Consider the following 143,752-nt stretch of genomic DNA (forward strand, 5'->3'; position numbering starts at 1 on the left):
CCCACTAGCAAAAATGAGGTCCTCTTTGTATGCTGCTCATCAGAAGTTGTTTAATCAGCATATGGCCTCTATAAAAGGATTGACTACAACAGATAAACAGGTCATCATTGTTGATGTATTTTCCAGGCACATGACCTTGATATTGCTTATAACGCGTTTGTAAACGGTTTTCCCATTCTGTAACATGTGTACTTGTGGTGAACAAACAGCAGCGCAGGGTCATACCATTGCGGGCCAATTTGTTGATCTTTTAATCTATTAAAGCTGGGGAAATCATGTTTAGGGAATGGGGGCTTGGGGTTGCAAAATCTAAATCCTGCTTTTATGATGTGCTGTCATCGTCATCGAAAAAAAAGAAAACTAAGCATTTTTACAAACCATGGTGGTACTTTGATGAATGTTTGTTTTCTGAAAGATGAGTTTCAGAAAATCTAAAGCCTCATTTCAAGTTAGATGATGCACAAACAGCTGAAAGCTTACCTTTCTCACATGTTGATCAAATATAGCCCACAATGACCATCTATTCCTATTGTTATATTTGTCTGTTCATGTGGGACCAATGCAGCACCCTCAAAATCTATATCCTCACAGTAATTGGTCCTGTCAAAGGTCTGCAAAGTTTTGCCTCAAAGATTCACATTGACTCAGTGACTCAAGTCGGGAGTCCAACCACTCTGACGGAATCATCCCTAAAATACTGCCTAGCACTCCTCAGTAAAATGTGTCACGCAATCGCTAGTTCATCTGAGGGCTTTTTGCTGCAGGCCATCCAAGCTTACAATCCCTGAAATATCATCATATTAATGGCTGCTGAGATTGTTAGCATGACAAAAAAATTCTTGCCAGGAGGATGGCGGTCAGACTAAATGCTGTAGTAGTTCATAGGAGTCTATGCATTTAAGTATTCAGGTTGTAATTCTACTAACGCCATCTTTTACATGTAAACCTTGCCTGTAGGGAATCTTAAATGTTCCACTTCAGATCCACAAAATACATGTATTTGCGTGTGTGTGTTCTTTGATTGCACACCGTTAATTGAAACATATGTCTGTGTAGTGTGCACGTGTCTTTGTGGGTGAATGCGTGCACACAGAGGCATATGTTCGTGCTTGTGGTCATCGCAGCTGATCTCTAGTGCCAGTTTCAGACGCCCTGACCCCGCCCCCCCCATCTCCTGCCATTGAGCCTTAGACACTGGCTCTCTCCATGGGCACATCCCTGCACTTGCCATGCCCTAACAGGAGCTACCCCCCCTCCACCTACCCCAGGCACAGTGACCTAGTTGAGCTCCTTAGAAAAGCAGGATGCTGCCGGAGAAGAAGGCAAAAGAGGTGGTGTTTTCAATCTTCATACCAGAAGATTGGTATACCGCTGCATACTGCTGTCGCAGACACATGAAATACGGCTCGACGCAGGTTGCACTCTCAGTCATGCTGTTTACTCAAGAGGTGATTTTAGTATAGGCAACAAACTTGAGATGAACCGTTTCCCTTTCATCCGTTTCAGTGTTCAATTTCACTGTCGACTTGCATCTTACACCTTTCAATACACTGCACGCATGCTGTATATGGACGCTGTGCGGACACCACGGAGGGTTGGTTGTGAGAACAGCCTACATAATTCATGCCAAATTCAGTCCATCTTAATTCCACCTAGCTTTCTCCAATGTGTTTGCGCAAGTGCATAATTGCTCAGCCAGTCATGCATATGTGTATGCTTTATTTCTGAAACAATTATAACATATTATATCTGATCCATCTCTTCCAGAATGAATCAACTAAATGCATACCGAAACCTGTTTTTTGTTTTACAATTTTAAACAGAGATCACAGACGTAAGAGATCACAAATTTCGACCGTGAGGTCACATATATCTGCAGTTTCAAAGGTAATGTGTGGGAGAATATGAGGGCACAGTGAGAATCCTGCCTCAGAAAATGATGGGGACTCTAATGCTATCAGGGGGAATTAAATAGTTAGCTAGCAGGGTCATTCAAATGAAAGTGGGTAAGCACCATTTCCGAACAAGTATCCTCTCATGTCTGAAAGAAAAATAATTTAGCAATGGTGATAAAGGCTTGGTAAAGAGTAAGGAGGAAAAGGAGCACTGTGCTGTCGACACCATGTCTCTCTCCCTTTTTTTTCACTTGCATCTCTCTTTCCCCCTCCTCTGCTGTCATTTGTCCAGCAGCCCACCCTTGCACTGAGGCTTAATGGTACATGCCATTAGCGAGCCCATCTCTGTAAGGGGAGGGGTGGTCTCTGCCTGGTCTAAGAGGCTACTTTAGTCCCACGTAAACACATTCACAGATGTCTCTCCGCGAGTCGACTCATCTCTCCCGTTACGACAGCAGCACAGCACAGCCCTGCACAGCCTGCCTCTGTGAGAACCACCAAGCCGTGCTGAGAGAGAGAGATAGACAGAGAGAGAGAGAGAGAGAGAGAGAGAGAGAGAGAGAGAGAGAGAGAGAGGAGGGGGTTTCGAGTAAGTGAGACCGAGAAAGAGAAGGAGAGAGAGAGAAGAGTAGGACCACGGAGGGAGCAAAATACAGCCCCATTGCCGTCTCTCTCTCTGACATCTCCTCTCGTGCTCGTGTGTTCCAGTGTGTGAACGCGTGGAGGAGAGAGGGGGAATAATAGAATTAAGCCTGGGTGATTCTTTCTTTCTTCCCTCCTCCCCCTCCTTCCTTATTTTCCTTCTTTTTTTTTGGTCCTCATCATCCAAGTCTTGAATACGGGTGTCAGCTGCCACAGCGGGATAAAATAAAGGGATGCTTTGAATGCTGCCTCTGTTTGCGAAAGGGACGAGGAGGACGAGAGAAGCACAACAAGCGAGGGACAAAAACCGGATTTCTCGAATGAATGGGAGTCCCCCGCAGCATGTGCTGGGAATAGCAGTCGGATACTGAAGTCTCTGATTCAGGTAAAAAAGGAAAACACAAAAAACAACCATGCAATCATCCTTTTTTTTTGTCCATGCTTGGTTACATCTCTGTCAATAGAGGATTGAGGTAACACTATAACCTTAGCACAGATCAAGATTTCTCAACCGCAGGGAGATATTGCTGTCTGTGTCCAGGGTCTCAGTGCGTAGCAGCATTGTGAAAGTCCAGGTTAGGCTTTGAGCCATGCTGTATGTGGTGAACAGGCGGTGTGAAGGGTTAAAAGGACCTGATGGTGGCCTGACCGGGTGAATAATAGACAATCCTCACTGTGTTGGTTTATGTTGCTTGCTGATATACTAGGCACATGGCAAGAAAAGATTGACTGGAGTCTCCTAACTAACTATTCAAATAAGCATGGTTCTAATTGAACATGACGTGAGATCAAACATGGTCATGTTTAGCTGGGTTATTACTGAGGAGACTGTGTCTGACTCTGACAAGCAAGACCCGACTTCTTGTTTGTAGGGAGCTGAGCTGGCAGAATCACACTTTTTACAGGTGGCTCCGGGGAGTCGTTCAGCACCTCTGAGAAAAAGAAATAACGGGTTGTCCGATGCAACGAAAAGGGCATCGGCTTTGGAAAAGGCAGACCCAGCCAAGCTTGCAGGTTTTCTCCTGCGGAGCAAGCTGTATAGCCTCATTTCCTGACAGGTAGCCTACAGCACCTTCCCACTTCAGTGGGGAAAAGATGCAGCTCTCATGTTGGCTACCTTGAAAAACCCTTGAGTATACAGACTAAATCAACTTGAACAGCACCTCTCCTGCTCCCAGTACAAAACCATTGTGCATTGTTTTGTCTGACAATCCAGACACAATGCTTCAAAGGCAGTATGCTTTTGTGGTAATGCTAATTAGGATGCAGCCTGGGCAGAGTTGATTGGATGAAGATCACATCAAACACAAGACCCTCCCTCCCCATCATGTTTCATATTATGCCTTTTGCTGGGCGCAAAAGCTAAAAGTATAAATCACTGAAGTAGTGGTGGGATTGTGCTGTAGGGTCCAGTTATTAACAGAGACTCACTGTGATGTTACTGGAAGAAAAATAGCTTGATGTGGCAGCAATTACCAAAGTCTGGGACACGGTCCCAAGTTCTCATGCATGTGTCAAGACGGAGAGAGAAACTTTGGAAGTTCTGACTCGTCTTGCACTGACACCCACCATGACATCAGAGACTCTGGACACATATCTTGCTTCAAAAACAAACAACTGACTAAGTAAGGAGAACAAGAAGGGTGTGAAATGTTGCGAAGGAACAGACATTGTGTCATGAATATATTTCCAACGGCAGATGCAGAAGCATACACTTTTCTGACAGGCTTCTCTCTTCATCACTGTACCAAGGGTTCACTGCTCACCGCACTGAATCCATTGTCTTGTAGCGTTAGGATACATGTGGTACATCATTTCAAACCCGGTGTCTGCTTTCCCAGCATGCCTGCTTGCATACCATGAAGGCCAACACCCAGCTGTTTCTCACATGGGTGGCAGCTCCTGCTCCTGTCCGTGCTCTGGGAGCCTGGACGTATTTAGCCTCTGCACAGTCAAACTTTGCCAGCAGAGCCCTTTTGATTCTACATGCTTTACAGTTGACTGAGGGACAAGCTGTACAGTGCTGTACATGCTGATCGGACAAAATGTTGCACATATGATCATGTCTTGGCAGAGGGGCAACCCATAACTGAGAGGTTAACATTGACAACACAATCCACAGCCGGTTGTACTTGGGCAGAGTAAAACTGCTGTACCTCACCAACAGTGTGCAAGGGAAGTGGGTTTTGGAGCAATGCAAGTAAAAAAAATAAGACCATTTGGATGTCAGTCTGTAAGTGTCGGTGGCAGGCAGCTCGGAGTGAAAAAATGTCCACTTTTATTTGGTTTGCAGTGAACCACGGGTCCACTGGGTAAGGTTAAAATGCTTTTGATGTTGCTCTCGTGTTGCTGTTTGAAGGCATTTGGAAGATGTTTGTTTTTTTGCTAGACCATCTGAGAATTCACTGGCTTCACTGACCCAGCTCAGGGCAAAGTGGGGTAAAACCATGTAACTGTAGCAGAAACATCATACCACACACTGAACACCCACCCCCACACACCTGTTACATCGCACGAGCCAAGAAAGGAGGTGCAACTATCCTTTAACACTAGATCTTCTCTGTAAATTGACTATAAGTGAATGGGTCCCACCTACAGAGAATCTGTCAACTGACTTTTCCCCCCACATTCCAGAACCAGAGAAACTAAGCGGATGGAGATTCATGAGGGCTCTCTTTGCCTGCCACATTTCCATACAATGAATATTAACCACCCCGATTGTTTCCGGAGTGTCCCCACAGTAGCCAGATCCCTTTTGTTGTTATATTATTCATTCACTCCGAGCTGCCTGCCACCGACATTTACAGACTGACATCCAAAAGGGCAGGGAGAAAAAAAGAGAGTTAGGTCTTTCTGGACACTAGCAGTCTTTTCTAAACACTATCTATAAAAATTAATAAAAAACAGCTGAAGAGCAATGACATTGTGCTTTGAATGCAAGATACATGCTGTTTGGCCCTGGAATGTGGCCTAGCTCCATGGCTAACACAGCCCACTGGGTGCTTGCTTGTGCTTGGCTGCCTAAATAGACAACCACCATGAACTTCTGCTAGTAATGTCCTGCAGACTGCAGACACAATAGCCCCCACCCTCCACTTTCTACTCCCTGACAGGGACGGACCAGCTCCTCTAACCCCCTTCTCCAGAACACCTTCACCTGTGATAGCAGCTGTGGTCTTCTACTGAGAGGGCTTTAAGCTAGGGTGCCAAAAATGGAGTGTAGGGAACTCCCATCAATCAAAATGCTGTTTCAGCAGTGATTGGTCACTCCTGCATGGCATCTTGTTTACCACATGACTACTCCGTTCATACCTGGCTCAAATTCTCCATTACGGCTTTTGGCAGCCATGTTATTTTTCTTTGTATAATCTCATTATGTTGATTTTGAGTTTGTACGTAGGATGTTCCCTCAGGGTTGTGAGGTTGTGTTAGGAGGCAATGGGGGGGGGGGAGGTGTATTAAAGACAGCTGGCAGTGTAGCACCCTCATGTTCACATCTATCACGTCTGTCGGCCTGTCTGTCGCAGATTAGAAGCAGCGACACTCCCAGGGTGGAGGCACACACAAGAGTGAACACACACACACACAAGCACTTACACCCACACACACACACACATGTCGCTGCAATGGCACTAACGCTGACAGGAGATGTTTAATATTGGAGCTCGGTAGCTATGGGGGAAGCAAAAAGGGTAGCTCCTGACCCTGCCCCCCCCCCCCATTCCACACTGCACCAATGTCAAGTTACATTCTGCTTCACACAGCAAAGAATCAGGATGACACTGGAAGAAACTGTGCTTTGGCTTCAGCTATGTTTTTCTTTTTTTTTGTACCCGTGTGCCTCTTCAGTTAAAAACAATTAACCCTTTCGTGGCTCAGTGAAACCGTTGTACAAGGGTACCACTGGTTTTTATCCTGCGGAAACATATCATACAATTGAGGTGGTGAAGGTGCACAGCTTGTGTCTCCTGTGAAGTAATGCTCGCCATGGGGGACGTAGTTGAATGAGGGCTTTGACGGAGCTGGACCAGACTCCACTGGCTAACAGCAGGCGCATGGGAAAGCTGGTCGACTGCAGTCAACGTCCATGGCTTTGACAAGGTCAGTCTGATCCCAGTGGCCTGCCATGCCTCCTCTGTCCCCTGCTGTGCACTCTTCCTTATCACACCCCCTTGCTGATCACAGATCCAGTTCAAAGTCCTTTTTCAAAGAATCTTTGCTCCAATTACTCACAGCTTAAGAATTAGCACTGGCAAATTCAGCAGACAAGACTTGGTGGTATCGCACTGACGTTACTCAAGTAATCAAAAAGCACAGGGTCTTGCTACAAATCCCCAGGCTTACCAAAACAGAAGACTGCATCCCCAACAGAGTAGGAAAAGATCAGTGACTGTAATGGATGGTATAAGACCACCAGCCGTTTGACCTTTCAAAGACAATACCGATTTCCATCATAGGAGGCATTAGGCTTGTACTTAGCGGTGCTCCAGTGCTCGTCACAGCCTGCTGTACACGCTCCAGTCTGCTCCTGGTGAAGAAAAGACCCTCATACTGTAAGAAATATAGATACGCTTTAATGACATACAAGTGCCACCTGGGGTCTGCTGTCATGTGACGAGTCAAGAAGGTGACGACCACGAGGCGAGGGTTATGTCGATAAACGCGGACGAGTGAGCGTCTTTAGATCCGAGACCAATCAGATTTACTAATCCCTCCACAAACATATTATTAAGACCATGACCGTTTTATCCGGCGGCACTGAATACAAACTCATTTTCCACCGCAACGCAATCATCCTCGTTACACAGTATGAAATGAGATTGGCACAGAGGGTCGTCTGACTTTGGAATTTGCCAGAGTTACTTGGGGTTAATGTAGACAGCGTATTTTGCTGCGCTGACTGGCACCGATAAACACAAATTACTGCAGGGAATTGCTGTATACTTGGATATTAATTATTGATAAATTAGTCTCGTCTTTTACATCTAGGAAAAGAGCTACATTTCAAGGCAAAACGAGTCAACAGCAGATAACAAAGTTCCTGTAACAAGAGAACATGAGAATGTATTTTACCTTGTCCCACAAGAAGAAGAAACTAGAAGCAAGCAAAGGATGATTTAGGAATGCACCAATTAGAGACAAAAAAGATTCTCAGGAAGATAGTCTTCAGTTCTGCAGTTCAGCCCTGTCAAACAGTTTCATACGCGTGGGTGAGGAGTGGGGGATGACAGGATAGATTGATGGAAGGGAGCAATATTTGTTGTTGTTGTAATGCACTCACAGCCTTTCAAGCAAGCCCCAATTACTTTCAACGCTGTGTGTCTTCGACACAGGCTGGCACGCACCAATGTTGGCTAAGAGCTTGGGCCCTCTTTATTTTTATATATATATTTTATTAAGGCAATCAAACTACTGTCACGCTCATCACAATCCAGACTGGCCCTGTCACTCAAACTTTGCTAAGCCCTCTCTTTAGCAGACATGCTAACACTGTAACACACATGACCTCTCTCAAATCCAAAAGCATCACCGTATCACCAACACTCTGGTCTGTGAGAAATCGAACTAATTTTCATTGATTTAATGTCAAAAGTCATAAAAAATGGTGTGACCTGATGGTGTCTGTTGTGCGTTCAATGCCTCATGACCCAGCCTTTAATTAACAGTAATAAAAATGTTAGTTTGTGCAGCGAACCTGAACCGCATGGCCCTCGAATTAAATGAGCAAGCTCCTCCATTTAAAAGATATGAGAGAATTACTATGAGCAAAAGCTAAATGTAGATACAGTTATGCAAGGAGGAAAGCTGCTCAGTTCATACTATTCAAATGAATCATTCGCTTTGCTAATAACCCTTCATGTGCAATTGTACTTTCGAGCAATGGCTTGCCAAAAATCCCGCTAATGGACTCCAACAAGGTATAGTGTAATGTGCATGCAGCCTATACAAAAGACACTTCAATGTAACATACTGTGGTATCAGCTTGGCCAAGAAAATGTAAACTTTCCACCACCCCTTGATATGCTTTCTTAGTAGTCTTACTTGTAATGTCTCTCACAAACACAACCTTAACTTTGCCAGTTCACATGATAGCTGATGATACATTATTGTCATGTTCTTTCATGTCCAAGACAAAATCAATACAGACCTTAATGTACCGTGTACAATGTCTCTCCTGTCCAAAAACAAGGTAGAGATTCATAGTGAAATGTACCTTACTTACTCTACCATCTTAATGCTAATCCCAGATTTATCTAGCACAAGTCTTCATAGGCTTGATGGGTACACTCTCATGTCCCAAAGCTCTGTACAGTCTCTGTGACTGCAGCGCTCGTTATTATAAGTGTCACATGAATGTCTTGGAATAATAGGGCCAGAAGGTTGCCGATGACTTGTGCATTCATTAAAAGGGGCTCTTGCCATGTTTCCATCCCATCAATTGGGGACCAGTGAGTTTTCTCAACACCCTGATTGGGTGTTGGCCTGATTGGAAGAAAAGGCTTATAGAGTGGGACTTTCACCCTACTGGGTGTTAGCATTATCCAATGTCTGGTGTCAGTCTGGCACGCAGATTCCTTTTATATACAGTATTTTAATTCACTGACAACAGAAAATAAAACAGGAAAGTAATTAACTGCTATTGGGTGCTAGCATTATACTAATTCTGGTGTCAGTTTGGCAAGCAGATACCTGTTACAAACCATATTGTATTCACTGACAACAGAGACTGTAACATGAACATGGTTATTTGTGTGATTCAGCTAGGTTGCTCAAAGTGAAGGATAGGGGGAGTAACGGAAGATAATTAAAGTAACATCTGTTTCTGTTGCGGTTTATTGGGTGTTACCTTCTCAATCACTTTAAATGGCAAATGATAAGCCAAAAAAAAAATATTGCTCTTGCCTATGAACACCAGTGTGTGATAATGGGATAACTATCTAACTATACTATGGGCATGAATCTCTCCGGCTTGAATATCCCAAGAAAGGGGCATTGTATGAAGTTGAAATGTGGCAGCTATATAGCTCAGGACCCAAGAATGTGCAGTGTCACATATGAAGGTGTTTAGATAGGCACTTCTCAAGAATATAAATGCAAGAATAAGAAGGATTTGCTGCTATGTTGAGTTGCACTATGCGATGGAGCCATAGATCTCACCAGAACTGGCACTGAATTAGCATTTGCTGCTAATGGGTGCTGCCATTGGGCATTACACTAGTCAATTTAAACCTAAATTCTGAAGAATATTGACGTCAGCACATGGAGGAATACTTCAGTGGTTTCCTGTGTTCTTAAAATGCAATAAACTTTACAAGACGTAGATGCAGACATTTCTATAACGTATTGTATGTACTCAGCAAACTCTTGCCCCTCAACACACATCCATCCACATTTAGCCGAAAAACAATGACCGTATCTGATGCTCTAATGTATAAATAGACATAACCACTCACCCATCCCTAAGGCATGGAAGAAAAAAGGCATGCCTCACGAAGGTGATTGGCTGGAACAGGATTCCTGGAACAGGACTGGCTGGAAAGTAACGGCACGCTCCAAAAATTGTAAATTGACATTCCACTGGCCCTGAACTGTCTATGTTGCTAAACAACTCTCAGAGGGCCATCTTAGTACACACAACTTGTTTATAGGGGACAACATGTTTCTGTTTTTGCTAAAAACATCCTGCCTATTGTACCTTTAACCTTCCCATACCCTCAGCAAACATGGGAAACATACGCAATTTACACCCAGAACAAGTCTCGGCACTGCATTGATTTCTCACTAGTGGTGTGACAAAATATACCTACCTCGAATAATGTCGCTTTTCTCTTTTGATTTGTCCATCTCTCATGCAGTAGCCTATGACTTTGCCACACAAGCTGACTGCAGATTTTCAGAATAGGGGGGTGGGCAGCTCCAGTATATTTCAGATTTAATGAATAAGGGGAGCGAACACATTAGACCCGCCATCAGTAGTGCAAATTATGTTTACACAAGAGCATGGAACAGCTGCTTATGTTCTCTCCTGAGAGGTGAAGTGAGGTGATTTCTTGACCCTTCGTTATGAAGTGGGGGTTATTAGACAAACATGACTTGATGTGTGCTCCCTGCCAGAGTAAACACTGCATCACTTACTATTATCCGATCCGGGTCACTTGAACGCTTGCCAGGGTGGGTGGCTAGCATTAGCATGCAGCTCAATGTGACTTCCACTGTAGATGCTAACTGGAGGCTAACACTGTCAGAAATGAGAATGGTGTTGAGCTTTGCACACTGGTTAGGGGAGCGCATCGAATGCCCTTGTGTGATTCATTCCCACACTACAAACTAATGAGATAAACAGAGCCCCAATCGATTCAGTTGGAGAAAAAGCATGCCATAGGGGCGAATGCACTGGTGTGTGCTAGATCTATTGACACTCTCATATTCAAAACCACTATCATAATTTACATTCTGCAGCACCTGCTACTGTGGCTAGCATCAAAGTTTGTTTGAATAACATGTTATGAGAACTGACATGGTAAAAGCACTTACTGTTTCGAAAACGGCAGCAAGCTATAAAAGCATTGCTGATTTGTCAGCACAGTGGATTGCTGCTTTGGACTTTCTGGGTGGGGGCCAGAGTTGAATGCTCACATCAGCTGGGGGGTGAAGAAAACTGGGGGCATTTCTATGCCTCATCTACAGTGGTGACTGACAAACTGAATTAGGGCCTCAATGGTTGTCCACCGGGCCAATTTAGGAGCAGCTTTCCTGTGGTTCACACAGGTTCATGAGAGTCAGTCTGATGAGCCAGTGCTGTACTTAACCAATTAAAGCCCTTATGCTTCAGCAGAATCATTTCAAGAGGGGAACGGTCAGAGGCCCTGTATGATGCCAAGCCTGCCCAAGCTGCAATGACTCCCAAATGGGGGCAAAAGAGTACAATAGCCAAACTTACTAAATCAGAAAAATGGTATGAACTCAGTTCAATAAGTGTGTAGCTTATTAATGTAATTATGTTTATTGCTATTTGCTGACATGTCAACAAATTAAATAGTGCCTTTTCCAATAGACTTTGGGTGTGCCATTTGTGGGTTCAATACAATGAGAAGTCAAGCACTTATAACTTTTCTGGTAATTAAGCCAGACAGTAGCAAATAACTTAAGGGCATGGTAGACATGAGAAGGACATTCTTTAAGATTGTGTTTAATTGATTGCCGCACGATGGTGTCACTCAGGCCTTTTCTTTTGCCCAGACAGACACAGAGGGTGAGTCATCCGTCATGAAGTACTGAGGGGAAAGGGGGACGGAGAGAGAGAGAGCGAGGGAGAGCAGGGCAGAGGACAGTGCCTGGCTGCAGAGGACAAGCGTTGATAGCTAGCAAGCAGAACAGAACATCAGAATAGATGTGCCGAATGTTCGTTGGCAGATCCAAAGGCCGAATGCCATTTCATCTTCCTTCCAATTGCTTAAAAGTTCAATTTATTCCCAGCATGTGTTTGATCCTAGGCTTATAGGTAAAAAGGGAATGGGGAAGGGCAAGGCATAATATATGTGTATATGAATTTGACACTTGAGGGCTTCACAGGGAGAGAAATGCTTCTTTTTGAAGCTCCCTTCCTGCATCATCATGATGACATGTTGCAGTGGCGGTTTAAGAATGTGTTATGTCTTTGTCATCTTACTTCCTGAGTCAAGAAGGCTCTCCCACTCATTTAAGCTACCAAGTAGAAACCCACTGAGAAGAAACCACCCTCGCCGGAAGGGCGTTTGTCACAACAATTGGCAATTAAAGTATTTTTGTGACACCTCACAACCAGGAGGCAATCAGCTGTGGAGTGATTTCTGCAAGGCATGAATATGAAATCTTCCAAAGCACCAGCAAAGTCCAGCAAGATTATACTGGGAGAGAAGAAATATATTTCAGCATGACTGAACTCAGCTGAAATACAATTGGTATTTCAGTGGTTTTAATAACCCAGTGTTGAGGAGTCAGATGGCTGAGCAGTTAGGGAGTCGGCTATTAATCAGAAGGTTGCTGGTTCGATTCCCAGCTGTGCCAAATGATGTTGTGTCCTTGGGCAAAGCACTTCACCCTACTTGCCTCGGGGAGAATGTCCCTGTACTTACTGTAAGTCGCTCTGGATAAGAGCGTCTGCTAAATGACTAAATGTAAATGTTTACAACTGCACCTGACAGTGTAATGGCCGTGCATTTAATTTCGCATTTTCTAATCACTAATTCAACCAACATTTAAAGAAACATGTTTGAGCTGGGTTTATGCACTGTGGCTTTATTGCTTTTCAGTATTCTGATGATACTATTTCTTATTGGTACAGTTCAGATCAGTAAGAGTACAGAATTAGCTGAATAAAGTAGCATACAGTTCACCCTCTCCAGGTGTCACATCTTTACATGTTCAAGAACACAACATTAACCAGCTAATATAGTTAACGTGACCCAAGACAAAGCCCTTGTTGATAAAACTGCTTCCAAAGATTGTAGAATATGGTTATATGCACTAATCAAATTTACCATTCAGTAGCATACAAAGGACAATTTAAACCAATGTACTGAATAGAAAAATGTGGTAGCCAATGACATGGCTAGTTGGCCATAGACCAACCACAGTGTTTCCAGCCTTGGTGCAATGATTCGTGTTAAATGCTATGGCTACTTATGTAGAATCCCAGGATTCATCACATGGAACAAATGCTACTAGCTAACATGCGGAATACAGATGGGAAGAAAAACAAGCTTTAGCTCCACAGAGAGTAAGAGAACAAGGGTCGGAAATCAATAAAGTTCCAGCCAGCCAATGTGAGCAAATGAAAAGCATGCATGCTACGATAATGGGTATGGATTTCTGAACGTACGCCTCATGTTTTATTCCCTAGCTTTGGAAATATTGAAAATATCGCACAGGAGGTGATTGATGAGAGGTCATGCCAATGAGTGCATTTTCTGCACACTATGATGGCTGTGCCTGGACATTTATTCAACACAGATAGAGTAATATAAAACTTCCTCTCATTTGGTTTCCATATGGTCATGATGGAGTACCATCACTGTCTTTGCTTACATTGACATAGGACGGTCATGTGGTCACGTGTGTTCATTGAAATCACGTCTTTGGAGTTGAAAATACTTGCATCCACACATTGTGAGTATAGAGCAAGTTTTGTCAGTGCTGAACACTTTTGTATTATTTTGCTTTGACGCAGTCACACATTGTGTATTGTTTTGTCAGTATGTTGTCAGAGTGAACCAAAACATGTTTTGGTCAGTCATAATGTAAATACTGCTGTAAGTAGGAGTATACTCCTTCACATATTATTTTTACAGTCCATATTATGAACTGTATAAAAACTGTAGGCTATTCATGCATGCTCAGAAATATTGTACATCAGGTCAGAGGGCTTGGCTTTTGCTACTGTGAGACTAGAAGCCAGCCTTGGGAAAGAAAGAGAATAATGTGAGAGGAGGTCGGTTGCTGTTTAAGCTGCAAAACTCAGTTTGAATGGCAAACAAGAGTGTGGAATGGAGAGAGGAGGAACAACATTGCAATATTTGCATAACTGAGAGACAGGCTTTTTTGTCCAACAAGGACATTTCACATCAAAGGCACCTTGTCTGCAGTGTATGTAAGTTTGTATGTGGGTATGCATGTGTGTTTGCATGTGGCTGGTTGAGTGTGTGTGTGTCTATGTGTGTGTAGTGTGTGCATGAGGCATGCTACTGCTCATGGGAATTAGAGTCAAAGTGCATGGCCTGTGAGTGCAGACAGGAGACCAACCATGACTTGGCTCAGGCTGGAGAGTGAGAGAGAGAAGCTGAATGAGAGAAATCTTGGCTTCTGAATTGCAGTCTGACTGGAGATCTCGTCATCCCGTTACCAGGGTGACAGTCCCAGGGTTGTTATGGTGAGTGGCACATGAATATAGGGTAGAGAAACAACATGACGCTGAGTTTGTGGCTGTCATGACTTGAGTTTGCCACAAAAATCGTATTCAATGTTCTTCTCACAGGGTTGCATGAATGGGCAAAATATGAAAGATGTAGCTCTCCTCCAAATCCAGCATTGTTTAGACCAGATGGGTCAATTTCAATCACCACGTAACTTTAATCCTTCAAAATCCTGGTGATGATATAGTGTTATTTACAGTTTAACTAGCAAGAGTTGTGCCACAATCAAGTAATACATGAAAAGTATATATTAATAGCCTGCCTTTTCTCCTTTTTCTTTTGGTGACAGAATTAAACCTGGTTCCCCCCAGTGACCATGTCAGATTTATCAATCTGCTCTCCTCAAGATCAGACAGCGCTTGATAAAATACGATCCATCTCCTCTATCAGAGTCTGAATTGGGAGTCAAATCTCAATCTCTCTTTTTTGGCTGCATTGACTGAAACCTAAAACTTTTTGAAGGGGAGCAAAATTACCAAAGAGGAAAGGTTGTTTTTTTCTTTCTATAGAACATTCACATTTCACGCAAATTCAAATTTCACACATGTCCAAAAAATGCATAACCTACCAAAATGGTTTCACTTTGAGAGGTACATCAAACACTTTAAATGTAAGTACTTTAAATGTATTTTCCTATTTGTATTCCTAGCTGTACTCACCAACCAACTGCACATTCCATGAAACTTTCACTATACACATTGTCTCTCCTCCAGTTGGGACTGGTTAAATAATTTGGGGATGTGCAGTCCTCCAGTTGATCAGTTTAAATCAAGATGAATAAATAACAGAAGTGTGGTAGTCAAAGGAGACAACAAAAGTCACCTTCTCTATCACACAAAACAAGTTGCGTCTGTTTCTCTCTCATCCCTCTCTTCTCTGCCATTTATAAAACATGCAGTTTGTTCCAGAGCGTGGGACTGAGCTTGCCTCAGCCTAATGTCCTCAAACTCTTTCCACCCCTCTGACTATTACCTCTCTCATGTTGTGGCAAACATCCTCTGCACTTACAGGGTAAGCAGATTTGAGTCCTGTAAAGGGACATACTGCTGTGTGTTCTAACTATTTTTATCCACCCAGCAATTTAGCGTGGCTGCACAGCATTTTAGCCTTTTTGTTTGGGTGCCCGATATCAGAGTAATGAGAAAGGTTAGGGATGCTGAGCTTTGAGAAAGCAGGCGTATATGCTAGTGGCTAAATCTAAGTAGGTTAAAGCCATTTAAATAAAGAGGAAATAGTACCTCTAAAGTGGGGCTTTCGTTAAGCTTCACACAAATCTGATAAGTGCTCTGCGCTCAAATAGTTTTTGTAAAGTTTAAACCCACCATGAAAATGTTTTCTTAAGCAATGATCATGTGATTAGTATGATTCTTCTCCTATCTCTTGCAAGCAGGCACGCGTGCAAACAACATGAATACAACTTCATGTATTCACATGAAGCATATCTGCAAGACTTACAAAATGGATGTTATAGACAGTATAATTTATGAAAGAGATCGGCAGTGAAAATGCCCCACAAAGTGCAATGAAATGTCTGTCTGTATGCCCAACTGAGGTTAGAGCGTGTTTAATCGCATCATTGATCAGTTGAGAGAGGTTTGGTTTTTCTTCCAGGTCTAATTGGCTCTTAATTCTGAATAAAGGCACATAAGGTTTAGCCTTTACAAAGCCTGTCAGCCTTACTCATTCATCAAGCGTGGCTTCAAGGGACACCGAGCCATGCTGATGTCACCGATGACTCATTGCTTTAATTTGGCCGGACTCAAGTTGATCACTCTTTCCCCCCTAACATCGGTCTTGTTTAGTCAAATCGGTGTACCTTCTTAACTTGTATGGTATGTGTGTCACTTTCCCCCACCATAATGTGGTCAATTAGTTGTTGATTACTGAACCAGAAACACATGATACATGACCACTCTCGACAATCAGCACATAAACTACAGTACTAAATAATCAAGACTGTAATTTATCCTGCCAAGAGAAGTTAAATCCAGATTGTGTCGGCACATTGCAAACACGCCACTCAGCCTCTGACATTACAAAGTAGTGGAATGCAGAGACAGCTACTTCAGGTAAAAAAAAGTATTTTTTTAAATGTTGATGACGGAAAACTGTCTCTCTGAAAGCACATTATTCAGGCAACCTCTCAAGGCTGAAAAAAAAAATCGGACTCTGATATATCTGTGTCAAGCTGACCTGTCAAGAGCAACCTGGGCTGCTACTCCAAGAGACTACCTACATATTCATCCAACCTCATCATGACTCACACTCATGATCTTTGCTTCTTAGCTTGGCGTGAATGTCTGTGCAGTCGGGGGAGGCACGGTTACTGGTTCGTGGTGGTATGTAATAGATTACCATGCAGGTGTTTTTCCACATGCTACTGCCTGGAGACCAGTGTGGCAGAAGCACAAGGAAGGTTACAGGTTCTGTTGTAATTGCTCTGGCCTTGTGTCCAGGTCCAGGAGTAGCAACACTGAACTGTCTGGTTGGATGGGAAAGAGGCCATCTCGAGCAGGGTTAATTGAAGTGGTGGAAGGCCAGGGTGGAGCAGGAGTAGGATAGAGAGGAACGGCTACAAGTCTAACCTGTAGCTGTGATGAGGATGGAATGCCTCGTCTCGGATGGAATGCCTCCAGCAGATCTCTGAGCGGATTCTTCAAGCTGAGCTACATAGAGGCTCTGGGATGGACAGGAACCCATTCCACTGTCTCATTTGGAAGATGTAATGAGATGCTATCTCAAGATTGGTACTGAAAATGACTATTGATCTGATCACAGTGCAGCTAATTGAAGATGTATGGAGTCCATGACAAATTTTCTCACAGTGTATAAACCTCCTGTGGTTTATACACCCCCCCCAAAAAAAAAAAAAAAAAAAAAAAAAAAAAACTAAGAGGCATTCTTTCTTTGATAACGCAAGTTTGTCAGCCTCAGAAGAAAGAAAAAACACAAGCTTAGAAACACATTAATGGTGTTTTTAGAACAAAATTTCAATGGGATTCCCATGCATTATGTCGATTAAGAAGGATTAATCCAAATCAAATTTACAGCTTGTGCATTAATTCCCAGAAGGTGTGGGACACAGTTTTATCTCAGACAGTGCCTAGGTGTCTCTCTAGATTTGACAGAGGGAGCACTGCCTAAATTAAAACCCCATGAGAGTGGGGCAGAGCTTTTGGATAGCCATACAGACAACTCTTTCAGACAGAATATTCAATTCTAAGGAACCACAACCGTGTCCGTGTGCATAGTGTCTTCAGATGCAGTCTTCTAGTGCTGTTGTGAGGCTTTTGTGCACTTTTGTTCCCCTGACCAATCTCAATTCCTCACAGTCAGACAACAAACATTTGGAGAGATTCCTTCTTTTTATTTCACGGGCAACACCAAAACACTTGGTCCCCGTTTGACTGTAATGCACACGGTTCATAAAATGTTCTATATTACCTCTAAACTTTTTTTCCAGGGCAATGAAAAGCATGATAAATGTCTCTATGTGCTTTTAACCAAGCAAATTGACACTTATAAGCTTGTGGGGAGAGTACGGCAGATGCCGCTGAGGTATTGAAGTGGAGACTCATGTCGACAAATTGCACTCCACATTTCTAACCGCGAGAAGGAAAGACAGCGGAGAGAACTGATTTAATTTGAAACCCAATATCAACTGAGTTTTCCATGGATTATTTAATTATATTGTTAGAAGTCTACTGAAATGTGAGGAGATAGTCCCGTGGGGGAAAAGACACATTATCGGTAACATTTTGATCACTAAACTTCTTTGAAATGTCATGAAAGAGACAAATAGAAAGAAATAAAGGACATATGTCCCCATGCTATGAATTCTCTCATGAGTGATACGCTCATGCCGAAAATCTGCAAAGTTAAATCTCAAAGGGTTTCTTTGGACAAACTCTGACGAACCCCAGACCCCTTATCTCCAGCTGACAGAATAATATGAAAATCATTAAGCCTTGGTAAACAGGCGCGAGTCCATTCTCAACGCTTATGTAACTATCTCAAGGAGCCAAAGCGGGAGGAAAAAATTGGAACCTGTGATGTGCCTTCTAGGGGCCTCTCTCTCTTATTATCTTTCTCTCTGCCATTCTCTTTCATTCCCTCTTTCTCCCTTTGTTTCCTCTACCTCTCATCCAAAGAAACAGAGCCCGGAGACTGGAGTGGATGGCACCGGCACCAGCACCAAGGGGTGTTTCGTAGCGTAACCAGGACTCTGCCTCAGTGCTCCCAACCCCGGAGCTCTTTCCACCACATTAGCAGTGAACAGAGAGAGAGAGAGAGTGCACGCAGGTTTTGTCTTGCCAGCCTGAATGAGAGGGAGTCATGAAAGCTCAGCGGCTATGCTTCCCTCTCCACTCCTCTCCCCAAGCTCCTTAAAACACTTTACAACTACATCTGTTGCCTACGGGGGAGGGCTGGATTTGCCCTCATGATATTTTTCATCTTCCTCGCTCGAGAAAGATAAGAAAAGTAAGCCTTTGAACGTAGAGGAGGGGGGCTTACATTTCCAATTGTATACAGTACATTCTCCCCCTTTTTGAGTCTCACATGAAAAGACAGATGGTGTAGAGTTTTTACTCTGCCTGTTTTTGCAATATGTCCTGTGCATCACAAATATCTTTGGTGCGACCATCAGTTATGTGTTGAGCATTGCTCTTTGTTGTGAAAGCAGGTGACTTACTGGTGACAGCTAATAATCACTTCTACCCAATCTTTCTGTGATGATTTAACTATAAACAGGTAAAAAGTCGTATTGGTTCACTCACTGAGGGATTGTGTTGTGAATGACTTGAAAACCCATATTACCTCTTGTCCAGAAGAACAGGGAAGTGCCATAAATCAGTAGTTCTGTAATAAAATTAGCAGCTCATCTTCTCACGAGGGGAAAGAGGCTGAACAAACATACGTACAGCATGTATGTTAAAATATTAATTTGACTCACGACCTACTGTGCAGAAACAGTATGGAATCTGGTGTAAACTGTTTAACTTTGCCAGAGCCAGAGCTCAAAAACTGGTCTGTTTTCTTTTTGAGCTCTCCACGTTTGTTTTATGGAGGCTGATTTGCAAATCTTGTTTGGTTGGATGTTTGCATATGTTATTGATTTTTTTTTCTCACTGAGAGCTTGGGGTGCTGAAGTGAAAAGAAATAATCACTGTGGATTTATTGCCTTCTCTGCAGTCTTAACTTTGTTTAGAGTGCGCTCTTGTGCCCTTTATAATTACATTTTGTGGTTTGTGCTCAAAGCGGTGCAAACAGACATGGGACAACTTTTGCTTTCAAGACTTAAGGTCTGTTTAGCAAATGCTTGAAAAGCCTTGGCTTCATCATCTGATCTAAACAAATTCCTTGAGCTGTATAATGAAATATTCGGACCTTTGCTTTATCCTTGTCTTTTTTAGGGGCGTATCAAATCTATCAGATCTATCACATCTAACAGGTCTAGTATCAAACTAACAAACAAATTCAAAAACAGAAGACCTGCTGTGTGATTTCTGTGTATCTCTGATACTATATCACATTTCAAGGTGGGCGTGTGTGTGGAGGGTGTGGTAGGGTGAAGCAAATGTGATGGTGTAAAGGCAGACACCTGCAGTCCTCGCCTCACTAAAGCCCACTGCCAAGGCCAGGGATGCCTCATAGTGAGCCTGTACAGGAAGACTGATAGGTGTAGTGTTCATAGGTTGCACAAAATGGCAGAATGCAGGTAGCGCACTGTGCGTTGTGGTCGCTGACAACGACTGCCTCATCCTCCCATCCCAGTGTGAGCAGGTCACAGGAAACGACAGGCGTTTTCTCAACTTTTGTCATTCAAATGGGAACATTGAGGGATCTAAATGCGCCTCTGTGTGGGTTCGGTAGAGGTCAGATGATCATTTTGTCTTTAATGTTCTTGTCTGTGTCATACCAAATAGGAATGGAGGGTGACAAACAGAGTGGAAAATGCTAGCCACACATCCCCTTAACTGCAGCACATCCCATCACTCATTCTATTGGGTCTCCGTTTTTTGCCTAGAGCCTTGTAGCGCATGGGTGAGTGTCCACAGGGAGCTCTGGTGAACATGCTGTCGCACTGTGACAGGTCAACCCTCAAATAGAGGTTACTCCTATCATACACAAATAGTGTGACTATACCTGCACTGGTATGTGTACATGTTCACACACTCACACACACACACACACACACACACACACACACAGACAGGCAAACAGTAATGCCAATACATTAGTGGTTGCTTGTATACTCACACAAGCATACAGAACATTGACATTTCAAGAATAAAAATTCAGAACGCAGGCTGTAAGTCATATGACTTCCTTACACATGCAGTAAACTGTATGTGGGGAAATCAACTTGATTGAGCTGTCCAGTACGTGCTCACACATGCAAACCCACACACATAATCATGCACACACTCACAGCCCACAGAACGCAAATGGACAAACCTGATGAACCCTGATGCAAGGATGACAGCAGTAAGCTTAATAGCATGTTGTCCTTCAACAGTGGCATCGAAACCGAACAGCCTGCAAATTCAGTTTCAGAAAATCGGATCATTCTGTTGACAGCTTTTCCTGCAACATGCGGCAATTAGTCACTGTTTCTAATGTGATCTGCTACCCAGGCACATTTTCCCTTCATTAGGGAGGTTCTCTCACAAAATGTTTGCAATTATAGGGTGGATCTCAAACGCAGAGTAGAACAGTATCTGCTTGCCTTGTTAGAAAAGAACTTTCTTCCTATGAACATCTAAACTCCCAAATATATATCTGAACTGTGCTGCATTGAGGAGAGAGAGGAACAAAGACACCAACTCTAACTCATTTCCCCAGGCCCTCAGGGTACTGGCACAAGGATGCTCGTTTGAAGCCTAAGAGAGAGCTTCTCTGCTGGGCTCGGTCGCTGTCAGACAAGGTGTCCACACTGGCTGGGCCCTGACAATACATCCATGTTAACCTGTGAAAGAGCCCTGAAGTTTGAATAGGATTGGTTACGATAAAGAAGGCTGCTGTTGTGAGGCTCTAAGAGATATTGAGATACAGAGAGATTGACACTGAACTTTTTGTAAAAAGTTCTTTCAATATCCGTCTACGTATACAGCCATCGGATACATATTTCATACTGCACTCTAATCCATCAAGCCCAATAATTTTTTCCCCTCTTTTCTGCGTAAATGAAACTGAATATTGCCAGTCAGCGCTTTTGTTATTAGTCCTTCCTTGCTGTCTCACTTTAATATTAATTGTGTTGGCACCACCCATCTTACCTGTACTGTTTCAGCACAACCATGCTGTGGGGGGGGGGGGGGGGGGGGGATGACGACAACGAAGACATGGAGGTTGAATCCCCTTGAGAACAGGAAGAGCTACTTCTCTTCAAAAGAGCTCTGAAAATACTATTCATAGAAAGCTCTCTGTCAGAATCGCAGATGGCAGACAAGAGGGAATGCCTTGTCATTTGTCTTGGGCTTGATTAGACTTGTCAGGGACGAGTGGTGCTGTCCACCAACACGCTCCTCCACACTCTCTTGTCCTGATCCGAGGTAAGCACACTACTGGGCCCATTTCACGGTGAAAATGGACCTCTATATTTTATGATTTTTTTTTAAATTAAAATACGTTTAATGCAGTATACAACACCATACAGCTACGACCCGATATTTCGCTGCGTCAGTCACCTCTACATAAAGGTCTTGTTCTTTGTCTAAAGCTGGTGTCAGAGTCGTAGCTGTAACGTGCTTACAGGCAGTGCTGCTTGTCCGAGAAACCGAGAAGCAACCGTTAGCCACGTCTTTATCCAAGCGTTGGCAGGTTGTACACGGCATGCTTAAGCACTGATCCAACAAGGACGCACCGTGTTCTTTTTAATGTCTTTCATCTCGCGGAGATTACTTAAGCCCCCTGTGTTATGGGTAGCGCAGCCCCTCGATTTCCCCAAGCCCCTATAATTATGCAGACCATGGCTGTGCGCTAGCTGTGCGGTTGCACTCTGTGACATATGGTATATTACCTTTTAGGGCATCCAGTTGGTTTACCTCAGGTAGTCATATGCATTAATTTCAGCTGACATTGAATTAAATTTTTAGATAGCTTACAGTAAAAGGGATTTTCTCATTGTTTGGTTGACTGAGTTCTGAGCCCCAGACGTGGATAATTTACAGCTGAGGAATGAAACATGTAATATGATCCATGATTAGAAATTACATTGATGTGGATGTGTGCTTCCTGCTATCATACACTAGACCTGTACAGTAATTCTACACCCACACAGAAATATGGACCCCATGTTTCCTCAAGGATCACAATGACTCTTGCTTAGAGTCTTGTTGCTCTTGTTGGTTAGTGGTAACTGATTTAAATAGTTGTACTCGCTGTGAAATATTTTTCACTGTTGCTTGCTTTTCTACAGGTACACTTACACGCGATTCATGTTGTTTAATTGTAACTTGTTTAACTACATGCTCTTATGGTTCTTCCCTTTGGCACTTATTTTGGTTGTTCACAATATGTGCTTCATGTTTTGGCTACCCGCAATGTTTTTGGGGCTATCTTGTTGTTATTATCAGTGACCTATGCACTTTGTAAAGCTCTCTCTTGGAAGTCGCATTGGATAAAAGCGTCTGCTAAATGAATAATGTAAATGTAAATATAACACAAGCTCAACAGCCAGATTTATGCAGGGGTGAAAATCTCATATATACTTTGGGGGAGGGGACAATTACATGACATTTTCTCAAGAGCAATTGTTGAGGGGGGACACCAAAAATAGTGCTGTAACACATTACCTATGTTGTAATGTATATTGGGGGGGACAAATCGTATTTTGCCAAGGATTGGGGGGCCCTGGGATTTCCGCTAATGGATTTAAGCCTATTCCAGCCAGTCATCGTTAGGGGACAATTTACTTTGTACTTAAGCATTCTGTCATAGTACTTATTATTTTGCCACCCCCATTGCATGAAAAAATATCTAGTGAAATAATGTAACCATTCGAATGGATTCGTTCGAATTCCGTGAGTGGCGAACTACCTTGTCAGACGGAGCGTGGCTACGGCTCATACAGACCCGTCACATAAATACTGTTAGCCACCTAACGGTATATGCACTTCTTGTAAAGTTGGGCCTTAAAGAATAATTGAATACAATAGAGCAATACAAACAATTAGGTAAAGTGATACATATTTCAAGGTGTGCTCTTACTCTCACCATTGCCATTTCCCTCTTGCTCTAATGGACCATTATGGGGGCCATAACAGCAACTCATAAAGATTCAAGGCAGGCAGGGGGGATTTTTGCCAAGCCCCCACCATGTCATCACCTCCAGAGCTTCTTAAAGTGTCCCGGTGACAGAGAAAGATTGCAGCCCTCCGCTCTTGCTATTCCGGTTGCATAGCGCCCTGGGCCAAACAGGAGAGGGAAGACAGCCAAGTAAACAGAACAGCAGTCACCTACTCACCAAGGGTGAAAATGAACCCTCTCTCCCATTTGGTCCTGGATTAATTGAGCCCTTGCCGGAGCAGAAAATGACCCAGTGAGGTTGAGTGACAGCTGTAGAAGATGAAAGGTCTGGACTGAAAGGTTGAGCTCTGAGCAGTCACCACACAAGCAATATGACACCCCCCCCCCTTCCCTTCTCTCAAGCCAGGGAGCCGGCAGCAAAGAGCTTTCAGTAATAGAGGTATTTTACTGCAACTTGGGATTGAGAGAGCAATTACTATAATGGCACTCAAAACATCCAACATCTTCGGTTTTCTAGGATCAAGCCTGACCTTGCATCGGTGAAGGAGTATGGGATATTCTACCCTAGGGGAAAAAAATGACAATAAAACATGTTTTTTGCTACATATATTCAAATATAGTTAATAGCGTGCTTTAGTCAAAATGTTCTTTTTGAAATACCTTCGTGGGTGCTCCGTGTTCTACTTAAAGTATCTCCAGTCATTATCTATTTATACCCTTGGGAGCATCTGCAATACTGTCTACATTACCCGGAACCTTTGGACTGTGTTATTCCTGTAACACTCGGTTCTGGTGGGTTGGGTTTCTTTACAGGGCTCAGCATTTCGTTTTACAGACAAGGAAGGGAAGTTACTAGTATGTGTGGTTGGTGAGCGAGAAAGCAAGAGAGACACATTTTCTGAGAGATAGAGTGTGTGAAAGAGAGAAAGTGTGTGTGTGCCTGCACGGGTGCTGCCTGGGTAGGCTATAATGCCACAACCTTCTCCTGTCCTCTGTCTCTGGCAGAACCTGAGCCCTCCTCATGGAGGAGGAGCATTGGGAGGAGAGGAGGAGGTGGTGGTGTATGGAGAGCCTTGGCCCTGCTCCTCGCTGACCTCCTGAAGGGAGCCTTACTGGTGTCCCTGCTCATACCCAGCACTGCCCACTACCATTGGGCCCACAGCCATGGTGCATTAGGGGCTTTCCGTTTAATCCACGATTTATGCTGTGATTTTGGCACGGTCAACGCCTCAATACTATAAATAGTACTTTTCCATATCAGCAGTGTTATCGCCCATCCACATAAACAGATAAAGAAGGGTCATATTTACCAAATAGCCAAGACATTAACTTATTTTAGGTAGGAATAGGAGTATCACTGCACACATATTGAACATTTTTATATCCGTTTTCAGTATACTGTTCTAACCTACGCCATGCACTGATTCAGTATTCGTTGAATATCCTGCCTCATTCTAAGCATGTTCAGGGTGATCTTGTTCTCTGAATGTGCCTGCACTCAATCATTTTAAATTATCTGTAGTGCATGAGGTGAGTGCCTCTCTGCCTGTAAGCAATCTCAAGCCATCACCAAAACCAAACAGGTTTTTATGGGGTGCAAATGTCCTTGGAGTTTAAGGGCATTGGCTTTTTGCATTTTTAACACTGTTGCCACAGCTGTGCATGAGAAATACCGTCATTAAACCCTGTTCGAAATCTGAGGTAGCATGATGGGGCCAGTTCCGACAAAGACGATCAGTTAAAGGTAAATAGTTGTTGTGGTTGTGCCTGCACCAAGCATCTACAATTTCAGACTCAGGCAGAGAGAGTTACCACATCACCATGGCAACCCTTGGTCTAGTAGGCAAAGCTCAATACAGATTTGTTTTGATTTTGGTATACCATAAAAGAAGAGCAGGAAGAGAGCCTTCCTCTTGAAAGGTGATGAGAAAAAGGCTGCAGACCAGCAACAGTCTTAACACTAAATGGTGAAGTGATTAAGAAATATTTGGATGATATCACCAAAGGAAAATAACCATACCCTTAAGGTTAAATATCAAACAATTAAAAGCATCTGCAATTAAATAAAATGTGTGAATGAATCAGCCTGGAACTCATCATGCCCATACATACTCTGAGAAAACCATTTAATCCTTGCGTCTCTGTGTCGTTTGATAAAAGCGTGTCATTAGCTTCAACCTGTTTCCGTCTAGATGACTGTAAATGGTTAATGAGGGTATAATTGGACGACTCTGTGCTCAGGCTGAGAGCGGGGAGACCCTCACCTCTGATGATCAGACGTGTGAAAGGACGTCCTGTCCTTCAGGGCGGGCCCGCGCCGCAAGCTGTCAGGGGCTGCGGAGGAGGACGCGCCTCTTTCCTCGCACCGTGCCTGGGATCGATGAAGCCCCCCCTCCCACCCCCGGAGGAGCCCCCAGCTTGCTGTACTTCCAATTACCGCTGATGGGCAGATCCCTCCATCCGCACGGCTGTCATTTCACCTTTCTTTTATGACGGGTGGAGGGGGATCTTCTCCCATCCGGCTTCGAAAGGTTTTTTCAGCGAGAGAACTTTCCAAAGACGGACGCTGAACTTATCCACCTTGTGCATTATTAATATCGACCACTTATGAAAGAATAAAGCAGCATTTACTCAGCACGGGAGCGTCTGAATTAATAATAGGGCTGAACTCAAAAGGTGCAATGAATTCTCTTTCATTACAAACCCACCAATTTTAGCTTAAATGACAGATGTCTTCGGGACGAAAAAAAGGGCCAACTATCCCTATCATTATCTCAGGCATCGCTTTCCTCCGCATCAAATATTCAACAGAACAACAGGCTTTGTTTTACTGAATTTTCCAGTCACCGCGTAAGACCTGATCGAAGGCAATCTGGTGACAATTTTGGAATTGGGTAAAGGAGGATGACACTGTACAATTTACAAGGCCAGCATTACTATTCCACACAGAACGTAGACAAGTAACGTGAGCTTGACAGGCCTGGTATTATTTGTGTGCACTCTGTGAAGACAAGGAGTTAGAGAAAATCCCCTGGGGACCTTCCAAAGACCATGCCCATCAAAGGCCAAAAAGTAGTTTCCATGGTGATTGTGTGAGCGAGTGGCTGTTTAAAGCAGCCCCCTGTGCAGGATCACACAGTGTGCCGCTCCCAGAGTTCTGTGCGGTGTTCCGTCATGCTCAGGGCCAGAGAGCGAGGCTGTGCCGCCTCTTTGGTCACCGTCCTTAGACAGCTTCTCATCAGCCTGATCACAAAGTCACTGGATTAGACTGGAGTGCCACCCCCCCCCCCCACCCCCCATGCCAGGCAACTCTGCTTTGCATGCCTCCATTTCACCCCCCAAATTGAAGCCTTAAACAGAAGAAACAGAAACAGAAGTCTTAAAAATAGTTCAGAATAACTGATTTTGTCAAAAGAAAATAATTGGTGTATTGCTTTCCCAGAGCCATACAATGATATTTTAAAGTGTATGGAGGTGTACTGTCAGCTGTGACACTGTCGTTTTCGACGTTTCTCTTCTCACAACACTGACTCGTCACCACAGGTCATTTTCTGTCGTAAGACTACTCACATCCTGAGTGTTTGGAATTACACTCATAAACAGCAAGATCAAAGGGGTCAGATGAGGTGTGCACTTATGTTGGAGGATTTACGGGCTTCGTCGTCAACAGGAGGAGCTGGGTTTTACCTGGGACAGATGGAGGTGGGGGGGGGCTGATGGGGCGTTGATTCATTCCAGTACTGGTGGGCTGGCGTGGTGTCGATCGATACCAATCCACTAAACCACCTGCCCCAGAACCTCCAGTTTCATGGTTCCTGTTGGGTCTCCCATCCGTCACTGTCAGCCAGGAGTGACTGGGGGAGAGGTTTGAGTGGTCAACCACGGACAGTCTACCTAATGTCTGCACTGTTTGATGCAACTGCTACAGTAGGTCCTAGAAGTTAGCTAGACATTTGATAGCCCCTCCTAGTTTACAGCTGTATTGACATAAATCAAATTAGCCTGTTGCCAGCAGTGCACATACAATGGTTTCATTATTTGAGAGTTGCATGTGTAACTGAATGGACAAATAATTAATTCAACCACCATGGTAGGCCTCAAGCTAGAAAAAAAAACTATTATCAACCAGGGTATTGAAATAATTAGTACCCATTTTTCCTCGTATGATTACCCTATTGGATTTAGATTAGGCTCATAACAACCCCATGACATTGCACAGCCTCTATTTCTCGCCTTGTCAATATGATGCTAATGTGTTCAACCCACCTCATTTTTCAAGCATGGCATTGGCCAGCCTTCTTTTGCAACAGCGACTGCCTCCAGGCAAATACAGCTGATACTGTGACTCATGCCAAAGACAGAGGAAAACTCATCAATAATGAAAGAGCGAAGACGCACAAGGAAAAAAAAGTGTCATATCGGCAAATACAGCTGGCGTGTTTGTCTTATCATCTGACTGACATCACTTTTCTTTTGGGTTGAGAGGGCCTCGTCTTTTTAGCCTTGTCCACTTTCTTTGCTCAGTCATTGTTACTCGGAAAGAAAATTAACAAAACAATTTTTCGAAACAAAGTTTGGCATTACCCTTGTGTGATTTATTCATTTATTAATGTTTTCTTAAAGAAAGTTAGTTGTTGCTTCTTATTCCATTTCAAATGCGACCAAAATGCTTGAACTACATGGGTTCAGCATTTTAGCCACACCTATGCATGGCGTCTAAAAAACCGTGCATTTCCTGCTCGTTAAATTGTGTCATTCTTTACATCATTGGTGTTGGTGTGCCTTTGAGAAAAAAACATCCGCCCAGCTGCAGCTATGTCACACTACCCACGAAGACACTGCCAGCCCACCCTTTCCATCAATGCCACCCATTGTTATGGTATGACACAGGCCATCCTAACTCATGACTCTCTTCCCTCTTGTATCTTTAGGATCCCATCCAGAGGAACTGACCACTCCACTGCATACGGCCTGGGTGTCTCCGAATGCTTTTCTCTGCCAAAGTTCTGGTCGGCTCAGTGACCAACCGCGGCCCACGTTACTACACTCCAACTATTTCCTCTTAAAGAATGTTTGAGGACTAAGAAGCCTGGGATTCAGACAGATCCTGACCACATCTGCAAAACAAGGGGAGAGATTCTCGCTTGTTGTAGACAGGCAAAGCCCTACTGGTGAGTATCCTTTAGTGAATCTTGGTGTGCATCAGCATTTCTGCAGCAGACTGTGATTTGTTGTTCTTAAATTGACATCTGGTTGTGTAGGAATATGTTGAATGGAGTTCTGATGTCCATCCTACAGAACCAACATCTTTCTGTCAGTTTTCATGAATTTATGAAATATGGTAGGATTTTATTGGACAGGGTAAGTATGTGAGAGGATGTAACGTACTGTGGATTTTATTCGGTGACCCAGGTTCAAGATGTGTGATTCTCAGCCAAAAGGAAGTTACTAACTAAACGTGCTTTGACTTCAGCTTAAACTCAACTTTATTTTTAACTGCACATACATTAATATTCTCCAGTGGACATAGAAACACAATAAGAACATGTTACCTAAACAGGTAAAGAAAGTTCTGTGTTATCATAAGTTTGGCCACTATTATTACTGTACGCGTCAACATAGCAAAATATTACTGTGAGTTCTCAAATCAGCAAAGCTATCATTTAGTTACAAGTATCATCAACACATTTTCCTGTTGAGTGGTGACAGAACGAAGCATTGTGTAGGTAGAACAAAGCTATTTCACCCAAGACTGAGTGCTCTGAGAGTGCAATTGTAGAAAGTGTACTGTATAAGTTGAGAGCCAATCGTCTGACAATATAGTGGCAGAGTGAGCCTTCACATCCTTTCCATAAACTGCATGATGGGTAGCCAAACATAAGACCGATCCTGACAAGCTCATCTACCCGCAGATGAACAGACCCATTGCCGCCATTATTTATTTAGCATCGACAAAGCTAAATTTAAAATGTGATGACACAGTCATGTCTATGGTATATCAGGGGATGTGATGTGGGGGTGGATTGCGGTTCAAGCAGGGCTACCTCTACCCCCACTTTCCCTCTCAATGCGGCGCTCCATTTTCGCAGGATGGGAGGGGAGGATTAGGGGGAGGACAGGGGGCGAAATTATCTGACAGATCCACTTATTTCAACCATCTGTGATCCCCCTCTGGTCCTGGTATTATTAGCGGCAGATACCTGAGAGTCGAAGACACAGACTGGGGAAGGGGAGGAGACCAAGGTCTGGAGGGGAAAGGAGGAAAGTGTCCTCCGATAAGCGGATCCTGTGGACTCGCGAGAAGCAGGAGGAATCATCGTCAGATGATGGGAGCAGGGAGGGATGGAGAGAGCAGAGAGCAGGCCGGCCGGCCGGCAGTGAGAGAACGCCTGTGGGTGCTGTCGTCTCCTGGGTATCAAGGGAAATATTGGGCTTCTCTACTCGAGTGCCTTGGGCCAGAGTTATCCATTCCTCAGCCTCCGCTTTTTTTAGCCTGATGCAAACAAACAGTGGTGAAATAAGGCTGGTCGCACACAGGTTTATACAACTTACATATAACATTTTTACCACTGTGCCCTGGGATAACACCACTGTTGTAGCATGGGAGCTTTTTAAATAGGAATATGGGGAGAATGAACGTTCTGTATTGTTCCTGCTGGCACAGTATGTTAACCTGCAGTAAAAAACCTTCATGTAGTGTTACGGAAAGCACATCCTGCAATGTTTTCCTTGGTTAACGTCCTGTATTACAACACACTTCAGAGTAAATGTATTGTAAGAATAGAAATGTAACATTGTCGGTTCTCTCCATTAAATGTCAGGGATGTTTGAACATATGTTACGTGGTATCATATAATACATTCCTAATACCTTAAAAGACAGTAAGTTCAATTAGGCGTACTAATCAGCATAGAGAAACACAGCCTCTCATCATGACTGTATAGGCTGTCACAACTGCTGCCAGGTCCAGATCAACTCTTTCAATCGGGCCAATCCAGGCCAATGACACTTTGAAAGACTCTTGGCACACAGATGGTGATGAGTCTTTTGTCTCTCTCTCTATCTCGCTCTCTCTCTCTCTCTCCCTCACTCCTCCCTCTGAAAGGCCTGTCACACACGCTGTGTCTCCGAGCACCAGGAGACCGGGGTTGAGCTGAATTAAACTGAGAGGATGTCCTTTCCAGCTTCACGGAGGGCCACAGAGACACATCCGCCCCCATTGAGCGCTGGAGAGACAGACCGAAAGAGATAGATCATAAAAGAGACAAAGAGAGAGGAGAGAGAAGGTGAAGGGAGAATGACAGAGAGCGTACTACATCCTCGTTGCCAGCAACCCCTCTACAACTCTTATTAATTAACACCACACATACTAAAGCTGCCAGACAGATTCAGAGCATGTTTTTGCTGGCTCTTGTGTCTTTGATCGAAATATATGGGGTCAAACCAACAGAGAGGCCAATCGTTGGTTGGGAAAGAGAACAAACACTTGTGTCATTGCTTTTGTCAAATCGCATCTGTCATACTGAAACCTGCTTACGCCTTGAATTAGGTTACGCTATATGGTGCTCTGTTGCTATAAGCCTAAACTGCATTGCCCATATTTTGCTTCTGAAAAAACAAAAACATTGTTGTCCTTGACCTAGATGGTAAACATGCGAGAGACAGATGTTTTTGTAGAACAAGAAATCGGAACATCCATTATTGAGTGAGAACTCACCTATTGTTTCCCGCACCTTGAAGCCCACAAGTGATGGAGCTCCATCACAAACAGCATCTAGGTTTCAGCTCAGTGATCCACAGTGAGCCCACGACCATCTCCTCACATCCATCTCCTCACCTGTGATTCCTTTTTAAAAGTTTGAACACATTCTTTGGCTACCTCTGTCCTCCAGTGCAAAAACAAGACCAGGAATTGGAATGGCCTGCTGCAATGTTTAATTGTGTCATACAGCATGGTTTAATTTATAGGGCTTGAGTACAGTTTAGAATAAACACATGGATTTTTTGACTGAGAGAGACAAATTCTTAGGCTGTATGATAGCGTAGGAAAACTCAGTTCCATTGTATACTGTGAGATTAGTACTCAGTTTTGCCATGATGCAATTGTTGCCAACTGCATAGTTATCATCTGAAACGCTTGAGAAAAAAAACGAAAAATCCTATTTCTGAACCCCACTAAGCACTTCTAGTCTACACAGTAATGCCATTGGGATTTATATACATTGTGACAACTAAATACACAGGACACATATGCAGCACATGCTAAATGCATGTTATAGTATTTGCATGGGTGACTTTCACTCAATTCTCAACAGAAAGGTATCACTACATTTAGTGTTAGCATGATCTCTAAACATCCAGACAATGTCTAATTCCAAGCATTCTTTGTAGAATCCCAGCAAATCCACTTGGACCACATGATGAACAAAGTTCTGTCTTGTCTGGAGATATTTTTAAGCGCAGCTCCAGCTTGTCCCTCTACAGTCAGTATACCATCCCACCCGTAAGTCCTGGTTGATAAGATGAGCCGATGACACCTGAGCCGAGACACGGCCCTCCTCGGTCCACTTGGACCCGGACTGCCCTCATCAGAGCACCCTGGGCCAACCAGCGGTAAGGGGGTTGGGTGAAAGAGACCGGCACATCTGAAACAGAAAAATAAAAGATATTCCCAGATTTTCTCAATCTCCGTGGGGACACCCGGAGATGGATGCCCAACGTCTTCAGCAGCCTCGTGCCCGCGGCAATACAGCAGTAACACTATTCGCTGAAGCAATTTCGCTGTTCTGTTTTCTGGCTAAACGTATGGCCACCACCGTGAACGCTTTCTTGGATTGGAAAACAAGTGTTCGCTTCTCAGGCCCCGAGTGATTGTGAGGCGTCTGGGTTGTGCATACCGAGCAAGGACGGGATATAACTAAAGAATGTTGCATTCGCTGCATCAGTTTAAAAGGGAAGACTTTTTCAAAGAGAAAGACAAAGTGTACTGTTCTGGAATTTAGTGTTCTCAACTTTTTGTCCCAGGGGAAGTGGCTGTTAGTTGCTTGGCTTGTTTCTAGAAGTCTCTAGAAAGTGAGCTTGGCTTGTCCTCAGCAACAAACCCCCTTTTTGCCTCTCTGCCCTGAAGGCAGTCACTAATTCTTCCTGTCCCTCTAATGGTCTTACAAACTCAGTATGCAGTCATGTAAGCCATGAACCCAGCCACACTGCCTCCAGAGTGTACAGCAAAACAGTACTCAAGGCATAGCCGTGGCCGGACAAGTGGGTCTCAACGTAGTCCACACAAACAACGCTGCCATAGAAATGTGACAGTGAAACATGTTTATCGAAGTGGCTACACAACGAGATGTTTGGCCTTGTATGTGCATTTTATATTGGCAAATGAACTGAACTTTTCAATAACCTTTTTTTGTATTTAGAATTTAAAGGGGATTTAAGGGAATGCAATGAAAGCAACTATTGTTTCACAATAGTTTGTTGTACTATGTGGGGATTTACAATCCAGTCCCTAAATCCTTAACCCTAACCTTAATCTGAACCACAAACCTAAACTGAACCCTAAACTTTCTAAACCTATAACCATCCCTAACACCAACACAAATTCGAACCCTAACCCTAAACCCCCTAGAAACAGCACTTGAACATGAGGATCAAGAACTCCCAAGTTATTTGCCTCAGTTTACTATTTTGGAGGAGACTTCTGGTTCTTACAGCATATAAAATAGCCAGGACACACACAAGTACACACACGCACACACTACCACAAATAATAAGAGCTCATGAGCAAAAGGGGAAAAGCAGCTGCATCTTTACAGAGTTGTTTCCTTTCTTAACTTTGTGAGCAGTGCAGCAGAGAATTGTCAAGCTCGAGAAAAGTATTTCCCTACATCTGCCTCGTGCCATCAATCTGTATCTGTATCTGCTGTGCGAATTAGAGCAGGAATTTCTATCAATTGTGAGGCACTACAAACTCCTCTTCTTTGCTAGGTACACTGTACACATGATGGCAGAAGAAATAAAGGAAGCAATTGCTTTGCCTGTGCCGTCTTCTAAATTATTTCGCCATGAAATGAGAGCTAGATTGAATGTTTTCACCGCCTTAGCACACTTAGAACAGTGAACATTGTCAGTGAGCACACAACGCCCTTGAACGTACTCCACTATTACATTATGGTAATTGGATGAATGCTAAGCTGTCTGCTGCAGTGTTACAGTTTGCATTCAATCAAATGACACAGCTAGAAACCATTACAGTCGCTGTTAACTCAAAGGTGAAGGGGTGATTGGGGTCACTTGTCCTGAGGTCCATCAAGCTTATGAGGCAGACTTTACACTAATCGGTCATGCAAGCTTGCCAATATGACTTGTCACTGTCCAGGAACAGATTACAATTAGGATTTACAGAGCATTTCAAGTGAATAATGCCCCAGACTAAGGTTAGAATTACTAATCACTGCACCCAGACAGACATGTAAACATATGCATTTTGTACAATAAGCATCTGGCAAAAAGGATGGGTGCGCTGCATGATGATGAGGCATCATCTTAAGCTTCACAAGACAGTTTTTTCTCAAGGGCACACATCCGAAACAAGTCAGAATGCAAATCACTCCAATAATGTGACTTTCATAGCAGAGGAGAAAAATATCCATTGATTTGAGCAATCAGGGGGTCTTAGGAGAGGCAGGGAGGAATCAGAGGTCTGCTATCGTACGGCTGAATGCAGCCCTGATGACACCTGATCAAGCCTGTAGTTGCTGTGGTCACAGCCATACCCCCCCCCCTACACTTCGCTAACGTGAAACGTTCCATCCTCCTTCCACAGGAATTCAAGGCTGGATGGCATAATTGGGGCCATTTCCATATGTAATATGGCATCCCCTGGGGGGCTCATTAGAGGTACTGTTACCCCTTCCCCCCCTCCCCCCCCAAACGCTTTTTATCCTTTGTGGGTGAAGAATGGTTTAGTCTGTCTGCTGCCAAACACCCTGGTTTTCTCTCTGCCCCCAGTCAGCTACTTAATTTATTAGAGAGACTAAGAAGAAGTAATAATTGTGTTGCCCCTCATGCTGTTGATCTCAAATGATTCTGACCTGTGTTGTCTTAGTTACATATGCTGGCATACTGTAGCCTCATCATTATTTAGTCATTTAGCAGACGCTCTTATACAGAGCGACTTACAGTAAGTACAGGGACATTCCCCCCGAAGCAAGTAGGGTGAAGTGCCTTTCCCAAGGACACAACATCATTTGGCACGCCTGGGAATCGAACAGGCAACCATCACATCACTAGCCCGACTCCCTCACCGCTCAGCCGTCTGACTCCCCTAATGTTGTTAACAATGTCTTAAACATGTCGCAAAAAATGTCAGGATCTTATATCTGAGAATAGTTCTTGAGCTTGTTTACCAAAGCGCCCTGTCAAAGTCACTGAGGTGCTCTCAGCAAAGTCATCGTCCAACAAAGTCAGAGACAAACTGCAATGTAGCATCAGCAGGTGCAGACTTGCTGTGTCAACAGTGCTTGCTGCGTGTCATTTTTCTGTACCCCGGAGCACTTTTGACTATGACTCTCTGTATCGGAGCGCACTTGCGATGTACCAGGACAGCAGAGGTAAAAGGGATGACAAAATATGCCGGGCAGTCGATAAGTTTAGGGGGCAAAGAGAGCAGTGAGCAGATATAGGCTTATAAATGCCAAAGGCTCAGAAAAGAGATCGAATTTAGGCTGAGTCATGTTGAGTTGAAGCCTTTGAACAGCAAAACAAATAGGTCTTCTTCATTAGCAGTTTTAATAAGCATGACACTTACTTGGCGTTTTACCAAAGTTTTAAATGTCAATGCTTCTTGAATGTTAAAAAGCTGCAGCAGGCATAAAACTCCTGTGTGTGGATGAATGTTTTAAGATGTTCAAATCAGATATGTATTGGCAATCTATTTATTACAATTAGGGGAACTACTTACTCAGCACAATATGGAAATGCTATACCATTTTCTACGGTTAATAGTCAAAATACGATGTTGTGTTGTACGAAGTTGTGCTTACAGTATTAGGAACTGGGGATACAGGGACATTTCTCTGACCTTTAGATAAGAAGACACTAAAATGGTTAGTGAAATGGTATTCAAGGAAGTGAAGGACATGGTCTAGACAACAGAGTACCCCTATTGTTGGGTTGCTGAAAGACAGAGGTCTTTTCATGGTCTCTGAGACACGTGTCCAAACTTAAATGACGTCAATATTTTATTCAAGGCACATAACCACACCCATCTGGGTTGAAGACAATGTGATATAATGCTACTTATACGTTTTAAAGATTACAGTATAAAAACATTACCTTCTTTTGACTGTATACTTTTTATGACGAGAAAACATTTTGTGTTATCAGGTGTAATGCAATAAAAATCACCAAAGGACTTTAATAAGAAAATTGTTACATATAGGAATAAACTGGTATGCCCACTAATTACCAAAGCCATTAAATGAAATTTCACCACAAATTAGTTCACTCTTGAGGGTTGACTTTTTGCTGGCAGGTTCAAAGCTAATGACAGCAAGGAGGGAAATAACACATGCTGACAGTCAGATTAATTATGTAATTAAGAAATATGCAGTGAGGTACAGTAACAGTACAGTTTGTGTAATTTGGTCAACCCTTAACACTACTAACATTTTACATGTCAGTCCTGGACATAGGAACATCAGGCTTTTTCTCTTGTTGTTAAACTATCCGCATTTGTGTAATTATTCCGATCCCATACAACAGCCAGAAAGCTCAGATGATTAAAAAATAATACAACCCTTCCTCAGCACATATTCTAACTGTTTCTCAAAAAACTATGAGTAACTGCTATTAGAAATCTTGCCTTGAGCTACGCCAACCCCCATATTTGGTCTGTTCCCGGACCACTCTTTCCCTCTTATCATTCCTAAACCAATTATTTCCCCTACCCAAACAAAAACACTTGCGCCATCTCAGCCTTGCATGAATCCCCCCTGGTTTAATTAGTGACGATCAAATTCATAATTATATATTTTTCTCTCTACGCAGGCATATAATTGGGAGGACTTTGACTTCTATGAATCTTATCTTTTATATGAAGAATGTATCATCTCCCCCTCATTAGGGAAGAATAGAGCTAATGTAGGGCTAGCTAGAGAAGGACATGGTGGATGAACTAGACTGGATGGGGAGTGTTAGTTAGTGCCTAAACTCCTACTCAGGAGGCCAGACTTAATTGGCTAAGAATCTAGGAGGCCTGTAGTCTCTAACCCTTGACCCTCACTTAAATTGAATTGGTCTTTTGTTAAAGCACTTTACATTGAATGCTGTGAAAGCCTTAGGCAGCATACTCAGCTCTTAAACCCACCCTGTTGAGGGCTGGTGCTAGACAGCTTTCACAAAGCTAGTTTTGTTACCCAAAACATGAATTCACACAGTGAACTATAATTGTCCCAAATAATATTGAAGTCCATGAAATATTCCCTGAATAATATTCTTTATAAGACATGATATGTTGAGTGAAAGGTCAAACTTGGACATTTTCAAATGCAATTAAAAAATGTGCACCATAGACTGGGCAATGCTGACTGGCAATGAAACATTGATATGAGATTCATCTTACGTTCTTTCAATGTTAGGTGGCAAAACATTTCTAAACAAGCTGTGTCCAGTGTCTCCGGTGGGAAACAAGTATCAGCATTCTGTAGCCTTCAGCTTCACACTGGGAAATTAGATCTCAAAAATACAATACTCCTATTCCGGAAAGATGGGAGTCAGCATTAAATAACAGTACTGAAGCCATATTGTTTTTTTTCTTTATAGGTAAGTCAATAGGTGTGGGTGTACAAATCGAACATACACAATGGCATGTTCTGAGAAGACCACGCTGGATTTGATGATGGCTTTGTTCCGTCTTGACATCAACGACAAGAGACAAAGATGTCACTTGGGGTCAGGTCTATTCAGTGAACTGTGAATGACTATACCCTCTGATCTTCACAGCTCGACATTTCCTTCTCTCAATTGTTCATTAGTGCCACTGAGGGGGCACACTGGGGCGTGAAGTGGCATGACCTCCCCACAACCTTAAACAAAGAGGTCCCAGTGCCAGTCTCTCCACCAGCACAGGGGACCTCCCTGAGCTTGGCGACCCAGCAGTAAGTGCTCCTTCCTGGGCTTGGAGGTTAGGGGACGTGCCCGGGGTGGCTCTTCTGCAGTACATAAATTAGAGGGAAAGTGGTAGACAGCCTGGCCTGTGTGGTTATCAGCACAGAATAACCTGCTGTGACTGGCGCCTCTAAATCTTTCATCGAGTGTGACTTGTCCCTACTCTTGCCTGGACCCTCACTATCAATCAAGGGCGGCACCAGGGCACAAATGGCTTGCGTTAACTTTTACAGAAATAAAACACTCTCATCTAAATCAATGGGGAGAAAGTGCACCACCGACCGTTCTTTGGGAACTGATTAAGTTATTAAGCAGAGTTAAAGTGGACCTTGTGCTAGCCTTGTGCTTAGCAAAGGGGAAAGTATAAATCTAAATAGGCTGTCTGCCAGTAAAATTGAGGCCATGTTTAGCGCTGTGCCCAATAAGCACACTTGTAAAAGATGTATTGTTTTTCATTGCATGTTATTGGGAAGTCATGTACATTACAAATTGCATATGGCAGGTGAATTAGTGTTCCTGGTAAGCAAGCTTGAAGGTTGTCTCAGTTTGATTACACAATTTCTGTAGAGCTGTATGTTGAATGTACATGTACATATTGGTGGTTATAGTCAAGGAAATTCTGTATTTTACAAGGCACAGTGCAACAATAGCATCTCCACTACAATATTACGTGGTACAGTGTAATAAAAACAGAAGTGTAACATCATAAACAATATCGTTGGTGCAGTCTACCTATGAGACAGTGCTACAACAGGAATGTAGATAACAACTGTCCAGAAATGGCAGGCGATGTGAGGGAGGTAGAGCCAGGTTAAACAGCCCTTTCACACTCCGACAGTATCTTTGAATGAATAATAGCCTTTTGCTTCATGGTTAGGTGTCTTACATTTGACACCAGAGGTGAGCCCACAAATTGATTGACGTATTTCCCCCGGAAATCTTTTACACTCCTCAAATGTCTACCTGGACAGTGATGATAGTTATGATGGCTGTGTTAGAGCATGTTGATGCCCTTGGATTATAGTTGTTCTTTTTATTTGAGGTGTTTCTATTGTGTCTACTGTACTGAAAACTGTGTGTTCTGTTCCTGTCTAAGTCAGGTTCTCAGCTTGTGGGGGAAGTAGACTATTGATTTTGCAGTATTACGTGATACTCTCAAGCACACACACACTTGCACACACAAACAGTCCAGGTCACATGTAGATGTGCTTGGGAGACACATCCTGTACATTATAGTGTCTGTACTTGTATTGGAAAACATATTGTTTACAATGACTGCTTAATTCTCACATTCCTAATAGGGCATGGCACATCACATTCTCTGCTTGCTCTGACTGCTCCTTGTAAGTTCAACACAAGGCCAATGTAGAGAGCAATGAAAAGCAAAGCAGTTGGGGGAAAAAAGGCCACGCTCTCAGCCGTTTCAAAAGCAATTAAGGGCATTTGAATCAATACCTTGAAAATTCGGATTTCACATTTAATGACACCTCGGGGCAGAGCTGTTTTTCGGGCTGTGACAGGAACATCGATAATAATGACCTATCGCCGGCCCCTCTTTCCCAGAGTTTCCCAGGCGTCACTGAAAAGGGTTCCATCCCCCCGCCAAGCTGGTACGAGACCAATAAATTCCTGAAAAGAAGTGACTGATTGGACAGACCCTGACATTATATTTCCTCTGTGGATCTTCTTCTCTCTGACTAGGGAGAGGATCAACAAGATGCCACAGTGAAGCGGGTAGGAAAAGATGGGGTTATTATTGGCCTCCTAGAAATATGAGGAGATGGGAGCCAAGGGAGCTGAAAAGTCAGAGACAAGCTCCATTACAGCCTTGGAAACGTGCCCCGTCCTTGTGCCTTTGAAGACACTGGCTCGTCACTCGGATTCAGGCAGAGGAAGTGTGAGCAATGAACAAGGCTACTGATTGGCTAGCGAGCGGAACTTACTCCATAATGATTTCAGCGTGTCCTTGCAAAATCGGAACTGTGAGTTATTTGCGGAAATTGGACATATTCACATTTGCAATTAAGCTGAAAAGACAAAGTGAATCGGTCCATTCAGTCCCCAAACTGGTTCATGGTAAACTGCCCAGAATGGGTGTTTTTCAACCGGATGATTTTTGAGCATTGAATCAATGACTTTGGAAAAAATATCAGAAATATCCTGTCCTTACTTCTATTTCTTATTTTTATCCACAAGTAAGTACTCTCTACTGTACTCTCAACCACAGTGGTGCTCGCTTAACCTCCTCCTGCTTGCACCCCTCCCTGTTGTTGCAAACAGTGGAGGCCCCCTAAAAGGTCACAGCGTACACTGTTAGTTCACCATCAGTGAGACCTCCGTTGACAACACATTGTTGATGCGATGCTATTTAAACAGCAGCAGGTGCTGCCTTCACGGCTGGTTAGCTGCTGTTGATGTGAACCTGACAAGCCTCCTCTGTCATTGATTGTGGCCGTCTCCTGGTCAAACGGCACTTTGTATTCTTTATGCCTCACACATGGGCTAGGCAGACCAGATCCCTTTGTTTGTAGTGGGGGAGGATGTGAGACACCACCTCATGTGAGCCATCAGGTGGAGGTCAAGGATTTTAGCCTTTGCTGGTCTCCAGTCGATGAGATGTGAGATCAGGAAGGTTAATTAGCTTTCTGGATTTTTTAATGTGGATAATCAAGAAATGTGCTTTTGAAATACATTAGGCCGTTTCACTGACTGTAATTATCATCCATTGTTGTCCTTGTATTGTTGTTGGGAAGAGGGAGCTCTGGGAGGATTCAATTTTCACTGGTTGTGTTTGTCACACGAACAGACTCATTTGTCACATTGCAATGCACGTTGGAACTGGCAAGAAATCTTCAAATCACACATGCGTTGTTAGCATTGTAGCATATGGACCTGTTCACCTGTTTTCTCAACCATGTGGTCATTGTTTTCTTTTTCTGAATTTAGCTTGTGTTAATATCCAACGGCAGCCAGTTGCCCTACGCAAGACCAGTTTATGAACGTCAGATAGGGTTGTCCTTTGCATTTCTTTAGTTGAGAGTAGGCTTAGAGAGTATCTCTCTATCTGCCTTCGTTTGATTGATCTGAATGCTCAGATGCATACGTAAATTTGTCAGCAACAAAAGGATGTGTCAGTTCATTTGAGAGAAGATATGTTTTTGAAATATTTTGCACATCAAACAAAAACAGTACCCTCCCTTCGGAATTATGGGGTCAGATGCAATTTGCGTTTCTGCTGTGCCTCATAACATCAAGACCGGCCCCTGCTGATATCTGCAAGCAAAAAAATTAAATAAAACATCTTTACAGCTCATTTGATCTTACATCAAAAAGCGTCTGCAGACATCCCAACCCAGATTGGAGTTTATGTGGTAGACATCAGCCTTCATTCCCATATCTCTGGATGAGGCACCGTGCTAATTGTTTCATTTGGATGGTCTCTAGCACCAGACACTTGGCAAGCCATGTGGTTGTAGCTGTGCTCTTCCCTGTTTCTGAAGCAGAAATGAAAACAACATGTCACTGGCACAGACAGAAATACAAAACAGAGCCAACGAGGCAAAGCATCCCATGTGTAATTTACATATTAGCATTCAGTCAGTGAGCACAAATGCAGCAAGGTTCTTCCAGCTGCAGAATACTGAGAATGAGGGATTCTGCTTCTAACCCAGACTGTGGTTTGGCCTAATTAAAATTCCTTGTTGTGTGAGATGTCCTCCTTCTTTCTCTTTTCCTGAGGTCAGACGTTTATGATTAATTAAGAAAAGAACGAGCATGTGAATGCGTATGGAGCTAGAAAGTGGTTGTAAACTATGTAGGTTCCTATTGACTCTTGACTAACTACTTATTGAGCTGACACTTGACCTTAGCTCGCTGAGATAAAACTGTCTCGATTGAGCTCAGCTCTTTGAGGGTTTGACCTATATATGTCACACACACACATACAGTCAGACAGCTCCATAGAGTGATGATTTAGTATTTAATACTGTCACACGGTGACTAAGCCTCATGTCACTCGCCGGCAGGTCCTGGGGTGGTGTTTCCTGTCTGCCACAGGAAGAAGAAGCATGTTTGGCTAAGATGTCGTTGAGGACTCCACCACACTGCCTCTCCTACACTGTGTGCCCCCCCCGGATGTGTGTCCCCGATGGTGCCATGATCCTGTTATAACCGTGGGTGAGGATTCATCGCCTCTTTCAAACAAGTTGTTTATCGCAATACAAGCAAGCGTTGTTCAGTGTCCTTGGGGTCCCAGTGATAGCCTCAAGCTGGATCCTGTAAAACAAGCTTGCTGTTACTGAACGACAGCAGATAAAAATGCATTCTTTATTGTTTGTTTGTTTTCTATGTACCTTAAACCAAATCCAGATCATCTCCACGTTGGACAAAAGACATGCATTCATCCCTTTAATCACTGGAAGACCCATGCGGTTAAATTCTTTAACAAATGGGTATGAAATGATGGGTGCTAAATGTGACTGAACTCAGCATAATTCTCTAACTGCACTTGCCACTGAAGCATACAACTGCTTAAAACTCTTCTTGACCCAATTCTTTATCAGTAGTGGAAGGCTTTTACTGTCTATGTCTTATGGAGGATTCAGATGCATTCACAGTAGGAAAATTAAGTCCTGGCCTGAAAGCACGGTACCCAAATGGACGGTTTACACAGCGAATTGACACGCACAGAATGGAAACGAGATATTAACAGAAATGTTGAATTGAATTCTCACTATTATTAAACTCCTTAAATAATCCCTTTAAATTCCTCCTCTAATGCTTTCTTTCTGTAGGTAATGACGAGGCATAAGACTAATCCTGGAGATGCCGAAGAGAAGAGACATTCTTGCCGTCGTGTTGATAGTGTTACCGTGGACTCTGCTCATCACCGTTTGGCACCAAAGCGCGATCGCGCCGCTGCTCGCCATCCGAAAGGGTAAACCAATACTCATCTTGATCGTTTTATGTCCTCCATAACATGCTTTAAGCGTAATGAGATATTGAAGTCGGAACACTTGTTCATCGTAAATCATTCGCTCCTAGAAGCACTTGAACATAATCACTGATTCATTTTAGTAATCTTTACACATCATGTAATGATTTCATAAACTAGTAATTATTATCTTTCTGAAAGATCCATTGCTAAAATGACTAGAACCTAGTTATCAGTCAGAAAGGTTTCATTAGAATCAGTTCACAGTTAGGGCTGTTTAGATTGTTCAGATTAGCTATTGAGCTATAGTGGTTTCTCAAATCCAATGGAGATTAGATGAATTTCTGAAGTCCTTTAGTCAACATCTAAATGAACTTCTTCTCCTATATGGTTACCAGGCTTGTTTAATTGAATGGCCCGTATATGTGTGCAGTGTGTGTGTGTGTGTGTGTGTGTTTGTGTGTGTGTTTGTGAACGTGAGTGAGGTATTTATCCACATACTGTACACAAGCTTTAGTCATTATCTTCAGACTCAATGTTACTCCCAAGAGACCACAGTCTGAAATGTCAGGCATGCTGCACACTGAAAAAAAACAAATTAGGGGGACAGTAAATCAATACAGCTTCTTCTTCATCCTTACCTCCCAACATCAGGGTGAAGGGTGACAGACTAAGAAAGCAAGTTCACACAAACCCTTTCCAGGACCGATTTTTGTTTTGTCTTAAAAGAAGCAAGCGGTTTTGGCTCTTTAGAGACTCTCTGGCAGCCATCTCTGAACATCTGGCCATTGTAAGACTGGGTTAATCTGTGTGGTACAGAAATATCCCCTTTATGTGTGAGGAGCAAATGGCTCTCGAGCTGAGCAGCCATAAAGATCGCTAGTAGCTGCGGCACAATGACTGAGGGAATTTACAATCTTAACGATCGGCTAACTATATTCTATCTGTCATGAAAGACCACGGGCATCACCTTATCATATCTATACTGGAACAAACTCCCTCTCTCGCCCAACTGGTTGTTTTGCGGCTGGCTCAGTAGGTAAACAGCAGGGTCAGCCCCTCAGGGGGGGGGGGGGGGGGGTCTCCGAGCCTGTCTTGTAGATGTGACTGTCCTCTCACGCTGCCTGCTTTTGCTTTTTGCAGCCTGTCACCACCTAGTAAAAGAGATCTTTATCATACCAGAGAGGCTTGCAGTCCATCGACACCGACTCGCAGGTACACGGGTCTCTTGGTTCCGCGTCACTTGAAAGGATCCACTGGGCAGCCCCAGGGCGTGCTAATGCCTTACATGTGTTCCTCTATCCCACCCTGCAGATGACAGAGCCGAGGGGAGGAAGGAGGGCGGACAGGCCTCCGACTCCAAGGAGTACTGCTCCTCGGACAAGGACATCGTGGAGGTGGTGAGGACCGAGTACGTGTACACGCGGCCCCCGCCCTGGTCCGACGTGCTGCCCACCATCCACATCATCACCCCCACTTACAGCCGGGCCGTCCAGAAGGCGGAGCTCACCCGGCTGGCCAACACCTTCCTCCACGTCCCCAACCTGCACTGGATCCTGGTGGAGGACTCCCAGAGGAGGACGCCCCTGGTCACCCGGCTCCTCCGGGACACGGGGCTCAACTACACCCACCTCAACGTGGAGACCCCCAGAAACTATAAGCTGAGGGGGGACACCAGAGATCCGCGGATCCCCCGGGGAACCATGCAGAGGAACCTGGCGTTGCGCTGGCTCCGGGAGACCTTCAACGCCAACAGCAGCCAAGCTGGCATCGTGTACTTTGCAGATGACGACAACACCTACAGCCTGGAGCTGTTCGAGGAGGTCAGTGAAAGTTCAAGGGTCACAGTGGCCTCATGTGGCCGAACATTAGCGGTGAAAGCTAATTTTTAATCACACAACTTAAATCTATTTTCATCACATTGGGTAACATCTGGCTGTGACTAATTGAGTTGACCTACCAGTGTGTAGTGCCCACCTGGCAGTGCCAAAGCCACATCACCTCACACAACGCACTATGGCGAGACTATAGAGGGGGAGGGGGGGAGCAATGCAGATGATCCAATGTGCCTGTCAAGGCTTTTGACATCCAAACGAATCAGCCCCTCAAGATGGCTACTTCAAGGGCTTCTTCAGCGCATCTGCAGAATTCAAGCTTTTTCGTTCTCCAACCTTTTTGTGTCCTCAACCAGGCTATCCTCTGCTGCCACTAGTTAGCACAAAAGAAAGCGAATCCAAAACAATTTGGCTTATCAATATGACTGTTAAAATAAACAATCGTTGATTAAGTATATTTCCCTTTGATGATCCAACTTAAATATGTTTATTGCCTTGAACTATAAAGGTCAGCGTAGAGATCAACGCAAGCTTTTTATAAGTTTAGATGCCTGGACTTGTAATTAATGCCTAAATGTTGATGCCTTTCACCAGTAGATATTTGTGGGACACAGAATTCTGTAAATGGACACAGTAGAAGGCAAGGGCTTTAGATTATCAACAGCCTCAGGTCTTGTCAGTGTGAGAGAGGTTGTGGTAAATGGTTTTCACTCTGTATTGACGAGCCAGTCATTACCTTTCCCTGGGAATCAGGCGAAGTGCACTTTGCCAGGAGCCCTCCATCACCTCCCCCAGCGGGGTCTGTTTATGGCCCAGAGTAACAACCCTGTGGGGCTGACCTGTCTCTTGGTTGACGGATAGATAGACCCCCCCAGAGTCAGTCTGGCTTTGGTACTTCAAATACTTTCCGGCTGACCGTGCAGTATCAGCCATGCTCATCGACCTACTTCCAGGTAGATGTCACAACTATGGAGACAAGGCTACGCTAGCATACCGTACATCCTGTTGCATACTGCTTCAGGTAGCTTTGTAATCCGATTCAATGGTGCATTAACTTTGATATACTGTACAAGCTTTGCACTTTGCTCACCTTGAAACGCCTATCTGCCTATGGCCTATCTGCCATTCACTGTCACATCGTCAGTAGCAATTGCTTTACGAAGGTTAAACACACAAAGCCTAGATGAAATATAACATTACCGGCCGCCTTTTAATGATTATGCGTGAAATCGCGACGAGGTGATGGGCCTGTTCAGGGCAAAGATGTGAGAATTTCCACCACAGTAATGTCTCTTTGGAGGCAACTCAGACTTAACCAAACCATGGGGAAACGCAGTGTGTCGTAGAAACATGGTCAGGGTCTGCTGTAAATTGTGGACATTTGAATTGCTCATAAAATATGCATCTCCCACAGTTGAACTACATCCCTGTAAAGGGGTTGCATTAATTATTAAGCTTTCATCACAAATTTTCATGTGCATTTTCAAAACCGCATTTGCAGCATCTACCTATTTTTAACCTGTCTTCTTAATTCTCTTTTTGCACTAGGGACTCAACGAGGCAAACTCACTCGAGTTACACATTTAAAGAAAACATTTCCTTTATTCATAGAGAGATTGCATTAGCTTAGTTGACTACATAAATCACTGATGTTAATGTGATGGCGATTCATGTTGATACTGCTTCCCGTCTCTGTAAATTATATTAAACTCATCTTTATGATCTGAAACATGTCTGGTAAAAAGCCAAACACTGTATCGCATTTGTTAAAGAAGGGAGGACCAAGCTCTGCGATACATTCTGTTAGGAACCAACTGAAAAATAGATCTCGGGCAGACACCATCAGACTAATACTGTAATTGGTGAGTTCAGGATAACGGCATTCTTTAAAATATGAAGGAAAATTATTCATTGAGGATGGCCTGGTATCTCTTAATCTGACAATCTCGCCATTCCTCCCACATTACCACGACAGCTCACAACATCTCTAGGGTGAATCTAATTTCAAAATCATCATTCCTAGGGGACAAGGAAATGCATTCAGGCTTACTAGAAGATGCTATTGCACAGTACAAGACTTATTAAAATGTTCATTTTGATGTCAAATGTGAAAAGGGAGTCAGTTGGCTGAGCGGTGAGGGAGTCGGGCTAGTAATCCGAAGGTTGCCAGTTCGATTCCCGGTCATGCCAACTGACGTTGTGTCCTTGGGCAAGGCACTTCACCCTACTTGCCTCGGGGGAATGTCCTTGTACTTATTGTAAGTCGCTCTGGATAAGAGTGTCTGCTAAATGTAAACGTAAATGTAAAACCTATCCTAATAGGTTAGGATTTGAAAATTTCGGAGTCAAGTTTGTGGGCCAGACTTTGGCACAGCTGTGTGTACCGAGTATGGGTCCAAGTCATGGTAGTAATATCCTATTTCTGACTTTTATCTAGACACATAAATTGATTTATGAATGTGGACGTAAGCCTTCTCCTACTAGAGTTTGGGGTTTGCTAGCTGCCTTTGTTGTGCTCTGACTTCAGAAACAGAAGCTTCTTTCTCAGCGACTCCTCTCACTCCCTTTCTGGTAAATGGAGTAGGAAATAGTTTATAGACACACGGACAACGGGTAATTCAGCCCAAACACTTCCAATACGAAGGAAATTGGTTGGCGGTCTCTTTTTCATTTTCATCTGCTTAACTGCAAACCAAGGGAGGAAGTGGTTTATCTTAGATCCCTCTCGCTGTCAGCCCTCGAAATGTTCGTTTTAACATTTCAGTATGAGAGAAAAGACACTTGGGCGGTCTGATTCATTCACGAGAAAAAAAATAGTCAGTTGTGGACATCATTTTAAGCAGAGGAGAGGTAGCATAGAGAGTCAGGAAGCAGTTGAGGGGATAAAGGAAAAATATCACCATTGGGAAAGGGTGATTTCAAAGATGCGAGGAGCTCACATTTTCTCTCACACACACACACACACACACACACACACACACACACACACACACACACACACACACACACACACACACACACACACATACATACATAACTACATGCACGCACTCACATTCACACACACACTTCCTTTCCTCCCAGTGCTCGTTAAGTGGGACTACCCTGCCAGATCTTATCGGGGTGGCTGGCGGAGTCACGGCCTCCAAGGCACAAACGCATTTCCAAAACCGAGGCTTCCCACAAACCCCCGGCCCCCACTCCATGCTGTTCACACACTCGTCCTCTCTGATCCCTTCAGCTGATGGCAGTTCATCAGATTCTGCCACCACACAGGGACACAGACACACCAGGCTAATCCCACATCCTTCATTATCTAACACACACACACACACCCAGACACCACCAATCTCCCGGCACGCACGTTTCATTTCCCAAAAAACACTTCCACAGCAGATACTGCGGTGCCATTATTCCTGCAGCACCGCATGTGTCTAAATGATCCGGCCAGTTCTCTTCCTCCTCCTCCTCCCCATCCTCATTAGAAAAGTTTCCTTTTATGATCCGGGCGTCTCCAACCTCTACCAGTAGCGCATAAACAGAGAAGTCGACAATGAGCAGGCTGCTACAGGAGCTTTTGATGCTGGAAGATTAAAGGACAAAATGGGGGAGTTCTCGGAGCAAAAGAAAGGGCTTTACCTCTCAAGCTTCTCCTCAACAGCCCGGCTCCTCAGACTCTCAGTGTAATGGCCCCAGCTCCTCCAGGCCCTCTTGGGCTCTGTCCACATTTACACTACTTAAGGCAGAGAGCAAGTGTGTTGAAGGTGCCTGTCACACACATATCATTTCTTTCCCCACACATACTGGACTGTAGCTCACCGGTGACTATTTTGTTTTGGTGTTATAGGTGTAAAAAAAAGCGTCTTCAAATCCAAACCAAAAATAAATTGTACGATACATGATGCCAAGTGTCTCTATTTGTGAACTAATTATCAGAAAGATTTGAGAGATGTAGTGTGGGAGGTTTTTGAAACCTAAACCTCTGGGTAAAATGAGAGGTTCAAGATGTAATGAGCAGGCGTGTTTGCTAGGTTTGATGTCAAACCCGTGTCCGACTCTTGTGATCTGTAGATGAGGTCCACCAGAAAGGTCTCCGTGTGGCCCGTGGCATTCGTGGGCGGGCTACGCTACGAGTCGCCCAAGGTCAACGCAGCAGGAAAGGTGTATGGCTGGAAGACGGTGTTCGACCCCCATCGACCATTTGCCATCGACATGGCGGGCTTCGCCATCAACCTGCGCCTCATCCTCTTCAAACCCCAGGCCTACTTTAAACTGCGGGGGGTCAAGGGGGGCTACCAGGAGAGCAGCCTACTCCGAGAGCTGGTCACTCTCAATGACCTGGAGCCTAAAGCAGCTAATTGCACTAAGGTAAGGACATGCAAAAGGAGATGTGGATTGCTTTCCAGAGTTCATTTAATGTTTTTTTATATAATCCCCCTATTCCATCTCTGGCATAAAAAAAATGAAGAAAAAATACTCACCTTATAGGCATTGACTATGCGCCATCCCTCTTGTGGAAGCCGAGTAATCAATATTCTGACAGTTCAAACTTCCTACTCTCCTGAACTGGCGCTGGAAATGTTTTGCTGCATCTATTAGGTAACTGGCCCTGTCCACGTCTCATCACACACAACCCACACAGACACACTGTACAGTAAAACACTTCAAGGTGTGTTGTACTTTTTCCACGGCCCACTCCACCTCCGGCATGTTTCCTTCCGCCTGTGGTCTGAGCGGCTCAGGTTCTCCCTGGGCAAAGGAAAGTCAGCGAGGTCAGGCTTAGCTCCCCACCACCACTCTCTGCGCCATATTTTAACAATCTGAAACGCAAGTATCAAAACGCAAAGCGCCAGTAACTTTGTGGGCGGGACTCTGGCGCTGTTGCTATTATACCGGCGGGATAAATGACTTCTAAAATGGGTTGGTCTGAAGTAGCTACATTACTAATGGGTGTGGTTTGGGCGTAACGTGCAAAAAAACAATTGCTATTATAACGGCGGATTTGCCAGGCGCACGCCAGGAGCGGTTCACAGCCGAGGAGACCGACGTTCTAGTCAGGGCCGTAAAAGATAGAGAAGTGACATTGTATAGGAAAGGCAGAGCAGTTTTCTCATTGCACTAAGTTGCCCACTCATGCTGCTTATTAAAATTATTATAATTATTTTTAAATATATTGTATTTTTTAAATTGTTATATTTTTAAACTGTTTAGTTCTTTGAATTTGTTTAACCATTGTATTTTTTTACTTAATTTCAGACACGTATATGTTTATTGTTTGCACCTTTCCTGCCACAGTAAATTCTGTGTTTGTGTAACATAGGCTACATGGCAAATAAACCAAATTCTGATTCTGATTGGGATTGGAGAAGAAACCCACCCAAATTAGCTTCGGTTAAACAGGCGTGGGAGGAAATGGCCACAATTGTTACAAATCAAGTTCACATACATAGAGATTTCTCATGAAAATCTTTTTAATCATTGACATGAAAGAAATTTAACACAGCCATACAATAAATCTATGTCCCCGGGAGCGCAAGGTCATTCCCTAATTTGCCGACGTGCGTCTCTGGAGGGAAAAGTCTGCTTTTCGTCGAGTGCAAACTAGGAATGATACTTGCGTTGTTGACAAAGTCAATTGCACTGGGTGCAAGATAGGGCCCTCTCTCTTTTTCTCTCTCTTTCTCTTTCTCTGTCTTACACACCCACACACACACAGGCTCTCTCTCTCTTACACACACACACGCAGGCTCTCTCTCTCTTTCTCTTACACACACACACAAGCTCTCTCTCTCTCGCTCACAGACAGACAGGCTCTCACATGCTTATACACATATTCCACCACCTTTAGTTAAAACACACAGACACACAAACTCGTACTCTCACAAAGACACACCCTTCCACACATTGTGTCTATGAGCGAGTACTCTCATAGACACACTTTGGCACACATGGGATTTAGACATTAGGGGGATATTGAGCTGATTATCATTTTTGGTCCAGCACAGCATTTCTAGGAGGAACACATACAACTAGAGAGGGTACAATTTCTGGGGAAATTGTAGGGTGTGCTTGCTTGCGTCGGTTGCACAGGGGTCCGTTTTTGAATGACATTTTTACAACTGATATTTCTGTATATTTTATATAAAAATGCATACTTATTATTTATAAAGATGACATAGATTTAAAAGCATTTTTTTTTTGCTGCTCATTTACAACTGAAAATACGAGTGAAGTGTAGAATGAAATAGATGTCTTCTCATTTCCCCTGCAAGAGGCAGCCTCATCGTTGAAACAAAACGAATAAATTGGGCAGACCGGTGTAAAAATTGACCTAATCTCTATGACTTAAACGTCATTTTAAGTTTTTCCCTTCTCATGATATTTTCAGGCATTTAGCCTACTCATTGCATTCATTCATTAATAAAGAACCCCTTTTGAAGATTATTCTACGACGTTACCCGGCAGTAGAAGATGGAATCGCGATTCAAACAGTACCATCTGCTAACTGAAAATATGCCCCCCAAAACGTAAATAAGCTTGACATTTATTTAGTGGAAAATCGCTCATTCATAAAAAGCTCAGTGGTAGCGATCATTGTCAGTAACAACGCAAAATGCGATATAGCCCTGTGTGGAGAAGCTGCCCCGGTAAATTGTACTACTACGGTACAGTACTAGACTACTACTGTGTTCGTCTTGGTAGCGATTGCGTAGGTTGAATTGGATTTAACGTTCCGTTGTACGGTTTAAGCTGAAATTAATTATTTTCATGAACAGATTGACAACGTTTAGGCTGTGGCAATGAAGTTCAGGTTAGTAGTTAGATAGACTTTTGATTTAAGTAAGGGGAGTACCGAACATGTTCTGTCGCCGTTTGACTTCCTAAACAGCTGTTTAGTGTAGATGTTTTTGTACAGTAGTGTGTCTCGCGTAAGCTACAGCGTTGCAGTGAGCTACACTGGTTTGAAACCACAGGTAATGGTAATTTCACCAACAAATCGTTTTCTAATGTCAGAATAAATCCTACAACGAAAATGTATATGTGAGGAATGTTTATTTTAACGATTGAAAACAGATAACGCTACATCATAGACCACTGTAGTATGTGTTGCCCGGGCAACACAGGCTAATGTCATGATGCTAATACTTCAGTGAAATAGTAGACTACTGTTTCCGAAAGTAGATGTACTTCCTTAATAATATCAGCTTATATTGTACATTACACATCACAATTGTGTGTCATATCACAAAGTAAAATGAGTAAATAGTTATCACCCTGGCCTCTTTTCTTGTGGCGTTTCTGCAGCTGCCTTGCAGTAAAGCTATAGTTAGCCTAGCTATCCCCCAAGTTAACAGATGCTAAACGAATGTTCTGGCAAAGGTAGTCACGCGTGTTTTCGTGACGTTAGTGACGCAGTGACGTTAGTAACGTCAGTGACTGTGGCTAGCAAATTAGCCACCGTTAGCTTCACTTTTCGCCACAAAAACTTAACTTAAGCTTAAACCATGCAACGGAACGTAAATTCCAATAGAAGCAACTCAATCGCTACCAAGACGAAGCTTTTGACACCTACGTTGTCTATGTAGGCCAAATATTGACTGAGTTTTAGGGGGGCAAAAAGAAATAAAAATAATAATATATATGTGAGAGAACAAAGGTTGTGCTCTCGCCAAAGGCTTGAGCACACCCAAATATGGGATTGGGCAAGGGGGTTGGGGGGACAGCCAACTGAGGGCTGGGGTAGTACAGAGTTCAGTGGTGTAAACAGGGAAGTAGGATGAAATGGGAAAGTAAGAAGGGGATGTGATCTTCCTCTTTTTTTATAGATGTCTTCAGACAAAAGTGTGGCTATTAACCCTTCCTACACCTGGGTGAAGTGGGAGTGAGCTTGTGGCGCATCTAAAACACACTCCATGCATTATTCATGGCTGTGGCAGTGGAGATGAAAGGTGCTGATGCCCCAATAAGCAGTAGTTGATGAAAATGGGCTTCACACACTTTTTATAGGGAATATACAGGGAGTATGCCACTATGTTAAGCATGTGTCTGGTTTTCATGGCTAAATCAAACCAAACACTTGATCATAACCCGTGATGTCCCCAAAATAACGAGGCTTTCCTACTTTCCCAAATAACGAGCCTAAAACAGCTCTTTTATTGTTCATTTAGATTCTTATTGATTGGGTAGTCCATACCAAGTCCATTTGTGTTGCATTGGTGAGGTCCTTGACACCTCCCAGCAGGTTTAACTAACTGGAATAAAAACAATTGAGAGTCAGCAAAGCCTTCAATTGCAGTCTAGCAAAAATGTCCAAGCGGACACACTCATATTGCTCTTTGGTACAATGTACTTTCTGTTCTATTCTCGTTTATATACGTAAGTAGATATTGTGAAGTAGAGTGTATGCTGCCCACACAGAAGGGAAGAGTGGAGGAGGGAAGAAGTCTGCATTATACCAACTGTGCTAGTGTGTGCGTGTGTGAGGTCTGTCTTTTCACATGTATTATTTTCTTTTTCTGCAGATACTCGTTTGGCACACCAGGACAGAAAAACCTGTCCTTGTTAATGAGGGGAAAAAAGGATTCACAGACCCTAACGTGGAGATTTGACAGTGTCTCCTCAGAAAAGGGTAAGTAAGAAGAAAAATAACAATGATCTAGAAAGTATTTTGTTCCAGTCAGGTGTCTCTGGCTTACTATCATGCTCTTGTTTGGAAAATAACTCGTATCTTGTTGTTTTGAGGATCTTTTATTATTTACATTTAGTCATTTAGCAGACGCTCTTATCCAGAGCGACTTACAGTAAGTACAGGGACATTCCCCCGAGGCAAGCAGGGTGAAGTGCCTTGCCCAAGGACACAACGTCAGTTGGCATGACCGGGAATCGAACTGGCAACCTTCGGATTACTAGTCCGACTCCCTCACCGCTCAGCCACCTGACTCCACTTATTTAATCATATAATTAAATATTTATCAATACATTGTATGAGCGTAGAATTTTGTTCAATAAGCCTTCACGTATTCAATGCAAAAGGTCCATAACAGTTGAGTTAGTTTGTTAGGTTGAGAACGCTAATCAAGACTAATATATACTTAATACAATGTGTGCAGTTTGGTCAGCATGGCTCTGTTCTCTTTTCCAGGTGGTTGGCTGTGGACTCTGAGAGAGGAAGACAGACACTCTTCCTCAGAGCAAAACAGTATTAATGTCTTAATCATGAAAAGAAAAAGCTAAATACTTTTACTATTGGAATTAAAGCAGTTATAATGTATCATATTAAAGCACAGATTATCTCAAGATGGCAATACTCATCAGGTTTAAGTGTTGCAGACACCAACACAAAACAGATATGGAAGGAGGGAGAGACGGCAGAAGGGACACTATATCAGTGGTGTGCAGGCATGAGAGACAGCACAATGTTCAAAGGAATGGTGAATGCCAATGGAACTCGTTACACTGTAACCGCTTGAAAAGACGGAAGAGAATGGTTGTTGTTCAATGTGGATCTGCATTCTGCACATAGATGAGGTCAGGAATCCTTGCCTCGAAAGGGTCAGAAGACTTCAGCCAGAACACTGGCCCCCCCGAACACCCCCTTGCCCCCCCGACCTCCAACTTGAACCGAACATCTTAACACGACCGTCCAGTTCTTTAGTGCGAACAAAATAGGAGAATCGGAACAATGGATTTTACCTTGATTTTAACGCTGGTTCAAAAGGGAAGGAATGTTCTTTTTTGTATAGCAATTTTAGTTTTTTGAGTTAATTTTATTCCATTGTTTTGGGTGTTTACATGCATTTTCTTTCTAGTTCAAAACTACTGACTACTTGCCTCCATTTTCACTGTTGGGCTTCTGTCATATATATTAGTGTCACCCTCACTCATGGACTAAAGTTGCCCATTCAGTTGAAATAACTGAAATAACAACAATGGATCCCTTGTGTGCTGAAGTATGCTGACCTTCCAAATCTCAAAAGCTTAACTAAGCACTTAAAAACAGAACATTATTGACTGTGCCATCCCAAAATTGAAGACACATGTAAATATTTATTTAACAAAGAGGTTTATTTGAGAAATCCTCCTTGGTGCAAATTCATGAATGATGCAACTACTGTATTTATATTAATATAAAGAATACAAGGAATACACACACAATTGTTTACTTTGGCATTGCCAACACATCGCTAAATTATTCGATCCCATTGCACAGTTTCACTCATGTTAAACCACATGGAGAGTATGACAGCACATCCTGCCTGAATTATCAGGTTTTTGCCCCTTGTGTGTATGTATGTGTTCCCTATGCCCCTTGACAAACAGCTTGAGAGGGGACAGCATTGCTTACATTATGGTACTACGGTGCAGTACGGTGAAATTCAAGTATGACGTCAGTTGATGAAGCAGTGATCACAAAATAGTAAGGAAAAAGAGAAGCAAAGGCAGTCACCCAAGTTTAAGGGCCATGTTATGTGGTGCTCCCTCTGTGCGCACATCCAAGTGTACTCTATAGATAGATTGTCAGCTAAAGGCATTAATTATCCACCTTCACTATTACCGCATGTGTGTCTGAGCTGGTCTACAGTATCCTCTGCCTTGTCTTGACAGAGTGCTTTATCTACACTAGGCTTAATGAGATATAGGCACACACTTATGGGGCTTGCAAATCTGCACATAATAATACTGGTAAATCAATAGACCTGCAGGATCTGTGCCAAATGTGAACAACAAAGTTATCCTCAGTTGAACCCATAGTTTCCTGTGTGAAACAACCTATATCCAATAATGTTTCTCCCAGTTAGGACAAATCGGTCACATTTGTACAGGTTGAAGTTAGTTTTGCCTTACAATAAATATTGTGACCGTTCTTGGCAATAGCTGGCAAACTGTACTGACAGAAGCACAAGAGGCCAGTCAAATGAATGTGCGACAAACACAGCTATAACAATTATAAACCTACAAATCCTTGTAAACCACAATCAAAGATGACAAACTGTAAATACTGATAAATAATGACTGGATGTGAAAAAGGGATTTTACAAATGCTCACGGTTTTACAAATATCAGAATAAATAATGTATAGTTACGTAGGTTGTTGGAATAAAATAATATTTTACCGCCCTCATTGCATAGCCCCTTAGTCTATCTACTGATAAATATCTAAGACCTTTCGAGCAAGAGCATATGTCAACCAACACAAAACACTCACAAAAGGAAACATTGTTTTCTAGTCTGTAAAAGCCACCTGTAATTTGCACCTATGTTTCTGCCCTCCAAAAATAATAATTTAGGGTTTACCCAATTGTACTTCTACAGTCATTACTGTCAATTTAAGACAGTGCTTCTTTGAGTAACTCGAACAGTGTTATTTTCTCTATGTTTGATTTTATTTTATTCACTACTGGTTGTTGACATTAACTGCATGAGACTGAGTTGCACAGATGAGACCCTTGCGCCAAGAATCAATGTACTTAAATCGGTTCTATTCTTCAAAATGTCAAGCGAGCTCTGTTTATTTATTAAAAGTCAATATTAATATATTTATTTATGCATTCATTTCCAGTTTGAATATCCTCTTGTCCTATTTAATTATTATTAAAAATGTCTTTTTTTTTGTCTGCCCCTTTGGCTCTGTTCAGTTCTGATTCATCTTCTAGACCTGGCAGTGATACTGCTCAAGAGGTCACATTTATGATCGACCACATTATCTCATTTGGTGACAGCCAGCTTGCATGCTATTCCGATACTGTTTGCTGTATTGCTTTGACCTTCATTGTCTTCATTTTCCCTGACCTTTGCTCTTCACCGTAATGAGTGTGGAAAGCTTGAACACTGAAACAGCATAGCTCCAGTAGTTCAGAATCTTGAGTGTATTTTAGGATCTGGTGGGATAGTGTTCCAGTGTGCTCCGCTCCTCAGTTGTTTTTGCCAACACATACAGACGGAGAACAGAGCAATTACGTTCTACCACACAGAAAACAGCTTAGGAAATCGTTGGTAGTAATACAGCACATCCAGTATATAATTGGTCATAGATTGCTTACCTAGGGCAAATTAAATTACCGGTACCTTAACTCCAATCCCGATTTAGATCCAGTGTCATCTTCCTTCTGTCTTTCTGTGAATCACTGTTCTGCATGTAACTGAAGGTTGTTCATCTCCCACTCATTCTCTCCATTTCACAGAGAAACTGTCTGACGTCCAGTAATAAAAGACTGAGAACTATCTGACAAGTGTCCTTTTTTCTGTAAAAAAAATTGTGATTGACTTTGGAAGGAGAAATAGGCCAATATTTCAGATTGTTTCCAGTTAAAGACAAAGTCAAAGGCAGGAAGATATATTAATAAAACAAATGTAGAAAAGTATTTGGTAAATGAATACATTTTATATACAGACAACATATTAGATAACAATTACTTTAAACAGTGAACAGACATAACCAGGGCCGGGGTGGGGAATCGGGAGAATCGGGAGAGTTCCCGGTGGGCCGCTTCACTTTTGGGCCGGTGGGCCGCTTCACTTTTGGGCCGGTCGAGGAATTTTGTTGTTGTTGACATTTGTCATGTTAGTCTATCTTCTCTTAAAGTAGGCTACACACGTTCCGTATTCTGACACCTCAGCCTCTGCATGGGTTGTACCATGTGAGGGAGTTCTCCCCTCCCAAATATTGTTGGTTGGGTCCATAGCCCGACTTTTCCAAAAAGTTTTCTCATATCGACTACCGATAGCTGGGACGGGCGGCCCTACCGTAACGATACGCGTCAGGGAGGATGGATGGGAGCAGGGCCGTAGTGATGGCATCACTAGACAAGGTTTTACCAATTGAAAAACATCCGTTTATTTTACATAAAGCTCAAAAAACGATTTTGCGCTCAAATAATGACCAAAAAATTTCGCTCGCGCACTGTGCGCGCTCGGATTAAGTGTAGAAGTCCCTATCTTGCATCACATCAAACCCATACGTCTTAAATTGGGGCTCCGAATGTCTACAACGTCTGGCTCCGTGCCTGATTAACACTCGGATCGTTAAGCAGTCTCAAAAATGGTATCAATATAAAAAATAATACGATCTCTTTCTGTAATCATGATACCCCCCAGAAAGGGCCGGTCTTGGGCCTGAAACTCCCGGGCTGAAAAGTGCCCCCACTCTGGCTCTGGACATAACCATCCACTCATTATTTAAAGGCAAGCCAATGGAAATTAATTGATGAAGTGGCTGATTCATGGGCTTCAAGCCCAAAAACCTTTAGATCATAAGATCTTCATTCAAGTCTTTAAAACACAATAAAATGTAGTCGTTTTCTTTTTTATTGACGAAAATACTGCACAATGAGTGTTGATTTCAACAGTCCTTTGTGATAACATGGCTGTATTGTGGGTGAGTAATAGTCATTACTAGTGCACACAAAGAGCTATTGTTGCTGAAGATGTGTACAATGTCATAGAAACGAGATAAACTATCATACATCAAACACCATTCATACATTCCATAGAATGTAATAAAGGGTCGCTTAAGTCAGAAATCCTCACTGGTCTCGCTCGTTTTCCACACTGGTGTTTCCAAAATAGTAACTAAATGTCATGTGCAGTGATGTGCATCGATTCTGAAGCAGAATGACGCCCCCCCCCCCCCCCCCCCCCCCCCCCCCCCCCCCAGGCCCTCTCCCGCCCTCACCGAACATCAACAGTCATTCCAAGGTCAGGCCTGCTGGCAAAATGGATTTTACCATCGGCCTCCTGCTCCTCAAACACCAGGAGCTGAAGAAACAAACCCACATTAGGCTTCAAGTAGAACAGAAGAGGGGTTAGCGGCTGGGGATGCCCCACCCAGGACTGTTCCGGAAAGCACTGCCAAGTTCAATATTGTCAATATATTGCTATATAAAAACTGTTGACCTGTGTTATTTCTAACACGGGCATTGGAATTGGAAATTCTTGTAGAGGACGTGAGGAGATTTCTAGTTAATCCCGAGAGCGGTTAGAGATGTGGGATGTTGTCAGTACCTGATTGGCTCCCTGCTTTAGCCAGGGGATAGGGAGGTAGATGGTTTGCTGGGGCCCTATGGACCAGTGGCGTCCAAGATTCTGCCAGTTGATAAAGATCACTTCTTTACCCTAGCCCTGTGGAGGCACACTGAAATGAGTAACAACTATTCTTCCTGAATTCCTCCCTTCAGAGTTTCTCTCAAAACCTTAATTAATGTTTTGTATCTGATTACTAACATGCTAAAAACAAAGGACAAACTATGATCAGGAAGCACTCTCATAACCCGATAAGCTCATTGGCTTCACTCACAGGAAGTCTTATGAAGGTGTCTCTGGGAGGGCCATCTACATCCAGACTGGCCTGGAAGAACCCTGGAAAGGAGGCCCTCTGGGAAACTGAGTTCCACTGGCCTGCAATCAGTCTGAAACAATAAATAAATATTTATATATTTACCAATAATTTAAATTGTTTCATGACAAGTTAGGACATTTATATTTCATTAGCAAGCTTTACAAACAAAAATACAAACTCTGCCAAGATTGAGATGAGGATTTAGATGGTGGGAGGTCACATTACAGATAATTCTTTGATTTCCACTAGCTCCCGGTGTAACTGTCCATTGTGAAAAAGGCGGAGGAAGATAACCTTGATGAAACAGGCAGGTGTACCGAAGGAGACAAAAGATCACCAAACAGAGGGGTGAATTAAAAGTAAATGGTGGGTACAGACCGGTTCATAAACTCTAGAACCATATCCAGACTATAAATGGTCACGTCTCAAAGCGCCACATCATTCAATGCAATATCTCCAACAAGTCCTGGAAAATAAGACAGTTCTGTCCTCGGCTCTTAGGGGGAGGGAGTTAATTAACTGAAATATCAAACTCCACAACAAGAAGGGGAAACAATTGAATTTGTACCTTTGCACTGTTTGTCTAAGCGTTTCCCATAATTCAGTTTTCCACCAGTAAACTCAACGTTCTCTCTCCCTTCAATGGGAAAATGCATAAAACATGAGCAAATTGTTATTGGACAAGCAAGAGCTTTTTATTCTAAGCACCAAGAGAAGAAACATTTGCCTTTCACCTGGGCTGCATAAAGTAATTGATCAAGCACAATCTCTGTCTGCACCTTTTGGATAAGCTGCATGAACTGTATTTCCAATTGCTAGTGGCGAGTCCAAAGTTGTCTGGTTGTGATTCTTCTTTGTTTGGACAACATTTGTCTGGAAAGTTGCTGTTTGCTTAATCCTGGCACCTCAGCAACCACATTTATCAGCATCACCAGGAGCTTTCACATCTAACATGGTGCTGAATATTAACAAGAGCAGGTTCTCGGGAACAGACCTCAGTAACACTCCTAGAGCCTGTCCACAAGCACACTAACACACTACCTTCCCATCAGGCATTGCAAACACCTTGGTCTTGTAGTCTAGGATGCCAACAAGATGTCTGTGTCCACGAACACCTGGAACACAGATTAGGCTATTATGAAAACTCCAAGTCCTCCACTGTCAGTAGGCATTACCATCAAGACCAAATCATATTTAATGCTGCGTAGACAGAGGTGTCTTTGTCCTCACCAGAGCTCTGTCCCTGACGTTGTTCAAGAGTCCAGAAAGCCTCCATTGGTGATGGTGGTCTCATACAGAGTGCAGTCGTATGACTGACTGTTCCCGTTATGGACTGGGAGGTTCTCCCTGTTGACCGGTAAATGGACTGCATTTATATAGCGCTTTTCTACCTTAGTGGCACTCAAAGCGCTTTACAATGTTTGCCTCTCATTCACCCATTCATACTCACACTCACCGACTGCATCGAGCTACCATGCAAGGTGCCGGCTTTCCCATCGGGAGCAACTTGGGGTTCAGAGTCTTGCTCAAGGATACTTCGGCACATGACCTAGGAGGAGTCGGGGATCAAACCGCCAACCTTGCGATTAACAGACAACCCTCTCTACCCCCTGAGCCACAGCCCCCCCTCTCAGACCTGCATGATTGGAGAAAACAAGGAAGCAATCTAATCCAGCAGTCTAGCGCAGAATGTACAGCTATATTTCTAAACCAAGTGCAGACAGCATTTTCAATAAGAGTCATTACGAAATAGAGTCTTCCGACAAGAGGGCCTATCTGGATGGTGGGAAAGTAATTGTTGTCTCAAAGGGGAGAAAATTACTGCAGCGGGGAGTGAATAATTAATGATGTAAGCAACTGCCAGACGTGCTACATCTGTCCAGAACATAAACTGCCCTGTTATAAAGCAGCCGTGTCTGGCCTAAAGATACAGTACAGTACAAGACATCCCAGTTGGTTTAGCACACACAACATGGGCAGCAGCTGACCTTAGTAAACTGTAGGCTCTCCCACAGGGACAGGTGCTCGAGGATGACAGAAGGCTGGTAGACACTCCTGTCCTGAAGGAGTGTGGGGGGGGGACCTCTGGAAGCTGATCACCTGACACACACACACAGCTGTAAGTGTGTGTGTGTGTGTGTGTCTTTGTATGTGTGTACAATTCCATCCGTGCATGTGTATGTACCTGACAGTAAATGAAACTCACTGTGGTACCAGTTGAAAAGGTTCCTCACAGTCAAATCAAATCAAATTTATTTGTATAGCCCTTTTTACACGCAAGCATGTCACAGAGGGCTTCACATACGCCCATAGAACTGCCCCTCAACCAACCTAAACCCTCAAGGAAGACAAGGAAAAACTCCCAGACAAACTCCCAACAGGAGAAAAAATGGAAGAAACCTTGGGAGAAGCAATTCAGAGAGGGATCCCCTCCTCCAGAGACGGTTGGTGTCATTAAACAGTGTCTAACATTTCTGTGTCTGTGGATGCATGCATGTCCAACTGACTGACGGAATTTCACATAGCATTGTAATAAAAAAATAAAAATAAACAATCTTCATGCTAGATTTACCAATCCCCAGGTGTTGCACATATTAGCCCCATTCTCCAAACAGACTCATTTCCCCATATACTGTACTACCATTATAGCTGGCCGTCGCTGCTCTTGAGAAATGCTATCCAAACCCATTAGCTGTGATAAAACACTCTGAATGTGTGAATGTTGAGTCTAGCTCAAGCACTCCCCCACCACCCGTTTGCGAAACATATACGCGTAGTGTTGATGGCCTGTACGCCTCACTCTAAAAGGCTTTTCTAAGCAGTATTGACTTTTAAACAGCAAACAGGGCTCAGTTAGGATCTTCTTCTGTCAAATCGTGTTCTAAATGTTTGTGTTTGACTATGTTTCCATGTTCTATATTATTGCCTCCAGAAGGCTCATCCTGGAGTGCTGACAGCTTTGCTGCAGCACTCTTTGTACTTTCTTCAAGAACCAGACTATTTCATGAGTCAAGGAGTCTTCAAACAAGTCATAGACTTTAAAAGGACACAGTTTTCTTTATTCAGGCAAAATAACGGAAGATAATTCTTATCATCTGTCATCACAGGCTGGCGTGAGTCACAGAACGACTGCGAGCTCCGAGCAAAACAATAGGACATATCACATCTGATCTAATTACAGAATTAGGTCATGTGTTTATGGTTGGTGAACAGGACATAAGCCTATCAGATGGTTTAGTAGCTGCTTTCATCCAGGCCAGGGCTTATTGTTCCCACAACACAGTAATGGTTTGCTCCGTGTTTGCTCTCTGAAATATGGCTTATCAGGAGACTGGATTCATATGGTCTATATGTTTAGCTGATTCCAGAGACTTGTAGATATATCGGAGGATTAGATGGTTTAAGCAGCATGGTATTGTCTGTACTTGTGTTATCCGATAGGCTGAAGGAAATGTATGTTTTTGCACCGTTGCAATTGATCCTGTATCTCTATTTAAACACATCTACAAGCCTGCGGTTAAGCATAGGTGTTATTTCTAGACCAAGCCACAGTTTGGAGGAGCCCCCCCTAGGGCCGTAATCTCTCTCTCTTTCTCCCTCCCATACACACTGTAGCCAACCCGACAAGCCTTAAGTCAATCTCATCCATCATTAGACAGAGCACATTGCCCAACGGGCCCTAACTACATCACACAAGTTTGGTGAGAGATCTACTAAAGCTGAGGCCCTCTCGGCGACACTCACTGTGGTAGCTGCCGAATAAATTCTTCCGAAGATGGTACTTGGTGGTGTAATCCCCAGCCTCGGATAATGGAGCGGCGTAATCTGCAAGATAATGCGCTATCAGAACAGCAGGCATGTGAGAATGCTAGGCGCGATGCCTCCTCGCGCGTCTGACGGTTTGGCCCTGCCTTTATCGAACATCTCGATGCAGCAGGAGTTCCACATTTCCGAGGCTATCTCGACAGGTGCTGTTCAGGGAATTTGAAAGGTAGGTGGGAACGCAAGTAGTGATGCAAGTTCACGCAAACATTATGTAAGTGCAGAGGGTCAAAATGCAGTCTCTTTGATCTGCTTCTTGAGCCGAATCTACTTGAAGTAGGGAGGTCGTTAGAATGTTAAACCCCAAAGATGACATAAACTCCCGTCTTGTCGCCTTTCATTTGCGTTTCCAAAACTTATTATCAGGGTAATGAATTTGTTAATGAAGAGAGCGTTCAACAGCAGCTAGAAGGTTGCTGTACTGGTAAGGAGTGACAGCACCACCTATTGGCTGACAGAGGCACAATGCAACTACGCATCTCCAAATCAAACATCCACAGATCAAAAAACACAACAGCGTAGAGAGATTGATATAACGATAACAGTTCAGTCACAACTAACCGTAGCTAGTTACGATGACCTTATTGAGTCAGCTGGGTGTGGCAAGAGCCCCATTCATGAAGCCAAAGTTTGTCCCTCCGTGGAACATGTAGAGGTTGATTGATTTCGGGTTTCGGGTTTTCTGTAGCAACAGCCACCATCTCTGTCAAGAAGAGGGACACAATGACTTCCACAGTTGATGCTGTGGTTTCAGAAACCACATGTTAAGGTCAGACCCAGGGCTGGAACACAGAAAATGGCTGCTCCTACCTTTACCTGTACACAGTGCCATACTGTCCCAAGAGGGACAAAGACCCAAAGGACATAAGCATATATATTTTGTGTTTAAATTCCATTTGGCACTAGCCTTAACAAGAAGCAAAGCTTGATTCAATTATGCAATTGACCCAAATCCACTGTCGACTGCAATATGGAATGACCTTTGACGCACCTTATTACAAGTGGCAGCAATTTATCATCAAGTGACACCTTTTGCATTTCAATTCCCTCTGTCACCCCACACTGATTAGCTACACACAATGGGTGCACAGTAAAGTGACTGAGGGTAATTAGATATTCAAAATGGACTGTCTTTAGTGATTCAAATCAAGGGCACAGGGATAATGACTAACAGTGGAAGGGAGTGACTGGGCTCGACTTGATTAACTTCCTGCTGGTGGTGCACAAGGTGGGCGGTGTAGAAGGTTTTTTTATAAACAATTCTTGAATTGTTCACTGCATGATCTAAAGACAAACGACCCAGGAAGTGTGCTTCAATGCACGTATGTTTTGCATGGAAGAAGGTTGTGCATAGCAGGGTCCAAAGGCGTTTAGAAAAACATGTGGTGCATGGGTTAGTCACTGACTGTTGCACACAGTGAACTCTCTTCCCTGCAGTGGCGGGTGAGTCAAACTTATCTAACACAAATTCATACCTGCAGTACTTTCTCATGTGATAAACCTTTTTGCTATGCTTTGCATGTGTGAAAAGAATCAAGTCAATGTGCAGATATTTGGTCCTTTTTTTATCAAGAAAACTATCAGGGTTCTGGAAGGTTACCAACGCTTTCAAATTGTATAATTTTCTAAACAAGAAATGCATTGTGTCTTACTACAAAATAATGCTAATATAATGATATGAGGGATATTAGAGATAGTGGCTTAATTGTGTTTATATACTGCTGCTGGCTCACAAACCAGTGTTCATAAACATTTTCATACCTGACCAAACTACAGCACAAAGGACACGTGACCATCTGCTATTGCTAAGTTCCAAGCAGTTCATAGGATACATGCCGTACATACATGAACCCTGCTGAAAGAGGAAATCCGATTTTTCTTTCAAATGTCTTTCCTAATACCTAGACTCCTCTCTCCTCATCTTCCCCTCAGGGGACGAATCTGAAGATCAAAACCTGTACCTCCAATTATTTTGATGTAGACAAGGAGCTAGGACACTGGAAAGGAGTTTGCAGATGCACCTGCTTTCTCACCCTCGGCTGGAAAGACATGGTGAAGGTCACCCCTGAGGTCAAACAATCCAGGCCAATACTCCATCACCAATTTGGGTTTATGTGGCTGTAGGCCAAGTAGAAATGTTGAAGTCAGAGGAGAAAACATAAAACCACATCATATTAAAATATAACTTTCATGGACTGTTGTTAGCAACAACAAAAAACAATGTTATTCTAGGGCAGTTCAAGACAGTGAGACAAGCAGTGACTCAATGGCATCTTCCTGATTTCCCACATGTACTGTATGAGGTCTCTCGACGAGAGTGACAGAGCCCTAGTCACATGTCAACATGACACATCCACTTACTTGTATTGCATCTAGATACTTGATGCTGTCGGGATTGAGGTTCTGGAAGTTGACGGTTTCTAATGCTTTGGAGACACAGCGAAACAAAATTGTCAGCATACTGTAGCAGATTTTGCCTTGTCACTGGGCCTAAAGTAAATGTGCATACAATGGCAACAACCCTGTATGGCAGTAAAGATTCAACAACCCTGCACTCTTTTCATTTTAAATCAGCTATGATGCTGTAAATTGATCCTGTTTTCTCAACACACAAACTAAATCTAAAGGGAGTCAAGTGGCTGAGTGGTGAGGGAATCGGGCTAGTAATCCGAAGGTTGCCAGTTCGATTCCCGGTCATTCCAACTGACGTTGTGTCCTTGGGCAAGGCACTTCACCCTACTTGCCTCGGGGGAATGTCCCTGTACTTACTGTAAGTCGCTCTGGATAAGAGCGTCTGCTAAATGACTAAATGTAAATCTGGATCCTTATAAACAAACGGGCTAATCCGCCTCCATTGTACTCAGACTTCAAGTGGAGAGGGAATTAGAGAATGAGAAGGCCCGCTGGGTTCTCTCAGCCTGACACCAACTCGTCCTTGGCACAGACATGGGTTCTGGTACCAAGCTAACTGCTGCTGCACTGCAGGCTTACTCACCAGGCCGGTGTCTCTGTTTATGTGTGTGTGTAAATCATTTGGCCAGTGAGTACAATACCTTCATTCACTCCACCCCGTTGAAGCCCATCCTGGTTGTCTGAGGTCAAGAGGAGCTCTGTGATTCCCCTGGACAATAGCCCCTGGACACAACAAGATAATTGTGGTCGGAATGACATCACATGCAGTAACACTTGTTTCAAAGAACATTTTGTGGTGAAATGAAGTTGAAGAGATTCATTTAGGGTGAAAGAGAGATAGAGAGGGAGTCGGTGACAGAGTTAGTGAATGAATAAGTGAGTCCAATTTCTTTTACAAACGGCATGCATTCATTGTCTTTTGCGTAAGAGCCATATTCATTTTCCACTTGAACTGCTATAATTGGTCCACCATTGGAGTACTGCAATTGAAAAAGCAAATCAAAGAATGTTCGTTTCAGAGCATCAGCATTTCTCAATCCCACTTAACAATATTAATCTTTATTTCATCTTCGTATATGAGTTTAGATAAAACACAGTCTGTGATTTCTCTGTGATCAGTTGAAATCTGTATGAAACAGAATAAAGGTATCATCTCATCTTGACACATGGTGTACTGTACTTGATGTGGCACAAGTCTAGGAACCAGCTGATCAAATAAGCAGCTGACAGGATCGGTGAACTGTGGATAAGTTCATCTTAACTTCATGTTCTCAACACGCAAAGAAATATTCCAACAACATAATGACACTGATCGTAAACTGTCCACCTTCTGTGCTGCAATGTAGGCCAAAAAATCTTGAGGGGAAAAAACCTTTAAAGACCATTATCAGAATCATATAATGGTATATTATTATTATGATCATCACCATTATCAAATTCTCATGACTTCCTGATTTCTCTGATTGCAAAATGATGGTTTTCCACCTCCCTTTGTAGCTTTCCACTGTGCTGGGTGTTGATAATATGAAGATAACTATAAAAAAAACCAACATGACGCATCAGTGTTCGTTTATCAGAAATTGAAAATAGCAGAGATTTAAGTGATTACGGGAAAATTAAGATGCAGACAGCATCCCTGTATGCCACTAAGCTTAATGTCTTTGCTATAATTATGAGAGTGTAGAGTTTATAGTATCACTGATTGTCTAAAGGGTTTGTGTTATGGTCGATACAATGTTGAGTTGCTTCATGATTTGAGTTTCTGTGAGGGCTGCACCTAAAAGGAGTTATCACTAACCTGGGTAACTCTCCTAAATCCAGGATGACCCACACCCCCAGTTCTGCTGCCAGGTTGATGTATGCCCTGAAAACACACAGAGATTCAGGCCGTGTCCAGGAGGGAACACGACCAAACAGCTTCATATCACTGTCTGAAAGTGTCACCCCTTCTTACTCTAAATCCAGCTGGTCCTGGAAGTTGAAGACTCCTCTCTCGGGTTCATGCAGGTTCCATGGTACATATGTGGTGAGTGTGTTGACCCCACAGGCCCTCATCTTCAGCAGCCGGTCCCCCCAGTAGGCCCTGGGCACACGGAAGTAGTGGATGGAGCCTCCCAGGATGTGGAAGGGCTCTCCCTCCAGAGTGAACTTGGAGGAGTTGGCCCTCAGACCCTCTGTGCGGCTCATTCTCTTCACTGCTGCTGGATGTGTGGGAAAACGTGCCTAAATTTTGATATAACTGAGAAGATTACCATGAAATCAATAGTCACACATTGCTTTACGAAGAACATACATTTAAAGCACATGTTTCAAAAAACTAAATTTATTTAAAAATTCAGCTGGCTTTAACCACTGAAAGACTGGTTGGCTACTAGAGGATCAGAAGTGCACAGTTCTATCTGTTGCCTACTTACTATAGGCAGTATTTGGATATGGTATTTCCATGAAATTCACTGTAATCATAAAGTACTAGGTTGCAAAAAGCAACATCTACGTGTCTAGGCTACATAAGATTAATGTCCAGTTCAAGGGGGTATGTGAAAGTAAATGTAAATATATAATCACAGTTAGAATTGGTATAACACCATGTTCAACATTCCATACACGCTCCTCAACCCTTTAAGTCCTCTTTAAGTGTGCGTAGGACGTTACGTGAGAATTCATTATTCTTGACTTCGTTAATTAGGCAATCACTTGAGGAACTGACTTGCAACTCGTCATGCGCAAACTCTTCACGCACGTCGCAACAACAACGTTGAAAACTGCTCACGACTAATTCCACACTTATCCAGGATTATTGGCTATAATATATATTATCCCGAGAAAAATAAAACCGAGGATGGCATATAGCGTCGTTTAAAGGACAGACGGAATACCATTAGTTTTTACTGTTTTCAACCAGCTGTTGTAAAGTCACCTTGGTATTGAAGTAGGGTGTCCTACCCAATTTAGTGTAGCCTAGCTAAAACACAGTAGCCGACACAACAGCTACATCAAGACACAAAGGCGGTTACATGCACTTAGTAACGCAACATTGTCGTACAAGATTAGATTGTGCTGGACATTTTTTTTCCTGCTGCGTGCTTTCCCCCCCCAAATGTAAATAGTTAATTAAATAATAACCACTAGGGGGCAACAAACTGTCAGTCCAATTAATCACATTTTTAAGACACATTGTGAGTTAAACGAGATATAAAGGTACAATTAGGCCCATACTGATTTGCCGTTATCTAAAATAACAATCTCTACATTTTTTTTTATGTATACTGACTTTGTCTAGTGTCAACCGACCATGTCTCTGTCCAGTTTCCCCCCTCTTTCTGTCATGCATTGGACTGCCTCAACTACTGTCTCATCACAAAACAAACAGCACTTTATTTGTTTTCTGATACAACAATGGTTCCCCTTGTTTCTGCTATTCTAGACTTTACTACATACAGCTCTCCCTACGTTTAAGTTGTCAGTGCCAGCACAGCTTCAACCTAAACAGTAGTTTGTCTGTTGGCAGGTTTGAAAACCTTTTTCTCTATAAAACTTTTCAGATGGATTATTCCTTTTAGCAAGATCATCCGTGGTAAGTTACCCCCAAGTTTTATGTTCATATAGTTTATATTCTTGTCTCAGCAGTTTGGTCAATATTGTATGAGCTTATGTCACACTGAAAGGATACATTCTGAGTCAGTTCACTCCTGCAGCTTTGTTGTCTGTGAGGATACTTCAGATGATATGATACTGTACATATCATTCTTATCCTTAACACAGCCATGATACATTTCATACAGCATCATAAATATCATCAGTAAAACTCATGTAATATACATCCATTTTAGTTGTTAATAGTATAGTTGTATACATTTATTTTCGTAACTTTGTTTATATGTTATATGTTATAACGGGCTAGTAATCTGAAGGTTGCCAGTTCGATTCCCGGCCGTGCCAAATGACGTTGTGTCCTTGGGCAAGGCACTTCACCCTACTTGCTTCGGGGGGAATGTCCCTGTATTTACTGTAAGTCGCTCTGGATAAGAGCGTCTGCTAAATGACTAAATGTAACTTAGTTTCTCCCCCAGACATCCAGCAGCAGTGAAGAGAATGAGCCGCACAGAGGGTCTGAGGGCCAACTCCTCCAAGTTCACTCTGGAGGGAGAGCCCTTCCACATCCTGGGAGGCTCCATCCACTACTTCCGTGTGCCCAGGGCCTACTGGGGGGACCGGCTGCTGAAGATGAGGGCCTGTGGGGTTAACACACTCACCACATATGTACCATGGAACCTGCATGAACCCGAGAGAGGAGTCTTCAACTTCCAGGACCAGCTGGATTTAGAGTAAGAAGGGGTGACACTTTCAGACAGTGATATGAAGCTGTTTGGTCGTGTTCCCTCCTGGACACGGCCTGAATCTCTGTGTGTTTTCAGGGCATACATCAACCTGGCAGCAGAACTGGGGCTGTGGGTCATCCTGCGTCCAGGACCCTACATCTGTGCAGAGTGGGATTTAGGAGGATTGCCCAGGTGAGAGGTTTCCATGGCTTACTTTAGTTCAAATTTAACTCTAAACTCAATTACATATATCATGTTATGTTGCACTAAGACTATTTGTGTCTTCAGCTGGTTATTACGGGACAGAGACATGAAGTTGAGGACCACATACTCTGGTTTTACAGAAGCAGTGAGCTCCTACTTTGACAAACTCATCCCTATTGTCAAACCTCTGCTGGTGAGTGTACCAGTTTAATGCATACAAATGGCAATAGCCAATCAGAATATGAGAGCAAAGCTGAGTCGTTCACAAGATCCTTCCTTGATAGCGGTTAATGTCTGTTGTTTGTCTTTTGTTAGTATGAAGAAGGAGGCCCCATCATTGCTGTTCAAGTGGAGAATGAGTATGGCTCATATGCAAGGGACGTAGACTACATGTCGTTCGTAAAAGAGGTGGGAAAACTCCTGAGTCACTCTTTATTTTGAAGATACCGCATACCGTACAGATAGTATTCACAGGCTATCTATAACAGCTACCTCCAAAACACTGTTACCCACTCTGTAGTTTGAGATGTTGTCCTTTGTTTGTTGACACTGCCAATGTAGTGGGCTGTTTTTCTCTCTCCCCAATGCAGTGTTTTTTGCTGTCCAAAGTACCTGCAGAAAATGATAAAACCAAACTGTTCTCCTCCTTGCCAGGCTTTGCTGTCCAGGGGGATCAATGAGCTTCTGCTGACTTCAGACAATCGAGAGGGATTGAAATGTGGAGGGGTAGAAGGAGGTATTGAATTTTCAATTTGATCAATTTTAGTTGCATGGATCCATTTGCCATTTAGTTTGACCTCTGTTAAATGTTGTTACCGTGTTGGTTGTTCATTTTACTCTCTTTCTTCGAAGCTCTCAAAACAATCAACCTCCAAAAGATATCCTATGGGGTTATTCAATACTTGGCCAGTATGCAGGTGAGTAATTGTATAAAAACGTATCCTTTTTTATTCTGACATATCTTGTTGACGTGTAAAATACAACTTGTGTAGTATATTTTCATAGTATTAATTGTTTTACTTCTAATCCTTTTTGAAGCCTGATAAACCTCTGATGGTGATGGAGTACTGGTCGGGCTGGTTTGATGTCTGGGGTGAACCTCACCATATTTTTCACGCTGAAGGTATGTATGGCTTGTGTCCATTTTGTTCCAACCATTTAACTCTTAGGCCCAGTTTCCCAGACATGGATTAAGCCTATAGTCCTAAAGTAAGAGAAAAAGTCAATGAAGATCTAAACCGAAAAAGATTTTGACTAGTCTTAATCCATGTCTGGGAAACTGGCCCTAAATGTATAAATCCAATGTAACTTTCAGCATCAATATGATCAAAGGACATCTGGTTAAAGTTGTCACCATCATGTCTCTATTCTGTTTTTGTGTCTGTGTTTGGCAGACTTGCTGGATGTGGTGGAAGAGATACTGAAAAGAGGTGTATCACTTAACCTGTACATGTTTCACGGTGGAACCAGCTTTGGGTTCATGAATGGAGCTGTAGATTTTGGCACCTACAAACCCCAGGTTGGCAGCTATGGTAGGTTTTATACTACATCCTCTGTCCCAGTTCAGCATGGAAAAGAAATGGTCTTTCTGAAATCGAAATCCAACCTTTGAATTTAAATTCAGATTACGATGCTCCGTTGTCCGAGTCTGGGGATTACACCAGAAAATACTACTTACTTAGGAAGCTCTTCACCCAGTACTACAGTGAGTGTCATTTACTGTCAGTTACATACACATGCATGGATGGAATTGTACACACATACAAAGACACACACACACACACTTACAGTTGTGTGTGTGTGTGTGTGTGTCAGGTGATCAGCTTCCAGAGGCCCCCCCCCCCCAGGACAGGAGTGTCTACCAGCCTGCTGTCATCCTCCAGCACCTGTCCCTGTGGGAGAGCCTACAGTTCACTAAGGTCAGCTGCTGCCCATGTTGTGTGTGCTAAACCAAATTTGGCTTCTGGAACCATCTTCATTTGGTATCGAAACTGAACTGTATTTCTGCATAACGTTTAGCCGTACAGATCCGTGAAGCCAGTCAACATGGAGAACCTCCCAGTCCATAACGGGAACGGTCAGTCATACGGCTACACTCTGTATGAGACCACCATCACCAATGGAGGCTTTCTGAACTCTTGGAACAACGTCAGGGACAGAGCTCTGGTGAGGACAAAGACACCTCTGTCTACGCAGCATTAAATATGATTTGGTCATGATGGTAATGCCCACTGACAGTGGAGGACTTGGACTATTCGTAATAGCCTAATCTGTGTTCCAGGTGTTTGTGGACAGACATCTTGTTGGCATCCTAGACTACAAGACTGAGTCGTTTGCACTGCCTGATGGGAAGGTAGTGAGTTAGTGTGCTTGTGGACAGGCTCTAGGAGTGCTTCTGGCTCCAACTTCCAGTTTTATCATCAATGTATTTTATATTTAAGGGGGCAAGAACATTGGCTCTACTAGTGGAAAACTGTGGGAGAGTGAATTATGGAAAAGCCCTAGATGAACAGCGCAAAGGTACTTTTGTTCTTTGGAATAAAGCTTTGTGTTTTATTTGTTTCTCTTTTTCGGATTTACAGTTTGGCCTTGCTTCATGTTGTCACTTCATCTCTGCTGTGTCTAAGAACACATTCTTCCATTCTTCCTCCACATTCTTTTTGTTTTTCAGGTCTAGTGGGAGAAATTTTTTTGAACAACACTCCTCTTATGGGCTTCACAATGTACTGTTTGGACATGAAGCCTGGTTTCATAAACAAGTTGGTCTTTATTTACTTTGATCTAATAAAAGCAGATTTTAGCCGCAAGTTCATCTTTTATTACAGTTGCTCTCCAATGTTTCAGACTGACTACAGGCCAGTGGAACTCAGTTTCCCAGAGGGCCTCCTTTCCAGGGTTCTTCCAGGCCAGTCTGGATGTAGATGGCCCTCCCAGAGACACCTTCATAAGACTTCCTGTGAGTGAAGCCAATGAGCGTATCTTTTTATGAGCATGCTTCCTGATCATACTGTATTCTTAGTTATTAGCATCTAATATGAATTAGATACACAGAATTAGTTATGGTTTTAAGAGAAACTCTGAATTCAGGAGGAATAGTTGTCACTCATTTCAGTGGGCCTCCACAGGGCTGGGGTAAAGGAGTGGTCTTTATCAACGGGCAGAATCTTGGACGGCACTGGTCCATAGGGCCCCACCAGTATTTGTATCTACCTGGACCTTGGCTCCAAAGTGGACATAACCAGGTACAGAATCCATTCAAAATAACTCATTTGATCAAATCTTGCAAGTAATGTCCTTAAAAAGCTGAGACGTCCACAAGAGCAGCTTTGTATTGATTGATTTCAGTAAATTCCTCATCCATTTTTGTTTAGATTGTCATCTTTGAAGAAAGCAGAGCTGGTGAGAAGATACTATTTGCTGAAAATGCCACTCATGGTAAAACTGTTGATGTTTACAAACACCTGTTTTGTTCACTGCTTTAAAATCGTTACTCTTGGAGCTTCATCATTGATGTGGGATACAGTACGAAGTTTTTATAACAGTCGTTCCAAAATAAATAAAGTCAAAGCCTACCTCCAAGCCAATCACAATGAAGTATTCAACACATTCATCACGCAAAGAAATAAGAAAAGGTACAATAAAGAAGTTTTATGTTATTTCTAAATAAGGTATGTTTATATTCTTGACATTCATACATAGGCTTATATTTAGGTTAGTTTTGTGTTACTTTTGTGTTTCTCATGAGCAAGAGTGGAAAAACAGTTTGAACAAAAGTTATGGTCATTATTTAATTAAGGGGATTTCAATTTTCAAAGATTTTTTGTCTGACACAATGTTTTACACATAGACTAGACTACTGACATACTGGTAATAAAACAACAAACTGTAAGATTGAAGTGTGGTCTGGTTCCTTTTTTATTGCTGAGATTTCGAGAAGAAATCTTGAATGTAGACAAAGGCCGGGTTTCCCAGATTCGTTAAGAAGAGCTTCTTAACGAATCTGGGAAACCCGGCCAAAGACAGTAGATGCTGGATAACTCTTGGTTGGCTCTTCATAAACTCTGACACAGAAGTGAATTCCTAAATCTAGTCTATAGATTATATAAGTTATTTTGATAGTTCTGCTTGTTGTTTTTTCTGGTTTTCCTCTACTGTTTCTTATCCTTCAGATTGTTTCGGATGAGACACTAAACGGATGGTTCAACTCGAACAAGAGATAGCTACTATTCACTTTATTTCAGATAGACCTGTCACCCATTGCGGTTCCAACTGATTGTCAGTGAAGATCTGAACACACAGTAGTCTACGGAGAGATAAGAAGCACTGTCAACTGTTCAATGCCAGACTTTGTTTGACTTTGGTGGTATATAATATAATTTCTCTCTTTAGATTTTGAGAACCGATACAAACTCAGGCCTCCGGTGATAAAGATGACAATGCATCTGCCCAGGCAGATATATATGTATAACCATGTTGACTGTCAGTTTACATATCTCTAAATATCTTCTAGAAATTACACTGTTTATATTTTTTTCTTTTAAATGCTTATTTTTTCTGTATTCTATTATTCTTGGGTTTACACCTCAGGCCTCAATAATTCACCATACCAGGGACACTTGAGAGGCTATAGGCTATAGCTTCAAATGGACCATTCGTAGCAAAACCTACTGTAGCAAAACCCATATATTCAGTCTAAAGGAAAAACTAATACGAATGTTCTAGCACTATCTCTTTTTTGTGTTATGCAGTTGATGATTGTATTGTGGATGAATAATTTTGCCAACTTCACTGGCAGTTCGAAAACTGCTACTGGCTACTGTAAGATTCATGTGCTGCAAATATAATTAGTCCCTTATGATGTAAGCCTACTTAAGAATAAAACATTTGAAAAAAGGTTTGCCCTCCAAATTTTTCTTGCAAACACACCCCCAGTTGCATACGGGATTTCTATTGGATAGTTCGCCTGTACATCACTGAGGTAAATTTTCCTTATTCACAAAGACCCGGTAGTAGCAGAGTACGTCGTATTAGCCATAGGGTTCATGTTGTTACGACATCTACGGAACTTCAGTGACAGCAGCAGGAAGACCGTGTATCGGTCATTTCAAGTTTTAAGAGTCTGTTCAGTCTGCTTTTCTGCAGATTGTGAATGGCCTGTTTTTGTAGTTAAAGCCGTGCATTTCTAGATTTCTAGGATTCATGGACGTAATGCTTATAGATTGAGCCGTAGGGCTGTCTGTTCGATCAGTGAAAACGCCTGCAGCGAGAAGCCTTGACTCTAGACAACCCTATTGTAGCCTAAATAACTTTATTGTAAAAGCTAGTCAATTTACGTCTTTATTGCAACTGTGAAATGGATCTATTGAGCGACGTTGGCACCATTGTAGGGTGTTTTATAGGTTTTGCCATTGGAGGTCTGATATTAGCTACATACAAACTTGGCTTGCTGTACCAGTTGTTACACAAGGTGAGTCATTTCATATCAACACATTGCTTTGGAGTTTTCGGTTTTAGTACGCAAACTGTATCTAACCAGAATCCATGTAGGCTATTGTCCCCGCCTGGCTTCACCTAACAGGGTGAAAGGTAACCAGGTGCAGCAGGAGCAGTTTCATGTAACACGAGAGGAGGTAAACTTTGAACTGTCTTGTGCCTATCTAACACAAAGGCCAAGACAACACTGCAGGTCAAGTACTAAAATGTCAGTGTGTATGCAAAGATCAATGCCAAAAGTGTTGCAAAATCTGCTGGAGATGCTAAGATGCTAGATAACCTCAATGAGCCTTGCCCTTTCCTCTAATTGTTTAGTGTTATAACCTTCAACAAAGAAACATTATATTATATTTAAGTCAAAAAGTGAATTTAGATTCACATCAGACAGTTGAGTCATTCAGTCAAATTCTAATATTATCCTCGGCATACTCGCTAAAAATATTGAAGGAAATTGACCTAAACTCTGTTGCAAATCCACCTTTTCTTTCCCTCAGACTGAGACAAAGAGCCCACGTCATGGAGGAGAGAGTGTGGCCGAGGTTCTGCGTGCCCACGGCGTCAAATTTGTCTTCACCCTAGTTGGGGGACACATCTCTCCCATCCTGGTGGCCTGTGAGAAACTGGGCATCCGCATCGTGGACACCCGGCACGAAGCCACCACCGTCTTTGCCGCTGACGCTGTGGCCAGGCTCTCTGGTAAAGATGGTGGCTCTCTATACGCTCTTAGTTCAAGGCGCTCTCCCGGTCGCTTCCTTAAGCTCCTACTGTAGTGTTGATTGTGTTTCCCAGGCACTGTAGGTGTCGCTGTTGTGACTGCAGGTCCAGGTCTCACGAACACAGTAACAGCAGTGAAGAATGCCCAGATGGCCGAGTCTCCCCTGCTGCTAATGGGTGGAGCTGCTGGTACTCTGCTCCAGGTTCGTTTAATTCCTCCTACGTACAGAATACTCTAGGATGGCCCTAGCATACTATATAACTATATCGTACGGAGAAGTAAGTCATTACTAAATACTGCTCCAGGGGGTTGTTTTGTTGGAGAGCATTCTCATATCCAACACTTCCTGCTTCTAATATCGAGGGGTTGTTGTTGTGCAGGGCAGAGGAGCGCTGCAGGACATCGACCAGATGTCTCTCTTCAAGCCGCTGTGCAAGTTCTGCGCCTCCGTCAGAACTGTGAGGGAGATCATCCCCACCGTGCGAAAGGCCCTGGCTATTGCTCAGTCAGGAACCCCTGGTCCTGTCTTCATAGAGTTTCCCATTGACACTCTCTACCCCTTCCACCTGGTCTCCAAGGAATTTGGAGTCAAAAATCCCCCCAAAGGGCTGATGGGAAAAGTAGTCACATGGTGAGTTTGGAGAGGTGATTGGTTGGTTATGCAGAAGAAAGTTTGGTCTCCACTAGACCTGTGTGACTGTCAGTTTATGTAGAGTTAACAAACACCTCGACATAAAAATGACCAGGACAGACATGCAATGGTACTAGCAAAGTGTCTCTAAGGCATGAAGGTCAGAGGACAGAATTGATAGTAGAAAGGGAAAAACAAAGATAACATTTGTTTGTTATCCAATCAGGCAGACACTACATCATGTGACATCAGAACACAATATAGGTTACAGTAGGAACACATATTGTATATATGAATGAATAGATAGAACATATGAACAGATAAGGCTGATCTACTGATTGTGATTAAGACCATACGTATGGAATAGGGAGTCAGGTGGCTGAGTGGTTAGGGAATCAGGCTAGTAATCTGAAGGTTGCCAGTTCGATTCCCGGCCGTGCAAAATGACTGTGTCCTTGGGCAAGGCACTTCACTTGCCTTGGGGTAATGTCCCTGTACTTACTGTAAGTCGCTCTGGATAAGAGCGTCTGCTAAAATGACTAAATGTAAACGTATAGTTGAATTTTGCCCAACATATTGTACACAGACAGACATGAATATGTTATCAACATTGCAGCTTGTCTTACTGCATACTATGTACTGTAATACATTACTGATGATAGCAACATACTGTTTGATTTTCTTTGAAAGGTATCTTCAAAACCATTTAATGAACCTGTTTGCTGGGGCCTGGGAAAAGAGAGATGTGTCCCCACTTCCTGTTCACATCCCACAGGCCACAGACGACCAGGTAAACCGGATCCTTCTCTTAGATCTGCGTCTCACAGGGCTTTGAGGCCGTTCCATACGTTAGGGTTAGACAGTAAGATGGTACTTCCATGTGTCGCTACGCAGAATTATTCGATTCACTTTCAATCATTCGGCCTAGGCTGCAGCAGCAGGAGAGGATAGGGGATTGTGTATTCTGTGTGTTTCTCATTGCACACCCTCTTTTATAACCTGACCAGGTCCAGAAGTGTGTTGAGCTTGTGAGCAGAGCTAAGAAACCTGTTATTCTGCTGGGGAGTCAAGCAACACTGCCTCCAACACCTGCCAATGATATAAGGTATTTACTACAGGAAAAAAATACAATGGGCTCCGTAACACCTTATCCACTCAGCACACAGTCTCTTTGAGTGGGTGGTTTACTCTGTTCCAGGAAGGCTCTGGAGTCCTTGGGTATCCCGTGCTTCCTGGGTGGCATGTCCCGGGGCATGCTGGGAAGGGACAGTCCCATCCACATCAGACAGAACAGACGGGATGCCCTGAAGGATGCAGATCTCGTGCTGCTGGCAGGTAAAACAGACTACCTCACTTACATGCACTTCCAAAGTCTATTCCATTGAATTCACTAGAACCCCTGGGCTGGGTTATGATAGTGGCGAAGTAAAAGTTAGGAATTACATGTTTGTGTATAATGCACACAGTGGAGAACTGATTTATAGGCCCTTGGTGTGAGTAGGTTTCAAAGAGAGTTGTGTGTTGCAGGTACTGTATGCGACTTCAGATTGAGCTATGGCAGAGTTCTTAACAGGCGCAGCAAGATCATCGCCGTCAACAGAGACAAGACCCAACTACTCAAGAACTCCGACATGTTCTGGAAACCCACTGTGGCCATTCAGGGTTAGTTCATTCAATGTCTGTAGATGCTGTTGCTAATAACTGTCTGTTTGGCCCATTGGCGGTCATTGACAAGCCATTGTTGTTGATTCTGTTTTGTTCAGGTGATGCAGGTTCCTTCCTTCTTCGCCTTTCCAAAGGCCTTAAGGGCCATAAATGTCCAGAGGAATGGCCCCAGAGTCTCAAGGCAGGAGACATCAGCAAAGAAAAGGCCAACAGGTCAGCTAAGTCGACTGATGGACATGTGACATTTAACCAGTTGGCAAAAGAATGCATTGGTTTATCTTAAATAATTCAAATTGTTGAGCTTCTGCATAGTATACAGTAGACTACAGTACATGTTTGGACACTGTGTTGCCCTGCCTCCCAGGGCCAAGGCTGATGAGAAAACGGACCGACACCTGAACCCTCTGAACGTGCTCCACCGCGTGGACGAGATGATGGCGGAGGATGCCATCATCGTAGCGGATGGAGGGGACTTTGTGGGGAGCGCTGCGTACATCATGAGACCGACAGGCCCGCTCCGCTGGCTAGACCCAGGTCAGAACCATACTGGATCGTATGGATTAATGTGTGTCTTTACATCATGTATTTTTACATCATGTATTTGTAATGGTTTGTAATTGTAATGGAGTCAATAATAATAAAAAGGTAATACATTAAAAGTAGTAAAATACATTATTTGAAATATAACAAAGATTCTAATAAATGATTACTAATGATTACTACATTTCTTCTCATCCCAACAGGGGCGTTTGGGACTCTGGGAGTTGGTGGCGGGTTTGCACTCGGCGCAAAGCTCTGCCGACCTGAGTCAGAGGTAGGAGTGAAAGGCAGCCATGTTTGTAGTTTGTATTTACTAAATGGAATGCTTACACAGTGAAGGGAACGATGCTGGGCTTCTTATCCAGGTGTGGATCGTCTATGGTGATGGGTCTCTTGGGTACAGTGTGGCAGAATTTGATACCTTCACCAGACACAAGGTACGTTGCTTGTCTACATAGGCCGGTTCTGACATGAGATACCGCATTCTGACATTAATGCTGAGTTGGGAATGGCTTGCAGAAGCCATTTACTTTTCCTCTCTAACTGTTCCTAGACTCCAGTGATTGCCCTGGTTGGTAACGATGCGTGCTGGAGCCAGATCTCCAGGGAACAGGTGCCCATCCTGGGCAGCAACGTAGCCTGTGGCCTGGCCTTCACAGGTCTGTCTGCTCGAGCCACACCCAACTCATCCCCCTGTAGTCGGAACCTCACTCAATGACCACAATGCACTCTTTAGAAATCCTGTTCTGTTCCATGTGCTGCAAATCAATTGAAGTCAACGTGAAGCCAAAGTGTGATAGAAAACACAGGTGGGCTGCCTTGCCGTAAACAAGACCACTTGCACCGTGACTTTAACGTATCACTTTTGCCTTTCCATATGTTTCAGATTATCACATAGTTGCTGATGGTTATGGAGGTAAGGGCTACCTGGTGAGGCGTGAAGATGAGGACAAGCTGGATGAGCTCATCAAGGCAGCTCAGAAGGAGACCCGAGAGGGAAGAGCAACACTGCTGAACGTTCTCATAGGCAAGACCAACTTCCGAGACGGCTCCATATCTGTGTAGAGTGGAGCAGATCTCAACCGTTTCAATCTTATTCCTTCCGATTTCAAAACCTAAAGCTCGTCATGCGTGCTGTGGAAATGGGTATGTGCTGCCTGTCTTAAGGGAAAAGGGTCAAGTCAGGTACTCCTTTGTTTATCAGCCTTTCCTGGTGTTTTCTAATGTTTTAGACATAGAAATCAATAAACTTATTGTGTTTTTTTGCTTGAATGAACCAAACCTGACATGCCTTTTCTGCTGATGTGACGTTGGCTAGTTATATTTACAACTGAGATTACTACTATCTATTGGGATATTTATTCAGTTTAGACAAATGCCATATTTTATTGGTGTCTCAGGACCGAGCCGTAGTCCATAGCAGGGGTTGGCTTGATAAATAAAGAGGTAGATATCACACACAACATGTTATATATTCAGTAGTAGCCTGGTTTGTCAATAGAAAGTCATCATGCCTATTGTTTTTATGTTACACCAAGCACCCCCACAGGTGCTTTAAAAAAAGTGATTTGTTCAATTTGTCAGGGTTACAATAAGTTAATGGACCATGGGTGTGAGTGACCAAATTAAATTGATTGTTTTTAGGGAACTTAACTCTGTTTAAAATTGCTCTAGACATTAAATACTTAAATCATCTGATGATTTTAAGGCCTACTAAGCTACAACATATAATTGATCTATAACACTTTATGCTGGTTGCGGGTGTGTATAGTACAAAGGAAGTTTGCTGCATGAGTGTGTAAAAGAGACTTTGCACCTGAGTAATTCATTTTGAGATTTAATTCCAGTTGGATGATGTGGTTAAATCAATGTTTAGGGTGGCAACTATGCAGTCTCTGTAAGTAATGATTACAGTCATAATTTGTATTGTGGGACACAAACGGAGCATGTTTGCCTTTTGTATGAGATTCTAGGAAGACCTTTATTGATACTACAAAAGGAAACCAAAACCAAAGGTCCTATCAGGACATAGCTCCCAATGTGTTGCAGTAGAATAAAGAATGGCAATCAGGATTTGTGTTGTATTTTCTAAGCAAATATAATTACTTTTTGCCACACCTCACTTCCACACTAATGGGCACTGCTTATGGATAATGGACATTTAAGTGTTTGCTGAAATTGATTAGAGTTATCTGTGATGAGTTAATGTTTCCTCCAACTATATTTTGCTCTCTAATTGCACTACTTCTCCAGGACTCACTTTTACAACTGAATATAAAGAAGGTTATGATTGAAGCTTTGACTAAAGTCTACGAAAGGCTTAGGCTTTAGCTTCAACTTGGTAAGAATGACTTGTTCAGGGGGGAATCCTTTCTTTATAAGGCTACTTGCAATTGTCTCTCCACTAAGCACATTATGTTTTCAGCAAACTAAGCAGAAAAAGAAAAAAATATTCTTAGCTCAGCAGTGCCTTGTGGACCTTTGTCCTAATCTTCTGCAGCTGCCATTCTTTTGTCTACCAGCAGATGGAACCATTTTACCAAATTGGTTTGAAGCAACACCTTCCTAAAACAGACAAAATAAGGATTGAATCACAGTTTTAATGATAGAAGATGTAACTGTCATTATCGTTAGCTGATGTACATTTATAATTTTCATGACATAGCTGCATTGATAACAGACAATTTGTGACCATAGACACACACACACTCCCACACCATGTTGAGGCTTATACAAACAACACATGTATAGTGAGCCACATAATATTCTCACAACTTGTTTATTTTCCTTATCTCCGATTACAACATGCTCACCAATGACACATCACAATACAAACACTTCTTATAGCGGTTGTACAGTGGCAAGAATTACAGTTGTGTGCGTATGTGTCACCTTAGGAGACAAACAATGAAATATGTAGTTGCATCAACTGGATGAAAGTGAATTTCGTATTCAATAGTATGGTCCCAGTCTCAATACACAGACTAATGACTTATGAGCAACACATAACGTAGTCTTCGGGTCTCTTCTGAAGGATTCTAGTGTATAAACTTTGTAGGATGCCACTGTCTCCAAGAGGCTGGTAGTAAAAAGCATTTGCCAAATACAAGAGAAGCACACAATTGCAGGGAGAAGTTTATGGTGGGCAACAAATGTCTTATCAGTAGTGTGAGTAAATAGTATGGCACCCTTCTCTAATTGATCAGGAACACAGGCACAATACAACACCATATGGCCACACAAGTTTTCACTGAGAGGAGAACGTTTTCTTACACAGACACGATCATTTCGTATGTCAGGGAAGGCATTCAGCATTCATTCAATAAATTAGTTAAATTATTTCATTGAAACAACCTTGACTTTTGAGTGATTAAATATAAGATGTAGTGTAATTTATATTTAAACGTATGTATCTGATTAGACAGTCTCAATTGCTGTGGACTGTGACACCTGTTGACATCCAGTCCTTTTGAAAAGTGTGGCAGCCTACTGCATCAGGTAGAATACTGTGTTATGTTCTGCTCGTGGACAGACCGTATTTAAGCCACAGAACACGTTCCTAAATAATTTAACTAGGTCTCAGGCCACCTTGAAACGAAGATTTTATAACACAGGTTTTCACGTAAAATGCATAGCAGCAAGTCATAAAATATTCTGAAGATAATAAATAAAGTCTATCGACGAATTGTATGCGTTTCAAAACATCCAACCCGAACAGCGGATCAGCGAACGACCGAGTTGACTCAGTGGCGTACTGTACTTGGGGCAGCAGCTGCGCACACTGTCACCAGTACTGAGTGGGTAATATCCAGAACTCCAGCTGCATGAGAGCCGACAGGTTGTGTACACAGGGGAAGTCAACTGAGAAAATCTGTTAGCTGAAAAGATTTGCTAAGGAAAACATCTAGCTAACCTCTTAATGCACTCGACATGTCAAGTGAACCAATTGCAACGATCTGCTTTTAAAGCGAAGGTATTCTAAATCTAAATTATTCGTCTTGATCTATCTTCCTTGGATTTCAAAGGCGCTAGTTTAGTTAGCTCGCTAGTTTAGCTAACTTTAAGGAACTACAATCGGGCTAACTCGTCAGTTTGACTAATAATCTGATCTGTACCTGCTGAGGTGTAACAGGCAGGCGGTTTCCACTGACCGAAATAAATAAAAGTGGGATTTACCAGGGTAAGTGTCCATTTAACGCTAAGTGTCCAGTGTCTTCATGACTTAAATTGTGTTGTTCAAATGATAAATGGTAGCTAAAAGCAAGCTAACTAGCTACTTACTCCTAGAGTTCTAGTCATGTTGGCAAAGTTTGCCAAAACGGGAATTGATTTACTGCGTTTTCATTTTATCTGCCCGGGCGGGCCCAAAGGTACGGAGGCAGCGATTAATTTATTCATGTCTGCCAACAAGCGAAGGTGATGATGAAGTCTGCTTCGGCCCGGCCACATGGCGATGTGTTGCCCGGTAGAGTCAAATCAAATGACCCCTTGCTTGTTGGTCTTGCGCGCTATTAGAAGCTCTCCTTCCTATAGTGCTTGCTAAATTGGCCAGGTATCCAGTTTGATATCTCAATTTGTTGTATGATCATGTGGCTTGTATGGACACAACAGTTTTTGAGAGTTGTGAGTTGGACAGTGCGAGTGTTTTCATTTCCTTGTAGTTTATTTACATGTGTAAATGTTACACCTTTAGGTGCAGTTTCATCCTATTATAATGACATCAAAGACCCAAATATGTAAAAATTGAGCTGTACAGCCTTTTAGTATGCAGTCGCCTGCCAACCATTGATAGTGGTATGGCCACGTTGTCTTGCTAAGGCTCGTCAAGCTGATAACAGGTGAAAAACGGATAATGTTCGATTTACAGGAGCCGAATGGCCTCTGTAGTGGCGGTGAAAACTGAGAAGCGAGCCGCTGAACCTCAAGATGTTGACTCGAACACCAAAAAACCTCGGTAGGTACAAGAATGATGATCACTTAACACGTGTAATATTCGGTACCATTGACATAGCTAGTCTTAGTCAGATGGACTAATAGAGAATGTATTGAACTAGTCACTGTACTGATCTAGTGTCCTGTACCTTATTTCGAGGTAAGCGTGAGATCAGAACCCAGCTGAGTAAGCTTTCCATACTTTGTTTAACCTTCATGTTGTCTAAGGATTTGGGCACCATCAATGGAACCATCACTCAATCTCTGCCTGCCCCAAAGGAAATTGCTGCCCAGCCTGAAGACCAAGCGTGCCCCCGAGCTGGTCTTAGTGATTGGTACGGGGGTGAGCTCAGCTGTGGCCCCCCAGGTTCCTGCTCTGCGTTCCTGGAAGGGTCTCATCCAGGCCTTGCTGGATGCAGCCAATGACTTTGACCTTTTGGAGGAGGAGGAGAGCCGGCGCTTTCAGAAGAGCTTGCAGGAGGACAAGAACCTGGTCCACGTGGCCCATGACCTCATCCAGAAGCTTTCTCCGGTAAGACTCCCAACGTCCCACAAACACACCCAGTGATAGGAAGAAAAACAATGAAGGCTTCCACTCTGTTCTATCCTGGTTCCTGCACACAGTCAGTCACACATGCTCATGTCTGCACTAACAGCATCTGGCTAGACAAGATGAATAAAGGCTCTTGGATTAAATCCAGCTTTCACGTATAATGTTACACGTTTTCAAGGTACAGGTTAGATCTGACACTTGAATAAACGCCCATTATCGAAGCATATGGTAGGAAGCATATGCTGTAACATGGGTAATAGATTGTTTTCTCTGTTCAGCATCTCTGCTGTGCCCATTGCCCTGATTTAGAATAGAGCAAGGTGCAAGCCTGTGGCACTTCTAACATTGTCACGTTTTAGACCTTTTCCTTAATTCAGTAGGGGAAGAAATCCCCCTTTTAAAAAAAATCCCATTGATATGTCTTAATAAGTCAACGAACCAACGAACCATGGCTAAGGGATGGAGAGATTCAAGGGTAAACACATTTGTGGATCTCCGTATTGTTCCATTCCCCTCATACCAGGTTGGGTTAGACCGTACCAAGCCGATGAAGCCTTAATACCACTTGCGCCTTGTGTTAGTTATGTCTCATCGCATCGTTAACATTGCAAAAACATGCTTTGTTTCAGCAGCCGGCCTGTTGTCACAACTGGGACAAAATGTGCTTAGTGGCTTTATCCCCCCCCCCTCCCTCCCCCCCACATTGCCTGTTGTTGCCGGGTTTGTGGGTTCCTGAAAAGGTTTGAATGGTTTTGCTGTCTTGGATGAAAACAAACCAACTCATATCCTTTTTATTTCTATTTTCTTTAGACCCATGCATGGATAAAAAAAAAAAAGGCTTATCCGACTGAGTATCTCACAAGACAAGACATGATGATTATCAGGTTGTGTTAGACATCAGTGCACCCTATGGGCAAATACTCCTCCAGCTCTGAAGTAAAGGGCCTGCGGTAATCCTCTCCTAGCCCCATTGTGTTCCAGTGCAGCTCCACAACCCCAAACAGCATCATTTGGTTTTCCTCCTGATTGCTATGACTCTGGAAAACATTTGCAATGAGAAAATCTCACAAGAAGTGCCAAGTATCAAATTCAGTGTTACCGGTTTAACCCAGTTGTATATAATTGTGCTACATGTACATGTACACTATTAGCAAAGCAAAATCACTCTGGATTAGGACTGTCTGTTGGCACGAAACGTAGCATAACGAGACTAATCTGAAGGTAGACTTAAGAGAATGTTTGACACAAATTCCCTTATGATGTTGTTAAAGGGCCTAACAGCTTTTGAATTAACTATCTGATTTATATTATTGGGTGTGCTTTGCCTTCGGCAAGGGCACAACCTTTGTTCTCTCACATATATATTATTGGGTGTGCTCAAGCCTTCGGCGAGAGCACAACCTTTGTTCTCTCACATATATATTATTATTATTATTATTTTTATTTTTATTTATTTTTGCCCCCCTAAAACTCAGTCAATATTTGGCCTACATAGACAACGTAGGTGTCAAAAGTTTCGTCTTGGTAGCGATTGAGTTGCTTCTATTGGAATTTACGTTCCGTTGCATGGTTTGGGCGTAGGTTAAGTTTTTGTGGCGAAAAGTGAAGCTAACGGTGGCTAATTTGCTAGCCACAGTCACTGACGTTACTTACGTCACTAACGTCACGAAAACACGCGTGACTACCTTTGCCAGAACATTCGTTTCGCATCTGTTAACTTGGGGGATAGCTAGGCTAACTATAGCTTTACTGCAAGGCAGCTGCAGAAACGCCACAAGCAAAGAGGCCAGGGTGATAAATATTTACTCATTTTACTTTGTGATATGACACACAATTGTGATGTGTAATGTACAATATAAGCTGATATTATTAAGGAAGTACATCTACTTTCGGAAACAGTAGTCTACTATTTCACTGAAGTATTAGCATCATGACATTAGCCTGTGTTGCCCGGGCAACACATACTACAGTGGTCTATGATGTATCTGTTTTCAATCGTTAAAATAAACATTCCTCACATATACATTTTCGTTGTAGGATTTATTATGACATTAGATTACAAGTAAACGACTTGTGGGTGAAATTATCATTACCTGTGGTTTCAATCCAGTGTATCACTGCAACGCTGTAGCCTACGCGAGACACTACAAAAACATCTACACAGCTGTAGGAAGTCAAACGGCGACAGAACATGTTCGGCACTCCCCTTATATCGCATTTTGCGTTGTTACTGACAATGATCGCTACCAGTGAGCTTTTTATGAATGAGCGATTTTCCACTAAATAAATGTCAAGCTTATTTACGTTTTGGGGGGCATATTTTCAGTTAGCAGATGGTACTGTTTGAATCGCGATTCTATCTTCTGCCGGTAACGTCGTAGAATAATCTTCAAAGGGGGTTCTTTATTAATGAATGAATGCAATATGAGTAGGCTAAATTCCTGAAAATATCACGAGAAGGGAAAACTTAAAAGGACGTTTAAGTCATAGAGATTAGGTCCATTTTTACACCGGTCTGCCAAATGTATTCGTTTTGATTCAGCCTGTCAGCTGCCTCTTGAGAGGCATGAGAAATGAGAAGACATCATATTTCATTCTACACTTCACTCGTATTTTGAGTTGTAAATGAGCAGCAAAAAAAAGATGCTTTTAAATCTATGTAATCTTTATAAATAATAAGTAGGCCCGATGCATTTTTATATAAAATATACAGACCCCTGTGCAACCGACGCAAGCAAGCACACCCTACAATTTCCCCAGAAATTGTATCCTCTCTAGTTATTATTATTTTTATTATTCTTTTTGCCCCCCTAAAACTCAGTCAATATTTGGCCTACATAGACAACCTAGGTGTCAAAAGTTTCGTCTTGGTAGCGATTGAGTTGCTTCTATTGGGATTTACGTTCCGTTGCATGGTTTAAGTGGAAATTAAGTTTTTGTGGCGAAAAGTGAAGCTAACGGTGGCTAACTTGCTAGCCACAGTCAATGACGCTACTTACGTCACTAACGTCACGAAAACTTGCGTGACTACCTCTAGCAGAACATTAGTTTAGCAGCTCGTTAACTTCTGGGAAATAGCTAAGCTAACTGCTTTACTGCAAGGCAGCTGCAGAAACGCCACAAGCAAAGAGGCCAGGGTGATAACTATTTACTCATTTTACTTTGTGATGTGAAACACAATTGTGAAATGTAATGTACAATATTAGCTGATATTATTAAGGAAGTAGGCCCACATCTACTTTCGGAAATGGTAGTCTACTATTTCACTGAAGCATTAGCATGACATTAGCCTCTGTTGCCCGAGCAACACATACTACAGTGGTCTATGATGCATCTGTTTTCAATTGTTAAAATAAACATTCCTCACAAATACATTTTCGTTGTAGGATTTATTATGACATTACATTACAAGTAAATGATTTGTTGGTGAAATTATCATTACCTGTGGTTTCAAACCAGTGTTGCTCACTGCAACGCTGTAGCTTACGCGAGACACTACAAAAACATCTACACAGCTGTTTAGGAAATCAAACGGCGACAGAACATGTTCGGCACTCCCCTTACTTAAATCAAAAGTCTCTGACCACTAACCTGAACTTCATTGCCACAGCCTAAACTTTGTCAATCTGTTCATGAAAATAATTAATTTCAGCCTAAACCGTACAACGGAACGTTAAATCGAATTCAACCAACGCAATCGCTACCAAGACCAACACAGCAGTAGTCTAGTACTGTAGCGTTGTAGAATTTACCGGGGCAGCTTCTCCACACAGGGCTATATCGCATTTTGCGTTGTTACTGACAATGATCGCTACCAGTGAGCTTTTTATGAATGAGAGATTTTCCACTAAATAAATGTCAAGCTGATTTACGTTTTTCAGTTAGCAGATGGTAATGTTTGAATCGCGATTCCATCTTCTACTGCCGGGTAACGTCGTAGAATAATCTTCAAAGAGGGTTCTTTATTAATGAATGAATGCAATATGAGTAGGCTAAATGCCTGAAAATATCACGAGAAGGGAAAACTTAAAAGGACGTTTAAATCATAGAGATTAGGTCAATTTTTACACCGGTCTGCCAAATTTATTCGTTGATTCAGCTATGAGGCTGCCTCTTGCAGGGGAAATGAGAAGACGTCATATTTCATTCTACACTTAACTCGTATTTTGAGTTGTAAATGAGCAGCAAAAAAAAGATGCTTTTACATCTATGTAATCTTTATAAATAATAAGTAGGCCCTATGCATTTTTATATAAAATATACAGAATTATTAGTTGTAAAAATGTCATTAAAAACGGACCCCTGTGCAACCGACGCAAGCAAGCACCCCCTACAACTTCCCCAGAAATTGTACCCTCTCTAGTTATTATTATTCTTTTTGCCCCCCTAAAACTCAGTCAATATTTGGCCTACATAGACAAAGTAGGTGTCAAAAGTTTCGTCTTGGTAGCGATTGAGTTGCTTCTATTGGAATTTACGTTCCGTTGCATGGTTTAGGCTGAAGTTAAGTTTTTGTGGCGAAAAGTGAAGCTAACGGTGGCTAATTTGCTAGTCACAGTCACTGACGTTACTAACGTCACTACGTCACTAACGTCACGAAAACACGCGTGACTACCTTTGGCAGAACATTCGTTTCGCATCTGTTAACTTGGGGGATAGCTAGGCTAACTATAGCTTTACTGCAAGGCAGCTGCAGAAACGCCACAAGAAAAGAGGCCAGGGTGATAACTATTTACTCATTTTACTTTGTGATATGACACACAATTGTGATGTGTAGTGTACAATATAAGCTGATATTATTAAGGAAGTACATCTACTTTCGGAAACAGTAGTCTACTATTTCACTGAAGTATTAGCATCATGACATTAGCCTGTGTTGCCCGGGCAACACATACTACAGTGGTCTATGATGTAGCGTTATCTGTTTTTAATCGTTAAAATAAACATTCCTCACATATACATTTTCGTTGTAGGATTTATTCTGACATTAGTAAACGATTTGTTGGTGAAATTACCATTACCTGTCGTTTCAAACCAGTGTAGCTCACTGCAACGCTGTAGCTTACGCGAGACACACTACAAAAACATCTACACTACACAGCTGTTTAGGAAGTCAAACAGCGACAGAACATGTTCGGCACTCTCCTTACTTAAATCAAAAGTCTATCTAACTACTAACCTGAACTTCATTGCCACAGCCTAAACGTTGTCAATCTGTTCATGAAAATAATTAATTTCAGCCTAAACCGTACAACGGAACGTTAAATCCAATTCAACCAACGCAATCGCTACCAAGACGAACACAGCAGTAGTCTAGTACTGTACCGTAGTAGTACAATTTACCGGGGCAGCTTCTCCACACAGGGCTATATCGCATTTTGCGTTGTTACTGACAATGGTCGCTACCAGTGAGCTTTTTATGAATGAGCGATTTTCCACTAAATAAATGTCAAGCTTATTTACGTTTTGGGGGGCATATTTTCAGTTAGCAGATGGTACTGTTTGAATCGCGATTCAATCTTCTACTGCCGGTAACGTCGTAGAATAATCTTCAAAGGGGGTTCTTTATTCATGAATGAATGCAATATGAGTAGGCTAAATGCTTGAAAATATCACGAGAAGGGAAAAACTTAAAAGGACGTTTAAGTCATAGAGATTAGGTCAATTTTTACACCGGTCTGCCAAATTTATTCGTTTTGATTCAACGATGAGGCTGCCTCTTGCAGGGGAAATGAGAAGACATCTATTTCATTCTACACTTCACTCGTATTTTCAGTTGTAAATGAGCAGCAAAAAAAATATGCTTTTAAATCTATGTAATCTTTATAAATAATAAGTATGCATTTTTATATAACATACACAGAAATATCAGTTGTAAAAATGTCATTCAAAAACGGACCCCTGTGCAACCGACGCAAGCAAGCACACCCTACAATTTCCCCAGAAATTGTACGCTCTCTAGTTTATATCTGTTTTATATTTGTTAATAACACTATTTGTATGGGTCCATGATCCCTATTTGAGGTGAATGCCTACACCACAGCATCAGGCAGCAAGGATATGCTTCACTCTGGGCGTTAACACGACGGTACCAGACAAATGGACAACTGCAGTGACTGGACAACATAGGGAGGGTTGGGAGATGATGAGTTTCTTCCTGTGGAAAGTGGATTGTGCCGCTCGGCCCACCAGATCTAATCCACAGAGATCTGCAGGCCACTCTACTGTGGTGCTAAGATCACCTTCGGGCAGCGCTGTCTGCTATTCATAGTGGCTGCTCTTCCTGTCTCTCCCTCTCCCCCCCCCCTTAACCTTCCTCCCCCCTCTTGGTCTATCTCTCTCCCTTCTCTGTTTTGCCCCAGCCACTGCCTGGTGAAATGTGTTTGTGTGTGTGTGTGTGTGCAGTGCGTAGTCAGGCTCAGCTCAGTGTAATGAGATTTATCCATTACAGACACAGCCTTAAATCTCATGGCCGCTATGACGGCCATGGCCCGCTTATCGGAAGAAGGGTTTTCCATGACCGTTAGGCTCACTGTGCACCGCCACTGTCAAGCTGCTTTTTCATCAGCAAAGCTGATGTCATGACAAATAATGTCATGACCACCTCTCTGTCTCACTATCACATAACTAGGACGAGGAGTGCTTTCTGACCACAGAGCCTGCCCCAGATAAAGTATTTAATAAGACCTTGGCTAAAATACTGCTCCCGATTTATAGGTGTAGCTAACTAGGTTTTTTGGGGGGGTTTAATTTTTCATCAGGACAGTCTATTATCATTTCCTTTACATGTTTTATTCCCAAAGTAAAAAGAAAAGTCTCACCTAACCCATTTGTGTTGGGGTCAATAATTTTGTCTATGATCGGCAGCTGGCGAGTTTTCAGACACCCCATAATGTCTAAACATCTATTGCTACTCGCGTCTCTCCCGGTGTCCCTGCAGAGAACAGGCAATGTGCGCTCCACCTTTTTCAAGGACTGCCTGTACGAGGTGTTCGACGACCTGGAGTGCAAGATGGAACACGCCGGAAAACACCTGCTGCGCTCCGTACTGCAGCTGATGGAGAGCGGCGCGCTCGTTCTCACCACCAACTTCGACAACCTGCTGGAGATCTACGCCGCCCACCAGGGCACCAAGCTGGAGTCCCTGGATCTCACAGACGAGAAGAAGGTGGGTGTCCTGCCCGCACCGCCAGTCAACACCAGCTTTTGTGGCTCTTTCCGTGGTTTCGCTTAAATGTGTTGCTGGACTCGTGGCTGTTGGATACATGTCAAATTCGATGATAAACATTGATTACACAGGTAGGGCGGATTTAATTGATTCCTGAGGGGAAATTGCACCATTACAGCAGCAATGAACAGGAATAACAGCGAAAAACCTAGTTTGTCATAAAAAGCCAACTTTTAATACGTTTTAAAAAAATACAAGAAAGTAAGATAAGGGTATCCTAGGAATTCTAACCAAAACTGTTTAAGATGGAGGATGTTCAAATATTAAAGTAGCTCCATATTAATTTACTCATACACACAATGTAGTCAAAGTAGTCCTGCATACTTTTTAATGGGAATCAGCTACAGGAAAATGCTACTAACACCAAAAGGATTTTGTATTGAGATGACAGATTATTGCGTGACTCGGTGAAGAAGACACTGTGGCAGGTTCAAAGTTTAAACTGTCACAATTGTTATAAAGTATCCTAATATTTGTCTTTGGTTTATAAAGAGGGCTTATCTGAAAGGTATATTTGAGCAAAACTGGAATTTCCAGAAAGAGATCAATCGTTTCCTCAACATATTCTAACTGCTCTGTGGCTTGTACATATAAATGGACTTCACAATGATTAATGTGTAGAGTGAAGACACAGTCTTACATAAATGCACATGAATCTACAATATTTCTCAGAAGCCTCACAGTTTGCCCCTCAGGTGTGGTATTTATGTCTGTTCTATATCAGAACTAATGTCCCCTCGACAGCTGAAGGGATTTTACCTGCCTGCCAGTTGGAACAGGATTGGGTGTGATGGACTGTGAAATGTGTGTGTTTAGGTCTTAGAGTGGGCTCAGGAGAAGAGGCGGCTGAGTGTGCTGCACATCCACGGCGTGTACACCAACCCCAGCGGCATCGTACTGCACCCTGCTGGCTACCAGAATGTACTGCGCAACACAGAGGTTATGGTAAGCACAGAGCTGGAGAACAGCAAAACTGCAAAAACTTGCAGTTGGAACAGACGTATCTACGCACATGTTCAAGAGGAGAAACGTTGTATGTGTTTTGTTTTTTTGTTTTTTGGGGGGGCGGGGATGCATGTTTAAGAAGCTACGAAGGCAATTCTTTTCAAAGGAGTGCAATTTTTTTCCCCGTCCGACAGAGGGAGATCCAGAAGCTGTACGAGACCAAGTCGTTTGTGTTCCTGGGCTGCGGGCGCACGGTGGACGACACCACCTTCCAGGCCCTGTTCCTGGAGGCGGTCAAGCACAAGTCGGACCTGGAGCACTTCATGCTGGTGCGACGCGAGGACGTGGGCGAGTTCAAGAAGCTGAGGGACAACATGCTGGACAAGGGCATCAAGGTCATCTCCTACGGCAACGAGTACGCCGACCTGCCTGAGTATTTTGAGCGGCTGGCCAACGAGATCTGTAACCGGGACACAGGGACGAACGGCTGGGGTAAGAATGACCCCTCACAAACATGCGAGCACGCACACACACTACCACACGTGTGTGTATGTGTGTGTGTGAGTGTGTAAGCATTGTGTAAGCTGAGCCCACCCTATCCACCAGTATGACATTATCTTGTTCTTAGATTTTAAATCTAGTTGGACTTGTTTCTCATATAAATGTCTCATCTAGGGACACACACATTATTTTAAGAAATCTTAGCAACTGAAATTGTCTTACTGCACTGGTAGCCAAATGTACTTGTTTTAATTTAAGCAAGCGCATTAATATTTTCGCACTTCAATTTGATAGGGCATTTTTGCATACATGGCCCCTACTGACTGTTCCTCTGTCATTTCCTGTAACACGCCGTTGACATGGTGTCGATGGTGTGCTTCATCATATCTGTATTTCACAGGATCTCCCTCACAGGAAGAGGAGCCCCAGAATGGCTTCAACCCTCCAAAAAACCTCCTTCAAGGTTAGGATCGCGCCCCTCTCTTTGGTGTCAGTGCTCGCATGCAAGAGGTGTTTTCCAAATGTCACCTTTTGTCAACTTCTCCCAAGGTCCCTCCCTCCTTCCTTGCATGCTTTTAGTAAAAGATGGCACCCTTGAACAAGCTTTGAAGGACTGAAACCCCCCTCTAAATCCATGTATCCCCATCGCGCACACACAACACACGCACGATTTTCACACAACCCTTGCTTTCCTGTGTTGCATGTCAGTCCAGTGGCTAGATGGCAGATGTTGGTTCTTGTTTCCCAGCCGTTCACTTCGTTTTTCCTTCTGTTTTTGCCCAGAATGCGATTTTCACACTTGAGGAGGATCAGTTGTGTTTTTTTGGGGGGGTTCAGTCCGCTTACTACAGTACTACTACTACTAAGGTCCACTTACTTTGGATCTACAACTCAAATTTGGGCCCGGAGAGACTTAATGCCCTCGCACCTTGTTTCAATTGCATAATTGGTTTGCACCACAAAGGGAAGGAACATTGTTTTGTGTGAAGATAACGGTAAAATACGTAAAACCCTCTGCAGTCCCAGCCAGGCAACGCCTCCTAGACACCCCTCCTCCCTGCCTCCAGTAGGATGTTGGGAAGGCCTCTGGAACACCACAGTAGAGATGGAAAGGACACAAGGCCTCGTTATAGTTTTCCAACTTGAATCATTCACAAATACACAGTGCTGCTCAGCGCACAGGAAGGTGACAACAACAAGAACATTGCCACACTGCCTTGCCACCTGGAGGAGAGGAAGGCATGGAAGAATGTACTGCAACGGACCTTCACGCTTACGTCAGCGCTCTACCCCCTCACGACATGCTCAACAATACTGCCCTCTTATACATGCGTCTCACTGGAGGCTTGGCCTTCCATGTTCAGCGAGTACAATCACTGAGAATAGTTCTTGCCAACCAGTTTGACTGGAATGTATTTACATGATTCTAACTTAAACCAGCAAACTTAATGTGCACTCTCAAAAGCAATACTTGACAGTCAGCAGTCTGTTCGTATATACATGTTAGGCAATGTAGGACATGGGCATTAATCTAATCTTCAGATGCATATTGGGCTATGACTTTACAGTTAGGAGAGGAACTATGTAAATGATGGCAATCCACTCCTGTGCAAAAAAAACATTTAAAGCTTTTTTGTATTTTTATTATTGTATTGCATGTGTTTCTGTGAAAGGTTTTAGGTATTTATACTTGCTATTTTTAAAATAAAGACTTTGGTAGCCATAAATGTATTTTGTCTGTCATTTGAATCATTTCAGTGAAGTCTTTTAATGTTAATATTACTGTAAAAAAAAACTTAAAAAAAAAAACTACCACAGTTCGTTCAGTATTCATCCCCGCCTGTGAAAAAAACTATAGTGGTTTCTCATGAAATGAAATCCATGTCTAGTTCACTTCAGTAGCTGGTCCCATCAGTTTGAATGTAACAGTTGCAAAACAAAACATTCACACTCACAAAAATACTTTACAGGCTATCGTAGCTTTTATTTAGAAATATTTTACATTCTCAAATCATGACAGTTCTTTCTTTCCACCACTGCAACATACATGGTATGGAGAAATTTAAGACATATATTCTCAAATTTACAAAGGGGGGGGGGGGAATAAATTATAGGCCTACAGTGCTCCAGCAGTCAGTCCACACACAAAGTGTAGCCCATGGAAACTTCTGTGGGGCCTGTTAAAAACATACATTTAAATTTTTTTGTCCCCGTTTACCTGCTGCCACCACAAATGGAGGTTCTTGATCTCCTATCAAACTGCAGAAGAACTGAGTACTTTTTCATATTAAAACGAATCAGTGCTGCGGTGAACTTATATAGGTGACTTCTTCCTCATAAAGACAGGAGCTTAACGTCTATAATTTATTAGGCCCTAAGATTGTGAAAAGTGTGGGTAATGAGTTGAACGACCATAAATACAATTTAAAAAGCACATCACGTTCTTACGCCCAAGATTTTATTGTTTAATTTCTCGAAGAGTCCATCCCATGAGTGAGAGACAGACAGAGATACCGGGTGAAGGTCAGACCTGCTGATGTGGTGACTGCAGTGACAATGTTTTTGGGGGGACACTGACAAGGGTTAGGCACTATGGTCACTAAGCGTTTCACTGGGATGAGGAGACTGTCACAACCAGACAGTCTTCCACCCGTGACCTTGTTTCATTGAAAAAAATGAGTCATCTGACAAAAAGAAAAGCCAATTTAGATCCAGTACACTGAGAAGGAATAATATACTCTAGTCTCGCTTTGATTGGCTGTTGATCTGGGAAAGTTGTCAGCTTTATAAGAAGTCACAAGATTTTGTCGTAATTTAAAAGATTAAGCACAATTTGAGGTACATGTTTGATTTGGCCCAACGGGTTATAAATTCCTTGTAGCACTATTTCTCGCTTCTTTCCAGTTGAGCTTGAAAGTCATCGTTTGTCCACGTTTCCTGGATGGTGGTAGGGAGGGAGGAAGCCTGTGTGTAAGTAGCCTTTGCTATGATCTCGAGGAAAGGGTTGGTTAGGATGAGCCGAAGTTTAGCAGGACCATCAAACTTTCAAAGTGTGGTTTTGCGTTTGTCATGGCAGCAGACGACAGTAACCCTGTATATCTCAGGCCTTCATGAGGGCACTGACCACAGCACGGGCATTGAGGCTGCGCAGGTCGTTGTAGGTTTGTCCAGTGCCCACGAACACGATGGGCTGGCCTGTGATGTATGTCATGGAGATGGCAGCACCAACCTGGGGGGTTGAGGAGGAGGAATGTCAGCCCCCACATGACCCCTCTGAGATTCAACACTCAAAACATCAACAGCCCTTAGCCAAGTAATCAATCCAGCTTACAAAATAAGTGTGATTTCCTAGATGCTGTAAATAGTACAGTATTATTGATTTTTTTTACATTCAATTTAACATTTGATAGATTCGTATTCATTCAAAAGATAAAAATATTCTTCAATATGGCGTTCTTTGGAATGTTGCATACCTTATCATCGATGGTGTCAAACTTTGTAAGAACGATCCCGTCTATGAGTCGCGGTTTGTCAGACATGGAGTGATCAGCCAGAGCCTGGTTAAACTTCACCTGGAAACAGAGCACTAGTCAGGCAACCTGGAGTCCGAACTATGGGAGGTGTACCAATTATGAGGAACACTAATGTTTGGGCAAAGTTTAGTTGGGGAAAACAGCTTAAAAAACATGTGTTGACACTGCCCTCTGCAGGTCAGATGTGACAATACGCCTAACCACTGCTCCATAGATACATTAGCAGAGCTGAACATTTTTCACAAACAACAAGAGGAAGGATTCTCCCATCTTAAAGCTGGTGTAGGCAAGTTTTGCGAAGCTAGCTATTTTATTTCTTGTCATTGCTTTTTTCGTTTCCTGGCTATCAAGCACAACAAACGTAAGCTAGTCTACAAAGCTACCATGGAGTATGGCAGAAGGCAAAAAGAATATATCTATTTTTAAAAATGTGTGCTCTGCTTTCATCTACTCTGTTTTAGGCTTCTCTGTTCTCCTCCGCTCTCCTCTCCTTTCACTGTGTTAAGTTTTGAAAGGTTGAAATGTATTTTCGAAAAAAGACTTTTTTCATAAATATTTTTTCAACCTTTAGAAACTTTTTCCCCACACACACAGTGCCTTTCACTGTGTGTGTGGGGAAAAAGTTTCAAGGGGGGAACCGAGAAGCCTAACACGTGGTTGAAAGAAAAATGTCTAAAAAGGTTCTAAACAAAGGTTTGCATCATTTATGAGTACTTCATGAGGACTCAACTATACACTACTCTATTGTACTCTGCTTTCATTTACTCCGTTTTAGGCTTCTCTGTTCTCCTCTCCCCTATCTTTTCACTGTGTGTCGCATTCACATGTAAGAACACACACAACACTATCATAATGAACATAAACATGGCTAACGTTAGTACTCACTACTTTCAAGCAAGCATGTTAGTATTGGGAAATTATATAATAGTTTTAACCTATTGCTGGTGAGCTATCAACAGCTGGCTGCGGTAACGTTAGCTAAGTACAGTAAGTTATCAGTCAAGTGCAGGGGCAGAGTGCATGCAGGTAGGTAGACAGGTAGCCGGTCCAATCATTAGTCTCGGAACGGTAGATGTAGATGAGGCGACAAGACTACCAGTACAACCATAAAGCTGTCTTACCAGCTGGTCTACAGCCTCGTTGCCCACCAGGGCCTCGCCCACGAACAGCACCAGATCAGGCATGTTGACGGCAATCAGCTTGGCAAGGGCTGTCATCAGCGGGCCGTTATCCTGCATGCGGCCAGCGGTGTCCACCAGTACCACGTCAAAGACCTGGTTACGAGCTGAGGAAATTAAATGCAGTCATGAGAACCCTGGGGGGAATCATCCTATTTCTTCCTTGAAATAGGATGATTCGACGTGATAGCGCGCATTTATTTTTCATATTGCGACTGAAAGGATTTCTCCAGTATTTACCATAGGCAATAGCCTCCATGGCAATGCCTGCCGCGTCCTTGCCGTAGCCCTTCTCGTACAGCTGCACCACGGGGCGGCCCCCATGCTCCTGGGGGGGGTGCAGGGAGCTGAGGCGCCGCTGGTGGGTCCTCAGTTGTTCCACTGCCCCGGCGCGGAACGTGTCACACGCCGCAATCAGTACAGTGTAGCCGTTTTCGATCAGCCAGAAGGAGATCTGGACCCGGATTCAGAAAAAAAGCACACGGTCGGGGGTGGGGATATATTGATTTCTTAGTGATGGAAATTAAGCTTGAAGGGATTTGGGTACAGGCTAGTTGTGTTGCAGAAGTTGCGTGACCGGGGGGATAGGGGTCTTGCAATGATTAAAAATTAAACTCCTACATGCATATTAACACAAAATCAATAGATGCTGTATTCATGTGGATGTAGTGTTGAAAATGAAAGAACAGGAGGGTAGGTGACCTCGTATTTTCCTTTTCAAGTCAAGTCAACACAAACGGCAACTGAGGATAAAATACAACCCACTCAAATCTTAGCTACTCGACCACAGTCAGGCTGTTAAGGAAGGAAGCTGTTGTGAAAAGGAGTTATGGTGAACAACCATAAAATGGCGATTCGGGATATAGACCATTGCATGAAAAGTTCAGCTTTGGAGTGGTGGTGTGAGAAGGGGATGAGACGGCCCAGGTTCACAGACCCGAGGAGTGTGCTGGGACTCACCTTGGCCAGGTTGGTGGACTTGCCGACCCCATTGACCCCGCAGAAGGTGATGACAAAGGGCCGGCGCTGGCTGCGGGCCTCCAGGACGTCTCGGAGGATGTCCACGCGCCGCTTGGGCTGCAGGATGTGGACCAGAGAGTCCTGCAAAGCCTGCTTTACAGTGGAGGCCACAGCTAGCGAGAAGAGAGACAGGGAAGGTTTTAATGCTAAACAGTATATTAAATATGTATAATGCCTATATTAAAAACCATATTTCAAATCCACATTTTAGCAGTTTTGGACAACTCACTGGTGAAAGTGCCCATGACTTTGCCCTCCAGCTTCTTGGCGACAGAGTCACAGAGCTGGGAGGCAATTTCAGCTGCTACATTCTTCGCTGTGAAACAGTGGGAGGAAAGCATGTTTTTGTCCATTATTGGCAAAGACGTTTGTGCGGTGCAAGTGGGTTATCTGAAATGAATGAGAGAGAGCACACAAGCTGTGGACCACTGCCAAGGAAGAGTGCAAGGTGGAATACCGATGAGGTGGTCCTTCATCTTGTCCAGAACGGGCTCCATGTCCTCGCAGCTCAGGCTCTTGGAGCCCACCAGGCCCTTGAGCATCCCAAACATCCCCCCAAAACCACCCCCCTTTTTGGAGCTGTAGGAAAAGGGAGAAAGAGACCCTTCAGATGACAACACAGGATGTCAATGCCACCTCCGTATTCAAGTTCAACTTCCTATCCAACTTTTCTATTCTTTTCTTTTAACCTTTTTTTACTGGCGTCAGCAACAGCCACCATCTCCTCCTCTTCTTCCTCCTCCATCTCCATCTCCTCGTCTCCTCCCTCACTGGATTCGTTGTCTACTGGAAGCAGGTCTCCTGACATTGGCCTCAGGTGCATGCCCTGCAGAGGTGACAAGGATTGTTTACCGTCTTTACTTGCGGTGGGCATTGATTTTGTTTAGGAGACTGTACTTGACTCTGGGGGTCATGAAAGAACACTGTCAGTCAATCAATGTGGAGTAACCTGGCAGTGTCCCATAAAACAAGCTGGACAGTTGATGACCACACATTAAACCAACACCTGCCAACAGTTCCGTGGATGGGGATAGCTCAGTACTCGTTAACTGCAGATCCAAAGGTCCCATTACGCCACTTCACAATGACCTGATGCATTTTGAAAAAGGCACGCACCAGGTCCACTTCGTGGACATCGTAGCGGTCGTTCCCGTTGCTCTGTCTGTCACTGTAGTCCAGTTCCTTGGTGCTGCTGCCTCCCAACACCCACACACGATTCTCCTTCCCCTTGGGCTTCTGGGGCTTGGGAGACTTGCTGGAAGCCAAGAGAGACAGAACACATGACGAAGTGAGTGCTTTGTCAGATTGACCAAAAAGAGTCCCACCTGCTCCTTCTACAGTCGTTATGAGGTTGTGATTTCGACCACGCACGAAAAGGGAGCGACATTCGAACTCGAGAACGGTCCTCACCTGGGCTTCTCCACAGGAGCCCCCATGCGCTTCCGGAAGAACTGCTCTCTGTTCTTCTGCATGATCTCTTCGTTGGTCAAGCCCTGGTTGCCGTTCTCCACAGCGTTCTGGCCACCGGCAGGTGCCTTGACTTGTTCCCCTTTTCCCACCTCAGCTGCAGGAGCTGGAGAGAGTGGAAAAAAAAAAACACATGGTTATATCCAGGATGAACCTTAATGAGAGCCGTTCTAGACAAGCTACAGCAATAACAAGTGTTGACATAATCTCCTGTGTGTCATCACTAAATGGTCACTCCAAACTGGAAGGGAGTGATAGAAAGGGCATCAGTTGGAGTCTTGGTGTGAGTCACAAGTCTTTTTCTACTGCTCTCATTTAGCTAGTAAGTAACTTTAAGTACTAAGTAAGTAGCTACGAGCACACACCACACATATGTTATAGATATGGAAGTCTTACCCTCTTTTTTGGAATTCTTATTCTTCTTGCTACCCTGTTCCTTGGCCTTGTCACCTCCCTTCGTCTCAATCATAGACTTCACAGTTTTCTGGGATTTCTGGGACTCCTTGAAAGCCCGCATGGAAACAGGGCCTCGAGATTTGCTGCCCTCTTCCGCCTCACTAATAAATCATGCACAATACATGTCCACTTCAATATAGCATTATATTTGGGCCATTTCAAAGGACTGTTGTATTAAGGAACAACTGGTATATGGTATGGGTGTTGATTGCTCACCGGAGAAGCATCTTGAAGTCATCCTCAAACTGAAAGTTATTGTTCAAAAACTTGAGAGCCCCCTTTTGTTCCAGCTCATTCTTGTAGCGATCCCTAAATTTAAGCTGTACATCATCTATGAGCTTGTCCACATATGTCAGCGTCAGAATTTTTTGAAAACCCACCTGAGCATAAAATATAAAAGTATGGTTAGCTTGGCAGATGAGTGCAAATTACACTTCATATCAATGAACTGAGATGTTATCACTCAAATAACTTAAACTAAGGTTTACAAAAAGATTGGAGAACTTACCACAAAAACCAACTCGAACTCATTGTCCAACTTGTACTTAAGACTTAGGGCATCATGAGTAAAGGAATTGTTTCCACTGCGTTCCTAAAACACAGAAAACAGTTTCACAGTCATTTCAATTAATGCAGTGAATGCAATTCAAAACAATGCTGCAGCTTCAAATGGCCCATATACCTAACCCACGATGTGTAAAAGCCAAAGCAACAGCAAATGCGCCTGTCAACCCCCAGTTAAGACACTTTCCATAGTGTCGATTATGCAACAACTTCAGTCATTTAGCTAATGTTACTTAGTTAGCTAGCTAGCCAACTAGCAGACGATTAGTCAGGACAATCAATCGGGCACAAACTAAATGCTATTTAAGACAAATTATTTTACATAAGCAGAATGTTATTAGCTGTAAAACCGAGCTAGCCAACCCGACCGTGAGGTGATGTTGTTGTGCTAGCTGAGTACCACGATGTATGATGAAAGTAGGTAGGCTAGCTAGCTATTTCTGTTCCACGGCATGCTAACTGTGACCATACGACACATGGCTGTGTGATGCACGTTAACATGACAGCTGTCACTTGATTTCCAAGTCTATCTTACCTGCAGGATTACAGAGCGGATCAGTGCGTTCACGGGCCCAGTGAAGGATTCGGTAACACCAGTTCCCTGAAAACACCACAACACTATGCCTCCCTTACTGAAGATCGTGAAGAAATCCAGCATCTTGCCACCACGTAGCTACACGAGATGATATTAAAAGGGTCAACAAAACAAAAACAACAAATGTTTAACGGAAATTAATGAATGATTCTGCGAATATTTATGGTGTCCTCTTCTTAGAGGAAACCTTACCAGATATACAGTATGAGACTGGTCTGATTTTCCTCCAAGTCCTTACACCACCGCAACTACTGCTTTGCTTTAGACACGTCAGTTGCAGAACAAGGAAATGACGCATTCTTCCGGGTATTTTGGGACATCTGGCTGCGCTGAAAAAAGGCATGAATGTAATAGATACAGGATTGATTTGAATTACAAGTTGAAAGATATAATTTGATAAATAATAGATTGTAACTTTTGTATATACTTGTATATACAAGAGTCTTTTTATTTTTTATTGAAGAGTCAATAAAAAAGTAAAAAACTAAACTAACGAAGGCTGCGCGAAAGGATGCGCATAGTGCAAAAACTGAGAGCCGCGTGATGTCTCCATGTCGATTTCTAAAGAGGAGCCTGAACCATAGATATATATTTAAAGGCCTGAACAGTCTGATATAAAGTCAGGCCCGTTACGTAGACATTGAGGGTTCGGGTAGTTCGAACGAAAACATGTTTTTTGGAACGAATTTTCAAATTTTATTAACTGCAATGTACTTCTAGTTCTCTGTTTTTTTCAGGATGTACTGTACTTCTTCAAAACGCTAAAATTAATGAATACTTTATTATTAATCTATTATTGCTCCATGCAACATTTTCCATTAACCACAGTAAATTCACTCATCAAAATCCCTTATTCATTGTTTTTAGGAGAGAGATCCAACAGTACGTCCAGACTATTTCAGCATCTAAGAATCTTAAAGCTCTTAAGACAATAACTTTATTATTTATTTCATTAAGGTTTTCTGCCCCGTGAAATGTGTATGTATAGACCCTGTGTATAGATGGTGCTTTGCCTTTATTATCATTTCATTGTATGTACAGTATCTTTTACATGTTTGCTATGTACTTGGGTGGCTAAGGGGCTGAAAAGATATGGTGGCTCAATCAGTGATGATGTGAATTCAAATATATCATTCATAAGTTAATATATAGTCAAAATAATTGATAAAATAGCTGTTTTCAATAGCCTAATGGTATATTCTGTTTTGTTTTTTAAATTGATTTATCAGGCTGCAGCTTATGGGGGGAGTAGGTTACTGCTTCATCCAAGAGGAACAATTATGATGTCATTTCTGCTAGTTCCCCAAAATAGTATTACTTCCTTGATTTGAAGTCAGTCATGTATAAAATGTCCTTCCATTAATCGAATTTGACTACAAGACGAAACCAATGAGATGCAGTGAACACAAGAAGTTTTTTATTTTTCCTGTCGCTTGAATCAGTGTGTGGAGCACTGCTTTCGCACTTGGCTCTCACACTTTTTGTTTTTGAAGTTAGAGCTGTAAGGTGACCTTCAAATGAGAGGCATCCTGCGTTTTTTTGATGGCTATGAACAATAACTGGAGAATGATTTCAACAGCATGTTTGGTAAGTAGAATTTAGTTGTTTTATAGAAAATAATTAATATAGTCTCTTTGCAAAGTAATCAACAAATGCAAATGAACCTGTATTGAGTAGCCTGCATAGCCTGATTTGTATTCATCAACTTAAACTAGGTTATGTGACATTCTGGGATACTGAACATTACATTTTCACCCAAATGTGTGTCATCTCGGACAGGATGGTTCCGCCAAAAATGGGTTCAATCTAAAAGAGAGCTCCCAATACACAACAGCTCTGCACCAGATGACCAGGAGTCATTAAGGACGATCAGGGATGCCTCTCCGTTATCATCATCATCATCGCCACTCACCTCCCCCCCCCCACCTTCCTCTCTTCCTGCTGTCCTCACCTCACCCGTTCGTTGGACCCGGAAATACGACCTGTGTCTGTGTTATAGCCGTGCAGACGTTGAAGTAGCCATGTGCATGGCATCATACCTTGAAGCCCAACCTCGCAGCCTTCGCTGTTTTCTGTGGCAGAGAGATGACCGTCCCGGAGGTGCCATCTCCACAGAGTTGTGCCGGGCTGTGCAAAGCAGCCACTGCCAAGCGCTTCTCATCACCCCAAACTTCATTGTGGATGAATGGTGCAAGTACCTAATGCATCAGGCACTTGCTGAGGGGCCCATGTCTAACTGCATCATTCCCCTCAGGCTCAATCTTCCTTTCTCTCAGTATCCTTCAGAGCTGCGCTTCTACTCATCTATTGACCTGGCAAGGAACACAGAAAAAGAATATGAATTGGTGTTCAAGACCGTGCTTATGCGTGAGTATTGAAACGATAAAACCACTGTGATTTATTAGTTTAAATGGTGTGGTTGTTGGGAGCTGAAAAACAATCCTACAATAACCTTTTCTTGTTTCACTTTATAGACCTGGCTGGTATGATCAAAAAAGCTCCGGAAACGCATAGCAGCATGGACAGTTCTAACAATGTATTGAAAGGAGCAAGCTGCTCACATCCAAAAAATACAGACCTTTTGGAATCTGGACTGTCACCACAAAGATTAGCAAAAGGACGAGGATACAACACTTTAAAGACTGATGTAAATCCCCCTTTGAAAATGACTAATTTCATGACCACATGAACTCTCCTTTTATAGGCCTTTAGCAGAGTGAAGCCTAGTTTAGGCATGGCACTCGGGCAGCACGATTCATTACACTCACCTGTGTTAGCCTGCTTCAAGCCCAATGACCCCTATCCGATAAGGCTTCATGGATACTCCTACACCCGCTATCGGTTGTTGTATTACTGTGCTCCTGCCGCCCTCCACCATCCCCATCTCCCCTGTGTTGTCTGTGTGTTGCTATGCATCAGGGGGGATTATTTCTTTATTCGCTCCCTGAATCATATTCTATGTATGTTGCTCGCTAATGCTAGAGGAGTGCTTCCCCTTAGATACATCCACTCCGCCAAAGTCAAACCTATTTCCATGTCTATGGTTATCAATAATCAGAATCAGAATTATAAATGCTCAATTCAAATCATGTGAGTGTCTTGACTTAACTATTGATTGTCAGTGTAAGTTATGTTAGGGTAGATTTGTTAGTTTTAATTTTTTTCTTATTCTGACACATGGTGCTCTAATGAATATAACATTTTAAAATCTACGACCATAGTGGCACCTACACAATAGGACATATGTTGTCGGCTTTTAATAGTTCATAAATGGGTTCCTCCTGGCAGTGGCTTATGTATATGTGTATTATGTCTTTGTTTTTCAATCTGAAACCTGATCTCACCTGACATTACAACGTTAATTTGTTTAAAGAGCAGCTGTTAAGTTATATTTTTGTTGTTGTTTTCATTAAATGAAACATTAGCATGCTCTGTGTAATTTATTAACCAATGTTTCAAAAAAAATATCAAAATGCAACTTTGGCTATGACGTACCAAGTCTTTGTCCGAAATATCGCCCATAGGGATTATAAGCTTTGCTTTATTTATCATTGCTTTATCAGAACAAATATTGTACACTTTTGTGTGGGTTTGTTGAAACTTGTGTATATACCAAAACAACAGGGCCTAATGAACAACTTCCATTAACTGATCCATTACATTTACATTTACATTTAGTCATTTAGCAGACGCTCTTATCCAGAGCGACTTACAGTAAGTACAGGGACATTCCCCCCGAGGCAAGTAGGGTGAAGTGCCTTGAGTCTACAAAAGGTCTACAAATAGTTAATGTGACTTGAGCTCTTTGCTTCCATCTTTGAGTCTGACTGAAAATGCCATCCAAATGTTACTGAGATTTTTTCTTACATATACTGTAGTATTGAAACAACTCATACAAATACCAGTGCACAACGGAACCGGTTATAAGGGGGGGCTGAGGGGGGCACTGTTTTTTTTGTTTTTGTTGTATTTTTAATTTTGTCTATTTTAGCTCAGCCAATCATAAAAATGTTTTGTTAAAAATAATACTTTTTACCAAATGCTGATGGGTTAGTTGGGTGGTATAAAAGTCAAGGACAGCAGGGAGAGAGGTGTGCTGCGAAGTTTCCACCCTACTAAAGTGTGCTAGAACTGGGCCTGGTGCACACCTGCATGTAAGAGCAAACACATATAAGACAGGAAAACAGGCATACATTTATAGCATATATGCAAATATATGTGGAACACTTCTAAACTAAATCTAACTTTTTACATTTTTGTAATCATATGCAGCAGATTCAGTTATGAACGTGTTAAATAATATACAGAATGTGCAAAGAAATTCTGCTGCATGTGTATGAGACAGTAGTATGTGTAATCATGGGTCTGTAGGTCAATCATATGTATATATGTTCATTGTTCACATATGAATGTGTGTAGGTTTACAGAGTCTGGCCTCATAAACAAGTCATGAGACCCCCACTGACACTGATTGTTATCTGTGTTACGGGTTAGGGAGTCAGGTGGCTGAGCGGTGAGGGAATCGGGCTAGTAATCCGAAGGTTGCCAGTTCGATTCCCGGTCATGCCAGCTGACGTTGTGTCCTTGGGCAAGGCACTTCATCCTACTTGCCTCGGGGGAATGTCCCTGTACTTACTGTAAGTCGCTCTGGATAAGAGCGTCTGCTAAATGACTAAATGTAATGTAATGTTACACTCATTCTTATAACACTTCTAACTTCTTCTATTTTTCATTTGTCACTTATGTTACAGTATTTTGTGCTTGCCTGTTTTTTCTCTGGCACTATATGTTTTTTGGTATGCATCATTAGACCAAAGAAAGATTATGAAAACCTACTTGGCAATAAACCTGTTTCTGTTTTCGATGTATTTATACATGAGTAGTTAGAGCTGAACATTTATTTAAGTCCTACACAGCCTCTCATAGAAAGGTGTTTCCTGTATTCTCAGCGTCGTTAGTATTCACCAGGGTTGTTAGTATTAACCAGGGTTGTTAGTATTGACCAGTGTTGTTAGTATTCACCAGTGTTGTTAGTATTCACCAAGGCAAGGCAAGGCAAGTTTATTTGTACAGCACATTTCAACAAGGCAATTCAAAGTTCTTCACATAAAACCATTAAAAGCATCAAAACATAATGCAAAAGGAAACAAGATTTAAAAACAATTAAGAACATTCAATAAGATTCAAAAAGCAAGAAATAAAATAAAAGTTGCAGTGCAGTTTAAGAAATAAAATGCAGGAGTGAGATGCAGAAATTGATATCCTTGAATCTGGTTCAATTAAAGGCAACAGCAAACAGTAAAGTCTTCAATCTGGATTTAAAGGAGCTGAGGGTCTCAGCAGACCTGCAGCTTTCAGGGAAGTTGTTCCAGATATGTGGAGCAGAAATCTGAATACTTCTTCTCCATTTTTAGTTCTGACTCCTGGAACACAAATTAGACCAGTCCCAAATGACCTGAGGGGTCGGGATGGTTCGTAAGGTAGCAGCAGATCACAAATGTATTTAGGCCCTAAACCATTCAGTGCTTTATAAACCAACAGCAGGATTTTAAAGTCAATTTTTTGTTGGACAGGAAGCCAATGCAAAGACCTCAGAACTGGAGTGATGTGATCCACCAGGGTTGTTAGTATTGACCAGTGTTGTCAGTATTCACCAGGGTTGTTAGTATTCACCAGGGTTGTTAGTATTCTCCAGGGTTGTTAGTATTCACAAGTGTTGTTAGTATTCACCAGGGTTGTTAGTATTCACCAGGGTTGTTAGTATTCACTAGGGTTGTTAGTATTCACCAGCTTTGTTAGTCTTCACCAGGATTGTTAGTATTCACCAGCTTTGTTAGTATTCACCAGGGTTGTTAGTATTCACCAGTAGGTGGGGCGTTTCTGCCATTGTGTGAAAGTATATATTCATTTCTAGAGTAAAAAGTTGCTACAGAAGTGTAATATTTTACACCTCTCTCAAAACAGGTTTTTGTTTCATTTTGATATTTCTGGACTGTTTGGTTTCTGCACCAACACTACTTGAAACTTTGATTACCCACTCACTCACTCACTCAGTCACCCACCATTCATTTTTTGGCAGACACGCATAGTCATTATGTTTGTGGATGTTTCTTTAGTTATTTAATGAATGCGTTTATTAATTGATCTTGTCATAGGCTATCCATGCTTTGTCACAGCCTCATATGCAAAAAATTGTTTGCTACTAGTATGTACAATATGTTTGCTTTGTCAATATTTGCCAAACATACCACTTTTAATATTTTTTAATAGATTATTATAATTATACATTACATGTTACTTGGCTTTATTTAAATGTATGTGTTATGATGGATGATGATTAAGTTCTCTGATTTATATTTATAATTATAAATGTTGTCCCTTCATTGTGGTCTGCTTTGGCAACATTGTTAGCCATTTCTAGCCAAGTACAGTACATTTCAGCAATATCTGATCTGGAAACACAGTGTTACTATCATATCCCTGCTGTTTTTTTCTAAAGATGATGTTTAAATATCATCAATATCAATAATAGGTATTTTAAGATGGAACTAGAGAGGGTACAATTTCTGGGGAAATTGTAGGGTGTGCTTGCTTGCGTCGGTTGCACAGGGGTCCGTTTTTGAATGACATTTTTACAACTGATATTTCTGTGTATGTTATATAAAAATGCATACTTATTATTTATAAAGATTACATAGATTTAAAAGCATATTTTTTTTGCTGCTCATTTACAACTGAAAATACGAGTGAAGTGTAGAATGAAATAGATGTCTTCTCATTTCCCCTGCAAGAGGCAGCCTCATCGTTGAAACAAAACGAATAAATTGGGCAGACCGGTGTAAAAATTGACCTAATCTCTATGACTTAAACGTCATTTTAAGTTTTTCCCTTCTCATTATATTTTCAGGCATTTAGCCTACTCATTGCATTCATTCATTAATAAAGAACCCCCTTTGAAGATTATTCTACGACGTTACCCGGCAGTAGAAGATGGAATCGCGATTCAAACAGTACCATCTGCTAACTGAAAATATGCCCCCCAAAACGTAAATAAGCTTGACATTTATTTAGTGGAAAATCGCTCATTCATAAAAAGCTCACTGGTAGCGATCATTGTCAGTAACAACGCAAAATGCGATATAGCCCTGTGTGGAGAAGCTGCCCCGGTAAATTGTACTACTACGGTACAGTACTAGTAGACTACTGCTGTGTTCGTCTTGGTAGCGATTGCGTTGGTTGAATTGGATTTAACGTTCCGTTGTACGGTTTAGGCTGAAATTAATTATTTTCATGAACAGATTGGCAACGTTTAGGCTGTGGCAATGAAGTTCAGGTTAGTAGTTAGATAGACTTTTGATTAAGTAAGGGGAGTGCCGAACATGTTCTGTCGCCGTTTGACTTCCTACAGCTGTGTAGATGTTTTTGTAGTGTCTCGCGTAGGCTACAGCATTGCAGTGAGCAACACTGGTTTGAAACCACAGGTAATGATAATTTCACCCACAAATCGTTTACTTGTAATGTAATGTCATAATAAATCCTACAACGAAAATGTATTTGTGAGGAATGTTTATTTTAAAGATTGAAAACAGATGCATCATAGACCACTGTAGTATGTGTTGCCCGGGCAACAGAGGCTAATGTCATGATGCTAATGCTTCAGTGAAATAGTAGACTACCGTTTCCAAAAGTAGATGTGGGCCTACTTCCTTAATAATATCAGCTAATATTGTACATTACATTTCATAATTGTGTTTCACATCACAAAGTAAAATGAGTAAATAGTTATCACCCTGGCCTCTTTGCTTGTGGCGTTCCTGCAGCTGCCTTGCAGTAAAGCTATAGTTAGCCTAGCTATCCCCCAAGTTAACAGATGTGAAACGAGTGTTCTGCTACAGGTAGTCACGCGTGTTTTCGTGACGTTAGTGAAGTAGTGATGTTAGTAACGTCAGTGACTGTGGCTAGCAAATTAGCCACCGTTAGCTTCACTTTTCACCACAAAAACGCAATTTCTACTTAAACCATGCAACGGAACGTAAATAAAAATACAACCAACGCAATCGCTACCAAGACGAACCTTCTGACACCGCCGTTGTGTATGTAGTCCAAATATTGACTGATCCTTAGGGGGGCGAAAATAAATAATAAATAAATAAATATATATGTGAGAGAACAAAGGTTGTGCTCTCGCCGAAGGCTTGAGCACACCCAATAATAATAATATATATGTGAGAGAACAAAGGTTGTGCCCTTGCCGAAGGCAAAGCACACCCAATTAGGACTGAGTATAGGCCATGATCTGAGTAACTAATAAGAAAAGTTAGAAATGTAAATATTAGATTACACATTTACAGTTTATGGTCAGTTGGTCAGAGTCATCATAAAGTGTACGTGTGTTTAGTAGTGAGGTAAACAGAAAAAAGTTCAGGGGTTAGCCTCTGACTGACGTAAGACTGGCTTACATGGACGGAATGTTCTGTACGGTTCTGACAGCTTCTGTCCTAGTCTTAGTACAGGATGTGGGGAACATGGTGACAAGGTGACATGCCTGAAAGAAAAATCTAAGTGAATCAATATAGTAATAGACAACAATCTAAAAATATAACAATTGATAATACATGATGAAGGTAATAAATAAACAAAGTAGTGCTCTTATGGTTCTTGCCTTTGGCACTTATTTGGTTTTTCACATCTCTTGGTAGTCGCTTTGGATAAAAGCGTCTGCTAAATGAATACATGTAAATGTAAATAATAATACAACACTTGATCTACTGATTGGAATTAACATAGCATTTAAAATGGTAATTCCTCCAATTTCTCCCACCCAACATGTTCTGAAATAACAATAAAGAACATGTCAGGGGCAGTGGACACGAAGGTTAAACCCCACAAATAACAGCAGTGTTGTGTGTCAGGGTTTACAGCCAGCCACAGGAACCACACAGGGACACCACAACACCGAGGATTAGAAGATTGCTCTGTGGTTTGTTTGGAACCACCAACAGTGTGGAAAAGCACTCCATTCTCTAGCTTCCATGGTGCTCAATGCAGGGTGGAGCAGGAACCTATACTCCTCTAATTGTGTTTACTGGACTGAAGCACCCTCTGTTCATGGAGCCAAATCCCACAATTAACCATTGGCAAGGATTGAGTTTGCAGAAGGGATGAGTTTGACGTATAGACTTTAAGTCATAAGAGCTAACTGGATCAAAAGTAAGGTTCCTTGTTGTGAATACTTATGCAAATAATAAATTTCTGCTTTTTTTAATTTCAATACTTTAGCTAAGATTATGGTTAAACTTCAATGTGAGGTTTTATTGTTTGAACATTTTTGGCATATTTACTTTTCCCATACAAAGTAACTGCTCTAAAAGGTAGAACTCTGTTTATTTAAAAGACCTTGACACTGATCTTGGTTGGCATTTGCTCTCAAGTTCCTTATTGATTTTACAGTACATTTAGTTTAAAAGTAGTCCTTGTTTAAAAACAAATTGTTATTGTGTTTATATCTGCTGTCAGCATGTTGGCACATTCTGCAGGGGCTTCACTTGTTCTTGGTTCTGTTCCAACATTGGGGAACAGAACCAAGCAGTGATATCTTCTCATGCAAGCTCAAGGACAAGCTATGAGAAACAGCCCACTTCTCGTTCAACAGACATAACAAATTCCACTGGGGGCGTTAGTTTTATGCGTGACGAAAACTGGAGACTTTTCTAGACTAAAATACAGAGTTAAAAAAAAAATGTTGCTTAAAATTGCCATTTGAGCTATACATTCGTTTGGAATTGTTTACAGTAGAGTATAAATTTGCTGACCATTTCTAAATGTCTTGATTGAAATGTTTAAATAATAATCGTAAACAAATCCATCTAAAAATCCATCCAGTAATATTGATGGATAATTTAGCCTACCTTATCGCCCCCCCGCCCGTTCTGCACACACCCCATGCGCATGCGTCCATGTATTAGGAGAGAGGACGCGGTGTGCTGCGATTTCATTCCAATGGACCGTTCACTGTCTGAATAGATAACGTTTAGTCTTTAGCTATACCTAATAATATGTAAAAACATGATGTGTTTCAAGTGAAATAGCTTATTCTGCTTGCTCTATGGAAATGAGACATCAAAACGTTATCAGTTGTTGTACGGCGTGGGGACCTCCCACTTAGCGCTTGAAGACGCCTATTTCAGTGTTCAACCTAACGGTAACAAGTTGGTTGTAAATTTACTGAGCTGTTTTGCTCGTGTCAGTATTGAATCGCGGACACTCTAACTGGATACATTTGATACATCTGGTGAGTGTGCTTTGTTTTCCAAGGCTCTTTTTTTTACAGTCTGAAGTGCCAAATAATCAAGGTATGGGTTTTATCATTTTAAAATAATTGACTGCGCTTGAGCCATGGCGCCTGTTAAGAGCAGTATAATTGAGCAAACTTTAGCAAAAGCCTAAATTTGTTGCAGTAAATCTTTTTAGCAATTATTTTCAAGAATGTATATATTCGATCGAATACAGTTTTTGTTGATAAAATATAGTCATCTATTCATCTTATATTTGCAACAGCTTTGTGGTACAACGTTACTGTCGAGTAGTTGGATGCGTCTTCCCAGGGTAAAGCTCTGAGGTTCTAAACCCAAACACATACTTAAAAAAACAACCTCCAAAGCTGCATGGTAGCACTTACAACTGAGAAAAAGAACTGGGACAGTGCTTCAGTTTCACAACTTTATTTATTTTGGCCATCAATCGTGCGAATGTCGGCCTTTATTAGAGCACAGATACAGGAACAATTGTACATCTTAACAAATGTTAGCATACCTGTATATTTAAGTGGAAGGAATATGCTATATATTTTTTTTGTATTGGGGTATCTATAAGACATAAAATGCATTACATCACTGCAAAGTCATGTATTTAGTATAGACAGTCCAGGTACCCTTTTCCAGAATAAACACATTTTTAGGGCGGTAAAAACATTTTGCATTTTGTCTGTGTTTGTATGATTGTGTTAAAGGAATTAGCCTACCACACTGGATAGTATTGAGAGTCATGTCCGGTTGATTGGGGAATTGTATTTAGAACATGGGTTTATACTTTGATTTGGCTAAATTCACAAATTGCTGTTCTCTTCCTAACATTGGAAGGATGGTTTCCTCTCTTAAACAGGATGATTGCTATTGGAAGTTAATTGTAGGATACAGTCAAGCTCAATATAATTGTGTTGAGTTCTGGGCCTCATAAATTGCCCTCTGCCTGTCTGGCCAGTGTGTTTTATTTAATCTGATACTCACAGCTGGATTAAGGCAGCATGTCAATCCCCTCGCTAGATGAAACACAATGTGAGATGGTGGTGTGTGTGTGTGGGGGGGGTTCAAGGTTACTTGAACTCTCCAATCTAATCCTTATTCATGCCCTGGTGTTGGGTTGGCAGGGAGGTGCATGCTGGGGTTGGTGATCGATGTGTGGTTAAAGAAAAGAAGAGGCCGACGTAGAAAAGTAGAATGGTACTGAACTGCAGTTATATAGCGTAAATGTAGAACATGTCATGTTGGCATGGTTGTGTCATGGGTTGTTAAGGGAAATCATTCTCTCACTTGCAAATACTTGATCTCACAAGCTCATTTGGAATGAGTACACGTATATATCATATAGTTATACCTTTTGGCCCGGCCTGCCCTGGCAAATTTGTTCATCAGTGGTTTCCGAGGGAGGGTAATGTGAAGTTGCAGATATCCAACATTTTCAGGGCACTGGATTGGTAGGGAAGTGGAAGAAATTGCAGTAGTGTTTCTTGAAAACCAGCTTTCATTCCAGCATTTATCAAGCATAACAAAGGTCATGTGGAAGACTTTGTGGTTTAAGACGACACTCTCTCTCTCTTAAGATTTCACTCAAGTCTGTTTCTCACGTATCATACAGACTTTTGTGACTTGCAGTTCAAACCATCACGTTTATTTATCTATTGCATTTTGTACATCAAACTCGAAAGCAACACATTTTCACTTGATAATTGAATGAGAGGAAGGTTTCCAAAAAAATAAAGAGGCTTTACCAGGTTTTTTGAAATAACTACTCTCAGAAAAGGGATTTATTTGAATTGTTATGGCTGTGTTGACTTTTAAGCTCTTATCGTGGTGGAAGCTATTTTTCAGTGAGGTTCCTACGCCAGGCTCTCGACAGTTAGATTATGTACAGGATGCTGCTCGATACAGACCCGGACTTGAACGCATGTGTCTTTCACACATACTCCCCCGTGACCCTGAAGACTTGGACCTCTGCCACCGAGTTTCACCACTGCCATCACCAACGGATCACCTACCCACCACTTGACCCTCTCCTCCTCACCCCGGCCCTTTACTCCCTGCATGCCACACAGACTGCCGTTGTGCTGCTACTCGGTGCAGATTTAGGCCTCCCTGTTCAGGGCCTGTGCCTCCTGCTCTTGGGAGCCATGTGGAGCTTGTTATAGAGCCTAGTCAATGAAATCCTCTCATGCTTCGTGTCATGGAAACTGCATAGGGCTAGAACGAGGGGGGTAAAAAAGTCATGCTTGGGAACAGTGGTGGTATAGGTACATATGGACTGTTTAAAAAAAATCTGCACTTACCTTACATGGATATACTCATGCATCTCACTGTAGATCATTTAATTATGGTGGTTGCAAATGTTTCTTTTTGCATTTTGAATCCGTTTTGCATAGTGTTGCGGGCTGTTTCAGCAAGGTTGCTTTTCAAGGAAGAACGGAAGTCAGGTTTTTCTTTGAATCGGATTCAAGTACTTTATTTATCACCAGACACACAGACACTGGGCTTTCGTGATTTTGTTGGGTTAAACCTTCGGTCAGTGACAGTTCATCTAAGGTAACCATTCAGTCCTTAAGTCAGTGATGGTTCATATAAGGACAGTCAGACAGTTTAGCTAATATTTTCATTCAGTTTTTGGCCACAACAATAGCCACTATGCACCAACTAGACCAAGGATGTCCTGTGTTCCTTGGAGGTTGATGGAGCCAAGTTAATTTACACTGTAACAGAACAAACACACGTTACTGGATGATCAACCTTCTGTAAAGGCTGTGGGCAGGAGGAACAGCCCCTTAGATGGGAAGCCCAACAGAGTTTATTTGCCGTCAGAGGCGGTCTCAGTCACACCAAACCAGGACTTAAAATTCACAATAGGAACTTGTTGGTAGGGTTGTTGGTTTATGCGGTCATAGCTTTGCCACAGTCTTCACCACTTGGATGTACTAAGCCTTAAAGTGCAGTGTTTATGGTACATTCAGCGGATGAAACATGAATAAGCTGCTAGGTTACAGTCCAACCAAGCAGGAAGTAAGATTAACCAAAGGAACCAGTGGTTGGTTAAACTTTAGTTTTGCCACGGTCTCAATGTATCAGTCTTCATGTATTTTAGGGTGACAGTTTGTAGATGTAATTTTTTTGGGACTGTTTTTGATATTCAAAAACATGGAGGCATCTTCCCAGGGGGCATCTGAAATGTTTGATGGATGAGATCAGTGATGTGATCAAGCAAGTCAAATGGCGTGGACCCTGTTGGTTAACCGCATTTAGTTTTGTTTTCAATTTAGACAATATATATTTTTTTTTGAACAATTGGTCTTTTTCTATATTGTATTGATGGATTTTAGTGTCAACATAACTTTGACAAGCGCCTCTCCTCAATTTCCCCAGGGTAGCATTCCAAACTATATAGGAACTGAGTGTTCCATCTGAACTATGCTCCTTGTGTTTCTGCAGGAATCAATCAGTCTACAATCTCGGAATTAATCCATAATCCAGAGACCTGACGTGTTGTTTAAAGGAGTAGAGATGAAAGAAGGCAAAGGTATGTGCTCCAGTGAAATCTTGAAACATTTTATTGTGAATTTGCGTTCTGCTATAAAATCTGTTGAGATAGACTTGTCCTGAAGGGAAATTTGTCTTGGACACATACAGGATCTCCTGTTTGAATACAATTAACATGGTACATACATACGGTACATACATATGGCACATACACAGTCAAACACAAGATATACTTCTACAAATAAGACTTTCTTAACTAAAGGCAGCATGTACCGCATTGTGCTTGTTGGAATTGTCGTAGGTCAGACAGAAAGACACTGGTGAACACAATGTTCATTCCATAGACCTTCTGAGTGAACACAATGACTATAGTACATGTGAATTCACAGCCTCTTTCGAGTGACTATATTTGTACATTTAGTCATTTAGCAGACGCTCTTATCCAGAGCGATTTACAGTAAGTACAGGGACATGTCCCTTGAGGAAAGTAGGGTGAAGTGCCTTGCCCAAGGACACAACGTCATTGGCACGGCCGGGAATGTAGTAGTTTTAGCGTTTTCTTCCACCCTACATGCACACTCAAACATAGATCAATTCACATAGGAGAAACGCAAATGTTACACGCAACCTTCCCCAAACAGATCTGTTGCATTCCCCAGAGAGACGAAGCCCAACCAAGCATTGTTGGTTTACAAGCATTGTTGGTGGTCAAACAGTAGCTTTGCTGTCACGCCTGTTTGGGAATGTATGATCACTTAGATGACAGATCCTTTTTATTGTTGTTGCCACGAGTATCGTCTTGCATAAATAATTGTCGCGTTGTGTTGGTCTTCTCCTTAACTACAGTACTAATTTGTTCTGCGGTTTCTCGTGTTCAGAACCATAGAGCATTGTCATCACATTACATCCAGGGACAGGCGACAACATCAACCCTATGCGAACGAGCTAGTCTAGTGTGGATGACATCATAGACTCTATAATCTCAGCTAAGCTGTAATCGAAATGTTACCATCCTAAAGCACAATTGACAGGAGCAGATTGCAGCAAGCTAAAAAAGACTGTGGGATTGCATGGTCTCATGACGGCGGAGGCCATCAACCAGTTCATCCTCTTAAACCAATCGGCCCGTCTCACCATCCCTGTCCTCTCTTATTCTTTCTCTTTCCATCTATCTCCGTTTGTCTACAGCCATCGTTCTCATCCTTCCTCTTCGCCTTCCACTCTGTTTTATTGTCGAGCTCCATCTCCCCCTGCTCTTCTCGTTTCTCCTCTCCCATCTGCCTCAACCCCTTTCCTAACATGTCTCCCTTTTGTCCCCTGCGGTCTGGAAAATGGAACACTAATCCAGCCATCGCAGCTTATTTCCCTGTGAGTAGCGAGACGGCGATAGGCTGTACCATCCATCGGCACCTGCCTCTCTCTCTCTACCTACTGCTACCTCCGAGACCCCCCCACCTGGCACTTCACGGTTCGCGTTTCATTTTACACCCAGCTCCCTGGTTATTGATCTGCGATGAGGGGATTTCAATCGTCTTTTAGGGGATTGCGCTAATGTCCTTGCCTCGCACCTATAGCCCTGCCGGAATCATTCAGATGTCAGCATGTGCCTACACTGTTCTACAACTGAATGCACCCACCGCTCGCCCTTGACCTTCCTCTCCTTCCCAGGATAACATCATGCGTCCCACAGAGATGATAGGCCGATGGAGCGTGTGAAGATGTCCCTAAAGACTGCGAAAAGTAAGCTCCCTTTCCACGGGGTGATCACGCACATCTGTCCAAATGAGTGGCGCTCTGCAGACTCATTTCAACCCTCACTACCAAGGGAAACTTTAGCCCAGTGTTCTATGCCCCTGTTCAATTCTATGTCGTAGAAACAGTCTGTGTTTGGAATGCACATCAGGACCATCTTCTCATCTCCTTTCACAGCTGCAACCTGTAGGACAACTGTCAACATAGCGTACGGCACTGTTGCGCGTAATGAACTCGCGTTTGTGGCCTGACCACATGCAGTGTTTTGTTCTATAAGCTGAACTCTCTCCTTGCACATAGCATGAGACACATTCCGAGCTCTGCATGTCATCTATAATCCAGATGTTCCTCGACGTGCTCTGATCATATGAGAGCAGCTCTCTCGGTCTTGCAAGATCTCAAACGCTGTTTGCTCCTTTTTTATATGTTAGTCACCTTGACGGTGACATTGACCAGGACCATGTTCTTTCAGCGTTCTGGCGCTCGCTGATTTGATGTACTCCTCACCCTTCAAACCAATGAGCTTTTACAGTTAGTGTTGTGGCGCTCGTTCAGTTTTGCTCTGGCTCTGTTAATGCAAGTGCCAGAGAGCGATCCAGTCCAAGTTTGGTTAAGCTTGACCAGTTTGGATTCAAGGTCACTTTTTGTATTTGTGGAACACAAAATAAAGCATACCTAGTGAAGGGTATGTTGTTCTTCCAACCTTGCTGTATTTGAGAGTTAGACAAAAAAACAAGACAAAGACGAGATATGAAAATGCATCAGTTTTGCATAGACGCTAAAATTAAGCTATAGAAACTGAAACTACCCTGGGTTTTAACTACTGATTCAAGAGACTATCTGAACATCTTTGTAATATGACCTATTTGCAACAGGAAGTGCATATCCGCTTCTGGGTGGAGATGTGGGGCAATGGTTAATCAGTTTTACCAGTTTTTACAGTCAACCTGCAGTGTACTGAGGCAAAGTAAAATCATACCTTTGGTCTCTGTCTCTCCGTCTCTGTGTCTCTCTCGTTGTCTCTCTCTCCCCTTCCCTCCCCCCAGCATGGTGCCTTAGACTGCTCCCTGTGGTCCTCTTCTTCGTCTCCTACTACTGCTCCTACGTCTTTCAGAGGTATGGAGGCATGCACCCCGTACACGACCCCCCTCCCCCCCTCCTCCCCACCCTGTCCTTGAACTGCCCCCCACCCCTCTTCTATATCCTGAGGAGGAAAACCTACCCACACATAAATCAAATTCAAATTGAATCTTGTTTGACTAGATCAATAATGACCCATTTCATACCTAGAGACAGAAACACATATTTACTTCTGTGAGGGTTTTGGAACTACACTCATCTGGCTGTGGCACAGGGAGGTTTTTAGGAATTAGTCTGTTCCTGACCGAAGTGTAATTTTCTGTGCCCCTGTCTTTCAGCTGCTATGGAGGCACCAGCAAGACTCCTACTCCGACTAAGGCCCTGTGTGGTGGCTGGCTGTCGCAGAAGAAGTGGGAGAGCCTTAACTTTAAGTGAGTAATGGATGTCTGTCTTTTAGGATCTGTAGATGATGGATGGTTGTGTGTGTGTAGATGATGGAGGGTTGTGTGTGAGTTGGGGGCTGGGTGGGGGGGTTCTGTGGTTTGAGGGGGCCTGGGGTTCGAGGAATATTCAGAAGGAACACACTGTGCCAACATTTTACTGGAATTTGAGGTGCCAGCCTCCTCTGAATTTTTTTTTTAGCTCTTTTTGCACCAGTCATCAGTAAAATACTTCATTGTAATGAAAACGAAGAAAAAAAAAATATTCGAAAGGAAATTATTTTCTACCCATAACCCATTAAAGTACATGGGTTTTGGAGATACTTCTGGAACATTCTGCTTTAGTAAGGGGAAAAGGCAGATAAAGAGCTAGAAGGACCAACCCTATCTTTGCACTAAGTACACAAGATTTTTATTCCTTCGAATATTAGTAGATGATAAAACACTCTTGAACATTAGTCTTTTTTTTACTCTGCACTTCAACCTCATTAATTCGGTTGCCGTATGTCCTGCAGTTATGTTTTGTGACATTTTATACATGTATTGTTAAGGAGCGAAGTTTAACACTTGTTGACTCAAGGTCAGTCATGTACTATATGTACAGTGTTTGAGCTGACACTCAAAACAGCTCATGCAGATCGGTTGAGTCGTTACAAAAACACAAGGAGCTTTACAGTAGGAATGTCTGATTCACGCTCTGGTAATGGTTTGGTGATGTCCCTGGCGATGGGTATGTTCTCCAAATGTTTACATGGGTTTCCTCTCCAATCAACCCCAATACAAAAATAAGGTTGCCAGTTCGATTCCCGGCCGTGTCAATTGACGTTGTGTCCTTGGGCAAGGCACTTCACCCTACTTGCCTCATGGGGGAATGTCCCTGTACTTACTGTAAGTCGCTCTGGATAAGAACGTCTGCTAAATGACTAAATGTAAATGTAATAAGAACAAATAAGATTTTTTTTTCACTTAAATGTTATTGCATGTTGTGGTTCTACTGCATGTTGGTCTCTTAGTGGGATCTGTCTGGGATATTGTTGTCTTTTCCCCAAGTAGTAAAAATGTCCCCAGATAAGTGTGGAGTGGCATTGTTGCTGTGTGACATCATACAAACACATAACTCAATGAAGGAATATATTCTTTAATTACACTTCTCCTTTATCTTCCCAAAACAGCATTAGCCGACAAACACAACTGTTTTTGAAACTGGAGGATTTCTTCTGGCGAGAGCATCTTTCAACATTGACTTTACCTTATGGTATAAAGGGCAGTGGTATGTTTTTATGTATTATGACCTCATAATAATGTATCTTATCTGGCTTTATAATACGGGTGGTTGAAATCAAGCATTCTGATTGGTTGAGAGTGAGTCACGGGGTGTGCTTTATTATATGAGTATACATACATATGTATATATGTCTATGCTCAGAGCCATAGAAAAAGAGTTGCGACACGCTTTGATCTCGCCAACACGTGATCACGTGGTTCATGTAACTCGCTGTAGTTCCAAAAAAAAACACTGCTGTCAACCGGTTTGAATGGTTTTCAATGAAGCTGGCCAACGGAAGTCGCTTTCTCAGGCAAATGATGAATGAAACAGGCTCGGTTAAAGAAATCCGATATTCTGGCTATCTTCAGAAGACTCGTATCTACAAAAGGCAGTCCTCCCTGACGTGTTTGGTGTAGAATGGAGTGAAATACAACATTGTGAACACTCACTGCCAGTGAAACACAGGAAAAAAGCTAGAGCTTTTTCTTCACGTGGTTCCGGTAGCTCCCTGTAGTTAAACAAAACCCCTACTGCTGTCAACCTGTTTTGAATGGTTTTCGGCGGGACAGACAGCAGCACCATCTCGATTCACTGACATTTTCGGTATATTAACACATAATGTCAATTGGTTACTTGTGTGTTGTATCATGTATGTCTGATACTTTATTAACATGTATGTATTACATGAACTTATACATAACGCAATATTGTGAAGCAGAGCTAGAAATGGCTATGCTAGCTACCATACTGTACAAACTGTACTGTACCATACTGTACATACCAAACAGTAGCCTAATGAGGACTATATTGTTCCACTTAACGTTTTAACCTTGGACGGTTTAAGTAAATGGGTCTTGTTAAACGTTTTTTTATTCATCAGCCCACTTATAATTTAGCCTACAACATTAACAACACTTATATTTGTAGTACTTGATGCAAGTTGAATCTAACCATTATCACCAGCAACTGCTCAATTTAAGACAAGAAAAGAGTTTGGTAAATAGAACAGAATAAACTAGAGAGGGTACAATTTCTGGGGAAATTGTAGGGTGTGCTTGCTTGCGTCGGTTGCACAGGGGTCTGTATATTTTATATAAAAATGCATCGGGCCTACTTATTATTTATAAAGATTACATAGATTTAAAAGCATCGAGTGAAGTGTCGAATGAAATATGATGTCTTCTCATTTCCCCTGCAAGAGGCAGCTGACAGGCTGAATCAAAACGAATACATTTGGCAGACCGGTGTAAAAATTGACCTAATCTCTATGACTTAAACGTTTTAAGTTGTCCCTTCTCGTGATATTTTCAGGCATTTAGCCTACTTATATTGCATTCATTCATTAATAAAGAACCCCCTTTGAAGATTATTCTACGACTTTACCGGCAGAAGATAGAATCGCGATTCAAACAGTACCATCTGCTAACTGAAAATATGCCCCCAAAAACGTAAATAAGCTTGACATTTATTTAGTGGAAAATCGCTCATTCATAAAAAGCTCACTGGTAGCGATCATTGTCAGTAACAACGCAAAATGCGATATAGCCCTGTGTGGAGAAGCTGCCCCGGTAAATTATACTACTACGGTACAGTACTAGTAGACTACTGCTGTGTTCGTCTTGGTAGCGATTGCGTTGGTTGAATTCGATTTAACGTTCCGTTGTACGGTTTAGGCTGAAATTAATTATTTTCATGAACAGATTGACAAAGTTTAGGCTGTGGCAATGAAGTTCAGGTTAGTAGTCAGATTGTTTCAACTATTGAAAGACTTTTGAGTAAGGGGAGTGCCGAACATGTTCTGTCACCGTGAACAGCTGAGGAGTTTTTGTTAGCTACTCACACTAGTGTCTCGGGTAGGCTACAGCGTTGCAGTGAGCTACACTGGTTTGAAACCACAGGTAATGGTAATTTCACCAACAAATCGTTTACTAATGTCAGAATAAATCATACAACGAAAATGTATATGTGAGGAATGTTTATTTTAACGATTGAAAACAGATACATCATAGACCACTGTAGTATGTGTTGCCCGGGCAACACAGGCTAATGTCATGATGCTAATACTTCAGTGAAATAGTAGACTACTGTTTCCGAAAGTAGATGTACTTCCTTAATAATATCAGCTTATATTGTACATTACACATCACAATTGTGTGTCATATCACAAAGTAAAATGAGTAAATAGTTATCACCCTGGCCTCTTTTCTTGTGGCGTTTCTGCAGCTGCCTTGCAGTAAAGCTATAGTTAGCCTAGCTATCCCCCAAGTTAACAGATGCGAAACGAATGTTCTGCCAAAGGTAGTCACGCGTGTTTTCATGACATTAGTGCAGACCGGTGTAAAAATTGACCTAATCTCTATGATTTAAACGTCATTTTAAGTTTTTCCCTTCTCATGATATTTTCAGGCATTTAGCCTACTCATATTGCATTCATTCATGAATAAACAACCCTTTTGAAGATTATTCTACGACTTTACCCGGCAGTAGAAGATGGAATCGCGATTCAAACGGTACCATCTGCTAACTGAAAATATGCCCCCAAAAACGTAAATAAGCTTGACATTTATTTACTGGAAAATTGCTCATTCATAAAAAGCTCACTGGTAGCGATCATTGTCAGTAACAACGCAAAATGCGATATAGCCCTGTGTGGAGAAGCTGCCCCGGTAAATTGTACTACTACAGTACAGTACTAGACTACTGCTGTGTTCCTCTTGGTAGCGATTGCGTTGGTTGAATTGGATTTAACGTTCCGTTGTAAGGTTTAGGCTGAAATTAATTATTTTCATGAACAGATTGACAACGTTTAGGCTGTGGCAATGAAGTTCAGGTTAGTAGTTAGATAGACTTTTGATTTAAGTAAGGGGAGTTCCTAAACAGCTGTGTACTGTAGATGTTTTTGTAGTGTGTCTCGCTTAAGCTACAGCGTTGCAGTGAGCTACACTGGTTTGAAACCACAGGTAATGGTAATTTCACCAACAAATCGTTTACTAATGTCAGAATAAATCCTACAACGAAAATGTATATGTGAGGAATGTTTATTTTAACGATTGAAAACAGATACATCATAGACCACTGTAGTATGTGTTGCCCGGGCAACACAGGCTAATGTCATGATGCTAATACTTCAGTGAAATAGTAGACTACTGTTTCCGAAAGTAGATGTACTTCCTTAATAATATCAGCTTATACTGTACATTACACATGACAATTGTGTGTCATATCTCAAAGTAAAATGAGTAAATAGTTATCACCCTGGCCTCTTTGCTTGTGGCGTTTCTGCAGCTGCCTTGCAGTAAAGCTATAGTTAGCCTAGCTATCCCCCAAGTTAACAGATGCGAAACGAATGTTCTGCCAAAGGTAGTCACGCGTGTTTTCGTGACGTTAGTGACGTAGTGACGTTAGTAACGTCAGTGACTGTGGCTAGCAAATTAGCCACTGTTAGCTTCACTTTTCGCCACAAAAACTTAACTTCAGCCTAAACCATGCAACGGAACGTAAATTCCAATAGAAGCAACTCAATCGCTACCAAGACGAAACTTTTGACACCTACTTTGTCTATGTAGGCCAAATATTGACTGAGTTTTAGGGGGGCAAAAAGAATAATAATAATAATATATATGTGAGAGAACAAAGGTTGTGCTCTCGCCGAAGGCTTGAGCACACCCAATAATATATATGTGAGAGAACAAAGGTTGCGCTCTCGCCGAAGGCTTGAGCACACCCAACAAGGCAACCAACTGCATTCAATAAAACATTTTATTGTACAATGTCCTGTGTTCTTCCACTCCTTTTGTTTGTAGTGATCCGGTGATCTTCTGGCTATGATACATGTACAGCTCACTAGAGTAAAAGTGTTGCTTAAGAGACCTACAGTCTAGCTCCAACTGCATTTAGAATCTAACAAGCTTACGATAAACTTTAAATAAAGCTGGCTATATAAAATACTACTAATAACAATGTGGTGGTCGAAATATGAAAAAATGCAGGATTTTCGTGAATTTACCAGCTAACTTGCTTCGGAGACACTGAAAATGAATGGGGTTGAAAGGTGGAAAATGCAATGTTTGGAACTACAGGTCGCATGTGACACGCTTCCTCGATAACGATGGGAGTCTATGGAAGTGTCGCAACTCTCTTTATAAGGTACGAGAGGCAGTACTTATCGCCAATAAAGTACGTGCGCGTCGGGCCGGCAAACCCTGGAACACGTACTTTATTGGCGATAAAGTACTGCCTCTCGTACCTTATTGCATTTATAATACGGTTGCCAGCTGCCAAATAGTTATAGACAACAAACATTGTGTATCGCATTTCAGTAGCCGAGAGAAAATAGTCCCTGTAAACAGTGGCTGTTGCTATGCAACGGACAAACAGCATTGTGAACTTCACGTTTGTTAGCCTAGCTAGCTAGCTAGATCTCACAATTGACTTTGCTCATTTCATAAAAGCTGCCTTTAAAATAATGACAATGGGACACTTTCAATAAAATAATATTTATTTTAAACATTAGGTCTAAACATGTTACGGTTTGCTTATATTGATTTGGATATTTCCACTAATTGTGCATCCATGGAAAACGTTTCTCATGTCCCCTTCGTCTCTGATGACATCGCTTTCGACCACTCTTGCTCACTCTTGCTCTCTCATCTTCGACTAACCACTCATCAAAAGTTCTTCCCCCCTAAAGATCGAAGTTAACATGAAACATGTTTGCTTACTGTTAATCTTGAAATGACAACAAAATGACAACGACAACCAAGTGACAACGAAAATTACCAATGACAACCAAAAATGTAACCGTTATTTTGAGTGCGCACTAATATGGAACGCTCAATTTTAAGGCAAATGTAAACAGGCGTACTGTAAACCATAGACATATATATATGTCTATGCTGTAAACACCTGTACACCGTACAGTACTTTATGCTCAATAAAGCACACCCCGTGACTCACACTCAACCAATCAGAATGCTTGATTTCAACCACCTGTATTATAAAAAAGCAATTGCCAATAGACCAATTATTTGTTTGTAAACATTCGGGATGTGCGCGCAATGTGGTTGCAGAAAACCGGGATAGCCTTATAATGGCTAGAGAAGTACACGGATTATACAAATAGTTCGATTTAAAAAGACCAAAAAGGTCGAGGAGGGCATCCTTTAAGAGAGAAAGTGATTCCCTATTGATCTGTCACATCAGAATTTTTATTTGGGTTACGAAAGTCTTGAAATTTGAGTGAGAATGTCGCCCGGTAGACCGCATAGTCTTAGGCAGCCATGTCTTAACGTCATGTCACAAAGTTAATCATTTTACAGTTTTACTGTCAATTTTACTGTCAAAGTCGAGCAGGGAAGCTTTCAAGAGATATGGGAATTCTGCCAGATGGTCCGATTATTTTTGTGATGTGTAAAACTGGCAATCTGAGTGAGACTGCGTCCCCGTTACACTGTTATGACGTTGTTAGCCTCAGTCAGACTCGGGTCGCTCAGTGTGCACAATGTTGTATTTCACTCCATTCTACACTAAAAACGTCAGGGAGGACTGCCTTTTCTAGATACAAGCCTGCTGAAGATAGCCAGCATCTCGGATTTCTTTAACCAAGCCTGCTTCATTCATCATTTGCCTGAGAAAGTGACCTCCGTTAGCCAGGCTAGTTTTGCCCTATCACTTGGTCAGGCTATTTAAAGGTATCGGGGTCAAGTGAATTTTGTGCATGGACAAATGAAACGTAAATGTACTTGTCCAAAGGACAACAGCCTCAAAAAGTTAATGTCAAGCCCTGAAATCCAGTGGCCAGAGATATATGATGACCTGATCGACACTTCAAGTGTATTACACCTGGGAGAAGTTCATCTTTTGCCTCTCACATGCGCAGTGGAGCATGCTTGACAGTCGTGACATAGGGTGATAATTGGTTTATAAAGTACTGCCTCGCGTACCTTTTTGCTTAAGTATACCAGAGCATGTGTAAACAAGACTGTCCCCGACTCTAAAGTAGTAAATCATTCACAGTATATTTGCATGACACTACCTTTTGCACCCCCAGTTTTAAAACCTAGAATCGCCTGTGGTGCAGAGTCAATGTAGAATAGGCTTACAGTTTTAATTGGCAAATTGTGTACAGGTCCATAATTCCTCTTTAAATCCCCAATTTTCCAGAGCTGCTTCTGCTGAAAGTTTTAGCCGTTGTTGCCAGCTACAAAATGCCAGCCAACATAGAAAAGTAAGTGTGACTTTCCTTTAGCCAACATAACATGAGTGTTAAGACCATGGCTAAAATGACAGACCAATAAACGGAGAGGGGGAAATTATTGATTTGTTCTTTATGCTATACAGTGGTGCTGTGAAACAGATGCTGATAATAATATTACCACGTTTTAAAAGAATAGGATTTAGCAGACCCTGAAAGAGGCATGGCTCTTTCTGAAATTGCTTATCACATTAGACAGCAGTCTTGCGATACTGTACAGTACATGTTTCCTCGCATTGTATCCAGCCCGCTGTTAAAATAAGCGTCTTCAAAAGCACAGTATGAATTCCAGAAGGAACAAATGGATGTGTTCTTTTAATGTTGCTTTTTTTGTTCTATGCCCTCAGTCTTGAGTGCAGAACCTGTGTGGTAATAGGAAACGGATATGCCATCAAAAACAGTTCCCTGGGTGGCGTCATCAACAAGTATGATGTGGTGATCCGGTAAGAGTGCATTTTTTTGGCATGTATTTGTTTCTGTAGCAAGTTCCAACCACACTTACCTTCCAATAGGTCTTTACTTTTATTGTAACATTACCCCGCACCTCCATGTTTGGCCTAATTTTTTAATATATTTGATTCCTGTTACATCCATTCGAAAGGTCCTACATAGGCCCAGTGTCTGTTTACATGTTTTAGAAATGCTATTATGGAATCTGTCCCATTGATTTCAGATTTGCTTATTGTCATTGTCTGTGAAAAAACAACATGGTCAGTGATATTTACACTAATGGCCATCAGACCAATGACCACTACAGTGTCCCCAACCCGTCAATGAGCAAACTATCAGGTCATGTATAGTTGACCCATGGGAGGACTTTGTTTCCCCCAGGATAAAAAACACTTGCCTCACCCCATGCCAAATCAGATTTATAGCCTTGGAATGAATGTGTGCATTTTGTTTTTTTATAAGCTTCTTACAAACAGTCAGGGCTTTGGCCTGGTTCCTCACAGAGTGCACTTTTCCCATCAGCCCCTTGTGAATGTTTTTGTGTCCCAGAAGCTAATCTCACTATCTCTGAGAGGAAAAAGAGTTTCTGAAAAACAAGACATAATTAGACCAAGCCTGTATTAGAAAGCATAAATCCGAACACAGCTTTTGCAAATCTTTTTGAAGTGTGATTTGTTGGTTTGGGGTCTAAACGGTATATTAACTGTTCAATTGTGAATTGTATCAGATATTAAAAAGCAGAAGTAGGAGTCAGGTGGCTGAGCGGTTAGGGAATCGGGCTAGTAATCCGAAGGTCGCTGGTTCGATTCCCGGCTGTGCCAAATGACGTTGTGTCCTTGGGCAAGGCACTTCACCCTACTTGCCTCGGGGGAATGTCCCTGTACTTACTGTAAGTCGCTCTGGATAAGAGCGTCTGCTAAATGACTAAATGTAAATGTAAGTATTGAAGGGGAAGTTTGAAGGTTAATTAAGGGTCATAACGTGAGAGCTAAATAGAGTTGCAAGTGAAAAATTAAGTGAAAATCAGTTCTTGGAAATACAAATCTTCATTATGCGCTTACATCCAGTTTCAAATCACAACACTGTCATCTAGCCTACTGTTTGTAATCTTGATAGAATTGCTGTTTATGCTTTAATCAGCACCATTACAAACAACCGCAGTAACTCTGGAGTGTTTCCAGATATATATATTTTTGTCAATTTAAGAAATAGCCATGCTCAATCATAAAGCAGTAATATCAAAACCTGTTTTTTTTAACCTGAGTAATACCAGATTAAGCAATAGCACCATTTTTACTTGTTTAGTAAAAAACGCTCCTATTTTCTGTTCATCGACAGTCTGAACGATGCTCCCGTGAGGGGCTATGAGGATGACGTGGGCAACAAGACCACCATGCGCCTCTTCTACCCTGAGTCAGCCTCCTACAACCCTGGGCTGCATAATGAGCCAGACACCCTCATGGTCCTCATCCCTTTCAAACAGCAGGACCTCCGCTGGCTCAAAGAGATCCTCTACGACGAGAAGAGGGTACGGGGATGTGTGGGCCTGCACGCAAACCTCCATTTTAAACTGCCTCCACTTAACAGTACTTACCATCCATCCATGCAGTGAAAAACTGCTTTTGCAGGCAGCGTTGCCAAACAACTTAAGAATCAGATGTAGTTTCCACAGCCTAAAATTATCTCTCCTTCTAGCTCTAGGGCAGTTGCAGGGCTAATAGGAGATGGGTCATTACTCCCACATTCTCACACCGAGTTGGTTACCCTGAGAAACCAGGGTACAGGAGGTTCAACTAAAGCTGGAGCTGTGTGGACACAGCCCCTGTGTCTGACTGCGTGCGTGGGCGTGGGTGTGTGCGTGGGGATGTGCACTGAAGTGAAACTTTGTGTGTCTGTTTGTTTAAGGTGAGAAAAGGCTTCTGGAAGCCCCCTCCACAAATCTGGCTGGGCAGTACCAGTCATATCCGGGTGCTGGACCCTCACTTCCTGCTGGAGACATCCAACACCCTTCTCCAGATCCCACTTAACCCCAAAAACAAACAGGTGAAGCCGACTGGTGGACAGGTGGCTCACTCCCCTCTTCCTGTGCGTCTTTTGTCCAAAATTGCCGATCAGTAATTACTGTTCAGTGAGTGGATCCTACTAATGCCGGTCCTGATCAAATCGATCCTCTTTCCTCTTCTGTTCCAAGTAAACCTCGAAGCCAAACATGGCTAAATCAGCCCTAGTTCATGCCCTTCCCAAGCTTCTACTCACTGTGTGATAGAAGGACCAGTTCCAACTACAGTGGGTAGAGTGAGGAGTTTGAGGTCAACGGGTGTTGCCGTAAAAGTTCAAGGGCTTCTCGGACAACGCCTCGTCAGATAAACGCTTTGTGTATTTGGCACTGCAGAACACACCCCAAAGATAATTGGTTTTTGAACATAGGCCAGTTGACCGTATACATTTGAAACAGCTGCAGTTGTGCAACAGGTCAGCCCTTTTCCTTCCTTCCCCTTCCTTCATTGTTTCTCCAAAATACAAAAGTCTGGCGAAAAAAGGAAGAAAAATAAGAACATCCAGACAATTCAAGAGAAATATTAGAATCGAAACCAGCAATGATTGCGGAATAGAGATTGATGCTGCATGGCATTTTAAGTGTGTCATTGGTCTGTTTTCTTTTTACAAATTGGACCACAATTCCTTGCTTTGCAAAGGGATTTCGATTTTGAAATAGGATGATACATTGACTTGAATTATAACTCATTTGGAATGATGTTTTCATTGGCAAGAGGTCCAACATCTGCCAAGTGGGCTTGTTTGGTGCATGGTGGAGAAGTCTTCGGACCTGCAACGTTGCCAGGTTTTGTTTTGCTTGTCCACCCCCCCTGTGAGCGTTTTAGAGCAAGGGTGTAGACCCGTCCAACTACAACACAAACACAACTGACCAATGCCTGTGTCGAGGGGGAACAGTGGGAAGGCGGAATGTCCTGTGAGCAGTCAGCAGGGCAGCTAATACAGAGTCTCGGTCCATCTGCAAGGACCCCAGGCACCAGATGAGCTCAGCGCTGGAGGGATTAGAGGCTGTTGACCGCGCTGCCTGGAGCAGGAACAGAGACGACACCAGTTGCACCGACGGCTCCGAGAACCCAGCTCCTCTTTCCCTCGGCCTATCCATTCACTCCACTCTCTGGCCTCTTTCCATCTGTCCCTCCTGTCTGCCGTGCCCTCTCTCTGGGTGTGCCCTGTCAGCCAACTGCCAACAGGAGTTCCAGAGGCCCTGAACGCAGCCCTCCTCCCTTTTGACTTTTTCCAGTGAATGCCAGTGTTGGAGCACACCCCTCCGCCCTCTCCCCAGACTGTGAAGGGGCAGCAGTGGGTTGCCCGTAGGCACAATAGAGAGAGGTTGACTAAGGAGTGCAAACTTACTTTATGTCCCTGCCCTGCTACCATACAAAGCTCCCAGCAAGCAGTGGGGTGTGGTGAGCAGCAGAGACTGTATCAGCCCTCGGGCCCTCTCACTAAGGCTCCACAGGACCGTGTCCAAACTATGCACAACCACGACAGGAACACAAGAGACTGAATTACAGAGAATGTCAGTTGGACTTCAGCCTAGCCTAACCAGCACCCCCCGCCTCCGAAATAAGACACTCACGCTAAGTGCATTAGCAAGTTGATTTAGAGGAATGTTCTCAAGTGGAGGAGAGAGTTTTTTTTAAGGTCTTTGGTTTTGCAGAGGTTCTTTGGTTTGGTAACAAGTAGCCCTGTCTGAGGACCTGGGGCTTCCAAGGCTGAAACCGGGGCTTTAGCTTAGCCAACTTTGGTGCAAGAGACCTCAAGTTGATTCCCTAGTACGAGATTGTAATATGGTATTGATGCAATGTCTGAATTTATAACCCGTTCGCCAGGCGCTGGGAGATGTCTGTGTGTAGCCTAGAAGCTCTGAACATGGAAAACAGTGCATCCGGAAAGTATTCACGGCTCTTCTCTATTTCCACATGTAATGTTACAGCCTCATTCCAAAATGGATTCAATTCATTTTGTTCCCTCAAAATTCTACACACAATACCCTATAATGACAAAGTGAAATAAGTTGTATATTTTTTTATAGATCTCCAAAAATTAAGAACGAAAATATAACATATACATAAGTATTCACAGCCTTTGCTCAATATTTTGTTGAAGCACCTTTGGCAGCAATTACAGCCTCAAGTCTTTTTGAGTATGATGCTACAAGCTTGGCACATCTATTTTTGGGAAGTTTCTCCCATTCTTCTTTGCAGAACCTCTCAAGCTCCATCAGGTTGGATGGGAAACGGTGTACAGCTCTCAGATCTCTCCAGAGACATTCAATTAGGTTCAAGTCTGGGCTCTGGCTGGGCCACTCACAGAGTTGTCCCGAACCCACTTATCTTGACTGTGTGCTGATGAAGAAAGTTTGACTAAGGGTGAACTTAGGGTTAGGGACTAAGTTCAGTTGAGTTCTGGATTTTAATAAGTATTCTCAAACTGCAGATTGGGAGAGAAAACCAGACCTATGACAATAAATGACAACACGACACCAGGCTTAGGTCTCAATCATATCTCTCTCAGCTCTGAAGGCCGGAGGACCATCTTTTATAAGGCACAAGAATGTAGTGACAGTCAGGCAGTAATGATCTTACAACAATCCTAGAGAAAGATTGACAGCCCATGACCACTCAGGGCAGAGAGAGATCATAGGTGGAGCTTTCCCCGTCGTCATCACAACAGACGTATACACAGTACTTTCTCCCGACCCCGAACATCTATTAAACCTGACAAATAGACGCAATCTACTCTTATCAATAGCAAACTCACATGAGTGAGTACTAACTAGTATTCAATGACTAGTTATATTGATATAACTAGTGAATATTACACAGGAAATCCCAATCCACAGTGCCAAGGGTCGTCCTGTTGGAAGGTGAGCCCCAGTCTGCGGTCCAGAGCGCTCTGGAGCAGGTTATCATCAAGAATGTCTCTGTACATTGCTGCATTAATCTTTCCCTCGACAAGTCTCCCAGTATCCCGGGCTGTCATGTGCCTTTTATGACTGACTTCATGGCTCGGTTTGTGCTCTGACATGCACTGTCAGCTGTGGGACCTTATATAGACAGGTGTGTGTGCCTTTCCAAATCATGTCCAATCAACTGAATTTACCACAGGTTGACTCCAGTCAAGTTGTAGAAACATCTCAAGGATGATCAGTGGAAATGGGATGCTCCTAAGATCAAATTTGAGTGTCTTGGCAAAGGCTGTGAATACTTATGTACATGTGAATTTTTATTTAAAAATGAATGAATTTTATTAAAATGGATGTAATCGATTTTGGAATATGGCTGTAACATAACAACATGTGGAAAAAGTGAAGCGCTGTGAATACTTTACCAGATGCACTGTACAACCAGAGTTGATGGAGAGCTTAGCTCTGTTCACGAGGTGTGTCCTTTAGACTTTGACCAGGCCTAGCATTACAATTACACACAACCAGTATCAAAAAGCATCAAGGATCAATTGATAGGGAGCCAAAAAATAATGAACCTTTTCCAGTGTTGCAAAATGAACAACAACAAAAACAAAGATCTTACTTTGCGAACATATTTGCATGTGTTAACACATTTTTGTGACGTGTATTTCGAGGAGCACAAGGTTTAAGGGACCCTAGATGGCACCATGGAGACATGGATCACCTACGGAGCAGCGTTGGGAAACAGTAAACAATAGATCTAAAGATGAAGGGCAGATATGGCAAGGGTAGTTAACACTATTGTTTAGGAAGGAGGTGGATACATGGCTCTTATCTCCCGTATGATGAGGAATATACTGCAGTTTGATGTTAACATTGCAGATTTCTCACAAACAATGCCACACTATAGTGTGATTACCCCGAGATATTAAGCCTGTGAGGAAATGTCTTATGTGACGCATTATCCAGCAAAAACTTATCTTTGAAACGTTTTCTCTGAAAGGGTTTGATTCAATGTCATTTAAATGAATTTACTCCCCCTAGTGGTTGAAGGCAATATACAATTTTATTATTAGGTATTATACAGTACATATATTTTGTATTTATTAATCACTGTTTTGGGTTTCCACAGAAGCTAGTCCATCCCACCACGGGGATCATTGCTGTGTTTGTGGCCCTTAACTACTGTGATGTGGTTCACATAGCAGGGTTTGGATACCCTGTCGCCAAGAACCAGAAACATCCAATACATTACTATGGATACGACACCATGAAATCCATGAAGGTGAGTTGGATTGGGAAGCAATATATTTGATGATAAATCCATCCATTTGAAACAAATTCAGTGAAATGGCAAATCCAGAGTTCCTTTTTATGACATTCCAACCTGTTTGCTCAGCAAATGTTATTTTCTCTCCAGAATTCCTATCATGACGTCAACAACGAAGCAGAAGCCTTAAGAAGACTCGAGGACTCGGGGGCGATTGTGTACTTACACGCTCACTCATGACACACAAGCATACAGACACACACACAGTTTCTCTTAAGAGATTACAAATAAAATAATTGCAACAAAGTTTTATGATTTTAATTTAAATTTGTTAACGCTCTTATCAAAATGATACCACTGGATATTTTATTGTACAGTATGTAATTACTTTTTATTAAAATGAAATACAATTATATCCAAGATGACTTATTCAATTTCATTTTACCTTTAATCATGATTTTCTTTCATAATTCAGTTGTGTTATCTATCATTGGCCTGTAGATGGCGCAGAAGGCCCAGTGGTGACATGGCAAAGGTAATCACATTCTAAACGTGATGTGGCCAAAACTTGGGGCAATTCCAACAATAGCACTGGCACAAAAGTCAACTGAAAGTGCTAAAGACATGAATATCTGGAGCCCCAGAAGACAATGAGATGCAAGCCCCTCATTTAGAGTGACTGTATTTCCCTGCTAGCGACAGATGCTAATTATAGTTTTCCTTCTTTTAAGAGAAGGGTTTGTGTTATTAGTGTTGACAAATGGAGTTTTGCCTATGGCACTTCATACACACGCTGCTAGTGGCTGGCCACAGACGTACTGCCGAGTCGACACTCAGCCTAATTAGGACAGTGGGCATTTATTTTTCTTTAGAAGATCAAAGACGAGTAAGTGGTGTGCTCTCCAGTGTAACAAGGAAGATGATGCAAAAATGTCTGCTTGGAGAGTCCGATGTGCAACATGGTCTTTCTGAGTCTTTTGATGTTTTCTCTTTAAGGAGAAGGAGTAGAATTTTTTCTCCAACCCCACGCATAGAAGACAGGAATACACTTAAAACCCCATTTATTACAAGGCCAAACCTGTAAAACCCCTGTGGCCAAGGTGCGCCTGTTTAACTTTGAAATAGTCACTACTGATGTCATTTCAAAGCAATGAATTAAGGCTCTGTCTGCATGAACTGTGTTCGTTTTCTCATCACACTGATATTGTGTAATTGAATGGCGGATGTTTATTGTTAGGAACGAAATATTCTCTTCATACCGTCTGTTATTGATGGAATGGACAGCGACAAGACTTAGTGCCGCCATCTCTCTTTATCTCCCCCTCCTCCATTTTCTGCCACAAGACCACCAGTCACTCATGAGGAGCTGTCAGGCCAAATAGTGTCCTAGGGCCAGATACTGTCCTACCTGACGTCACAATGCCGTTCCGATGCAAGGACGCGTCCGTCAGAGCCAGTGAGGAACCTTCCAGAGCCCTGTGAAAGGACTGAGGAGGGCTCACCGCGTGCTACTGAGCCTGACGAGGAATGAGCTCACCACTGATACAGTTACAACAACCTTTACATAATGGAACACAATGGGGTGTGAAGACTGGGGGCTGTTTACAAGACAACAACCGGAAACCAAGTCAGAGTTTGGATGTGCTGCAAAGAGCACATCTAGCAAACCAACCTTGATTCTGCAAAGAACAGTATTAGTCATGCCTAGATAATGGTTCATCTGAGAGGTGCAGGGCACTTTAAACCCAGAGATTTGTAAACAATTCGAAAGTACCTCTATTAGAGCTGTTAAATGTAGAACTGTATAAATGACCAAGGGCAACCTTACATTTACATTTAGCAGACGCTCTTATCCAGAGCGACTTACAGTAAGTACAGGGCCATTTCCCCGAGGCAAGTAGGGTGAAGTGCCTTGCCCAAGGACACAATGTCATTTGGCACAGCCGGGAATCAAACCAGCGACCTTCTGATTACTAGCCCGCTTCCCTAACCGCTCAGCCACTCGACTCCAACCTTCATTATATCGAGTTACAGCATCTGTCACAGAACGTATTGCAGAGGTCCATCTACTCTACCAATGGCCTCTTAGGTGCATGTGGTGCCCTCTGGCCATCAGCCCAATGATGTCAGTTCTTCCGCCTGCCTGAGGCCAATGGTCTTGCTCGCCTCTTTCTACTTCACCCCTGAAAGAAAAGAAAGACACCGATCCGTGATGCTGCAGTGTAGAGCCCGGAGAAGAGATTCTCTCCGGCTCTTTGTCGACACTTTTGAAATCTCTCGTTTCTATCTCTCTTCGTCTCTCGGTATCTCTCCGTCTCTGGCGTGTGTGGGAAGAAGTGGTGTGTAGCCTACCTAGAGAGAGGAAAGGGCATCAGGTTTTGTGCACCACTCCCCCTCACTGAGGCAAGCTGCAGTGTGATTCAGGTGCTCAGAGAAACCACCAATGTTCCAGTCGGGATGTTTCTGGTGAGGTTTATCAATACGAAGAGTGAAATATATTGATATGATACAGTATGCTGTACCCAGATGACACTGACTTACTTACCAAAGTTGTCTTTGGTGATTTTACTGGGATATGCAAGATATTATCATATAGCATAAAGTAGACAGGGTTGTAATTAGCGTATTTACCGTACAGCAATATGTTATCAGTAAGACAGATGTAATACGGGTTGTGCGTGTCAAGATCATTGTGCTATGTTCACACAAACACCAGGAACTGGCCTTCAGGAGAACTGGATGTGTGCGAGGCAGAGAAATGAAAATAATAAGCTGATTTACTCCATCATAAGAGAGTGTGTGGTTGTGTATGCCTGGCAAAGCCCCTGGACTTAAGCGTGGGCATCGTCTCCTGGAGCTACGGATTTGGGATTGATTCTCTCCCCTCCTTCACGTTGAGCTCATGGAGAGAAAGCATGGATGAAATTCACAACAGTCATTTATGAGATAGAATAAGGTCTGTGTCTACAATTTCTTTCTGCACATTTGTTCAACATCAATTATTTGTATTTCTATAAGCTTTGGGCTACATGTTCCCACCCAAGTAATGTCTATAGCCCAAACTTCAAGAAGTCTATCTCAAGAAACATCAACCTGCTGTAAGTGCCGAGAATATTTTGGGATCATTTCCGTTTAGTCCTATAATGATGCCCCCATTTCCTATTAAATAACCCATGACAATCCTTAAAAGGCAATGTAATCATTTTTTTTTTTTTTATAATTAATCCAAAATATATTTTCTGTGGACAGATTATTGGGGAGTACGGGTAAATATTACATAAACAGCAAAGGGGAGACCCTGTCTGCCTGACTCACCGGCATCGTACTGAAGGCCAACTAGCCAGAACTTCCTGTCAGGGCTTCCAGTGATGATGTATTCTGGGTCTAATTGCCGTTGCAGGACTGTTTACCCTCTAGGATGCTTTGTTGGTGACGCCTCTGTCCTCTCCTTGGTTGGCACAACAAGGCTGCAATTTTTCTCCTTGGCACCAGTCTGTCTGCCCGCCAATCTTTCTGTCCTGAGACACTGGCTTGTGACAAGACTTTGGGACATGGGGGCTATTGATTTTGAGCACTCACATAATCTCATACTCGAAATGTCAATCTTGTGACATAAACATCCTTCTGGTGATACCAGCAGAAATTACAGCGACATTCCCGTATGTCAACTCTACAGTTTTGGCACACCCAGAGAAATTATTCCTGGAAATACACGTTTGTTGATCAATCGTAGCACTTTACTCAACATGCTGAGTTTACTGTAAATCCAGACATGCGTCAGTGGTCATCAGAATAATTTCACTGCACGGTTGTCTGTGAAATCCTACAAAGATTCACACAGGTAGGTTTATCCAAGACCACCAATGTTTATTGGCACATCGTTTATGATAGTGCAAAATATTTTGCAACCTGCATCAAATTCAAATCACATAAATGGTGATTTGTAAAGTCCTTTTTTACAAGCAATGTCACAGAGAGCTTTGCATGCCTATAAAACTGCACTGCAGACATGCATGCATTCAATTCAATTCAATATATTTATTTGTCATTGTCATAGAAAACAACGAAATTCTTTTTAGAGCATTCAAACACTGCATAGTTTGACATAAAAAGTGAAATACAAAGTGCAATATCCCTCCAATAAACTTCCCATAAATAACCCCTGTGTAAACCTTAGCACAATCAATACACGTAACAGTAACAATAACAATATTCAGTATTAGCAGCATCGTGAAGGGCTTTTGCATTGTAAGTTTCAGAACTGTGTATGACTAATAAATATGAATTCTTTCTTATAATAGACATTTTTCACACCTGGTTTGATCAATTCAGTTTTGTTGGTACATTTTTTCATTGTTATTTTTAAAGAATATGTTATTGCTACGTGACACAAATGGTAAACACAGATCCCCAGTGTGACTTACTGTAAACAACTTCTATTGCTTACAGCCATTTGTCAGACTGTTGCTGTTTCTACAGATAACGGCCTGGTTATCCAAGCATTTAGGATTTATGACCTCTTTTATGAACTCTAATGAGAAAACTGGAGTTGTATTTCCAATGGTGTGAATGCAAACATGTCCAAGCAAATGCATGTCTGGCTTATATCATTCACTTTTACAAAATACTGCACTGTCACTTTTAAAAATATCCAATAGATTTTTGTTTTCTCCTGGAAATTCGAAACTGAACCTCAGTACTCTTGTCGACTAACTCGTGATGTGGTAATACTCGCCCACGCCTCAAAGAGGTCAGCTCTCTTCTCTCTCCGTCTGCTGGTAACAGAGGCTTGAATAGTAATCATAGAAAACAATATAAAAATACAGCAGTAAGTGGACTGTTTTATAACCAAGGTCAAAGCTATGTTTTCCTCAGCATACCACCACTTGGAATGGGGCCCAAAAATTGCTCCTGTACAGAGGTTTTTGAAAAAGAATGCCTGACAGAAATGACCATCATATACCTGAAGTATGTACCGGGTGTACTTCAATGCTGAAACTACAGATATCCCTGTGCCTATTTACCATTTCCATTTGCCATCACAACCACCTTCTCACCTTCTTTCAGAAATGTGCAGCCTGTGCTCAATTTCCAAGCATGCTTTGGAATTGCATGTGCAATGTAGTGTAGCACTAACTGAACAAATTCAACTGTAGGCATAGTGTAATGTAACGCTGTGCTAAGCTTTTAGAGGCACACAATAAAAAAGAATCTCAGTAATGGAGTCTGAGATGAGAAGAATGAGAAGAATGTTGAAGCAAACCAAATATAACTAAAATGTAGTTACATTTAATGGTCTTGATTTGGATCCAATAAAGTGCAACCATGTTGTCTCAGTACCATTTTGTTGTGGTAAACCTAACCCTAGTTGTAGCAACATGTAGTCCCTGAATACAACCCCTCATTTGTAGCAAATTGTGCAGCCCCAACAATCACAGACATTTAGAAGAGTCATCTCACACTAGCATGACCTTTAGGTTCATGGAGCATGCTGTGTACAGTAGATTCACCTCTGCAGAACCGAAGTACGTTTGGATTGGCGTAGTCTCTGACAGAGTCTTTAAATGACAGTGATGGATGATGCTGTCATTAGAACCAGTGACGCCCAACTGGGGACCCATGCTGACCGATTCTCTTGTACTGAACCCCTTCGCCAGCTGCTTGCACAAAGGGAGGTTGGGTCAAAAGAATAGAAAATATCTCAGGTTTGCTACAATGCTATGGTCAGTCTTTACTTATACTCAAATTAAGTCAAGCTAGACGGTCATTTATGAGATAAATGTAATTATGTAAGAGGCTTTTGTAGAAACAGATTTGGACAGGCATGACTGAAGGGGCAGTGAAGAAAACGAGGACAGCCCTTAAGCACTCAGGAGGAGGGCGAACGCACCGGTTTGAACAAGTAATCTATTTTACTTCTGCATCTCTCATTCGTTCAAACCAGACCATATCTGACAGAAGTAAATAGATTTTTCTGTAGTTCAACAAGGTCAAAAAGGGCTTAAATCAGCAAACGAGGACTGACATTACACTGAAGCTGCAGAGTGGCTATGGACTCACATCTCTGTCTTACAGTATCTTAAGGCACTGGATTGAGAACTTTTGCACCAGCGGTTTTACACCATGGTGATCATCACAGACATGTCAGGCTTTCAGAGTTACTGTAGGTCCACTCCATTCCTCTACTGCAAAGTTTATAAATCCTCTGCAACCACCAAAGGAAAGTAGCAACCAGTAAAAAAAGAAAATCCTATTCCAGGTGCAATATCATTTTTTGTGTTCTTGCTTGGTGGTAGACATATGTGCAGTGAGTGATAACACCAAGCTTATGTATTCCATATTTTTATGGACATTCCCGGCATGCTCTTTCAATATATCAGGTTCTCTGAAATATCTTTCCAACAAATGGGAAACAAACATTTACCATTTCTGGTATATTTTGTGCACTATATATCAATAAAAGGTTCAGTCACTGTCCTTTCAGTTTTTCAATTGAGACTCAACTCTTTGCCCTAGGCTTGAATTTTCAATATGATCTTTTAGGAGGATCTAGTCTGGTCTGTCAGGCGTTCCAATCTGCCATTTATCCACATTTAGCCTCTCCTGAACTCCACCGCTGTATTCTGCTCCCCTCTGGCTAGAATCTGTTGTGACACTGAGAGAGGAGGCTGGAGTGTGCGGGGTGTTCCCCAGAGGAAGAGGGAGAACCCTGGGGTACAGAGGCGAGGAGGAGCAGCTGGAGAGCAACTCTCCCATGGCTCCTGTTCCAGTTAGATGTGGACACACTGTATGCATGTAACAAACAAACACATACACACACACACACACACATACATACCTAGAGACAACACTAAACCCATGGGGCCATTCAATCAATGTCCTAGCTGGACATGGAGACAATGCTCAGAACAGGGTACATGCATGCACTTAGTAAAGTAAATATCTAGATTTTTTATATGTTTCGATCTGGTTACTGCAGAAATGCACGACGTGCAATAATTGGGTGTGCTCAAGCCTTCGGCGAGAGCACAACCTTTGTTCTCTCACATATATATTTATTATTTTTATTTATTTTCGCCCCCCTAAGGATCAGTCAATATTTGGACTACATACACAACGGCGGTGTCAAAAGGTTCGTCTTGGTAGCGATTGCGTTGGTTGTATTTTTATTTACGTTCCGTTGCATGGTTTAAGTAGAAATTGCGTTTTTGTGGTGAAAAGTGAAGCTAACGGTGGCTAATTTGCTAGCCACAGTCACTGACGTTACTAACGTCACTAACGTCACGAAAACACGTGGGACTACCTGTAGCAGAACATTCGTTTCACATCTGTTAACTTGGGGGATAGCTAGGCTAACTATAGCTTTACTGCAAGGCAGCTGCAGGAACGCCACAAGCAAAGAGGCCAGGGTGATAACTATTTACTCATTTTACTTTGTGATGTGAAACACAATTATGAAATGTAATGTACAATATTAGCTGATATTATTAAGGAAGTAGGCCCACATCTACTTTTGGAAACGGTAGTCTACTATTTCACTGAAGCATTAGCATCATGACATTAGCCTCTGTTGCCCGGGCAACACATACTACAGTGGTCTATGATGCATCTGTTTTCAATCTTTAAAATAAACATTCCTCACAAATACATTTTCGTTGTAGGATTTATTATGACATTACATTACAAGTAAACGATTTGTGGGTGAAATTATCATTACCTGTGGTTTCAAACCAGTGTTGCTCACTGCAATGCTGTAGCCTACGCGAGACACTACAAAAACATCTACACAGCTGTAGGAAGTCAAACGGCGACAGAACATGTTCGGCACTCCCCTTACTTAATCAAAGGTCTATCTAACTACTAACTTGAACTTCATTGCCACAGCCTAAACGTTGCCAATCTGTTCATGAAAATAATTAATTTCAGCCTAAACCGTACAACGGAACATTAAATCCAATTCAACCAACGCAATCGCTACCAAGACGAACACAGCAGTAGTCTACTAGTACTGTACCGTAGTAGTACAATTTACCGGGGCAGCTTCTCCACACAGGGCTATATCGCATTTTGCGTTGTTACTGACAATGATCGCTACCAGTGAGCTTTTTATGAATGATCGATTTTCCACTAAATAAATGTCAAGCTTATTTACGTTTTGGGGGGCATATTTTAAGTTAGCAGATGGGACTGTCTGAATCGCGATTCCATCTTCTACTGCCGGGTAACGTCGTAGAATAATCTTCAAAGGGGGTTCTTTATTAATGAATGAATGCAATGAGTAGGCTACATGCCTGAAAATATCATGAGAAGGGAAAAACTTAAAATGACGTTTAAGTCATAGAGATTAGGTCCATTTTTACACCGGTCTGCCAAATTTATTCGTTTTGATTCAACGATGAGGCTGCCTCTTGCAGGGGAAATGAGAAGACATCTATTTCATTCTACACTTCACTCGTATTTTCAGTTGTAAATGAGCAGCAAAAAAAAATGCCTTTAAAATCTATTTAATCTTTATAAATAATAAGTATGCATTTTCATATAAAATATACATAAATCAGTTGTAAAAATGTCATTCAAAAACGGACCCTTGTGCAACCGACGCAAGCAAGCACACCCTACAATTTCCCCAGAAATTGTACCCTCTCTAGTTGGGTGTGCTCAAGCCTTCGGCGAGAGCACAACCTTTGTTCTCTCACATATATATTATTATTATTTCTTTTTGCCCCCCTAAAACTCAGTCAATATTTGGCCTACATAGATAACGTAGGTGTCAAAAGTTTCGTCTTGGTAGCGATTGAGTTGCTTCTATTGGAATTTACGTTCTGTTGCATGGTTTAGGCTTAAGTTAAGTTTTTGTGGCGAAAAGTGAAGCTAACGGTGGCTAATTTGCTAGCCACAGTCACTGACGTTACTAACGTCACTGCGTCACTAACGTCACGAAAACACGCGTGACTACCTTTGCCAGAACATTCGTTTCGCATCTGTTAACTTGGGGGATAGCTAGGCTAACTATAGCTTTACTGCAAGGCAGCTGAAGGAACGCCACAAGAAAAGAGGCCAGGGTGATAACTATTTACTCATTTTACTTTGTGATGTGTAATGTACAATATAAGCTGATATTATTAAGGAAGTACATCTACTTTCGGAAACAGTAGTCTACTATTTCACTGAAGTATTAGCATCATGACATTAGCCTGTGTTGCCCGGGCAACACATACTACAGTGGTCTATAATGTAGCGTTATCTGTTTTCAATCGTTAAAATAAACATTCCTCACATATACATTTTCGTTGTAGGATTTATTCTGACATTAGTAAACGATTTGTTGGTGAAATTACCATTACCTGTGGTTTCAAACCAGTGTAGCTCACTGCAACGCTGTAGCTTACGCGAGACACACTACAAAAACATCTACACTACACAGCTGTTTAGGAAGTCAAACGGCGACAGAACATGTTCGGCACTTACTATCTACTAACCGGAACTTCATTGCCACAGCCTAAACGTTGTCAATCTGTTCATGAAAATAATTAGTTTCAGCTGAAACCGTACAACGGAACGTTAAATCCAATTCAACCAACGCAATCGCTACCAAGACGAACACAGCAGTAGTCTAGTACTGTACCGTAGTAGTACAATTTACCGGGGCAACTTCTCCACACAGGGCTATATCGCATTTTGCGTTGTTACTGACAATGATCGCTACCAGTGAGCTTTTTATGAATGAACGATTTTCCACCAAATAAATGTCAAGCTTATTTACGTTTTTGGGAGCATATTTTCAGTTAGCAGATGGTACTGTTTGAATCGCGATTCCATCTTCTACTGCCGGGTAACGTCGTAGAATAATCTTCAAAGGGGGTTCTTTATTATGAATGAATGCAATGAGTAGGCTAAATGCCTGAAAATATCACGAGAATGGAAAACTTAAAAGGACGTTTAAATCATAGAGATTAGGTCAATTTTTACACCGGTCTGCCAAATGTATTCGTTTTGATTCAGCTATGAGGCTGCCTCTTGCAGGGGAAATGAGAAGACATCTATTTCATTCTACACTTCACTCGTATTTTGAGTTGTAAATGAGCAGCAAAAAAATATACTTTTAAATCTATGTAATGTTTATAAATAATAAGTATGCATTTTTATATAAAATATACAGAAATATCAGTTGTAAACATTTCATAAAAAACGGACCCCCCCTGTGCAACCGACGCAAGCAAGCACACCCTACAATTTCCCCAGAAATTGTACCCTCTCTAGTTTGATTTGGAATGTTTCGTTAAGAGTTTTGGGAAAAATGTGCAGCAAATACAATTGTGTTTTGCAGGTGGTGGAGTATGAATGAGAAAAGAGTTCAGAGATTTTGGAGAATGTGGTCATTGAATGCATTTTGTGTGAAAGCAATAAAAAATTATTCACAGTTTGGTCCACGTGCACTTCTGTTTTGCTGACAGTGTGAAGAGTTTTGACAAATCAATTCACGATCCTAAACCACACAGAACGTGTGGAGTACCCAAACTCTGAGACTAGAATGAAGAAATCACACGCCTAAGGTAGCACCCATGTTGGCATGAGCTGTCAAACTGCCCTCCTCTTGCCTCTGACTAACCCAGTCAGTCAGCCTGTCAATCAGCCAGTCACAGCCTCTTTCTTGCCTCTTGGCACTTCCCTAACCCGTCTGCCAACCTGT

At 42.4% G+C, this 143,752-nt stretch overlaps 7 protein-coding genes and 1 pseudogene across 17 annotated transcripts; 6 read left to right on the forward strand and 2 right to left on the reverse strand.

The window, feature by feature from the left end:
- Positions 1-2,419: 2,419 nt before the first annotated feature.
- On the forward strand, positions 2,420-56,899 carry b3gat1a (beta-1,3-glucuronyltransferase 1 (glucuronosyltransferase P) a). 4 transcript variants are annotated; one of them, XM_067246598.1, is made up of 10 exons: positions 2,420-2,922; positions 28,672-28,911; positions 41,935-42,085; positions 42,278-42,360; positions 42,703-42,845; positions 43,986-44,057; positions 44,157-44,665; positions 48,749-49,045; positions 53,200-53,306; positions 53,820-56,899. In XM_067246598.1, the coding sequence occupies exons 5-9, from the start codon at positions 42,734-42,736 to the stop codon at positions 53,284-53,286; spliced, it is 1,077 nt and encodes a 358-aa protein (XP_067102699.1). In that variant the 5' UTR covers positions 2,420-2,922; positions 28,672-28,911; positions 41,935-42,085; positions 42,278-42,360; positions 42,703-42,733; the 3' UTR covers positions 53,287-53,306; positions 53,820-56,899. The 4 variants fall into 4 exon arrangements, with proteins under 4 accessions (XP_067102699.1, XP_067102702.1, XP_067102700.1 ...); XM_067246601.1 differs by lacking the exon at positions 43,986-44,057; XM_067246599.1 differs by lacking the exon at positions 42,278-42,360.
- Positions 56,900-58,345: 1,446 nt separating this feature from the next.
- On the reverse strand, positions 58,346-67,436 carry LOC136951954 (beta-galactosidase-1-like protein 2; annotated as a pseudogene).
- A 1,282-nt stretch (positions 67,437-68,718) lies between these two features.
- Positions 68,719-73,593, forward strand: LOC136951758 (beta-galactosidase-1-like protein 2). Its single transcript, XM_067246352.1, has 18 exons — positions 68,719-68,820; positions 69,317-69,571; positions 69,662-69,757; positions 69,854-69,962; positions 70,085-70,177; positions 70,424-70,505; positions 70,622-70,686; positions 70,808-70,892; positions 71,164-71,301; positions 71,394-71,474; positions 71,585-71,688; positions 71,789-71,935; positions 72,051-72,122; positions 72,211-72,289; positions 72,441-72,528; positions 72,614-72,725; positions 72,895-73,011; positions 73,141-73,593. Exons 2-18 carry the CDS (start codon positions 69,339-69,341, stop codon positions 73,249-73,251), a joined length of 1,812 nt encoding a protein of 603 aa, XP_067102453.1. The 5' UTR covers positions 68,719-68,820; positions 69,317-69,338; the 3' UTR covers positions 73,252-73,593.
- Positions 73,594-74,852: 1,259 nt separating this feature from the next.
- Positions 74,853-80,884, forward strand: ilvbl (ilvB (bacterial acetolactate synthase)-like). Its single transcript, XM_067246198.1, has 14 exons — positions 74,853-75,236; positions 75,757-75,958; positions 76,052-76,179; positions 76,358-76,608; positions 77,299-77,398; positions 77,616-77,713; positions 77,807-77,943; positions 78,136-78,270; positions 78,372-78,486; positions 78,638-78,807; positions 79,017-79,087; positions 79,179-79,250; positions 79,367-79,472; positions 79,700-80,884. The coding sequence occupies exons 1-14, from the start codon at positions 75,123-75,125 to the stop codon at positions 79,876-79,878; spliced, it is 1,878 nt and encodes a 625-aa protein (XP_067102299.1). The 5' UTR covers positions 74,853-75,122; the 3' UTR covers positions 79,879-80,884.
- Positions 80,885-82,641: 1,757 nt separating this feature from the next.
- On the forward strand, positions 82,642-94,694 carry fam118b (family with sequence similarity 118 member B). 5 transcript variants are annotated; one of them, XM_067246180.1, is made up of 8 exons: positions 82,642-82,993; positions 83,681-83,767; positions 83,974-84,277; positions 91,239-91,466; positions 92,343-92,471; positions 92,666-92,963; positions 93,373-93,435; positions 93,756-94,694. In XM_067246180.1, the coding sequence occupies exons 2-8, from the start codon at positions 83,688-83,690 to the stop codon at positions 93,773-93,775; spliced, it is 1,122 nt and encodes a 373-aa protein (XP_067102281.1). In that variant the 5' UTR covers positions 82,642-82,993; positions 83,681-83,687; the 3' UTR covers positions 93,776-94,694. The 5 variants fall into 5 exon arrangements, with proteins under 5 accessions (XP_067102281.1, XP_067102279.1, XP_067102282.1 ...); XM_067246178.1 differs by having other exon boundaries at positions 93,993-94,694; XM_067246181.1 differs by having other exon boundaries at positions 84,025-84,277; positions 93,993-94,694.
- Positions 94,695-95,413: 719 nt separating this feature from the next.
- srpra (SRP receptor subunit alpha) lies at positions 95,414-102,043 on the reverse strand. Of its 2 annotated transcripts, XM_067246890.1 has the most exons (15): positions 101,978-102,043; positions 101,726-101,863; positions 101,135-101,218; positions 100,843-101,006; positions 100,567-100,727; positions 100,114-100,276; positions 99,820-99,958; positions 99,393-99,529; positions 99,161-99,282; positions 98,933-99,019; positions 98,644-98,816; positions 97,924-98,137; positions 97,627-97,790; positions 96,446-96,544; positions 95,414-96,201 (listed from the first exon to the last, which is right to left on the reverse strand). In XM_067246890.1, the coding sequence occupies exons 2-15, from the start codon at positions 101,846-101,848 to the stop codon at positions 96,073-96,075; spliced, it is 1,959 nt and encodes a 652-aa protein (XP_067102991.1). In that variant the 5' UTR covers positions 101,849-101,863; positions 101,978-102,043; the 3' UTR covers positions 95,414-96,072. The 2 variants fall into 2 exon arrangements, with proteins under 2 accessions (XP_067102991.1, XP_067102992.1); XM_067246891.1 differs by lacking the exon at positions 101,978-102,043 and having other exon boundaries at positions 101,726-101,943.
- A 1,189-nt stretch (positions 102,044-103,232) lies between these two features.
- Positions 103,233-104,458, forward strand: tirap (toll-interleukin 1 receptor (TIR) domain containing adaptor protein). Its single transcript, XM_067246845.1, is given in 4 exon segments — positions 103,233-103,372; positions 103,565-104,152; positions 104,260-104,403; positions 104,406-104,458. Coding segments are annotated over 4 exon segments (792 nt in total). The 5' UTR covers positions 103,233-103,365.
- A 7,507-nt stretch (positions 104,459-111,965) lies between these two features.
- Positions 111,966-133,471, forward strand: st3gal4 (ST3 beta-galactoside alpha-2,3-sialyltransferase 4). 3 transcript variants are annotated; one of them, XM_067245993.1, is made up of 12 exons: positions 111,966-112,076; positions 115,537-115,624; positions 117,253-117,324; positions 118,383-118,452; positions 118,755-118,847; positions 120,029-120,126; positions 126,286-126,349; positions 126,724-126,819; positions 128,165-128,354; positions 128,732-128,869; positions 132,925-133,077; positions 133,213-133,471. In XM_067245993.1, the coding sequence occupies exons 3-12, from the start codon at positions 117,288-117,290 to the stop codon at positions 133,300-133,302; spliced, it is 1,029 nt and encodes a 342-aa protein (XP_067102094.1). In that variant the 5' UTR covers positions 111,966-112,076; positions 115,537-115,624; positions 117,253-117,287; the 3' UTR covers positions 133,303-133,471. The 3 variants fall into 3 exon arrangements, with proteins under 3 accessions (XP_067102094.1, XP_067102095.1, XP_067102096.1); XM_067245994.1 differs by having other exon boundaries at positions 132,928-133,077; XM_067245995.1 differs by lacking the exon at positions 128,732-128,869.
- The last annotated feature ends 10,281 nt before the right edge of the window (positions 133,472-143,752 follow it).

This window comes from Osmerus mordax, chromosome 11 (genome assembly GCF_038355195.1).
Source record: "Osmerus mordax isolate fOsmMor3 chromosome 11, fOsmMor3.pri, whole genome shotgun sequence".
In the NCBI taxonomy this organism is placed as follows: domain Eukaryota; kingdom Metazoa; phylum Chordata; class Actinopteri; order Osmeriformes; family Osmeridae; genus Osmerus; species Osmerus mordax.

Coding starts and splice junctions, on each gene's coding strand:
- b3gat1a (XM_067246598.1), top strand. CDS start 42,734: ATGCCGAAGAGAAGAGACATTCTTGCCGTCGTGTTGATAGTGTTACCG. Junction 42,846..43,985: donor GCTGCTCGCCATCCGAAAGG/GTAAACCAATAC, acceptor TGCTTTTTGCAG/CCTGTCACCACCTAGTAAAA. Junction 44,666..48,748: donor GCCTGGAGCTGTTCGAGGAG/GTCAGTGAAAGT, acceptor TGTGATCTGTAG/ATGAGGTCCACCAGAAAGGT.
- LOC136951758 (XM_067246352.1), top strand. CDS start 69,339: ATGAGCCGCACAGAGGGTCTGAGGGCCAACTCCTCCAAGTTCACTCTG. Junction 69,572..69,661: donor CAGGACCAGCTGGATTTAGA/GTAAGAAGGGGT, acceptor GTGTGTTTTCAG/GGCATACATCAACCTGGCAG. Junction 72,290..72,440: donor CCTAGATGAACAGCGCAAAG/GTACTTTTGTTC, acceptor TTTGTTTTTCAG/GTCTAGTGGGAGAAATTTTT.
- ilvbl (XM_067246198.1), top strand. CDS start 75,123: ATGGATCTATTGAGCGACGTTGGCACCATTGTAGGGTGTTTTATAGGT. Junction 78,271..78,371: donor ACCCACTGTGGCCATTCAGG/GTTAGTTCATTC, acceptor TGTTTTGTTCAG/GTGATGCAGGTTCCTTCCTT. Junction 78,487..78,637: donor AGCAAAGAAAAGGCCAACAG/GTCAGCTAAGTC, acceptor CCTGCCTCCCAG/GGCCAAGGCTGATGAGAAAA.
- fam118b (XM_067246178.1), top strand. CDS start 83,688: ATGGCCTCTGTAGTGGCGGTGAAAACTGAGAAGCGAGCCGCTGAACCT. Junction 83,768..83,973: donor TCGAACACCAAAAAACCTCG/GTAGGTACAAGA, acceptor ATGTTGTCTAAG/GATTTGGGCACCATCAATGG. Junction 92,964..93,372: donor CACAGGGACGAACGGCTGGG/GTAAGAATGACC, acceptor TGTATTTCACAG/GATCTCCCTCACAGGAAGAG.
- srpra (XM_067246890.1), bottom strand. CDS start 101,848: ATGCTGGATTTCTTCACGATCTTCAGTAAGGGAGGCATAGTGTTGTGG. Junction 99,959..100,113: donor GCTCCTGTGGAGAAGCCCAG/GTGAGGACCGTT, acceptor CTTGGCTTCCAG/CAAGTCTCCCAAGCCCCAGA. Junction 96,545..97,626: donor ACGAGGCTGTAGACCAGCTG/GTAAGACAGCTT, acceptor CTCTGTTTCCAG/GTGAAGTTTAACCAGGCTCT.
- st3gal4 (XM_067245993.1), top strand. CDS start 117,288: ATGGAGCGTGTGAAGATGTCCCTAAAGACTGCGAAAA. Junction 118,453..118,754: donor TGCTCCTACGTCTTTCAGAG/GTATGGAGGCAT, acceptor CCTGTCTTTCAG/CTGCTATGGAGGCACCAGCA. Junction 118,848..120,028: donor TGGGAGAGCCTTAACTTTAA/GTGAGTAATGGA, acceptor TTCCCAAAACAG/CATTAGCCGACAAACACAAC.